The sequence below is a fragment of the Cololabis saira genome, chromosome 9, assembly GCF_033807715.1.
Source record: "Cololabis saira isolate AMF1-May2022 chromosome 9, fColSai1.1, whole genome shotgun sequence".
Lineage (NCBI taxonomy): Eukaryota > Metazoa > Chordata > Actinopteri > Beloniformes > Belonidae > Cololabis > Cololabis saira.
Window position 1 is genome coordinate 41658461 of NC_084595.1, and position 118460 is coordinate 41776920.

The window sequence follows — 118460 nt, forward strand, 5'->3', positions numbered from 1 at the left end:
GTAGTACTTTTGAAACTTTGCATATATCATTTATTTATCGAATAAAGGGTTTAGATCCCAATACTGACCCCTGGAGGACACTACAATGTCCAAGCATGATGATTGAAAGTCACCCATTTCCACAACTTGTTGCCTGTTGCTTAAATAACTTTTCATCCAGCGTAAAACCACTGCCCTGATAACACAACGCTACAATTTTTGATCAATATGTCCTGATTTATTGTGCCAAATGCTTTTTTAAGATCAATATGCCCCAACTGCAAATTTCTTTTTGTCTATGGAGCTGGTGATGTCTTTTAATATCTCTAGGACTGCCAACAATGTGGATCTTTGAGATCTGAATCCATATTGATCTTTAACATTGATCTGATAGCAGTGATCTGAATCCATATTGGCTTTCAGAAAGCAGTTTGTGTTTATCAACAAATGTTTCCAATCTGTAAATAAATAGTTTTCTAAAATGTTATAAATTGTGGGAGTAAAGAAACAGGTCTGTAATGAATGAGTTGGTGTCTGTCTCCAGGTTTGTGTAATGGGACGACTTTTGCAGTTTTTATTTATTTTGGAAATGTCCCGGTTCTGAACGACAGATTCCAGATGAACATCAGTAGTGGAACAATCGATCAATATACTTTTTGACTATTGTCAAATCTATACCATCACAATCAGTTGACACCTTGTTTTTACATTTATTTACATATCTATGATGTCTCTCTCCTCCATAGCAGAGAGAAACGTTGACTTTTGATTTCTAGTTATTAAAGTCTTGTTCATCCATCAGTTGATCCAGGATCACAAATGTTTTTGCTATGTTTTATTGTAGAAAGATGAGAAGTGATGTCCCACTTAAATGTATTTAGTTAACGCTTTCTTTTTTTAATATTTATATTTCAACCTTAAGAGTGTCTATTGTTGTAACATATAATACCTGTACATATTTAACTCTTTCTTACCTGTTTCCATAGAAACATGTATAAATCAAGTACATATTTAACACTTTCTCACCTATGTTTCCATAGAAACATGAATAAAACATGCAGATATTTAACTCTTTCTTACCTGAGTTTCCATAGAAATATGTATAATACCTGGACTGATTGAACTCTTTCTTACCAGTTTCCATAGAAACACATATAAAACATGCACTTATTTAACCCTTTCTCACCTGTGTTTCCATAGAAACACGTATAAAACAGGCACATAGTTAACAGTTTCTCAACTATGTTTCCGTAGAAACAGATACAACACTTGTACATATTTAACTGTTTCCTGTCTGTGTTTCCATAGAAACATATTTGCTCTTACCTGTGTTTCACTGTGTCTTCTTCTGTGTAAAACGCAGCAGGTCATCTGAGCCCACCATCTCTTCTGGAGCAGGAACTCAGCTGTGTATCTTCTGAGCAGATTTTGTTTTCACATACATCAGCCTAGGGGAGGGGCTCCAGCACGACCACACAGCCGGCTGTCATCTGATAAAGGCGGGACTCTGGATTATCTCAAGTGACCAGACACCCTGATATGCACCATCATGACTCCTGCTGAGGAGTTCCCACTTCAGTTCAGTTCAGTTCAGTTCATATTTACTTCGAGCGGTACAACATTTACAACATAAGTGACCTGCGTGCAACAGAAAATTAAGCAAATACCTTTAACAGCAGACGTGCAGGTTCAATATTCAAATTAAGTCGACCACTTAAATCTATTAATTGATTTTGATAATCCACCTTGATAAATAATATACTTTATTAATTATTAATAATTGTAATCAAGGCCAACATTAATAACTCTTTGATAACTGAACCAGCACCCCCTTTGTGGCACAACAGATATAATCCTGTTTATATCCTAAAATATGTCTTTGTCACTTCTGGGAAACCGATTCCTACACTGATACATTCTGGTTCATGTTTCTGCTTTCAAAACAAGCAGCTTGTGACGATAAAACATTATTTTTAAAAAATCATTATCAGTCTGTGCTTTTTTCATTTTAGGCTTATTTCTAATCTGCCTTTCTTTTCAAAAAATTCTTAAAATCCTTACAACTAAGATTTGCTTCCATATTAGGACTGTTAATTGCCCCCCTCAACCTCCAACTGGCTCAGGTGGATGACCGCCCTTTCTGAGTCTGGGTTACCCCTGTTAAAGGGGTAACTTGAGGGTTGGTTTTCTTTCCACAGTCACCTGGTGGAACCCAAAGTCCCTCAGTGTTGCTTTAATGAACGCAAGACGAAGGTAATGTGGTCAGTTCCTCTGGGCCCCTGGACGGAGGACAATCCATTCTCTCATCAAAATGTGAAATAGCAACGTTGGTCCACAGTACAAAACATATTAGTTTCACAATAAGGCTTCTCAAATTGTGACATGTTCACGTTTTTTTTCTTCCTATTATTTTCTATTGGCCTGCCGAAAAGTCATGTAACTGCCCGCAGCTGCCTTGTAAAAATAAAAACATTGGGGCCATCCTTGTCTTTCTTAGTGAAAATGCATTATTTTAAGGTAGTTTCGACATATAAAAGCGTTTTGATCATATTTCTAGCGAGAAAAATACATTGAAATTTCATAATATTCATTCAGTTGCTGTATATGATATGTATATGTATATGTATGTATATGTATATTTGGTTTGTTAGTTATTACAATGAATCTTTCAGGTCTCGGGATAAAATTGTTAGTTTTACGTTTTCTGTTGTTGCTATGCTGGTTGCTAAGTGTGCCGAAACCAAGTGGCTTGTATGCTATTTGAATTATTCTTTACATTATGTAGTTACATGAGCTGTTAAGTTATTTGTGTTATTTTGCTGCTTCATTGATTCTTTATTGATTCTAAGCTTTATGTGGGCTGAATTTGACTGAAGCCTGTCCTTCTGGTGCTGAGATTGCGCCTAAACCGACAGCGAGCGCCTGGGATACTTGTGGAGGAAAAGTTGTGCGTGTGGTGTGAGACATTGTGAAAAAAAAAGGAAACAAGGAAAAAAATCCATATCAGTAATTATGATTACTTTGTCACCTTAGAATTGACAAATTGAATTAAAATGAAATTGAACTATATAGGGTTTGGTCGTCTTGACATCATCACTTGGCGGAGCCGCCATGTTGGAAGCTACCTTAGCTGCTTTTCGGACCACTGCGCACTGTGTACAGACGTGCTCCCTCTTCGTTGTGTCTTATAAAAGACATTTATGTAAATGACAGTAAAGTATTACATCTGAATATTAGCTTATATAGCTTAAATACACTTTTGTAACACCTAGTTAAAAGCACACAGGTGCATGCTGCTACAAACAAAGCACTAACAGTTGCTAGAATTGAGTGCAGCTTACCTTGGACCGGATAACCGTGTTCCCACTGTTTGCTTTATGATCTGAAGCTCCTGCACCCATCCATTTGTGAACTGCACATGAGACTCCAACGACTTATAATAACAGAACTGCTCTGAAGTGTAGGCGCTCACACCGCAAACAAGGTAGCCGAAGACGTCGGTTGAGCAGAACTACGGCAGTAAGTCCTCGTCGGAGCTCCACTCTTTAGTAGGGATTTCATATGGGTCCAAACCGTTAATAATCATTATTTTCTCCATATACCAGTCCCTGGCTTTCTTGTTTAAGGTATCCCAGTAAACAATTTATTTTGTGTTCTGTCTGTTCTCTTGGTGCTACCACACTGCTACTACACTGCTGTTTGTTTATACTCACCAACATGGCCGCCGCGTCCCAGATTGCAACTTGGCGACCAAGCCCTATTGGAGAAATCAGGACACCAGAAAGCTTTAAGAACGAGAAGCTTAACAAACTGAACACCTGTTAGACTAAATAACGAAGGCATCCCTCATCGACTCGAGACTAAAAAAGAGACTAAAATTGGGTTTAGAGCCGTCCAACAAGTTATTAAAAAATATGATAGCAGTGTACCATTGTCCTCAATGCAGAAATGGGACCTAAAAAAAAATCTTGAATGATTGTAGTTGTTAGTTTCAATAACTGTCAGTTTTCATGTTTTGCCAGTTTTTTAATTCTTATTATTTACATTCTGTGCAATATTCCAACTTTGTAGAAAGCTGGTTTGTATAGAAAATATTTCCTTCATGCTCATTGAAGTAAAGATTCAATTGCACTCTGACAGCTGAATTAACTTTAAACCTTCTGCTGAATTTTTACCAGTCTTAAATTTCAATACAAGGCAAGTAAAAACTACACTTTTTCCATTGATGTGAATGAGAGAGACGGCTGTTTTGTCCAACTGGATATTCTGCCCCGGATGTAGCAATGGAGAAGGATTTTTCTGATTGGTCAGTCAGGGACCAATCAGAAGGCTGACAAAGGGTAAATTCCATATAAGTGAGGTGGAATTTTTTTTCGTGACCAACTCTGTTTGGCTTTCAGCCATCGCTCTCCATGCGCTACTGCTACACACACAAACAAGGAGGTGGGTAGGAAAGCGTGTCATTGCCCGTAATTCGCTATGATTGGTCGGTCAGGTTGATGACGTCAATACGTCTCATGAGTTAGTGCATCAGCATTGAACTGCAATTTATAGAATGTGTCCTAGACCTAGACAATCCCACGATCTCTGCAGTTTGAAAGATGATCTTTTTTTTTTTATTACCTGCTCTTCACACATATTAATGGTTAATACCATGCTGGTAAGAACCTAAGGCATATATATGTGCATTGTTAATATAAAATACATATGATATTTTTTTTTTTTTAATATTTCACATATATTATCTTCTTATCTTGCAGCAACAGAAAAAGGGGTACAGGAGACAGTGCACATTAATTCAGGTATGTGTGGACCAAATCACATAGTCTGTCTGCCTCATGGGAATCCTCCAGCACTGAGAATACTAGTATACATATATCCACCTTATTCCTACGGCCCATGAGGCTTTGCGCGAATTGTGGGAGCTCCTTCCGGTGCTGCCCCAACCGGCGTTTGTTTACATGCTGAGTGAACGCGTTAACCCTCTTTCTCTGAGCGTCGGGGATATAAAACATGTGGAAACACCACCTGTCACAGCTCAAACGGGACAATATCATCTCACCTCTGCCTCCTGCTGTTGAGGGATGGGAGGACGACCTGAAGAAGTGAAGAAATGCTTAGAAGATGAGAAGTATCTCATTCTTCCCAATGGGCAAAGTGGATACTCCTCCAGGTGGGTAAATATTGTTACTTATCAGTACTCGAGATGAGGGGGGATGAGATCCCCCCTGAAATAAAAACGGTCCAAATCATCCCCCTTTCCATCCCTTATGTCATTTCATTAATGAATGTGGTTTTACTGCTATTTCAACATTTAGAGTCATCACCAGAAAATAACATTTGGCAATTTTCACCTGTTTCAAGTAAATTTTCACCTGAAATAAGTAGGAAAATCTGCCAGTGGGACAAGATTTATCTTCTTATTACAAGCAAAAAAATCTTGTTCCACTGGCAGATTTTTCTACTTATTTTAAGTGAAAATCTACTTGAAACAGGTGAAAATTGTTCTTTTTTCCAGTGATGAGTCTTGTTTTAAGTGTAATGAGATTTTTTTTTTTACTAAAATGAGACATTTTAAATAGAAATAAGACAAATATTCTTGTTAAGATTTTGAGTTTTTGCAGTGATCCATGTTACTTATCCTGTGAAGGACAGAGTCATATTGATAAGTTCAGAAAAGTGTTTTTTATTGTTGTGTTTTGATGTATTTGATGTAAGCCCAGTGGATATTTAAAGCTTACAGAAGGCTGCATTTAACTGCTGCTATGTCATTCCTGCAGTATTTCTGCAGGTGTTTTTGGTCAGTGCTATTGTTTGTAATATATTATATTATTTGTAATCAGCACAAATGATCTGTCCCCATATGATAAAATCCACCACCCCCCCTGATTTTTTTTTTTACAACTCGAGTACTGCTTATAATCTATGAACTAATGTGACAGGTAGGCTACTTGTGAACCTTCATTAAGACAAACTGTAAGCCATCTTTTATATTTATTCTTTCAGGTCCAGCTGGCAGTGATGTGCCTGGGGCTGCAGAGCTGCAAGCTGGTTATCTGGACACCAACTGAGCACCTGGAGTTCCAAATTTCATTTGACAAAGACTTCAGATACACACATGAAACACCTCCAGAACTTTTCACACATGCTTCACACAAACATTTGTAGATGAATTTGGTACAAAGAAGATTCAGCTCTGCCCCTCTGTATAAAGCTAGGGGGAAAACAGTACAACAGACTTCATTTTTGTTTTCAGTTTTATTAAAAACAGAACCTGAAAGATCCCCTCCTGACATATTAGGACATACAATATTGGGACATGAATCAAAACATTTTAACACAAAAATATTGTTTAACAAAAGCACATTACATTTGTGTCTTAAGTGAGAGAAATTCAGTTTACTGTCGGAGGACTTAAGAAACCAGAAAATATTCACACCTGACTAACTGAAATCACAATATTTAGACTTTTATCTCCTCAAAAAAACAACAATTGCAGCTGGACCTCAGTTGTTTTCAGAAAATGTTAAATGAATGAAATATGTAAGTGCAGCTCTACAAACTACATACAGCACTTAACCTGTTGAGAGTTATGTGTTAAAGATACTGTAAGTGTAACGGTACCTAAATTGTTTTCAGAAAATGTTAAATGAATGAAATATGTAAGTATGTTTAAGTGCAATATTTAATGTCTTCTCACTTTTCACTTGAAATAAACTCAGCTCTTTAATTCACTAAACCAGCACAAATCTTGAGCATTTTGTCAATTTTGGGCACAAAGTTAATTTGGTCCTGTTTGAGAAAGAATCTTGTACATCTCCAGGTTCCTTATTCAACATGAATGCGGGCGTGAGCAATGCGGCGTGTGCGAGTGACCTCCTCACTGGTCAGCTGGCATCCTTTGCGTGTGAATGCTGGAATGATTAGCTTCCCCCTACGCTCCTCCAGCAAGTCTCTAACTGTGAAACCACGGTCACCCATCACCTCATCTCCAGCACGTGAATAATAGAATAGGTGTGGTCCTCCATCCCTGGATCTGACCACTGTGTTTGGGCATCACAGGAAGCTTTGGTGTTGAGCACAGCTCCTCCTCCTGATCCATCTGGTCAGGCTCATCTGAGGGAGCAATACAGTACACAATTATTAAGATAAGATATGATACATTAGGGTTTTCCCTACCATTATAAGACCCCCAGGCCCCTCATCAAATGTACCTGGGGGAAAACCCACAACCCCCCACCTGCAACCACATCACCTAAGCCCTCCAGAAGTTTAGGAAAAAACCGGTACATTATCACAGCCAGTACTGGAGTTGATGGGGGATGAGGGGGATGGCATCCCCACCCTGAAATAAAAACGGTCCAAATCATCCCCCCTGTAAAACTGCCACCCCCCCTTTACATCCCTTATGTCAGTTCATCAATGAAAGTGGTTTTACTGCTATTTCAACATTTACATTTAACATTCTGGTTAGAGTCATCACCACAAAAATGTGACAATTCTCACCTGTTTCAGGTAAATTTTCACTTGAAATAAGTAAGAAAATCTGCCAGTGGGACAAGATTTATCTTCTTATTACAAGCAAAAAAAGTCTTGTTGCACTGGCAGATTTTTTTTACTTATTTTAAGTGAAAATCTACTTGAAACAGGTGAAAATTGTTGTTTTTTCCAGGGATGAGTCTTGTTTTAAATGTAATGAGATTTTTTACTAAAATGAGACATTTTAACTAGAAATAAGACAAATATTCTTGTTAAGATTTAGAGTTTTTGCAGTGATCCATGTTACTTATCCTGTGAAGGACAGAGTCATATTGATAAGTTCAGAAAAGTGTTTTTTATTGTTGTGTTTTGATGTATTAGATGTAAGCCCAGTGGATATTTAAAGCTTACAGAAGGCTGCATTTAACTGCTGCTATGTCATTCCTGCAGTATTTCTGCAGGTGTTTTTGGTCAGTGCTATTGTTTGTAATATATTATATTATTTGTAATCAGCAAAAATGATCTGTCCCCATATGATAAAATCCACCATCCCCCCTGATTTCTTTTTTACAACTCGAGTACTGATCACAGCTAAGATTTAAAATTTAATTAACAAAAAACTTTTTTCTTATCAACATGTCTGTAGTGAAACTATTGTATTTTTATTCTAATGCTGCCCTGCAGTCCGTGCCATAAACACACTTTGTATTTTAACTGCACAGAAAATAATAATAAATAATACTAAAGGTTGTCATTACCGGACAAATACTACAATGCTGTGTCCTCCATACACCTGAAATCATAACTGATATTCTCATTACATTAACCTGAAATCACACCTGATATTCTCATGAAATTAACCTGAAATCATACCTGATATTCTCATGATATTCCTGTCAATCCTCTGAGGATTCCCGTCTCTCCTCCGGCAGTCTGTCGGATCCGAGCCACAAAGTATGATGCAGGTTTTCCTCCACAAAACGACGTACCCGAGCTCCGCAAGGACATTTTAGTAAATGCTACGGTTGATAAACATGTTAAACATTAAATGTCAGAAAACAAAACCGTAACTTCTCTGCTAGATTGAAAGCAAATTGCTTTAAAATAAACCGCTGTTCATGCTCAGCTGCCATGGTTAGTCAATGGCGTTACGGAACTTCCGGCGGCTAACAGGAAGTTCCTCCCACAGCAGTTTCTACAGTAGAGGCTCCAGGAATAAGGTGGATAAAGGGAGGGGGGGTTTCCTTTCACTACTACTGGCCTCCTGCTGGGGGCTCCCGGTCGGGCAACTGGAGTCTGGTGGGGGCCTCCTGCGCACTTCCCTGACGCCCCGGTCTGACCTCACCCCTCATTGCAAAACCTAATTTACCAATTCAAACTCTAATAATTATTTCTGGCATTATCATGATATATTGTTTCATATTATTAAATTAAGTTATGAAATCTCATGGGATGTTAAACTATAGTATTATATTGTTATATATAATAGTATGGTGATATAATTTGGTTATATGTTATAATATTTTATACAAATTATGTTATATTAGGATATTACTATATTATTATGCTATATTTATATGATATCATGCTACACCACTCTATATGATAATTATTTATTTGTTTATTCTCAAATTAATATTCTCAATTTATGTATCTATTTTCATCATCTTATTTACACTCAAACACGGCACGCACGCACACACACACACACACACACACATACTGATGTTGTCTTTTGTCGTTGTTTGCACTGTATGTTAATTAAAAAAAAAAAAAAAAAAAAAAGAGAGTACTAGTGTACCAGTGTTTCCCCTACCATTGTATAGGCCTGGCGGGGCCACCAGGCCAACGAGACCCCCCACCAGGCCTAAAAAAAAATTGAATATGCCAAAAATAAGTGACGTATCCATTCATTCATAAATCAATGATCATTTACGTTTAGGAGCGCCTCTGTGCAGCGCTGTTCTGCAACGTGAGTCAACCTGCTTCGTTGCCTAGTAACGATGCGAGTAACGCTGCTGAGAGCCCGGGCATATTATTTTACATTATGGGATGTATAGAGTTTGTAGCTAGCCAACTATGGCGCCGTCAAAAAAAGAAAAAATATTGCGGGCGACAGACAACATGATATAAAGAAATGTTTCTGCCAGACTCCGGAGCCACGGAAAATAGATGAAGGGAGAGTAACAGAGGCAACAGAGGAAAAAATGACCGGTGCAGGTGAGACGGGAGAAAGAGGGGCAGATTGCAGTGGAGAGGGGCGCTGCTCAATTACCCGGCTGATTTATGGTTCTGCGTTAAATCGACGCAGAGCCTACGTCGTAGTGTACGCGGCGACCCGCACCATACGGTGCGGGTCGCCGCGTACACTATGACGTAGGCTCTGCGTTGGTGTAAGGCGGAACCATAAATCAGCCTTTACCGTCGCTGACACCGGTCCGACTGGTGACCCAGTAAAAAAAAAACGCATTTAAACACAGAACATCTGGCTGGGATCCCGAATGGCTTAATAACCATAAATACAGCCCTTGGTTGGACCACACTCCCCATGGTACATTTCCAATTTGTTGTATAGCTTACATTTTTTTTCTGATCTCAATTGTGAATAGGGATGTTTTGTCGCATATGCCGTGCACAAGCAGCCCGTTAAAAGAGGACCATCCAAGAGGGTTTTCATAGAGATCCCTCTGAAATATATAGAAAAGATGTGCTCAATGCTCATATGGGTCAGACCAGCACACTGCAGCCTTTCAGGCCCATGCAACTTTGGTTAAAGGTAGATTAAGCCTAATGATTTCATTGAAGTGATATAATTCAGCAATATGGGCCTACAATGATTTTTAATGTAAAACTTTGTTATATTGCTGCATGTCACATGTCACATGTCCAATATGCCGTCCCACGCGCATCGTCTGTTTAGGGTTTTTTCGGTGGGTACAACCAGGCCTGAAAAAAATTCTAGGGGAAACACTGTATACTATACAGTGTTTTGATTGCTTTACATATAGTGATCGTATTGTGGATTTAATACAGTTGCATCAAAGTAAAATAAATCAAATGTCTAATACATGAAATACAGAAAATGTAAAATGCATGTAGTATCTTTTTACCATGAACTGTTACCGTTTTTTATATATTATTTTAACTTATCAAATATGAATTTGCACAAAACATGAAATTGTGACACTCAACATACCTGCAGCAACAGAAAAAGGGGTACAGGAGACAGTGCACATTAATTCAGGTATGTGTGGACCAAAGCACATAGTCTGTCTGGGAAAACAACAATAAACCTGTCAGCTACTTGTACTGGAGACGTTTTTTTTACAAGTAATAAACATGCACAGAACATATATTTGAATGAACAAAAAACGTCACAAAGTTGGTTTAATATAGTTAGCTTTCAGACATTTATCCCAGATTAACTTTTAAGTGCTTTCCAAAACATTTATAATGTGTTTTGTCCACGGACATACAGATGCATTACCTGCCTCATGGGAATCCTCCAGCACTGAGGATTTCCCACAATTCCCCGCTAATATGAATGCAGGCATGTACAACAGCAGGGGGCGTAGTTTCCCCATTTAGCGGGATTTTAACCACAACCTATTCAACCATGTTATATATATATATATATATATATATATATATATATATATATATATATATATATATATATATATATATATATATATATATATATATATATATATATATAGTATGAGTATATTATAATGTATGAGTATATTATGATATGTAATATATATTTATACTTCTATAAATAGAGGGATGAGTATATTATAAAGTCGGTGTAAACTATCTTGTTCATAAGCAGAGCAGATCTGGTGATAGTAGCAAATAATGCTACTTAGGATGTGGATGGTTGGTTACTTAATCTTTTATTTTTGGTTCAATTTATTATTTCAGGAATTGTAGTGAAGATTTTTCACCCTTTTTGAGTTGGATTATTGTCATCTTTATTATTGTCATGTTATTATATTATTATTATATTATCATTCATCTTTTATATTATCTTTTGTATGTCTATGTGTGGACCCCAGGAAGAATAGTCTTCCCATGGGGAAGACTAATGGGGATCCTTTTTAAATAAACAAATAAACAAATACATACTGTACACTGCTAATCCAGGACGTGAGAATACACATGAAGGCGCACATCGAGCTCTGGAAATCTGCAAAAAAAAAACAGAACAGACACGAAACAGGCATGGAACTGGCAGAAACACGAGCAGCAACCGTTCCAGCTCCTGAGACCCAATCACAATTAAGCCAAGCTACCGCGACTAACTAACCCTCAAAACTACAGAGCAAGCATGCAGGTGAATGGGCCGATGTATATATGGAAAGATGGTCTTCATGTTGTAACCCTTCATCTAACATCGCCATATCGCCCACCCCTACTACAGAGTCACGTGTAGTACACTTTTGTGGACATCATGACACAGGAACTTAAACAACGCTTTAAAGGAGGAGATAATTCCACATCTTGAATGGCTTCCATCACCTCGAAGTTCCAGAGAACTGGAAAGCAACTCGTTTGATTCAGCCCCATCTCACACTGCACGACTAGATCGCTGAGTTCAAAAGTTCACAGCCCACGATTTATGTTCTCACACTGTACGACCCGATGCTCTGATGAGACCCGTCTGCTCACACTATACGTTCATAATCCCCACGTCTGCTCACACTATACATTCATAATCCTCACGTCTGCTCACACTATACGTTCATAATCCCCACGTCTGCTCACACTATACGTTCATAATCCCCACGTCTGCTCACACTATACGATCATAATCCTCACGTCGGATTTCTGTTACTGGAACTGCAACGTCAAAAAGAAGTGGAAGAGGAGGAACCCCGAAGTGGGAGACACCAAAGATGCTCAACAAAAACAAACGCGCTGCAATCTGTGCCATTCTGTGTGACGATAAATTAAAAAAGATTAGACAACGTCGTGATTGGACAAGGAATTGGCTGGGCAGACGTGGGAAATGCAGTCTTTTTTTTCTGCTATCAAAACATGATTTGTAATGTGAATTTGCAACACTTTAAACTACAAATAATAGTTTTTGACGTGACATCAGAGATTGCGCATGCTCTCTGTGAAAGGATGAGTCCAATCGGGTCGTAGCTGCTTCAACTGTGCGATTCCTTCACGAGGAGCGATCAGGATTTCAAACACGTTTGATTTTCTTGCAAGCACACGATTTGTGATCGGGAGCTCGTCGTGAGGTGTTAATCTCTCGTCGTTACCCCACGTTTACTGCACGAGGCACGACCAACGATTGGGTTGAAATCTGGACCTATCCAAAAAATTGTCGCACGAGTGAAAAATCGGTTCAAAACGAGCTGACAATCGCACAGTGTATAACCGGCTTAAATAAACTCTGTGAATTCTATGACATTGAGGAGCGAGAGAAATTGGTTACAGAACTTAAAGTTTTTTATTTTTCATACCCATTCCCCCCAGCAATAAATGTGACTTCCCTTCTTTCATTAGTCAGTACGTTTACATGCACTAACAGAAAATTGAATTGTTGCCTTAATCCGACTGATATCAATTTTTTAAAAGCCAGGCCAGCCAAATCTCGTTCATCCATTCATGCGCGTCACTAATTAGATGACGAGGCATTTGGCATTTGGCCGACCTTAGTCGGGCTGTAGTCGAACCGAACTAAAGCTCTTGAGATCGAGTTTTTAGTGCCAGATAATGGGTCTTAAATTGAGTTAATCCGGCATGTATACCAACTCACACTTAGCCGAGCTAGCGACTGCCCCTTCTGGAAGTGGCGACACCGTGAAAGCCAGAATACCAACAAAGTAGGAAAAGAAGACGAACAACAAAGTAGGAACCGGAAGAACGGCAACGCAAAAGTGTGTTAGGATTTTATGAAATTGTTTAACAGTTTGAAGGGTTTTTCTATCAGATTCTACACTGGTGGTTTTTCTCTATTTGCAGGGTCAGCTCGTTTTATTATTAGGCTGTTTTCTGTAGTTGCAGGGTTTATGACTAGGCTGTTAAAATAGTTCAGATATTTACTCTTCATTAAGTGAAGACAAGGAAGATAAACAGATGTTTTAACACTGATGGGTCTTATCCGTTATTTGGGTTGACATCTTAAGTAGGAAGTAATAAACAGGGACGCTGAAGGTCTGACATGTTTGGCAGATGGGGTTCGTGTACAAAGAATGCCTCCCTTTTTAGTATAAATACGACTGGATCCATGACCACCATGTGCATTTCTCTACTGCCTATGTGGTTTCAGAGAGGTGCAGCTCCGGCCGGAAAACATTGTGCATAATAATAATAAAAGCTTGTATTAACTTTGATTCTATTTCACTGGTTTTCTTATGGTGCACCAGACAAACAAACACGGAGGATCTTTCAAGTGCATGTGGCACCACCTAGCATCGCGGAGTCGAACGCATCTCACTCAATAATCGATTGTCTTCTCGTGCATCTATACTTGGATTTCTCTGAACCTCCAGTTTAATCCTTAGCTAGATTGTTGCCAATAGCTTGATTTAGATGTGCCTTTAACTGCACTGAGTGAAAGAAAACAATACACACCTGATTTTTCCCAACATGACTGAGCTGCTGAAGACCTATGGGACACTTCCGGTGTCCACAGCAAATGAGGAACGCTCCTTCTCCAAACTAAAACTGGTGAAAACCAAACTGCACACCCACACACACCCTTTATAAATATGGGTTGCTATAATACAGTCCTTTTTTATCCTAAAAGTCGTCGTAAAGTGTTAAAGTCATGTTAAATTTCCTCCAAAGGTTTCTGCACATAGTCCACCAAGGACATCCGCTCTGTGATGGGAATGATTGCACAGACGATGTCCCTTCATGGTCGCCAAAATATTGTGAAAAACCTTATCGACACCTCTACTGTATGTTTAAACCACTTGGTGACTATCTGGGCTGAAACTGAGTGCATTAGATTGTCATGAATAAAGACGTGAGAGATGATCCAAGTTTGGTAGATTTAATACATCAGTTGCATGCAAGTTGGTCAAAATGTACATTCAGGAGTCTCAATGCAGAAATGAGCCAGAGTAAAAGATGAATAGTATTTTTGAACATCACAAAATGATGAAAGCTAAACACTACAACTCTCATAAACAGGTCATTGTGACACCAGAGCTAAGCTTTCAAAGACAAAATATGAGTCTGCATTTTGTACCCAGGCTAAGAGTAATATTTTCCATCACAACAGCAGACTTTGATGAACTCCTCAGAACCTTCAGAGACCTGTGAAAGCAGAGCTACAGGAATTCCTCAGAACCGCTGGAGACCCAGGAACAGTTTGGCATGAAGGTGGTCTTTCAGGAACTCCTCAGAATCCTCATAGACCTGTGATGGCAGACCTTCAGAAACTGTTTAGACTCCTTGCACACATGTGACGGCAGACCTTGAGGAACTCCTCAAAACCCCCAGAGACTTGTGATGGCAGACATCCAGGAACACCCCAGAACCCTCTGAAACATTTGACAGCGGACCTTCAGGAAAGTCTTCAGAACCCTTGGAGAGCTGTGAAAACAGTCCTTTGGGAACTTGTTAGAACCATTGTAGGCCCAGGAATGCTTTGAAACCTCAGGGGCGTGGAATAGCTTGGTGTGACAGCAGCTGTTTGCATGGAACATTTATGTTGCACAATAAATAAAATGTACTTGATGATTAATTGTAATTGAACAAAATGAGATGGAAACTATGTTCAACTCAAAGAGCACTTTATTCTGAAATTCCGCATACAGGAAGTTGAAAAGGGCTTTATCAGTAGAGTCAGGTTTCAATAAGAAAAAAGAATCCAATAAAAAAAAATCAATACCTGGCTATTGAACCAAAAAAGTTTCACATTTCACCTCCTCAATTTATGATCGTTCATCAATGAGTGGGGCGGGGCTTACACATCCAAGCTAAGATATGAGCAGGGTACTACCAACAAGGGCTGGGGTTACTTCTGTGTAGCTACAGTCTATATTTACAGCGGTCAATCTAAAGGCTAAGTGGCGACCTGTCCGGGTGAACTCTCTCTCACCCGAAGAAAAGCTGGATGACTCCAACAGAGCCTCCTGATCCTGGGAATAAGCAAGTATAGATGATGGACGGATGGATCTAAAGGGTTTACAGTGGCCCCACCCACGGAGATGTCACAGTAGCATCACTGCATTCAAGTGACTAAACAATGAGCTGCATGTTTGTTTGCAGTTTTACTCACTTTTCAATTCATCTTTTTTACTTCAAGAAAAAAGATTTAGGCAAAATGTAAAGTCAGGTACAGCTGATCTAACTGGCTCAAGCCAGTGTGCTGTTAAAGTTTTCATCAAAAAGTCAGATGTTTAAAACGTGAACATGACCTGAAATATTCAAATTTCATGGGGGTGGGTATATTACTGTCTTTAATCAAGGGCATACTTTTAAGATTTGAGAGCATTAGTGTTTTCTCTTTAACACTCTCAAAACTGTGCTCATATTCAAAAGGACCCAGCTTGAATCCTCAGAACTGCCGTTCTGCTCACACAAACCTCCCTCCAGGTTTATTTTTTTGTGCCTCCACCACTGCCCTAAACAAAAGCACACACCACTTGCACACACGTGCACAGCCACTATGCAGAACTGCTATCGTTGCCATGTAGGCTAACGTGACTGGCCACACCCACCCTGCAGGGGAAGTCTCCTCCTGGCCCTCCTGCGGTCGGGTCAATGCCGTTTCATTTATGGAGGTAACTGACAAGTTATCCTCCGGTGGGGCACTGGCTTTTTCCTCAGTTGCAGTAAAAAAACGTATATAATTTCGTAATTTTTGCTTTAACATCATCCTGGCTTTTTTTTTTGGTGGTCTCTTGTGCACCGCTTTTTTGTTTGGGCTTGCTGAACATGATGCTGCGCTATTTTTGTCATCTATTTTGTTTTGTTTAATTTTTTTTCTTGCTGAAACTCACGTCACGTCATCATGCATTTATAATGTCCGACAGGTCGCCTATTAAGGTGATTGGACTATTCCATTCACAAAAACATTTTTTTCCCTCCCTCCTTCATGGGCCCCTAACAGCACTGGTTTCACCGCTGATATTTAAGCCTGTGCCTCCCTCTCTGCAGTCTCAGCCCCTCCTTTCTGCTCTCAGGTCTTTTTCCTGCATGCTCGGGAAACTTTCTCTGTGCTCTTGGAATGTTGTGGAATAACACTCTCAAAATTACTCAACCAAACACAAAAAACATATTTGATACTGACCAATGAAATCGTCAGATCCTTTTGGTAGTGGGCTGGGTACAATAGTTTACAGAAGGCTTCAATTATTCCCAACCAAAATGATGTATAATTCAATTCAATTCAATTGTATTTATATAGCATCTGTTACGATACATATTATCCCAAGGATCTTTCCAGAGACTAGAAGGTGACCCTCGAGCAGGAGAAAAACCCGTAAGCCAAACAGTGGCAGGAAAAACTCGCCTTTAAAGCCTGATTTAAGGTTCTGCGTTAAACCAACGCAGAGCCTGCGCCGTTGCCGTGAGTCCGTCCTGAATCAGTACTTCTCCATCACTCCATTTCGCTGCGTTGCATTTCCCCCCCCCCCCCCCCCCCCCCAGAGCGCTAGTTGATACTTTGTTTAGCTTCTGGCTTTTCCGGTCACAGTGAATCAAAAAGATAAGGACAACTATTGTGCAAAAAACCAAAACAACCCAAAAAAAAAAAAAATCACACACACACACGAAGAAAAGAGCACTGAAAGTTCACTACATCTTCACGAACCGGAACCGGAAATGCGTAGCTACCAAGCGAACCAATCACAGCCCTCTCAGTCTGCGTTGGGTCTGCGTCGCCTCGACGTGTAGTTAAATGTTTTGGGAGGTGCAGGTCAGGCTACGGTGTAGGCTACGGAGAGACTCCCGCGTAGCCACGTACCCTTCGGTGTAGGTTTAACGCAGAACCATAATTCAGCATGTAAGAGGGAAGAAACCTGGATCAGGACCTGGATCATAAGGGGAAACCCTCCTGCGGAAGACCAGCCGGGTAGAGCAGGAAAAGAGAGATAGGAAAGAGAGACATAATGTCAAAGGTCCAAAAAAGCAGATATTTTAGTATTAATGATCCGTTAACTGGAGAACTAAGAGTTCTACGTACATATGACTGGTACCTGGTTAGTTGGTGGACTACAGAGACCACTATAGAAACAGGTGCAGACAGCAGACCCTGAGGTGGTTAAAGGGGGGACTGCAGGCCAGGATAAACCTCTGGAAGCTCTGGCCTCCAAACATGTACAGATGTACAGACAAAAAGCGGGGGCAGACCAGCACAATTTTGCATTTATTTATTTTTTTTTGACTAAGAGTTCAACTCATCAAATTTAATTATCTCATCTCATCATTTTTCTACTAAAATAACAAATATATTTTATTAAAATGAATATGGACCACAGATTTTTGAGTTCCTGTTGGACTGATGTACTGTAGGAGTAAATTACATAATCTGTAACAGGACTCATTTTACTGTCATGGATCGTCCCGGTGAAGAACCTCAAGTAAGTCTTGAGTGGTATTGAGACTTATTTGGCAATATTGTTGGATTTTGTCATAATTTGAAAGAGGTTGAGGATGAACCTTAAAGTAGCACAATTTAGTATCTCATAGTACAAGTATCTCATAGCCATCATTTTTGTCCATCGTTCCTGTAGTTTCTTGTGCTGGCACCCCTTTTTCTCTTTTGTGCATGTTTGCAGGCCGGAGCTTCAGGAGCTGCGTGCTGGCCTGCGGTCCCACTCCCCTCCGGTCATCCCGCTGCTGCTTCCACCTGCCTGCGTGGATGTCTGCTGTGCTGCTGACGTCCCCGACCCCCCAGTCTGGCCTTTAGCAGGAGGGTCCCCCCTTATGATCCTGGTCCTGCTCAAGGTTTCTTCCCTCCTTAAGGGGAGTTTTTCCTTGCCACTGTTTGGCTTAAGGCTTTTCTCCCACTAGGGGAGTTTTTACCTGCCATTGTTTATGTTATAATTGCTTGGGGGTTTATGTTCATGTTCTGGGTCTCTGGAAAGCGCCTAGAGACAACTTTTGTTGTATTAGACGCTATATAAATAAAATTGAATTGAATTGAATTGAAAAAAAGTGAAAACACTGACTAATGCTCTCAAATATAAAAAGTATGCTCTTGATTAAAGACAGTATCATACCCCCATAACATTTGTTTAAATGAAAACTCATGAAGACATTCAGTAAACTTCAATCAGTAGTCAGGGAAAACAACTGTCACACATCAAAGCCATCTGACGCCTGATTGGTCCAAAAATCTGGAGGCTTAATCTGTCACCAGACCTCCTCTGAGCTCTTTACATCACTTCCTGAGGCGAGATGTCCTCAATGGTCGACAGCTGAGCTAGACGAGTCGACTGTTCTGCACAAAGCCTACAAGACAGATGGACGGACAGGTGTTAGAGCAGGAGTGGTCAGACAGGAAGTTGTGTCATATGACACCTGGATCTCACTGTTCCTATTTCCTTTCAGCCAGAATTGGGCTGTTTTCCAAATTTGCTAACGCTCTACTGGCCCATGTCCAGTATACAGCTGACTGGTCCACCTGACATACCTGACAATTGACTCATCATTTGTACAGGTGAAAACAAACGATCAAAAATATCAGGGGGAATTAATTCAGTTTTTACTTTTTTGCAGATGATACTCAACTGTATGTCCGTGAGACCACGTGAAGCTCAAACAGCCTTATTGGATGAATGTAATAAAGACATGAAGACCTGGATGACGGTTGCGATTTAGCCCAAGCACCCCAAGAGCCACTCCTATGCAGTACACTTAATTCAGATCACATTTCCTTAGCCACAAGCTCTAAAGTTAGCAATTTTGGTGTCATTTTTGATGAAGACTTAACTTTCAACTCTTATAAAATCAGTCACAAAGTTATCTGTCTTTGCATGATATTAGTTAAATCAGAAACATCTTGATTTAAAGGGGACCTATTATGAAAAACAAGTTTTTTCTTGCTTTAACATATATAAAGTGGTCTCCCCTCAGCCTGCTAACTCAGAGAAGGAGGAAAGCAACCAAATTCTGCAGTGTCTGTACAGCCGCCCGGATGAGCCGTCCAGTCTGATGTGGCTTCTACGAGCCGTTCAGAATCTGCGCGATTTACATAGGTTGGTCTCCGATGCGTGAAACCACGCCCACAACTAACTCTGCCGGCGGGAGCTTCCGCTATTTTTTTCGTAGCGGTGTATCGTGTCATTCAGGCAGCCAATCAGCACAGACCCTCATTATCATAGCCTCCCCGCCCACTCAGAATCTCGCGTAGATAATGAGGTTAGAGACTGGGAAGATAAAGACATGGCTCAGAGGCTGAATTTCTAATTTATTAACCAAAAACAATCAAAAGCTTGTTTTTAAGACATTCAAGGCCTGTTTAAAATAGGTATTAGATGCCATAATAGGCCCCCTTTAAAGGGAAAGTTCGGTTTTTTACAACCTGGACCTTATTTCTGGCATTTTTTATGGTCGTATACTCACCCAGGCAAGTTTGGCAACTCATGACGTCATCTCTGTGCGCGTACTCTGTCCTCCGTTCAGTGAGCTCTTCAGCCGTATACTCTGGCTCAAAACGGTAAGGACGTCCATCATATTCAAAGTCGTCGTCCACAACCTCAGAATTTGACAAATATTCAGACATGTTTCAAATAACTAACAGTAAACTAACAGTAGTGAACTCCAGCTGTACACAGAGCTGTGTCTGGGATGCGCGCACAGAGATGACGTCATGAGTTCAGAGGTCTTGTTTACAAACTGATTTATTTGTTACACACACACCCCCGGATGTAGACAACAGGTCCTGGAAGCAGATCTAGTGATTCATAAAAGAAATGAACGAGTTTCGCGGCAATCATGTGTTATTTAGACGCTGCATCATCTGTGTCCCGCTGTGCCCCCATGCGCTACCGTTATATGGAGAAGCAGCTCGCAAAAGACCCCCTAATATCTTCCGAAGGACACCAAACTTGCCTGGGTGAGTATACGACCATAAAAAATGCCAGAAATAAGGTCCAGGTTGTAAAAAACCGAACTTTCGCTTTAAGAAAAATGCAGAAATATTTAACCATGCCTTTGTTACCTCAAGGCTGGATTATTGTAATGCACGGATTTCTTGCTGTAAAAACATTCAGTTGGTCCAAAATGCTGCAGCACAAATTCTAACTATAACAGAGTTTTAATCTCAGCAGTTCTAACTAGAATAGAGATCACATCTCACCAATTCTAACTAGATCTGGAAACAGAGGTTAAATCTCACCAGCTCTAACTAGAACAAAGATCACATCACACCAGTTCTAACCAGAACTGGGAAAATATCTCACCAGTTCTAACCAGAACTGGGAAAATATCTCACCAGTTCTAACTAGAACTGGGAAAATATCTCACCAGTTCTAACCAGAACTGGGAAAATATCTCACCAGTTCTAACCAGAACTGGGAAAATATCTCACCGGTTCTAACCAGAACTGGGAAAATATCTCACCAGTTCTAACCAGAACTGTGAAAATATCTCACCAGTTCTAACCAGAACTGTGAAAATATCTCACCAGTTCTAACCAGAACTGGGAACAGAGTTCACATCTCACCAGCTGTAACGAGAACAGAGATTTTATCTCAATAGATTTAACTAGAACAGAGATCATATCTCACAAGTTCTAACTAGAACTGGGAACAGTGTCTGTGTCACATCTCACCAGTCTTAATTAGAGCTGAGTAGTTCTAACTAGAACTGGGAACAGAGTTCTCATCTCACTAGTTCTAACTAGAACATAGATCATATCTCACCAGTTCTAACTAAAACTGGGAAATGCGTTCACATCTCACTAGTTCTAACTAGAACATAGATCATATCTCACCAGTTATTAATAAAACAAAGATAAAATCTCATCAATTCAAAGTAGAACAGAGATCCCGTCTCACCAGTTCTAGTTTCAGGAGGCAGACTCCTACCCTACATATAAGGTTAGACTGAAGACCTTCCTTGGTAATAAAGTCTTCAATTCTGTGGTTTTAGAGCACCATTTAGTTCTGTGGCTATGAGCCAAGGCTGCTGGGGGGACTCCCATGATGTACTGAGCATCTTCACTGTGTCTCTCTTATCTCAGTTAAATGTTGTCCTGGATTAGTCTAGCATTAACATTGTCCATCTTCCGTAGTTTTGTTCTCTTGTCCTTCTGCCAGTCCTACCACAATACCGTTTCCTGCAGCCCCTACCGAGTTGATGCCAGTTCCTGCAGGTCCTACCATGGTAAAGCTGGTTCCTGCAGGTCCTACTATAGTGATGCCAGTTCCTGCAGGTCCTACCATGGTAAAGCTGGTTCCTGCAGGTCCTACTATAGTGATGCCAGTTCCTGCAGGTCCTGCTATAGTGATGCCGGTTCCTGCAGGTCCTAGTATAGTGATGCCGGTTCCTGCAGGTCCTACTATAGTGATGCCAGTTCCTGCAGGTCCTACCATGGTAAAGCTGGTTCCTGCTGGGGCTGCTGCTGCTGCTGTTGCTGTTCACCCCGGATTCTTTATGAGGGCAGCACAGAAGTGCAGTAGTTTGAACTGACACTTCACAGCTAGGAAGTTCAGGTGTATCTTGGTTCCCCTGGGTCTGTCTGTGTGAAGTTTGCAGGTTCTCCCTGTGTCTGGGTCAGTTTTCTCTGTGTTTCTTTCCCCAAAAAACATGTTGTTTTAGACTAATTGGTTAAACTAAATCCCACCTAGGCTTCATTTGATTTATATGGGTTACTATATGAGCACAAGCAGTAATCATGGGCATTATTTGGTCAAATGAATAAATCCCTTTAATAAACATGTGTGTGGCATTGAGAGAAAGCTGCCTGTGTTGTATAAGTGGTCCTCACACTAGAAATATGCTATATATAAATGTTGTTGTTTCTGTTGTTGATCTTAGAGGTCATATTTACAGGTGAGGACAGGTGGTCAGATGTAGGTCATAGCACCTTTGGCGCTGCTGTCCAGGAAGACTTTGATGTAGGATGTGGGGACATATCCCTCCTCATCCAGGTTCCTCCGCACTCTGGTCCAGCCATCACCTTTGTCCTCTTCCACTACAGAAAGTAGTTCTCCTTCCACCAATGTCAGCGTTCCTTCATTCTGACCTGCAGAGGCAAAGCAAGTTTATTTGTAGAGCACATTTGTCAGTGGTTGACATTTCCCCCAGTTTTTGTTTCTGTTTTGCCCCGCCTGTCTTCCATCTGCCCTGATTGTCTGCACCTGTGTCTCGTTACCCCCTTCTGTATATCCGGTCTTGTCTTTCCCTTGCTCCTTGTGGTTCTGTCCTGTTTCCTACCTCCATGTGTCCTGCCAAGTTTTTGCTCAAGTTTTTTGGATCCCTGTTTTGTGTTACTTTTGATCCTGCCAAGCAGCGCTTTTGTTTTTTGTTTTTTGTAAAATAAACCCTTTTTGTTGAACTCCTGCCTCTCGCTCTCCTGCATCTGGGTCCTCACCACACCAGCCTTTACAACATTAAAATGAAAAATCATCATTTGAGTCCAGTTATAAAAGTTAATGGCTTAACTCCAACCATAGCCATTATTTACAGTCAAACTTAGTTCAGTACTGCAGTACTACATAACATGCATTTCTTTGAGGAGGCACACAAAGAATAAGCCACTGAGGCATCTGCTGTGCTCCAAAAGCAGCACAGAGCACTGCACCTAATCATGGGCTCCACTCAAAAACAGTCCTAAAATCAGGCCTGAAGCTTCAGCTTTGACTCCTCTGTCTACTTCTTCACAATCCTCACTACAGGCTTAGAGGTTTTAAGTTTCTGCCTATAGGTCGGGATCAGATGAACCAGACAGTGGTCAGAGTGTCCTAAAGCTGTGTAATTACTGTGTAACAATGGTCCAGAGTCTGCATGTCCCTGGTGGGGCACGTAACATGCTGCCTGTATTTAGCAAGTTCATGGGTGAGGTTTGCTCTGTTGAAATCCCCCAAAACAATGAACAGTGTGGATGTGGATGTAGACGGAGACCAGAACAAAGGAGGAAAACTCCAGCAGTGAATAAAAAGGTCTGCAGTTAACAAAAAGTGTCTCTAAGTGAGGGCTGCAAGAGTCTTTTAACACTGTGACATGCGTACACAAGCCGTAAGTGCACGTAAAGCCAAAAGCCGAAAATGGCGGGCGCAAAAAAAAATCTGGATTTATAAAGCCACACTTGCACGCACACTTGCACGCACACTTGCACGCAATGTTCGCTTTATAAATCACAGTCCAGCTGAAAGGTTGCGCAGGTGAATTCGCCTCATATCCCGCCCTCTACACGCCCACTTTTTACCATATATGGGGAATGCAAAGTAGTTCATGACTGTATTTGCAAATGAATGAGCCTGCTGAGCATGCGCAGCGGCTTCCTGCAGCCTGTTTCATCAGAATGAATGAGACGTGTCGAGCCACCGTGCCACTAAATTTCACGGAGACTGAGATGGAGATGTTGTGGATGAGGTGGAGGCAGGAAAACCACATTATTTGGTGGTCACAGTAAAAGTAGAAAAAGTATATAAATAGTATAAAATAGTGAGTGGCAGCACGGCGTTGCTGCCCGTGAGTGCCACGGCACAATTTCCACAGGGGACAGGGGGGACATGTCCCCCTCACTTTTCAAAATCATGTATTTGTCTCCCCCACTTTTTACAGTTTAAAAACTAACGGTAGGCTCAGCCTGTAATTGCAAATCATCAACACACACTGTGCGAAGACGGCTCCCCCCTCCTCCCCTCCCCTCTCCCCTCAGTGCTGCTCAAGACTGATTTATGGTTCCGCGGTACACCAACGCAGAGCCTACGGCGTAGGTGCGCGTCGCTGTGTACCCTACGGCGTAGGCTCTGCGTCGTTTTAACGCGGAACCATAATTTAGGCTTACGCCCGCGCGTAAGGGTTTCTCGCGCGCTAAAACTCACTATATATATTTAAAAAAATCAGTGTCCCTTTAGGGGCTCCGTAGAGCGACTGCGGCTCCACCAGCAGCACTAGAGTCCTGACTGACGCTGTGCTTCACACACAGAGGGACACGATCAGCGCTATTATATTATAAGTTTGATATGTGACGACATTATTAAGAGTATGACATGAATATGGCTTCATTTCACCACCTCACCGCCTGTGTCGTCAGTTCCCCATATCTTAAGTAAGTTCCTACGGGAGGGTCTGGGTTGGCGTAGGGATACGCAGATTTTTCGGTTAGTTTTTTCTTTTTAAATCCCAGCCTTTGCGTAGAAGTTGGCTTGCGCATCTTTCAAGCCCCGTTTTGTGCGCAAGCAAGCTTTATAAATGAGGCCCCAGGTCTTTAGTGATGAGTAGCAGCAGCTCATCCATCTTGCTTGCTAGGTAGCGGACATTCCACAGGTGTATGGAGGGGAGCGGGGTACGGAAGCCTTCACTCGCGTCACTAGTGCTCCCGCACGCTTGCCCCGTCTGCGTCTCCTGCGAAACCGGTAGAGAGCCGCTGCTGCTCCGTCCAGTTCCGTGAAAACCGGGTAAAAAGTTCTGGGAGAAGACTTCCCAATGTTAAGGAGTTGTTCTCTGCTGAAGGTGACCCATGGTGGGCAGCAGAGAACAGGAAATACACACAAAATGCTAAAAAGTAGCAGAGAGCGAAACACCATGGCAAGCGTCCAAGGCGCCATCTTGGTATATCCACATGCTGAAACAAAAAGTGCGTAAAATGGAAAGGAAGTGGCACTAATGTAAGTCTGTAGACTCTTATCGTGCATGGAAAGATAGTTTAATAAGATAGTTTAATAATATATGAAGCTAGAATAGCTTATTATTCATTGTTGATAGAGGATATTAAAAATAAACTATGTTTTCTGTTCAGCGCCGTAGCCAGGCTGATAAAGAGTCAACTCTGTTGAGCCGTGCATTCCTGCAGCTCTCAGTAGTGAAGACTTCATGACAGTAAAATCATCAGAACCAGAGATCACTATTCTTCTGGAGGTGATATTGGACAACGTAAATGAAAAACTAGTGAAAGGATGTTCCCATCTGAACACCCATGAGACATGTCTGTTATTGCTGCTTTATAGTCAATAGGTTATATAGGCTTATAATCAAGTACTGCCTTGGCCTTTACTGAGTGCTAATCCATCTTTGGAGTTGTACAGTATTTATTTCATCTGTATCATTTTGGAATATTTGCAGCATGTAGTAGATGTCCAACAGGGGTCTAATAATAATAATAATAATAATAACAACTTGCATTTATAAAGCGCCTTTCAAGGAATCCAAAGTCGCTTTATAATGGTTGTATATTATTCATTCACTCCTAATTCATACTTGGTGATGGTAAACTACAGAGTTTCAAAGTTTATTTAGACGGGACAATGCATATTCATGAACAGTGTAAATACACCGGGTTTTAGCAGAAATGCTAGTTTCCACCCGCAGTCCCCACAAACAACCAGACACACTCACACCTACGGGCAATTTAGAATCATCAATTTGCATGTTTTTGGACTGTGGGAGGAAACCGGAGTACCCGGGAACCGGGAACCTTCTTGCTGTGAGGCAACAGTGCTAACCACTAAGCCACCATGCTGCACATGTTTAGCCACAGCTGCCCTGGGGCAGGCTGACAGAAACGTAGCTGCCAACCCATGCCAACGGCCTCTCCGACCACCGGACCACTTATACACATTCACACACCAGCAATGCCCTCAGCAAATCTATCATTGTCATCATCGCACAAGCTATTTCGCCTTTCGCCCACGCATCAATTATGTTATTGAGGTTATAGCAACGAGAGTAGCTGTGAGTGGCTCAAATAACACTAATAAGTAACATAAAATAAACAAAGTTAATGAAAGAAACAAATTAATTTAACAAATGAATCACTTGGCCATTACATTGTTGGAGGAAGAGATTGTTGCTGACTGACTGAGGTCCCAATCCCTGCGTCTCTTCCAAGATGCTCCACAGACACTAAACACAGTTTCTCCAAATATCTGACTTGCCTTGCTTCGTCCTTGTTTATTAAAGACCTTTTCTGAGGTTCTTTTCCACGTCATTGATTTCCATCTTGTCGCTAGACTACATCCCGATCCTGTAGTGTTTTTTTTAGCCGCCCGCAGCAAAGTTCAAACCGCCCGCTCCCGCCAGATTTGCGTTGGGTCCCGCGGGACCCGGGGGGACCCATCCCAATGCAGCCCTCTACAGCAGGGTATAGTGGACTGGATAATAGCTTACCTTGGAACGGGTAAAGAGACTTGCAGGTCCCGATGCTCGGCAGTGGTTCTTCATCATCAAAGTCATCCTCGAACTCTGAGCTACGAGACTTGAAGTGAAGCTCTGCGCTGTGGTCCTCTGTGTAACTGCCGTCAGGACTGAAGAAACACGTGAGTCAGACAGGTGATGTGGACGGGTGAGTCAGACAGGTGATGTGGACAGGTGTGGAAGATACTGGACAGGTGAAGTAGACTGAGGAAAATGTATAGGGAACAGCTGAGGAAGACAGGTAAGGCAGACAGGTGTGGAAGACATATGAGACAGATGTGAGACAGGTAAAGTAGGCTGAAGAAGACCTGATAATGACAGGTGAAGCAGGCAGGTATATGAGGTACTGCTGATACACAAGTGTAGAGTACCTCTCTGTTTCTCTACCCTTATCACTCTAATCAATAATCATGTATCTATTTGAGTACCTCTCTCTGCTGGCAGGACTGCGGTTGTCCAGCTGCTTCAAGCTACTGCTGCCTGGTGTTGTTGCCTGAGAATTCAACCCACAACCTCCACTCTGTCTTCTGCTGCTGTTTGTTGATTTGCTGTCCACCTCCACCAACCAGGCCTGCAACACACAAAGGTATCATCCATCCATCCATCCATCCATTGATCCGGGTCCTGGTGTCAGCAGCGGCTCTTTATAAATCACAGTCCAGCTGGAAGGTTGCGCATGTGAATTTGCCTCATACCCCGCCCTCTACATGCCCACTTTCTACCATGAATGGGCAATGCAAAGTAGTTCATGACTGTATTTGCATATAAATGAGCCTGCTGAGCATGTGCAGCGCCACCTGCAGTCTGTTTCTGCTGCGTCACCATGAATGAGACGTGTCCAACCACCGTGCCACTAAATTTCACGGAGACTGAGATGGAGATGTTGTGGATGAGGTGGAGGCAGGAAAACCACATTATTTGGTGGTCACAGTTGTAAAAAGTGATTGCCTGCCAGAATCTGATTTCTGGTCGCGGGAGCGCGCACAGCAGCCCGTTGAGCGATAGCGCTAAAATGTCAGATTTTCAGATTATGAAGCTCAAGAATGAGATCAAGTCATATTTAGGCAGAAACAACTTTTCATTAACTGTATTAACTGTTTCTATATATGTAGTAAAAATGTGTCATAATTATAGTAACATAATGCTACAACTACGATTTTCAGTGAGTTAATGTGAAATGCATAATTTACATGTGATGTGTAGTGTTAATGCCAAATTATATTTTTGCAAGTGAACAATAAGGTTAAGCTGCAGGCTGTGCTGTGACATGTGTGATGTGTATTTTCTTTTGCTATGATATACACTACCTGTTGTATAGCTGTGAGGACGTACATATGTGCATTTTTTGTTAATTTATTTTTCTCTTTCAACCCAGTTCTCATGGGTTGATCTGATATAGAATTAAACCCTGTTCTTAACCACGACCTCAGGCCTTGTGTCTCCTACTTGGGGGAACTACAGAATGGGTCTGGGTAAAGGGATGGGGTTCTGTCTGAGTGTAGCTATCTTATGATGGTTTAGGGGTTTTCCTGTCACTACCATCACAGGAGCTGTGTTTGATGTGTTGGGGTTGAATCCCCCAAGTAGAATCTCCCCCCAAAACAAAACTGGTCCTTTGGGACAATGTGGATTAGGAGTGATTCAAGAGGACCCACATGGAGAGGACAAATCCAAGAACTTAATATCCCTCAGCACTTACACAAACACAGGAACTCAGAAGAACATACAGAAATTCAACAGTGTATTCAAGGGTGAATGTGTACGTGGTGCATTTCCAAGCTGACTTTATTTGTAAAGCATTTTAAAGACACTGACTAGGGGTGTAACGATACACTAATCTCACGATACGGTACGATACACATTTGGATATTGAGGTCACGATAACAATACGATATTATAGCAGTGTTTTTTTAACAACCTTGAATGAGGAACATATGAGTGGAAAAAATTGTCTTTTATTTGAAAGACACAAAATACAAAACAATGCTGTGCATTTGCCCTATTGTTACAGTTTGTAATGCTTTATAACTGTTTACGTTTTAAAGAGAAAGCCAGGCCAACCATTTTCCACAAACTGAACTAAAAGTAAATGTCAGGTTTGCATTTTGCATCTTCAGTTTCATACAAGTACAAATATTTAGCCACAAACTGAATAGTTTCTCTCATGTATGATTTGACTTTTTTCTTTTCCAGAAATTTAACAACTAAAATTTAATAAATAAATAAAAGTAAATAAATACATACAATTTTACATCATAAAAAAGATTGATTCATGCTCACCTTATAAGTGTAAGAGGAGATTTATTTTTGTTAAGAAGGTTATTTCGGTAATTCAGGGTTCATTATTTTATAAATATATTCTTTATATTCTGATGTAAACAGGGACTATAATGACACTAGTCAGTTTATCTGTAGTGATTAGTATGTTTTAGATTGGGCGGAGTGATACGCCACAGTACGGCACTAGGTGCTGTGTTGATGTTCTAAAATCCTACACTGTTGAGGGACATTAAAGTACACTGGAACTCAGCAGAAGTTGTCCCCGTGTTTATCCTACTCACGACCCCAAAAAGGTTTAATTTAATAAGGTAAGGCTTAACTCTACACCAGCCTTACATAAGTAAAAGTTCAGAGCTCAAAACCCTGCAAGAGTCCCGTGATCGGGACCAAAACGGTACCAGTTTCTTCTGAGCGGAGGAAGATTTTGGTCTGCGGGTCGAGGCGCGGTCGGCACGCTTGGTCGGATGTGCGTTACTAGTCAACACAATAGATTAATATTAATAACACAATATCGCGATACAGTTTGTCACCTCCACGACACGTATCGTGACGTTTTTGTATCGCAAAATTTTGTGGCACGATATATTGTTACACCCCTAACACTGACCAAAGTGCTGAACACACGAATAATGTGCTGTGTGCTGTGAATGACTGTGAAGCCAGACCTGGTTCCTCCTAAGTTCCTCATCCAGTCTCTGCAGGCTCTGCTTCACTTCCTCCATTCGAGAATCAATACTGCTGGCATCGCCCATCTGAGGACTCCGCTCGTAAACTTCCTTCATCTTCAACAGAGCATCTCTGGAAAACACGAAACAACACCTTTACACGGCAACGCGGTTAAAAGTGACACCAGCATGGGCCTCTCTGTTCTGTTCATGTTTGTCACATGAATGCAGCTTATTTTCAGACACAAGCTCCTTCATAGTTCCACATTACCCCAGCAGCGCTCTGGTTTCTCAGACTGCAGGTTTACTGGGGGTTCATAGAGTTTCCCACAGTAGAATGGGAGCCAGAGTCTTCAGCTATCAGGCCCCTGGTTTTGGTTCTGGTGAAAGAGTCTCCTAACTTCCAGAGGCCCCCCTCCCTGAGTATGGCTCTGCTTTTGGTTCTGGTGGAGGTCAGTGTCTTACCTCTGCTCTCTTTGTCTCTGTATCTCCTGGTTGAGGCTGTTGATTCTGCTCTGAAGTTTCTTGCGTCTCTGCTCCGGAGGAAGGTTGCTGCCATCTGCTTGACTGGAGCCCTGCAGTCGTTCAAACACATTCTTTTTAAACCAGGGACCTACCAGAGACACCAGCTGGACACACGTGGATGTTACTGACCAGTTTAAGTGACAGCTGTCCAGCCAGGAAGGGGAGCATGAAGGAAACAGAAACACAGCTTTGTGAGATCAGCCGTTTCTGCAGGTGTGTGGTGGGATGCGTGTATGGGATAAAAGTGCTTTATAAAGATCAGTGTGACAATAACGGGGCCAGCAGGGGGGGAAGAGTACTGAGAACCCAGAGAACTCCTGTGGAGGTTTCCTGCTGGTTGGTTGTAGATGGGTCAGGGTTTCTTATAGGGCTGGGGATTGATTCAAATGTCCAGAATCGATTCGATTCCGATTCTTAAGATTCAGAATCGATTATCAAGATTTGATTCGATTCGATTCCGATATTGATTTGGGTTAGTGTTATTAAAACAGTTTTTTGAGCTGTTGCATGAATTATATTACTGTGTAGTTATGCAACATATTACTACTAGTATTTATTGAGATTCAACAGCAAGTATTGTCAGCTAATGATGCTGTAAGGACTCAGAATGCTGATAGAACTGCTTTCAGAAACATCATGGGTCAGAATTATCAAACAGAACTTCTGTGAATTGTCAGCATTATCTGAAAAAATGCTGACAATTCCCATATTATTTCTGATGCACATTTAGATAACATATTACAGGTAAGTGCTATGTTCTAACCCTTATTTCTTCCAAAAGTCCAACATTTCACTTACTGATGGAAGCATCAGCCAATCAGATTGCAGTTATTCAGCTTGTGCTGGGGGGGGGGGGGGGGGGGGGGGGGGCGGCAGGAATGCTTTAAAATAATTAGCAGTGAAAACAGTCCAGTCTTCACATCTGGATGTGATTGTTCTCTGAGTTTCCGATAGACCAGGATGTGGACCTGCTGATGACCTCTCACTGCAAAAACTCAAAATCTTACCAGGAATATTTGTCTTAGTTCTAGTTAAAATGTCTCATTTTTAGTCAAAAAATCTCATTACACTTAAAGTACACTCAAGAGTCATTACCAGATAAATAACTTGTTATTTGACAATTTTCACCTGTTTCAAGTAAATTTTCACTTGAAATAAGTAGAAAAATCTGCCAGTGGGACAAGATTTATCTTCTCATTACAAGCAAAAAAATCTTGTTCCACATGCAGATTTTTCTACTTATTTTAAGTGAAAATCTACTTGAAACAGGTGAAAAGTGTGGTTTTTTCCAGTGAGTCTTGTTTTAAGTGTAATGAGATTTTTTTTTGACTAAAAATGAGACATTTTAACTAGAAATAAGACAAATATTCTTGTTAAGATTTTGAGTTTTTGCAGTGCTGTAATCCAGCTCTCATGGTGGTTTGAGTTCACTTTTACTGTAGTGTGTGTGTCAGAGATAGAGAGTGTGTGTGTTTGTGGTAGTGTGTACCCCTCTCTTGAGGCTGCGGAGACACTGCTTCCTGGTTCTGGAACCAGAGCTCATGAAGTCATTGAGCCGCTGCGCGATGGGCTCCTTGGAGGCCGGAGGTGGGGACTCTGGAGTGTTAACTACGCCCCCAGGTAAAGGTGAGGTAGGGGGTGGAGGAGGAGGCTGCCGAGGGGATGACAGGAGCGTCAGCAACTGATGAGGGGCACAAAGAGGTATCAGTTCACACACAGGAGTCATACAAGTGGACCAGAGCAATGTGTGTGTGTGAGTGTGTGAGAAAACCTTGTTTTTTCGTAAGAACGGCCACAGCTTTCTGCTTTGCCTCCGCGCCTCGGTTCGGTTATCGAGGTAACTGGATTCAGAGATGCTCCGCCTCATGGTGGCCCTGTAATCTTCAAACTCTATGTCTCCTGGGGGGTCGAAGCCAGATTTGTAGAGGTCCACCACCTGACGAGTGTCCTGCACACAGATATGATACACCGGTTGTCTGTGGAGACTCTGTCTTGCTTAAGCTGTCACCACAAGAGCCAGGATGTTTCTGTCAACACCCCAACCTCATCTGTCCAGTCATGGTATGTACATTTATTAATATATGTAGATATATAGATTTATATTATGGATATAGATATGTTATATGTAGGTATGTATACAGATATATTGAGTTATATTATACGTACAGTATTTATATATATATATATATATATATATATATATATATATATATATATATATATATATATATATATTAATATATAGTATCTGCCCAAGTGCTGTACATACAGGACTGTCTCAGAAAATTTGAATATTGTGATAAATTAAAAAAAAACAAAAATGTCATACATTCTGGATCCATTACAAATCAACTGAAATATTGCAAGCCTTTTATTATTTTAATATTGCTGATTATGGCTTACAGTTTAAGATTAAGATTCCCAGAATATTCAAATTTTTTGAGATAGGATATTTGAGTTTTCTTAAACTGTAAGCCATGATCAGCAATATTAAAATAATAAAAGGCTTGCAATATTTCAGTTGATTTGTAATGAATCCAGAATGTATGACATTTTTGTTTTTGTAATTGCGTTACAGAAAATCTAAATCTAAATATTCTAATTTTCTGAGACAGTCCTGTATATATTTGTTATTTGTTTTTTACTTTTTTGTATTTCTTTTTTTAACATGCATGTTCAAAATAAAATCTTCTGCAGGCTTTAGAAGAAAGAGACGCTACAGAGCGAGTCAGGATGCAGCAGCAGTCAGAAGAGCAGTGAAATACACGCCAGTCACAATTTGTCCTACTGTACTTATTGTATTTTTTTTCATAATTATTTTTCATTTTCTCCCATTCAAATCCAATTATTCGGGTCGTGGCGGGGCTGATCTCCGCAATTTGAAAAAAAATGTTGCTACTTCACGGATTTCACTTATCAAGGGTTCTTTTTGGAGCGTAACCTCCGCGTAAAACCAGGGATTACTGTACACTGCAGCGCCGCCAAGGAGCTTTGACTGACAGGTGCCGGTAATGCACATTTTTGCAGTTCACAAACGGCCAGCAGAAAAATGAAAAAAAAAAGAAGACACACGTAAACACCGGATGCTACCGTACTTGCTTTGTTTTTTTAAAACATACACCGCGGTTGTAGCGATTGAGATTAAAAGAACCCCCCCTGCTGGACCCCTATATTGGTGTAACACATCCAATGAGAGCAGAACCAGGCCGGCACAAGACACCACACCAGACCTCTGACAGCAGCACCTACGAGCACCCAGACCTCTGACAGCAGCACCCACGAGCAGCCCAGGCAGCACCCACCTCTCTCTGCCAGCACCCGAGACCCCTCCGGCCCACAACAGAAGATGATACACCTTCTCGGAACTCAGCTGTCACTGTCTTGTCTCCTCTTTCCTACTTTTTCATGCTCCTTTTTTGGTGATTTTAGTCTGCATTATCTCTTTTTTTCTTTTCTCTTCTTTCTCATTCCTTTTCGTGAGGGACTAATGAAATATAGTAGACTGCAAAGACGGCTGGTGAAGGAGACACACACACACCCATGCACACATACACAAAAAAAACCTTTGTTTGAAGATTAAAATATATATATACAGTATGCTTTAGGTTTTTACCAAACTTGGTATTAACCATTAATATAAATGAAGACGAGGGGAAAAAATGTGAAACACATTTGACCTGATGTAAATAAGTAATAAGTTATCATGCTCGCTATTAACAGAACGTATGATAATTTGCTTACGCCTGTGACACACTGATAAAACAATGCTGTATACAAGTGATTAAAAAGTGCTGCACAAGAAGTTTCCTGATTATCAGCATAAAGCAGAAATCTGCAGAGAAGAAGAAACTTCTTGTTGCTAATAAACAAGAACAATCTATACCTGTCCACTGACTGCGACCACTCCCTTTCCCCCTCCCTTTAGGGGCGCAATCAGCTCATGTAAACTAGGGAGTGCCCAGAGTGAATAAAAGCAAAGGAAGCAGCAGAGACAAATTAGAGTAGGTTTGAGATTTTACACGTCTCGACTGACTCTTCTTGCTGCAAGTCACTTAACTGTGTCCGTGTCTCTTTTGTCTCCAGAAAGTTTGATGATACGAATGTTAAGTGTTTGAACCTAACACCTGATCAGTCAGACATCGCTCTCAATCAGCAGCTCCCTCTCCACAGCTCCGCTCAGCCAGTGAAAGACGCTTGGTGCTTCCACCACCACGTGGCGTGAAATCAGTAGCCAGACTCTTCTCCTCCATCGTTCCCCGATGGTGGAATAACTAAACCCCAGCTAAACTCTTCATGACACTATGACCTCTGTTGCAGCCAATTTAGAGTTCTGCTATGTGTGTGTGTATGTGTGGGTGGAGGTTGTCATTACATCACTTGCGCACCTGTGGGCATGAGAGGTGATTGGCAATCAGAGGTTAAGTAAGGGAGACACAGGTGATCAGATGGGGAATTAGGAGCTGGAAGCCACACAGTTTTTCAACCGTGTACAGAGTTTGTGTGGGTCCGTATTGTTGTGCTATCACCAGCAGCTTAGTTGTTTTTGATAATACACCGGCTCGTCAGCACCCAGGTTTTTGTAGGTGTTTTTTGAGGCTTCACATGCAAATAAAGTGTTGAACGCAGCTCCCTGTCGGACCACTTCTTTCAAGATCAGCATGAGTTGGAAATGGCTTCAAAATCCCTCATATGGCATTTTTTGTGGATAGATTGCCATAACATTTTGTTGAAAAACTTAGCTTCATTTAGTTTTTTGATCCGCTACACCCAAGGAAAGCTCTGCGCTCAGGTGCGTGCCAGCTAATTCCATTCAATTGGAGACGGAGACAAGAGACAGCCTGTGCAAACCAACGCCGAAGACTCATGGTAGGACAAAATCTGAATTGTTAAAGGCTGTGTGGAAGAGATTGGCCTTCTCACAAAAAGGATACAGGTAAATCCTGCTACAATTCTGAATAAAATCTTCGACAGTTCTGCTAAATCAAAGCAAAATGAGTAACGTGGGCGCAGCTGTCAATCAAAGTGTACCGGAAAATGAACCTGGTAAAAGACCTGTCAAACTCTCAGTTAAAGCGTTGGAAACAAAAATTATATCATACCAAAAGGAAAGGAATTCCAGATTAAAGAAACTCTGCAAAATAGCAAACGAAGTTGAGCAACTGATGCTTTCAAAGCAAAATGTGTCGGAGGTGCACACTAAGTGTGAAATGTTTTTAACTTTGTGTGTGGAAACCAAAGAACTGCATGAATCATTGAAACCATTGCTACCTGAGGATGAACTGTTAAAACAAGATAAATGGTTTCAAGCAAGAATGAACAGCAATAAAGAAGTGGTACAAAAAATGGAAGACTGGTTGCTAGATAAAAAGGAACAATATGGTGATGACGATGGGGGTGATGATGATGATGGTGATGATGGTGGTGGAGGTGATGATGATGATGATGTACAAAACCTAAATGTGGTCAATGATGATGCTGTACCAAAAAGCTATGTGGTCACTGATGATATTGGTCCAAATGACAGCATTTCTAACGTCGGTGGTAAAACATGCACATCAGCTGGCCGCTCCAGCCACAGGTCGTCAAGGTCTTCAACCTCTTCTGCATGTTTAAAAGCTGAGGCTGAGAGAGCTGCTCTCTGTGCTAAGGCAGCTGCCCTCAAAGACAAACATGAGCTGGAGGCGCAGGAGGAGCAAATCAGACAGAAAAAGGAACTGCTTGAATTGCAAAGCCAAATTGCTGCTCAGACTGCAAAGGTTACTGTTCTTAAGTACAGAGGTTCTGATGTCCAGAGCTCCAGAGCACATTCAGATGGAATGAACTCATATCTGGAAGGTTCAAAATCTAAATCTTCTCTCAGACCCTCTGCTGTGGAATTTGTTCCACATATTACAAAGTATCAATTCGATCATCCACCAACAGGAGGCACCAACACCGCAGTGCTAATGGAGGCACAGCCTAAAGTCTCAAACTATCAGCTCAATCAATCACCTATATATGGCAACAAAGCTGCCACAACACTGGGTGCACGACCCAAGGAAACCTTTTCTCAACATGTTGGACCAAAGGCTAACACTCTGAATCCCAAACCAAGCATGCTTCAAGGATTTCAGGAAACTTATCATGCCACGCATCCTAAACAAGAACCTATGCAGTGCACTGGCTTGATGCAAGCTAACGTGGACCAAGGAGATCTTTTTACAATCATGCAACAGCAAAATCATATAACAGCTCTGTTAGTGCAGCAACAGTCTTCATTATCCTTACCTCCAAGAGGTATACCAACTTTTGGTGGAGACCCTCTTGAGTACAACACATTTATCAGAGCATTTGAGCATGGAGTGGAAGGAAAGGCTGCTAGCAGCATAGACTGCTTATACTTTCTGGAGCAGTACACCAAAGGATAACCTAAAGAGCTGGTCAAGAGCTGTCAACACATGCCACCTGACAGGGGATATCAAAGAGCAAAGACCCTTTTACAAGAACGCTTTGGAAATTAGCAAAAAATAGCCACTGCATATATGGAGAAAGCTCTTGGATGGCCACTGATAAAATCAGAGGACGTCAAAGCTTTGCAAGCTTATTCCTTATTTCTACGCGTTTGCTGTAATGCTATGGAGGATATAAGCTACATGTCAGAGATGAATATGCCATCAAACATGCATGCAATAATCCTCAAATTACCATACAAACTGAGGGAAAAATGGAGAAGCACTGCTTATGAGCTACAGGAGAGGCATCGTCCAGCAGGTTTCAGTGATATTGTCAACTTCATTGAGAGACAAGTGGCTATTGTGTCTCATCCACTGTTTGGAAACATTCAGGACACTGTGGAAGGAATCACCTGCTTTCCAGACTTCGTCAGCAGTATTGGATCACCAGTGCAAATGCAGCAGCCAGAAAAATAATCTCGTCCTGTGTCATTTGCAGACGCTACAGGGGAAAGCTGGGTGAACAAAAGATGGCAGATTTGCCAAAAGAAAGGCTTCAGTTCAACCTCCCACCATTCACAAATGTGGGTGTCGATTACTTTGGCCCTTTTGAAGTGAAGGCAGGCCGCAGCCTCATCAAACGTTATGGGGTTATCTTCACCTGTATGGCCAGCAGGGCAGTGCACTTGGAAATGGCATACTCATTAGACACCAGTTCTTGCATCCATGCACTACGCAGGTTTATTTCCAGAAGAGGCCAAGTATCGCACATCAGATCAGATAATGGAACCAACTTTGTAGGAGCGGAACGTGAGCTGAGAGAAGCTCTATCTGCTCTAAACCACAAGAAGATTCAAGACTCATTACTTCAGTCTGGAGTGAAGTGGAGCTTCAACACTCCGGCGGCATCTCACCATGGCGGAGCATGGGAAAGAATTATTCGTATGGTTAGAAAGGTGCTGAACTCCGTACTTCACCAGCAAACCTTAGATGATGAAGGACTGCATACTCTTCTTTGTGAGGTGGAAGCCATTTTAAATGACCGTCCCCTCACAAAACTCTCTGATGAGCCCAATGATCTGGAACCCTTGACTCCTAATCACATCCTCTTATTGAAAGGTAAACCCGCTCTACCACCTGGGGTTTTTGAGAAGAGTGATTTGTACACCAGACGACGATGGAGGCAAGTTCAGTTTCTTGCAGATCTCTTCTGGCACAGATGGAGTCGTGAGTACTTACCACTGTTACAGGAGCGACAACGGTGGCCAAAGGACAAGAGGAGCTTTGTAGCAGGGGACATTGTTCTTGTTGTGGACTCTACTGCCCCTCGTGGATCCTGGTTGTTGGGGAAGGTATTGCAGACCTTTCCTGACACACAAGGACTGGTGCGGTCTGTTAAGGTTCAGACCAAGTTCAGCATTCTGGAGCGACCGGTCACGAAGATCTGTCTTCTGCTGGAAGCTGACTAGAGACTGATGTAAAAGACTTATCCCAACCTTGGGGTTACCTCTGACTATGGGAACATACTGTACCTGGCAATACCATTATTGTTTGAAATACGCTTGCATTATTGATTTGTCATTGGCTCCAGTATATCTATGATATTGAATTGTTATGTTATTATACAGTAACAATTAGGGGCCGGTGTGTTGCAGCCAATTTAGAGTTCTGCTATGTGTGTGTGTATGTGTGGGTGGAGGTTGTCATTACATCACTTGCGCACCTGTGGGCATGAGAGGTGATTGGCAATCAGAGGTTAAGTAAGGGAGACACAGGTGATCAGATGGGGAATTAGGAGCTGGAAGCCACACAGTTTTTCAACCGTGTACAGAGTTTGTGTGGGTCCGTATTGTTGTGCTATCACCAGCAGCTTAGTTGTTTTTGATAATACACCGGCTCGTCAGCACCCAGGTTTTTGTAGGTGTTTTTTGAGGCTTCACATGCAAATAAAGTGTTGAACGCAGCTCCCTGTCGGACCACTTCTTTCAAGATCAGCATGAGTTGGAAATGGCTTCAAAATCCCTCATATGGCATTTTTTGTGGATAGATTGCCATAACAACCTCCAAGGAACAGGCAAAGTGGTCGGACAGGTTTTATGTCACAAATTTGCCTGTTCCTTGGAGGTCATAGTGTCATGAAGAGTTAAGCTGGCTGTGAATCCCAGTATATGACAGGAGTCACACTGGGTGTAACAGTACAGTGAAATTATATTGCCACTTCGAGGGTTAAAACAAACAGTTGGATGAAGAGTTAGCGTCTGAACGCTGTCTGTGCATTTCTCTTATCGTGAAGCAGAAGAAGAAACACTTCCGGTAACTTCATGGACTATGGGAAAATCCCAAAACAGATAAATAAACGAAATATGCCCTCTTCAGGCCTGAAAATGCTACTGCAAATGCAGGTTATAACAGTTCCAATACAGGACCACTCCGGCATCTAGTAAGATGCATGCACTTATAAGATGGTGTCTTCTTAGAAGTAGCTTTCTTATAAAAAAAAAAGATATATCTCTATATTCTAGCACTGGTGTGACAGCTCCTGTCTCCAACTGGACTCTCAGCAGTCTGACCAACAACTTATCCAGCTGGACCTCCTATGTGATTTAATGCTTGTGTTGTTCTCTCAGATGTAAGTCGCTTTGGATAAATGCGTCTGCTAAATGACAGTAGTCGTAGTAGTAGTCCAAAGACAGAGTGAGGCAACACACAGTCATTGTCCAGGACCTGGTTTAATTGGCTTGGCTAGCGGCATGTTAATGCTTTATTCTGCTTTCCCTACCTCCTTTTTGGAACACTAGGATCAGACAGGTATGACTGATTCAAAGCGATTTTCAGAAAAAGCAATGAAGCACTAACAAACTGGGATCCACATGTGAAATGCACAGCAACTGGCCATGTTTGGGAGCATGAACATTTCTGCTCAGCTTGATGAAGGCTACAGGATAGGGATCCGTAAGCATACTGAGGAGGTTGACAAAAACAGGCACATCCTGTCTAAAATAAAAGACTGTGTCAAGTTCTGTGGTGCATTTGAGCTAGCCATGCGTGGACATGATGAGAGCGACAGCCCTGAGCATCCTGGCGTCTTTAGAAGATGGCTGGATTTTGTAGCATCACTAGATGCAATTGGACTCGAGCAGACAGCTACTGTGTTTGAGGGCACATCTAAGACTGTGCATTAACTCCTTGACTGCAGGTTCTGCAAAACTCTCAGTTTTAAGAGAGTGCATCATTGAAGATGATTTCTCTGGGAGAAGTATCACTCATTCCGATGTATGCAAAATGTCTACGTGTTTGGATGTTTGCCATAAAATTGTAGACTTCTTTTAGGTAGGGGTCCCATGAGACTTTATTTCTCGTATTAAAGAGAGGAATGTGTGTAAAAATGTTACTGGGGGAAAACCTTTCAGTGAAAATCAGCCACTTTTCCAATATGTTAAAAGCCTCAAAATTGTGATCCTTTCGGAATGGGAAAAGAAATAATAATAAAGATTTCCTCTAGTTTCTATAAGGTCCTCGCACCCTCAGTGTTTGGGCCCTGATAAAAGGAGCATCTTCACTCCAATGACATCATTTCAACCAAGTCTGACAGCAAGGTTTGGGAGAGCAGGATTATACAGGATTATAACCTAAATGTCTACCATAGTTCTTTGGAGCAAAAGCTGCCACAAAAGGCAGACGGGTTCTTGATCAGTAAAAACTCACCTTCCTGGGCTGAATGCTCTCCGCAGCATCCATCATGGCATCCAGACATCGACTCAATACAGGAAGAACTTTTCTCTCAGCCTCTGTTGACAAACGCATCGCTTCACCCACTCTTTCTATCCGTCGCTCCTCCATGTCCTGAATGCGCTACAAAAAACGCACAGAGAACAAGTTAGAACCTCTGCCTGACCTGTATTTGTCATTTCTGTTTTCTAACCGATTTCACTGGTTGCACTGGTACCAGTCCTTTGCACTGGGACCGGTGTGTAGAACTAGCACTGGTATCCTATACACTGTTAGGTTTATCTTGGTTTCATCAATCAAAATAATCTCCAGAATATTGGAGGATTTCTTTAGATGTCCAGTTACAGATTTTACAGATTACTTTTGTAATACTGTATTTGACCTGGTCTTTGTACGTTTTGACCGTATAGAAACGTGATTCTTAATGTAATTCTTACGTAATTTGAGCCATCTATGTAGTGCCACTCTGGTTTTGCTGTTTTCCCCATGTTGTTGTATGATGAGGGTTGCACCGATGTATTAACATTGTTTTTTGGATGACCAAAATGAACAACAAAGAAAGAAAGAAAGAAAGAAAGAAAGAAAGAAAGAAAGAAAGAAAGAAAGAAAGAAAGAAAGAAAGAAAGAAAGAAAGAAAGAAAGAAAGAAAGAAAGAAAGAAAGAAAGAAAGAAAGAAAGAAAGAAAGAAAGAAAGAAAGAAAGAATTCTTGCCATTTTAAGAATGAGATGAAGAATGAGTACCTGCTGTACTCTACAACTTGTGCTTTTTATTATTTTACCTCTTTTCTTATCATTTTATTTCATTGTATTTGTTATTTACTGTTTAATTGTGTCTTGCTGCTTTTAATGTTGATGTAAAGCACTTTGAATTACCTTGTGTTGAACTGTGCTATACAGATAAACTTGCCTTGCCTAGATGTGTTCTATTAAAACACAATCTGCTGTTCCTGTTTTCGAATTTTTGCATTCTTTGTAGCTTATAAACTTTACATTTACAATATGGTGTCTTTTGATAGTAGATATTGACTATGAGCCTCCTACACTCTCCATAGGAACTTTTACTTCTTTTGAGGTTGTGAAGGCCTTTTTTTGGTCTAATGATGACCTCCTTCAACTACATTAAGATCTCTTTGGACTTCGTGTTGGCAGCTCCAGTTGAGCAGTTGCAAAACTCAGAACATGACATCAACTCAAACCTTCAACTTCTTAATTTGTCTGAAACTAAAGTGTCAATGTACAACAAACTGGACAGTTAACTTCTGCTCAGTCAACTATGCAATCACTTTGAATCCCGGAAAATTAAGATCATGTTTATATCTGGTGTATAAGTGGTGCCAGTGTTTAGGAGTGCTGGTGTATCTTATTTACCTGGTATATTACTGGTACCAGGGTGTGGTAGTGCTGGTGTATCTTATTTACCTGGTATATTACTGGTACCAGGGTGTGGTAGTGCTGGTGCTGATCCTGATTGAATTGGTTTAAACTGGTCATGTAGTCTTTTCTGGACTCTTCAGCAGCTTGTTGTTTCTGCTGGGCGGTTTGGCGAGCCTATAGCCACGATGTGAATAAAAACACTTTTATTCTACACACTATTAATGTGAAGACAAAATATACCAATTAGAAAGAAAATGTGCTTTCTGGAAACATTTATGAATAATTAAAAAAAAAAGCCTTACCTTCAGTGAACATCGCTAGGACACAGAAACTCAGATTAGTTAAACATGATAACACTGGTGGATTTAAACCATTGTCGGCTGTTCAATCGTTCTATAAATGTTACTGTTGCGATGCGTTGACTGAAATATCTAGTCTAGTATCTTTTCAGGTCATCTTACACTGTCCCGTTTCTACTACAGTTCATTTAACATGTGTTCTAAAGGGGTGCATTTTTATTTCCGTGTATATACCTTCTCTCCTTCCGTCTTGTTGTCCATGTCGATCTTGTCTGAGACGTGTTGAGCTCGCTCCGCTTCTTTACAGTCTCGTTCAAACCGACGTTTGCTCTAAATGAAGTTAGAGCAATTTGGTTGAAATGTATTTTAACAAAACTGTTATATACAATAAATGGTATTCATTATGAATATTATTTATAATTTAATATACCAGCTGTTGATGTATCTGTTTAGGGGTGAAGTTTGACTCATAGTTTAAGCTGAAAGTCAGGTCTAGACTAGGAGAGGGATCAAAGAAGGTCTATAGAAGGAATGAGCATGATGTCACAGATACGACTTCACAGCAGGTTACGCCCACTGAGTGTCAGAAAGACTGAGTGTCAGAAAGACTGAGTGTCAGAGAGACTGAGTGTCAGCATAAACTTTCAGTTTGAGCAACTGGAAAACATCTAAAATGGGAAAGAGTTGTTGTGGGATCGACTGTACTCATAGATTTAGCAAGAGTTATCGTTTTACAGACTGCCGAAAAATAAGCTTAAGAGAGACAAATGGATCGCTGAAATTCTCAGAAACAACTGGATTCCAGACACCGAAACGAGGATTTGCGGTTCCCATTTTGTATCAGGTAATGTTGGATTTTTGGGTAGCTAACGTTAAACGGTCAAATCATAAAGTTTGGTGTCCTCGTCACTTTAATTTCGCCAACAAATCCTGCCTTGAAGTCGGACCAAGCGTCAATACTTTTGTACGCCTTCAAGCTTTGCTTCGTGTATTTCCCCGGAGTAGAAAATTAAGTACATATAAATATCAGGAAACTGGATTCGTGGCCAAATATTAATGTCCATGGACCACTGGTTCTTGGTAACTGTACCAAATATTAATGTCCATGGACCACTGGTTCTTGGGGTAACTGTACCAAATATTAATGTCCATGGACCACTGGTTCTTGGTAACTGTACCAAATATTAATGTCCATGGACCACTGGTTCTTGGTAACTGTACCAAATATTAATGTCCATGGACCACTGGTTCTTGGTAACTGTACCAAATATTAATGTCCATGGACCACTGGTTCTTGGGGTAACTGTACGGGTCACTGTCAAGTCCAACTGACGCTAATTTAAGCCGATAATCGGCTGTAATCCCGTCTTCTCCACTAGTTGCAGCTGTTTCTGCCACTCAGTGTGAGTAAGGGGGCTGGTCCAGTGGGAAAGTGACGTCAATGCATACCCTCTATTTCCGAAAGGACAATAAATTGAAACTAACTAATTGGAACCGAACTGCGGCTGCAGATGATGATGTTTCACAAGAATGGAAGAACACGAGGCGGGTGGAGTCAGTGAGGTGTAGTGGACTGGTTACTCACAGACTCCAGCTGCTTCCAGGAGCTCTCAATGTGCTGCTGAGCACGCCGGCCATCCTGGAAATGCTGTAAAAGAGACAGAAACTGGTCAAACTGGTCGTGTTCAAGACCTTGCCGCAGGGTCATCTAAAAAGCTAAAAAGCTTGCAAGTTCATGGAACATGGAATAGTCCTGTCTAATGTTGTACTGTAGTGTAATGGGATCCAGGCTTTCAGCTGTTTTCCAGCTCCATCTGGACATCTACAACACCAAATCCCTCCCTCTGTTCAAATCCAGACAAAAACTCCACGGTATACTTTCTGTATTTAAATTGGTCCCATTTTATGTATTATGTATGTTGTATGTAACTGTTTTGTATTGTGTTGTATGTTGGAACCCCTCAAAAACAAGATGATTCATCTCAAGGGGTTATCCATTAATACATTTACTTATACTATTTTATTCTGTGTGACATTTATTTGCTGTTTTATTTAATTTTTTTTTTTTAATCTCTGTACAGTATCCTTGAGTGCTTTGAAGGCACCTATACATAAATTGTGCTATTACTATTATCATTATTAAGGGGGGCCAATATAAATTGACAAGCCCCTTACTACAATCGCTCGGATGTAAAAAAGTAACCGTAGGAGTATTAAAACATAAACAGATCCCTAGAGCCATGTAAAACAGTGTTTCTCAACCTTTTTGGGGTCCTGGACCCCCTGCACAGTTTTGATAAACTCTGAGCCCCCCCCTTTTGTAAAGTTCAAGTTAGGGGAGGAGAATACGGCCGATAGTTGAACCTCGGATTCAGGAGGAACAATGGTTTTCGTCCCGGTCGTGGAACACTGGACCAGCTCTACACCCTCCGCAGGGTGCTCGAGGGTTCATGGGAATTTGCCCAACCAGTCCACATGTGCTTTGTGGATCTGGAGAAGGCATTTAACTGTGTCCCTCGTGCCATTCTGTGGGGGGTGCTGAGTGAGTATGGAGTCCGGGGCCCTCTACTAAGGGCTGTCCGGTCTCTGTATGATCGGAGCAGGAGTCTGGTTCGCATTGCCGGCAGTAAGTCAGACTTGTTCCCGGTGCATGTTGGACTCCGGCAGGGCTGCCCTTAGTCACCGGTCCTGTTCATAATTTTTATGGACAGGATTTCTAGGTGCAGCCAGGGGCCGGAGGGGATCCGGTTTGGGAACCTCAGGATTTCATCTCTGCTTTTTGCAGATGAGGTTGTCCTGTTGGCTTCATCGGACCAGGACCTTCTGCATGTACTTGTTTTGACTATTCACTGATTTTATTTGTTGTATGGAGCAGTAAGTAAAGAGAGGGGATGTAGATATTTGTTCTCATAGTGGACTCTGCTGTCCTCTTGTGGACATCTCACTCGGTTAATGAGATACCGGTACACGCAAGTATTGTACAGTAGAGCACCATCCCTGTTATGATGATTACGCTGCAGTAACGTTCTGATTGTTGATCCAGGCTGTTAATAAAAAAACCTCATACGCCACTCATTATCTTCTCTTTTATAGCCAGCATCCAAGAACAAGGATGAGCCATCATGAATGATAATCAGGATAAACGTAATCATCAGTCGGAGACTCAGCAAATTACGTCCGTGGACTAGACCCAGCAGTGCCGTTTTCAAGTATCCTCCTACTGCACAAAATGTTAAGTCTCGTTGTTAGAAATGTCTTAAAACAATATTGGAGACTCTCAGCTTATAAGTGGTGTCTAAAAGCATGATCTAATGATGAAGGAGATAACTTTCTCTTCTCTCATTGTGCACAGGGAGATGATGAGAGCTGCTGTCTGACGATAGACTGTCCTTACTGCTGTTTGTTGTAGCCTTTTCAATGGTATTTGTTCATATTTTCCCACACTAAATATATTTGTTTCTACAAAAATAACTGGTTTGTAGGGGCCCGGTGGCGCAGCTGGTAGTGCAGTGGTATCACAGCAAGAAGGTCCTGGGTTCGATTCCCGCCGGGGGACGCTGTGGGTGCTGAAGTGTCAGTTCCCCCATGACTTCAGTGCCCACACCATGGGTGGGGTTGGCGAAAGGATCTTTCTGTGTGGAGTTTGCATGTTCTCCCCGTGTTCCCTTGGGTAGTTAATGTGCACAAAAACATGCACACAGTCCTGGGCTACACATGCCCCCTCTGGCCAACCGGGGCGCCAGATGGGGTGGATAACGTGATCCTTCCACGCGCTACGTTCGGCTGGAGAAACCCCACCCTGTCTGGTGAAAAGATGCGGCCTCAGGTTAAGGAGGAAACCTGAGCTCAGTGCAGGGCCCTCCTGGGGTTGGTAGAGGATGGCAATGCCCAGGACTGTCACTTAGGTAGGAGCACGGGGTGGTAAAAAATGGGAAAAAACCGGGATAAAAATATTAAAAAAAAAAAAAAAAAAGATAAATAACTGGTTTGTAAGGATTTGACACAACACAGGGCCACACAGGGGTTCCATGAGCTGGTATATTCCCTTTCTGAAACGGTTCTTGCCGGGAAAGGCCTCATGGAGAGTAATGCCTGACCACACTCACACAAAGATCCAATTCACATACATAAAGGGTTACAGACAAAAAATAAAAAATAAAAAAAAATCACATTTACTTTTACATCTATTCTAAAATGCGATGTTTGATTCTTGGTCTGAGGGTGCAAGACAATGACTGCGTTTACAGCAATGTTAACACCAATAACCCCTTTGAATAACCGGAATTTGCTCATATTCGGGTTTTTAAAACCCCAATATGACCCCTGGGTTACTCTTTTTAAAACCCGAATATTGGGTCATGTAAACGCCAAACGGAATATCCCCATCAAACGGAACAGGAATTTGTTTTCTGCACATGTTCTGTTCACAAGGAATCCTGGTCTTTTGAGTCCAGGAAGTTCTTATAAACACGGAGAAACACAAGACCAGGAGGAGACTAATCACTTCATAAATGTAATGAAGGATATGAACATTTCTGCATTTGTAGACGGTAGAAAGTACCGGGATAGAAGATTTACAAGAAGGTGAGCGAAAAGTTGTTTTGAATTTGGATACAGGATGAAGAAGCGGAAATGACGGGAATTGCGCCATGATGTTCTCCGCGCGTCGCTGGTTTGATCCAGATATCCCAAATGATTAATTACCATGTAAACGGAATATTCCGAATGTTTCAGTAACCGGAATATTAGCAATAACCTGAATTTTGACTGTGTGTGTGTGTGTGTGTGTGTGTGTGTGTGTGTGTGTGTGTGTGTGTGTGTGTGTGTGTGTGTGTGTGTGTGTGTGTGTGTGTGTGTGTGTGTGTGTGTGTGTGTGTGTGTGTGAGAGAGAGAGAGAGACTCACACTCTTTCTCTCGGTCTTCAGCTCCTGAGTGTATCGCGACAGTTCACAGACAATCTGCATGGTCAGGTTTTCCGCCAGCTCTTCCCTCTGAGCGGCCACCTCAGTCAACTGCTGCAGAGTGGCTACGAACCCCAAACACCAGGTGTACCTAGAAAAACAAAACCAAGACTTGAAACAACCAAAGACCTAAAAAAAAACTCAGACACCTGAATCAACTAGTTGGAGACCTGAAACCACCAGATATCTAAAACGACCAGTAAGACACCATTTAAAAAAAAACACTGCCACTACTAGCAAACACATCCAGGTGGATACTTATACTTAAACTTTGTTACATTTTCAATACTGAAAATCAATACTGGTGACACGATCTCCGAAACAACTGTATTACAGATTATACTATCATTTTGCTCACCATGGTTACAGTACAATAATGACATCAGAAAGGAGGTTCATACCAAGGGTGTGAACAGGTTTGATTCAGAGAACTTTCTTTACAGAGCCATGGTTGGCTGGAACTCTGTACCAGTTCATATTTCTCATGTAGGTAGCAAAGATTGGTTTAAGATTCAGTTGAAACAATATCTTTTAAAACGTAATGAATTATGATTTAACATTTAGAAGGAACAGAATGAAGTTTGAATAGAATTACAGGTAGTGTAAACCCTATCACAATAAAGGTGGAAAGTGGTCTAGAGTTTTAAGATAAGGTCATTTCAGGCAGGTATTGTTCACCTGCCTGAAATGACCTTTCAGGCAGGTCATTTGCATCGACATTTTTTGGTGTGCTGCTTTCACCACTTTGTGGATCTTCAAGTTAAGTTTCTTTCAAGTCCAGCACCCACTGCCTACTTAATTGGCAGCAATCACAGGAAGCGCAGCTGTCTTCTCCTTCATTGTTTATGAAGGTGTTTTATTTGATTTCATTTCTATGTATTTATGTCTGAGATTGATGGTGATTTAGTTTTATCCTCTGTGTTGTTTGTGATTAAGGGAGTTGTGTCTATTATTTTAGTTTGTCACATATGTCTGTTACGTATTAAGTGTTAATTTGTGTGTTGTGTGTATGTCAGACCCCAGGAAGAATAGCTAATGCTAATGGGGATCCTAAATAAAACAAACAAACAAACCAACCAACCAAAAATCCTTATGATGAGAGAAGTAAGGACTCTGAAAATGGGAACTTTGACCTCCGGTCCACTGATATTGAAATGTATGATGCAGCCAGGGCAAACCTGAGAAGGGGCATCAAACTGGCCAAACTGGAATACAAAAGGGAAATTGAGGGCCAATTTTAGGCAGGTGTGGCTGGGGGTCCACCCACGTACAACAGCCCTTCACACAACCCTCACCCACCGAGAACAGATAGCAAGACCAGAGTCTTAACCACAGTTAATGACCTGAAACAATAATTCAGACACCTAAAACGTCTGTTTAGAGCCCTGAAACAACTCATTAGTGTCATAACACAACCAGATATCTGAAATAAGCATTACCAATCCACACACACATCTGTTTTGTCTTTTCCAGGAGGGTTCCCCCTTATTATCCAGGTCCTGGTCCAGGTTTCTTCCCCACTCATGATCCAGGTCCTGGTCCAGGTTTCTTCCCCCCTCATGATCCAGGTCCTGGTCCAGGTTTCTTCCCCCCTCATGATCCAGGTCCTGGTCCAGGTTTCTTCCCTCCTAAAGAGGAGTTTTCCTTGCCACTGTTTGGCTTAAGGTTTTTCTCCCACTAGGGGAGTTTTTACCTGCCATTGTTTATGTAATAATTGCTCGGGGGTCATGTTCTGGATCTCTGGAAAGCGCCTATAGACAAATTGTATTGTGATGGACACTATATTAATAAAATTGAATTAAAATGTAACTTGCACAGGCTCTTTTTTGTGGCCCATTTTCCAGCTGGGAATTTAAAAGCTTCCTGTTTGTGGGGGGTTTGAGTTCCAGATTTTGAAAGACTTCACATCATGGAGTCTTTCTTCTTCTAATGATGTTTGACTCACCTGGAGAATGATCTCGTCCTCATGTTTACTGACCAACCAATGAAAGAGCCAATTGCAGTTTCATCGTGTATGCTTTCATGGGCAACATAAAAAAACGTTTTCATGTGGAGGCAAACAGTCAAGAGACAGAGTTTTCAGGTCCATCTAGATGACAGACACCAATCAACCAGACGGTTAAAGAAGGAAACCGAGGAATTACCTGCTCTCTTCTTCTTTGCTTCTCTTGGGATGGTACTTCTTAGATAGACTCCTGCAGGTGGACACACAAACAGATAAAGTCAGACCGGTAGAGAGGCAGATAAGTAGAGAAAGACTTTAGCTAACTTTAATTTGATTAATGTTATTATTTTACTGGAGCCAGCTTAATTAGCTAACTTTTTCTACTGTTGGTTTACTAGTCTGATATAAATTTGAAACAATCAAGTTAACAGTGGATTTTGTTTTATGCAAAGCTGGGTTACAACCTGAGGTCTAAGTCGGTAGTGGCTGGTCATGCAGTCATTTAACGTTAACTGATTACAAAGGTGTCATTTTCATTTCAGGATATTCATGTTTTTTATCCTTTAGTTTTCACTCATATTTTCTCGCAGGATTGTATCCTGCTGTTTATTTTACACTAGCTGTTTGTGCTGTGTGAGCGATCTTTCTGAATAAAAAGGACCTCAAACCTCAGTATCAGTGGAGGTATCTGTGGAGGTGTCTGCATCTATGGAGGTTTCTGCATCTGTGGAGGTGTCTGCATCTGTGGAGGTATCTGTGTCTGTCAAGGTATCAGTGGAAGTATCTGTGGAGGTATTTGTGAAGGTATCCGCATACGCAATGATATCTGCGTCGGTATCTGCGTCGGTATCTGCGTCGGTATCTGCGTCGGTATCTGCGTCGGCGAAGGTTTCTGTGGAGGTATCTGTGAAGGTATCTGCATCTGTGAAAGTATCTGTGGAGGTATCTGCATCTATATAGGTATTTGTGGAGGTATCTGCATCTATGTAGGTATTTGTGGAGGCATCTGCATCTGTGGAAGTCCTGCATATGTGGATGTTTCTGTTGAGTTATCTGTATCTGTGAATGTTTCTGTCAAGGTATCTGCATCTGTGGAGGTATCTGCATCTATGTAGGTATTTGTGGAGGTATCTGCATCTGTGGAAGTCCTGCATATGTGGATGTTTCTGTTGAGTTATCTGTATCTGTGAATGTTACCAACGTGACAATTTCCTATGTGTGTTACACAAATGGCAAATAAACGTAATCTGAATCTGAATCCGAATCTGAATCTGTTTTTGTCAAGGTATCTGCATCTGTGAAGGCATCTGTGGAGGTATCTGTGGAGGTATCTGTGGAGATATGTGAATCTGTGGAGGTATCTGTGGAGGTATCTGTGGAGGTATCTGTGGAGATATGTGAATCTGTGGAGGTATCCGTGAAGGTGTCCATAGACGCGTCTGGTGAGATGTCTCTGAAGGGATTTGTGGTATCGACTCTTTTTCTCTTTATGTATGTACCTGTCCCCCTTTTTAAAAAGAGGGACCACCACCCCGGTTTACCACTCCAGCCGTACTGTCCGCTGGGGGGGCCGGAGAGTGTGCTCCAACTATAGGGGGATCACACTTCTCAGCCTCCCCGGGAAAGTCTACGCCAGGGTACTGGAGAGGAGATTACGGCCGATAGTCGAACCTCGGATTCAGGAGGAACAATGCGGTTTTCGTCCCGGTCGTGGAACACTGGACCAGCTCTATACCCTCCGCAGGGTGCTCGAGGGTTCATGGAAATTTGCCCAACCAGTCTACATGTGTTTTGTGGATCTGCAGAAGGCATTTGACCGTGTCCCTCATGCCATTCTGTGGGGGGTGCTGAGTGAGTATGGAGTCCGGGGCCCTTTACTAAGGGCTGTCCGGTCTCTGTATGATCGGAGCAGGAGTTTGGTTCGCATTGCCGGCAGTAGATCAGACTTGTTCCCAGTGCATGTTGGACTCCGGCAGGGCTGCCCTTTGTCACGGTCCTGTTCATAATTTTTATGGACAGGATTTCTAGGCGCAGCCAGGGGCCGGAGGGGATCCGGTTTGGGAACCACAGGATTTCATCTCTGCTTTTTGCAGGTGATGTCGTCCTGTTGGCTTCATCGGACCAGGACCTTCAGCATGTATTGGGGTGGTTTGAGGCGACGCGGCAGGGGTGAGAATCAGCACCTCCAAAACAAGGCCATGGTTCTCCACCGGGAAAGGGTGGCGTGCCTTCTCCGGGTGGGTGGAGAAGTCCTGCCTCAGATGGAGGAGTTCAAGTATCTCGGGGTCTTGTTCACGAGTGAGGGAAAGATGGAGCGTGAGATTGAGAGACGGTTCGGTGCAGCGTCCGCAGTTATGCGGTCGATGTACCGGACCGTCGTGGTGAAGAAGGAGCTGAGTCGAAAGGCGAAGCTCTCGATTTACCGGTCACAATCTACGCATCTACCCTCACCTATGGTCATGAACTTTGGGTAGTGACCGAAAGGACAAGATCGCGGATACAAGCGGCCGAGATGAGTTTCCTCCGCAGGGTGGCTGGACGCTCCCTTAGAGATAGGGTGAGGAGTTCGGTCACCCGGGAGGAGCTCGGAGTCGAGCCGCTGCTCCTTCACATTGAGAGGAGTCAGCTGAGGTGGCTTGGGCATCTGTACCGGATCCTCCTGGACGCCTCCCTAGGGAGGTGTTCCAGGCATGTCCCTCCTCCCTAGGGAGGTGTTCCAGGCATGTCCCTCCTCCCTAGGGAGGTGTTCCAGGCATGTCCCACCGGGAGGAGACCCCGTGGAAGACCCAGGACACGCTGGAGAGACTATGTCTCTCGGCTGGCCTGGGAACGCCTCGGACTCCCCTCGGAAGAGCTGGAGGAAGAACTGGAGGAAGTGTCTGGGGTGAAGGAAGTCTGGGCATCCCTGCTGAGGCTGCTGCCCCCGCGACCCGGGAACGGATAAGCGTAAGAAGATGAGTGAGATGAGATGAGTGAGTATGTACCTGTGTTTATTACTGTCTTTAACTTTTTGTTTCTCATTCTTGCCTCTTTTTCCAAGTTTTTGTTTTTTTCTTCCTCTGTAAACTACCTTAATACGCCTAAAATAAACTATTTATGGCATCACAACAAAACAGGTATTATGATACATTTCAATGTATTTATATAGCGTCTATTACCACACAGGATGTCTCTAGGATCTCTCCAGAGACCCAGAACATGACCCCCGAGTAATTTACATAAGCATACTACAAACAATGGCAGGTAAAAGACTCCCCTGTTGGGAGAAAAACCTAAAACCAAACAGTGGCAAGAAAAACTCCCCTTTAGGAGGGAAGAAAGCTGGACCAGGATCATGAGGGGGAACCCTCCTGCTGAAGACCAGCTGGGTAGAGGAAGAAATGATATCCCGAGTATGAGAACAGTTGTAAATATGAAGGGGACTAGAAGCATGGGATATTACCTGAGCTGTTTGGCGTAACTCTGCTCAATGTCAGCTCGTTCCTTCACAAACTTTGTGTATCTCTCCAGGAAGTCGATGCCCCAACTGGTGTGTTTCTCCAAAAGGTCATACTGATCCTGAAACAGGAGAACAACAGGATCACCCTGAAAACATCCGTCAGTCTATCTGAAATCGAAAAAATCAATTTTCCGGTTCTGAATCGATTGTCAAAATAATTCCTAAAAATTGATTCGTATGTGTCTAAAGATCTTTTTTTTTTCATCATTACATTACAACTTTTGGTATTTTTTTGTTTATGCCCAAAAATGATTTTTTTGTTGGACACAATAATAACTGGTGTCATGTTTTTGCCTTTAAATATGTTTAAAGGTATGAAAACATTAACATTTTAAGTTATAGGGGGTAACACACAGCGTTTGCAGCGTTTTAGTTTTTGAGCCTAGTGTCCTTATCTTTTAGTGTTTAGAGTTTTTAGTGTTTTAATTGTTTTTATTGCTTGCTTTGAGCCAGTGGCAACGAAATTTCGTTCCACTTGTACTTGGACTATTGTAATGACAATAAAGTGAACCTTGAACCATGAACCTTATAATTGCATAAATTGTCTATATTTCATTACTTTATATACTGTCTTGGGGTTACATTTGCATAAAATGCTAAAAACCAAATTCAAATTAAAAACCGAAATAGACCAAAATTGGAAAAAATTAAAATGGAATGTGGGAAAAATTAAAAGCGATTTCATCCGTCTCTGTTTGCTGCCCTGGATCTGATTGGTCCTTACAGCATCATTAGCTGCAATACTTGCTGTTGAATCTCAATATAATACTAGTATTCATATTTTGCATAACTGCACAGTCATATAATTCATGCAACAGCTCAAAAAACTGTTTTAATAATACTAAACCAAATCAATATCGGAATCGAATCGAATTGGATCAAATCAAATCGTAATAATCGATTCTGAATTTTAAGAATCGGAATCAAATCGATTCTTGACATTTGGATCGATCCCCAGCCCTACAGCCCTATTCTCTAATGAAGTATATTTTAATATCTATTCATCTATCTGTTTTTGTTTTCTATACCCACTTAATCCTATACAGGGTCCCGAGCTCTGCCGGAGCCTGTCCCAACTCATTACAGGTGAAGGGCAGGGTACACCTAAACACAGGTCGCCTGTCTATATCACAACACTAGACCAACAACCTTGGGAAATGTAGAATCATCGATCAACCACGAGGAGAACCTGCCACAGAGACTCCCGCGAGGCCAGAACCAGGAACCTTCTTGCCAGGAGGCCACAGTGATGACGACTAAGCCACTGTGCTGTCCTCAATATGAGCTAGTTAATATACTAGCGCATTAAACTTCAGCTAATTTAATAATATTTAATTAGGTTTTTTAAACAAGCGCAGTAATACTCAGCTAATTTTATTAGCTACATGTTTGGTTTATTTTACTATTATCTAGTACAGGGGTCTTCAGTTCAAGTCCTGCATGTTTTAGACGTTCCCTGCACCAACACACCTGATTCTGGTTAATGGACCAGGATTGGGAAACACTGCTCTAATAGTTTGGTTAATTTTACTGTTACTGTTTATGTAAAAAAAAAAAAAAAAAAAATTACTGTTATCTAGTAGTCAGGTGCTTGTTTTTTTACTCTAATCTAGTTTTGTTTCTTTTAATATCTAGTTGGGTTTATTTTAGTTTTATCTAGTTCAGTTTATTTTATTCTCATCTAGTTCAGTTTATTTTAGTTTTATCTAGTTCATTTTATTTTCCTCTTTTATCTGGTTTGGCTTATTTTATACGGAAGAGTAATAGGGCCAGGCAGGAGAAAAATAAAAATAATATTTTAGAGGAGGAAGATTTTTTTTTCATTATGCACTTCGAGAAAAAAGTCGAAATGTTGAGAAAAAAGTCGAAATGTCAAGATTAATGTTGAAGTACAATTTCGAGAAAAAATTCGAAATGTATTTCAACATTATTCTCGAAATTTGGACTTTATTCACAAAATTTGGACTTTATTCACAAAATTGTATTTCAACATTAATCTCGACATTTCGACTTTTTTCTCGACATTTCGACTTTTCTCTCGAAGTGCACAATAAAAAGAAATCTTCCCCTCTCAAATATTTTTTCTCCTACATGGCCCTAATACTCTTCTGTAATTTTACTCTCATCATAGTTGGGTTTATTTTAGTTTTATCTACTTCAGTTTATTTTCCTCTTTTATCTGGTTTGGTTTATTTATACTCTCATCTAGTTGGGTTTATGTTAGTTTTATCTGGATTGGTTTATTTTATTCTCATCCAGTTCAGTTTATTTTAGTTTTATCTACTTCGGTTTATTTTACTCTCATTTACTTGGGTTTATTTTAATTATATCTGGTTGGGTTTATTGTACTATAGCGCAGCTTGAGGTTGAACTTGTGATCAACAGATCCTGCAGCAGGTCCCTGACTGCAGGTCTGCTGGAGCCTCAGCGTTGCCTCTCAGGTCTCCCATCCCTGACGGACGTGCAGGTGTCTGCTCGCATCTTAGCACCAAACCCCTGTATGATCCATGATGCTGCATCTCAGCATCAAACCCCTCCATGCTGCATGATGCTGCATCTCAGCATCAAACCCCTCCATGCTCCATGATGCTGCATCTCAGCATCAAACCCTCTATGATCCATGATGCTGCAGCGCCCGCCGCTGACGTCACCAGCCGTGTTGCTATGGCAGAGCAGACAGAAGAACGAGGACCGAGCGCAGCCGGTGCGGCGCTGGTGGCGGCGGGTACCTGGTTACGGTTGAAGGGACTCACCCACAGCTCGGTGCCCCAGTTGCAGCTCATGTCTGCGGTCCTGCTCGCTCCTGGTCCGGGTCCGGGTCCGGCCCTGCTCCGTGCTGCCGCTGGTTCCAGATCACCGCGCTGCTGCTGCTACTGATGCTGATGCTGATGCTGAGGCTGAGGGTGAGGGTGAGGCTGCGCGCGCATCCTTCCACACACCTGTCCGTCCGTCCGTCTGCACGACCCGCAGACGTGTGCGCGCAGTTCTCTTTGTCGTCGGAGAGGAAGACCAGGGATGCGCACGCCCGTGTCTATACGCTATACATGAATATGGCCAAGTAGAGCGCATGCGCCGTGACAGCCTCGCCCTACGGGTCTCCATGGCTACCGAGATGGGCCTTTTTTTTTTTTTATTGAAAGACAAAATGCAAACAGCACAATCCAACCGCCAGGGGGCGACACACGCTCAGCGGCGGAAAATCAGGACACAATGACCTATAGAAATACATTCAAAAGAGACACAAACTTAAAGCCTTGCATTGGTGGAGACTAATGGTTCTAATATGTTTGACCTCATTTTCAAAAATACAAAAAAAGAGGCTTTTGATTAGTATACCGGGATTTGTGAATAAACCATTTTGCCAATAATATAATAAGATTAATGTTATAAAATTGTTTTTTTTTTAACAGATGGATAGTCAATGAAGCCAAACAATTCATGTTCAAAGCAAAGGGAGAAATTTGGTTCAACACAAACACAAATCAAATTACAGATATTGTTCCATACATTTGTAGTGAAAGAGCAACTCCAAAATAAATAAAAAACATCTTCGTTGATCCTTCACAGAAACAACAGACAGTGTCTATGTCTTTTTTGAAACGTTGAAGAAAAACTTTACATGGGTAGACTCTGTGAATTATTTTGAAAAGATACGTCCTTCATTTTATTAGTAATTAAGTATTTTGCAGGTAACGATCAGATCTTTTTCCAGTCAAGATTGTTAACAAAGTTATTCCAATAAGAAACCACATACATTCTTCTGAAACAATGCACGTAAATGACGATTATTATTGCGTCTTGAGACAAATCTCACCAATTTCAAGTTTGGTTGGATCAAAAGACAAATTTAAATTCAAGTTCTGTCCCGCCGTACTTTTAAATAACATAACGACTCCAGTAGGGATTGCATTTATAATGACATTAAGAGATGGGCCTTCTTTCTCGCAGATACGGAGGTCCCCATCCTCCGGGTTTGTGACGTCACCCCAGGGACGCTGCAGTACGGCGCATGCGCCAGCAGGTGGCGCTGTCCCTCCAGTTCTTACCGCGGTCTTACTCCCTGATGGACAAGCACTACCAAGAAATATATCAAACATGGTTAACGTTGTTATTTTACTAGGTAAATATCACATATATAAATGCAAATGGAATAACAGCAAACCTTCCATTGTACATTTGAAAAATGAATGTAAACTGTACTTTGCGTCTCTTTGCGTGTGAAAAACATGATATTGTCAAAAGCTTATATGAAACTGTCTTTTTTTCTTAATTTCTATTAATACACTTCCCATAGCTTGTCCGTAAATTTATCTTTTTTTTCCTCCCAACCCCCCAAATGTTGAATATCTGTAGAAAATTGATTGTTTTGTTTCATGTGCAATTTATTGTATACCCTACAGAACAAAGTTTGAATAAAGTTCAATAAAGTTTGAAAAAAAAAACCATTGAACAGCCAGGTTGAAAAATCTACTGGGTGGAAGACCAGTGATGTCATCCACAGGTTCTGAAGCCTCTTGTTCCTCCTAAAGAGTCAGTGCACGTAGTATATGGAGGGGGGGGGGGGGGGGGGGCGGGGGGGCACAGACATTATGTTAATCAAAGTCAGCTGTGTCTACCAGCTGCTTCAGGCCACGTTTACACATAGCCAGATATTTGAAAAAAACGGATATTTCCCCCTCTACGTTTTCAAAAATACCATCATTTACACAAACCCGCATAAATACACTGTTAAGAGCTATGAGCAGCCAAACCTGCAGGGGGCAGTGTAAGGAGAAGATAAAGTCATGCTAGCCAATCAGAATCCTGGAAAAAAACATCAACAAATACAAAGACAAAGACACAAGTAACTTCCAGTTACTTCCAAGATGAACGAGAGTCTTTCGTTTGGAGTGACAGAGAAGTGGAGTTACTTTTAAGTGTGACTTTAGAATATAAAACAGGTAAAATACAAGAAAATATTGACGTGGCCAAACAAATTGTAAACACAGGTCGCACACATGATGCTGGTGACGTTTCTGTCGCATAATGTGACGTTCTGAAGCCTAAATGTCCGTTTCCCTCCGTTTACAAGCAAACGTGAAGATGGGGTTTTTGCAAATCTCCACTTTGGCCGGAGTTTTCAGAACTGATCGTTTTTGGTGACTTTGAGCTTCGTTTTTGTGTAAACGAACGGCCAAAACGCATGAAAACACCACAGTTATTTCTACGTGTAAACGGGGGCCTCAGTCGATCCATGCTGAGGAGCTGCCCTGTTGGCATTGTTGGGTAAAACCAGAAATGACCACTGATGGTTTCAACAAAAAAATGGAGCATGACGGCAACTGATGAGGAACTGATGATGGCTAGCCATTGGCTGATCCGACTGTCAATCAAAAACTATACACCCCCATATTAGAAATAAACGTACGACTCTGGATAAGCCGGATGAGGTTCATAAAACTCCCTCGTAAAGTTCATCCTGGATGTAAAATCTAACTATGGAGACCAAAACGGTAAATATGTTTATTTCTGCCGTAGAGTTGGGCATTTTAACATAGAGGTCAATGGAGATTAGCTCAGTGTTGGATCCAGACCGTGGAGGTTGGTAACACAACTGCAGGTCTGGATCCAGATCCTATTCATTCAATTCAGTTCAAATCAATCTTATTTACATAGCGTCTATTACAACACAGTTGTCTGTAGTATCTTTCCAGAGACCCAGAACATGACCCGCAATCAATTATTACATAAACAACTGATAGGTAAAAACTCCCCTTTAAGAAGGAAGAAACCTGGACCAGGACCTGGATCATAAGGGGGGGGGGGCTCCTGCTGAAGACCAGCCGAGTAGAGCAGGAAAAGAGAGAGAGAGAAGAGAGGATGAAGAACAGAGAGACATGAGACACACATATGTTGTCAAAGGTCCAAAAGAGCAGATATATTAGTATTAATGATCTTTAACTGGAGTTCTATGTGCCTTATGGGCAAGATAACAGTGCAGTGTGTGGCGGGAGGTTAGTTGGAAAAAATGAGAGAAAGAAGATCAGAGTAAAACCCCAAAAGGCTAGAAAAACCTCTCACCACCAGACAAGTAAGGTGCTCTGATGTTTCCCACACAGAGACGCACCCATGCAGAGAGCCCCACGTAACGATTCCCAGCGAATGTAAATAATTAAAAGACAATGTGAAGAAAATGAACAAAGTATTAAATTAAAAATACTGCAAGTAAAATCAAATATCCCTTTTTAAAAGTCCTCCCAAAAAAAGTACATAAACTGAGTCAAAATAAAAAGCAATGGTCTCCAGAAATTCAATTCACACAAAACACAATAAAAAAATGGAATCAACCCAGTTGTGAATGAGGAAACTTCGAACCAGCTATGGTTACCAACCAGTTCCTCACAAAAATGAAAGCAGAAGAAAATCCAGGTCCTCCCTCTCGGTCTTAAAAAAATCTATTTTCAAACGGTGGTGGCGTTCTGATGATGATGATGATGATGATGATGATGATGATGTTCAGGTATTTTTCTAGCATGCCCTCCCTCCAACTTGTACCTCCATCCTTGGCTTCTCCTTGTCACGGGTGTGGTTTTGTTGAGGACCCAAATGCAGGAGAGCAGGAGTTGCAAAAACTGGGTTTATTAATCAAAAAACAAGAACTAAAAGCGCTGCAGAGCAGGATTAACAAAAACCAGGATCATGAATGACAGAAACTACGCGGAGCCATGGAGGGAGCAAGCAGTACGGACCGACATGGAGCAGGGAAAGACAAGACCAGATATACACAGGGGGTAACAAGACACAGGTGCAGACAATCAGGGCAGATGGCACACAGGAGGAGCAGAACTGAAACACAAACTGGGGGAAATGTCAAACCCTGACACTCCTTTGCAACAAACATTTTTTCCAATTTCCTTTTTCCAGTGATCAGTGTTTTTCAGATAAGCGTAATTCTCGTAACTCTCTGTATCTCGTCTTGCTAGAAAATCTCAACGATGCAGAACATTGACTAAAACAACTTTAATCTCTGATAAATTATAGTGATTGCAGCTACCGCTGTTGAGAGAATAGCCAGATGATGAAGGCAGTGGATGATCATTCCTAATGTAATGTATAAGGATTAAGTAGTGTTATAGGACAACTACATCGTTTTGAGGCCAAAAACAGCTGTAAACTAGATAATGATCCCTAGATTGACCGGCTACGTCACATCCAGCTCTGTCAGAGATGTGGGAATTCTCAAAAAGCTTTTCCGAATAAGTGGATTATCGAATCGCCTGAAAAACCACCTCATGGAAGCATAAAAAGGTTTATTCCATAAACTGGAGGTTTTTTTTTTTTAAATTAGTGGCTTTAGTGGCCATTAAAGGATTTCTTTTTTAATATTTGGTTTTGCACAAATCTAGCGGTCATGGAAACGCACTCTGTGTAATTATTAACTTATTTTAAAACTGTAACAATCAGGCTTAAGGTTAACAAGTATTACAATCTTTTAACGGGCTTAACTGATCTTCCCTGCAGAATTTTATTCATTAATTTACCCAACAAGATAATAATGCAATAAACTTAAAAAAATAAAAAATAAAATCACGGTCCACCACAACCTGAAGCTAAATGATAGTGTCTTTTCCAAGACTGTGTAAAGACACTTACATTGGACTTGGTGCAAACCTCGGAGACAGAGCCGTATCTAACATAAACATGAACAGAGTACCGGCAGCTATCCAAGTGCATCTGTCTGACATCACAAAGCTACTACCTGAGGTAGTACTGGCAAAACACCAAGGGGTGAAACAGCCGATGGGTCTACATTCATTATTGGACTTCCCAAACATCGATAGGAGAATGAACAAATTCCGCCGACTGCTTCAGTTGAACACATGTCCATCCAAAGTCTGTCAGGCCAGAGGACTGCATTTTATTGAGAACTTTAATCTTTTCTGGCAAAGGTCCAGCTGTTTAAAGGAGCATGAGGCTCCTTTTAAGAAATGAGACTCTCTAGCGCCACCCTTCACCACGACGGCCGTTGGGGGTACTGCAGCCAACAGTGAAGCCGGCACGGGAGAACGGGGAGAACGTGCATGCAGCGTCATGTGACGTCACATCCGCAGGACAGCGCGGGAAATTTGGGCCCGAATTGCAGCACATTTTGCAGCACACAGCCTGTTCAAGGCAACAGAGAGATACACTAGAGGGCTCATTCTTTTTGGTTTGGAACGCTTCATCTGACATTATTAGTAGAAAACTTAAAACGTATATGAATTTTTTTCATAAATCCTGCCTCAATCCTGCCTCAAGCTCCTTTAAGGGAGAAGGACCACACCTGAACAGAGGTGGGGTGAGACGGCTGACAGATACTCTCCTCCATGCTCCGAGGCATCAGAATAGGTCAGGACCAGGTCCTGTGCTGCCACCGAGAAAGGTGTGACAGAAGAGCTACTGCCTCACCACCCAAGGACCCAGCAAAGGATTCAACCACTGTAACCATAGCAACACCTTCAGCCTCCTGGATACAGGATTCTCCATCACCTTCACCACGGTCCTCACCACAGGCCTGGGACCTACCTGCTGCATCTAGACCAGTGTTTCCCAACCCTGGTCCTCAAGGCCCACTGTCCTGCATGTTTTAGATGTTTCCCTTCATCATCACACCTGATTCTGATTAATGGTCCTAATTAGCTTGTTATCAAGGTCTGCACAACTCTGTTGATGACACAGGTACTTGTATCACGGTGTGCTGAAGCAGGGAAACATCTAAAACATGCAGGACAGTGGGGCCCCGAGGACCAGGGTTGGGAAACACTGATCTAGACCCTCCAGAAAACACTTCACTCTCAGTTTTTGTGTGTCTGTATGTGGTGTGAGACTCTGGAACAGTCTGGATATCCAATGCAAGGAAATGCCAAAATATCCGCAGATTTAAAGGAGCATGAGGCTCCTTTTAAGAAATGAGACTCTCTAGCGCCACCCTTCACCACGACGGCCGTCGGGGGTACTGCAGCCAACAGTGAAGCCGGCACGGGAGAACGGGGAGAACGCACATGCAGCGTCATGTGACGTCACATCCACAGCCCAGTGCGGGAAATTTGGGCCCGAATTGCAGCACATTTTGCAGCACACAGCCTGTTCAAGGCAAAGGAGAGATACACTAGAGGGCTCATTCTTTTGGGTTTGGAACGCTTCATCTGACATTATTACTAGAAAACTTAAAACGTATACAAATTTTTTTCATAAATCCTGCCTCAAGCTCCTTTAAATTGCTATATAAATATATGGTCTGGTCAAAGTATAAATAGAGTGGGTTGTAACACTGTTAAATCAACTTCGGTCTTGAAATGTTGATGTGTATTTGTTGTTCCTCATTAAGTTGGTATGTATTGTCCATTACCTTTTTCACTGCCAACAACAAAGACAAACTATAGTAAGAGAACGGTGATGTACAGAGCTATGTATGAATGGAACTTCTAGAATATATTTTGTAGTAGAATTTCCTTTTTTTTTTCTCTTTTTCTTCTACTACCTCTTTAGGTTTGCTTTTAATTTTTGTCTTGGATTGTATATTATGTGTCGGACCCCAGGAAGAATAGCTGCAGTTTTGCTGCAGCTAATGGGGATCTAAATAAAACTATAAACTATAAACCTTCTGGTATTGTTGTCCTTACCATTGCTGGTATGTATTATAAATGTAAGTTAACAGTTAACTGTCACCCGTGGTGACAATATACGTTGTTCCTCATTTTACACACTTTGTGGTTATGAAATGCAAATACTGTAGAATCATTTAATTATAATTTGATATGTCTTTTGTTCATTGTTCTGGTTTAAAAGTTAAGACAGGAGGAAACCTTAAAAATCTGTCAGGTTATTGATGAGAAACAGGGGTGGGATTAAATACGTTTTCTTCTTCCCACTCCCTTTCGAGTGTTAATGAATTAATTTGAATATTGAACCTGCACGTCTACTGTTAAAGGCTTAATTTTCTGCTGCACGCAGGTCACTTATGTTGTAAAAATGTTGTAGCTACTGCTCGAAATAAATATGAACTGAACTGAATTCTCATCTCCACCGTCTCCCATCAGACTCCCTGATCATCTTGAAAGTTTGGTGAGTCAGGAATTAAAATGGTTCCCCTCACGCCAGACCTTAGGAGACCAAGGATTGAACCCTCAAAAAGGAGTCGGCCCCTCTCCCTCCTCAGTTTACTGCACGGGCTTACGGGCTTCTGCATTGCTAAACACCAAATTCAATAAAATTTTCAATTCATGCAAAAAAACATAGTGACAAATAAAATGACCAAACGCAGCTAACACTTTTTCTCTATCACAAGATCTCGTTAATTGCAATTAAAGATAAAACTAAAAAAATACAGGAAATTTTGATATGTGCGTGCCCTATTTGCACATTTGCCACCTGTTGCTGCTGCTTAATGAACTGTGTTGGGGCTGGTTAATGGGGATCAAAGAACCATACAATATGTTGTAGTCCAAAGTCTCTGAACAATTGAATGTCTCTACGATCATTTGTTGCCGAGCAACAGGCCTCCAAAATCAGCATATTAACGTTTCAGCATCAGGTAAACGAGCATGTAAAAAATAGTCAGCTCATTTTTACTTGATGCTAATTTTACATTTGCAGCCTTATCAGCAATATGCTAATTATGCATGTTGCATGATGTTAGCATCTGCTAACTAACTAACTGGACAGACCAGACTGTTCAAGGAGGCGATAGTCTAACCCAGGGGTTGGCAACCCGCGGCTCTAGAGCCGCCGCCGGCTCTTTAGCGCCGCCCTAGTGGCTCCTGGAGCTTTTTCAAAAATGTTTTTTCTTCCTTTTTCCTTTCCTTTTTAATCTCGACATTTGGACTTTTTTCTTGAAAAAAAAAAAAATCTCCCCCAACTATAACTAATATAGAAACATGCAGCATGTGTTGCCTTCATTCTAAGGCTTATACAAGACTTTTCATTTTTTGCAGCTCCAGACATATTTGTTTTTTGTGTTTTTGGTCCAATATGGCTCTTTCAACATTTTGGGTTGCAGACGCCTGCTCTAACCCTAACCAACAAATTGCCATGAGATAGCTAACATGTCAAATATCTAGAGAATGAGCTGATGTCATCTTCATGAAGTGAATCCCACTGAACAACATAAAACGTGAAGAAAAGATGTGATCTTTTTTACTGAACAAAAAATATTTTTTTTCTCTGTGGTGGCTGTTATGGAATACGAGGCGGTCCATCCATGTCTCACGTTAGCAGGTCATCAGACAACTGATAAAGGTGATCAATTATCAGCTGACATTAGAATGTCAGAGGAAAGGACTTAAACATGACCACTGATCATCTCATTGATCCACATCAGCTCACTTTCTGTTAGGCCTGATCCTGATTTAAGTGTTATCAGTGTTATCAATACAATTGATCAGTTCAGATATAAATAACCTCAAATACTATTTGTGTGCAAAATAAAGCACAAACGTATGAACAACATTTATTTAAATATTTCTGCACATACAAAAGCAGTTCAAACAAACAAAGTGGCAGGTTACATCCGGCAGGTGTCGTGAAACGCCTCCAGGGTCCTAAAGTCCCTCCATGTTGGAGGAAGCCCATCCTGCAGGAAGTGCCCGCACCGCTGACAGGAAGACTGGAATAGCTTAATGTAGCTGCGCAGCCACGTCTGCAGGGAAACACAGGTGAGATAAACATGTGAGACACACAGGTGGGAGAAAAAAGTGAAAGAAAAACAGGTAAGAAAAACAGGTAAGACAAACAGGCGGGAGACACAGGTATCCAACAAGTGGGAGAAACAGGTAATAGACACAGGTGGAAAAACAGGTAATAGACACAGGTGGAAAAACAGGTAATAGACACAGGTGGGAGAAACAGGTAATAGACACAGGTGGGAGAAACAGGGGAAGGACACGGCTGAGGGAAACAGGTGGGGGAGACAGATGAGAGACAAGTGGGGGAAACAGGTGATAAACAGGTGATGGAGCAAGGTGAGAGACAGGGGGGCGGGGGGTGAAAAGGTGGGAAAAACGGTAAAACAAGTGAGAGGAACAGGTGGGAGAGACAGCTGGGAATAAAAAGTCAGAGAAAAAGGTTGGATAAAAAAAAGAATAAAAAACGACCAACTAACCAGGTATCAGTCATATGTACAGGACTGTTTCAGAAAATTAGAATATTGTGATAAAGTTCTTTATTTTCTGTAATTCAAAAATGTCATACATTCTGGATTCATTACAAATCAACTGAAATATTGCAAGCCTTTTATTATTTTAATATTGCTGATCATGGCTTACAGCTTAAGAAAACTCAAATATCCTATCTAAAAAAAATTGAATATTCTGGGAATTTTAATCTTAAACTGTAAAACATAATTAGCAATATTAAAATAATAAAAAGCTTGCAATATTTCAGTTGATTTGTAATGAATCCAGAATGTATGACATTTTTGTTTTTTTAAATTGCATTACAGAAAATAAAGAACTTTATTACAATATTCTAATTTCCTGAGACAGTCCTGTAGGTAGAACTCTTAGTTCTCCAGTTAACGGATCATTAATACTAATATATCTGCTCTTTTGGATTGTGTCTCTCCTTTCTCTGTTCTTCATTCTCTCTCCTTATGATCCAGGTCCTGATCCAGGTTTCTTCCCTTCTTAAAGGGGAGTTTTTACCTGCTGTTTACGTAATAATTGATCAGGGGTCATGTTTTGGTCTCTGGAAACATCCTACAGACAACTTGTGTTGTAAATAAATTGAATTGAAAAATTGGAAGACACATTTGAGAGGAACAGGTGTGACAAAAAAGAAATGGTATTAGACATAGTTGAGATCCCCCAGTGGGAGAAAACGGTGTGTAATACAGGTCCAGTAATGAAACGTAAAAGGTATCGATCAGGTACTTTTCATCTCACCATGAAGGACCGAACAACAACATCAGGCATCTGGGGCAGCTGGTAGTGCAGCAGGGCAGTGGTGGCATGATCTGTTACCTAGCAACAAGACATCACATTCCTGACGTATGAATGCAAAAGTCTCAATATTTTAAATGAAGACAGGTGAGTCCTACCTTTTGAAACACCTGGTATTGGGACTTTGACCAAATATCCAGCTGGGGTGGACAGAGAGACAGGTCAGCACTGAGACACGGTAATGCACGGACAGTTATCTGCAGGGTTTGTCCGAGCCCTCACCTTTCCATCCTCGTTGTAAACATTCTCGTTGAATCCTCGGACAACCGTTCTGTCGATGAAGAGTGAACGCATCACCACTATCGCCTTCAACACCTTCCCCAGCGTCACCTGGGTGGGAGGCAGGTGAGAGACACGGTTGTCATCGGTCCTAACACACCTGAGAGCTGGCTGAAATCCACTTTGGGCGCTTTTACGCTAGTACCTACTCAGTTTCTCGTTTATTTTCAATACCCAGATGAGAAGTAGGAGGTTGGAGCGAAGCTGCTGTGACGTATTTGATTGTGTGATCTAAACGAAGAAGACAACAACACTAAAGATGTAGAACCTGGAGGAGATGATATACAGGACTGTCTCAGAAAATTTGAATATTGTGATAAAGTCCTTTATTTTCTGTAATGCAATTAAAAAAACAAAAATGTCATACATTCTGGATTCATTACAAACCAACTGAAATATTGCAAGCCTTTTATTATTTCAATATTGCTGATTGGGGTTTACAGTTTAAGATTAAGATTCCCAGAATATTTAAATTTTTTTAGATAGGATATTTGAGTTTTCTTAAGATGTAAGCCATGATCAGCAATATTAAAATAATAAAAGGCTTGCAATATTTCAGTTGATTTGTAATGAATCCAGAATGTATGACATCTTTGTTTTTGTAATTGCATTACAGAAAATCACAATATTCTAATTTTCTGAGACAGTCCTGTATGTGCTACTGGGTCTGTGGCTTGTGTTCGATACCAAGTTAAAAAATGAGAGTGAGAGAAGCTTCAAGCGGCGACGCTTTTTTTTAAGTTTGTCTCTGCTGCTGAAAAGTCCGCTGGAGCCGCGAGCAGCTATGAAGAGACAGAGCTCCTGGTGGATCTGGTCGTTCCTTATCTCCGTCTAGATCCCTTTTTAATTTTCTCCTCAGCACCAGGTTTATGAACATCTGCACCTCAGAGTTGGATCATGAAACAGACTTTTGCTGCCATTGCCTGTTGAATAAAATGAACAAGAATCCATCAGAGTCTCTTTCTCTGATTTCCTCCTCCTGACTCAGACGTCTGACTCCAACCCCCCGACCAATCAGTGGCCTGTAGTGTGATGATGTCAGATACAGCCGACTCAGCCGCTTAGAACCTCGGCAGAGTAGTTATAGAAAAAGTATCTACTCGGCACGTTAGGCCCCTGGTGGAAAAGAACCAAACCGAGACGAGTCAGGCTGAGTAGGTACTAGTGGAAAAGCACCATTTCAGTGATTCGTGTGGTCCAGTACCAGCAAAACTGCCGATGTCCCATTGGGTCTGAACAGCTCGATGGTCATGTCAGGAAACATCCTGCCGATCCGGGAGATGACATCATCCACATACCTGTACACCAAGAACGAGACATGAGAATGAGAGTGAGCCGACATCAGGGCGACGTCTGCAGTGGTCAGACACACACGCTGGTTCCAGTACTCACTGAGGAGGCAGAACCAGGGTACTGGGCTGCACTTTGGGCCGTCTCTTGGCTGAAGCTCCCATCTGATTAGCTGACCGTTTTAGTGACTGTTGATTCAACAAACTGGAGGCCAAGCCCGCGTGGTACTGCAACTAGACAACCGTGATCACAGATAGAAGGTTTTATTCTTCATCTAGTCAAAATGTTGCATTTAGATTAAATCAGAGCAAACACAGTGGTATCCAGGGGTGGATCGGTCACAGGGAGAACCGGGAGTTTTCCGGCTCGGCCGGGCAGTAATGGGCCGGCAGTGGCTGACCTTTTTATTTTGGAATGTATGTATATTTTTTTGTACGTATGCAAGGCAAGGCAAGTTTATTTGTATAGCACAATTCAACACAAAGTCATACAAAGTGCTTTACATCTACATTAAAAGCGGCAAGACATAATTAAACAGTAAATAGCAAATAAAATGATAAGAATAGAGGTAAAATAATAAAAAGCACAAGTTGTTAAAAAGTAAGGGCAGCAGGTTCATCTCCTTCTTACAATGGCAAGAATTACATTTCTATACGGTCAAAACGTACAAAGACCGGGTCAAATACAGTATTACAAAAGTAATCTGTAACAATTCGTACGGTGAATTAAACCAATGTAGGCCCAGTAGTCCCGCCCACGCATTTTCAAGACACCCTCCCCTCCAATAACCTTTAACGATGAACTAATGACACATCATTAGCAATCTGTGAGAGAGAAGAGAAAACAGAAATTGGGGTGGTGATAGCAGGTTGTGGATAAACACTTGTTCACTAAATGTTCAGAACTGTTGTATATGAACTTTACTTGACATAACAGATAGCGTTTGGTGTAAATCTAGTTCTAAAGTATCGGAAAATTATAAACTATCCCGATTAATTAAGCACTATTTTATGGTGGTTCAGATCTGCTTTTTCACAATTTTTATAATTAAATATCAGGTCACCAGAGTTAAAAGTATTTTAAGGATCGATACACTTTCTTCAAGCCCACTGTCCAATTTGTTCAAGCTTTACCTATTATTTTCTGTCAGTATTTATAGTTTTTTGGTCCTTGCCTTTCTTGTTTTGAACACTTATTTATGGACATTTTCAGATTAAATTACATCAAATAATAAAACAAGGCAATAATGACTCATTTCACATTATACAACGACAGATTGGAAGTATTGTGGGCAGCGCATAGAAGCGCATAATGGTTTTTATAGACAAGTAAAAACAAATATTTATAAATAAAAAACAAAAGCAAATCAACAAGCCTCACAGGCAACCAAAACATGTTCAAAAGGATTAGGTGGAAGTCCGATTTATGTAATCCTAACCCTTATTTATATTATCATCGTCAGCACTTGACTTTTACAAAATCTTATCCGTATATATTATAACGAAAAAAGAAAATATTGTATTTTAACATTAATGTAAATATTTTTCTATTGCTGTACTTCCAGTATTAAGTCTTATGTAAATAAATATATTCTATATTATCATTATAATATCACTCATCCTTTTGTGCATAATGGCAGTAAGGCCCACAAGGATTGTGCAGAAGCCTACATGCTACAGGCTGCCAACGCTGACATTAGGAGTTTGCTTGCTGGTAACCAGATGTCTGCTCACAGAGAACAAATGAGAAAAAAGGCCACAGGTTCTGGAGCGCATAGTGGACGTAATTAAAATAATAGGCTAGAGGGGGCTTAGCTACAGGCACCAAGAGAATGAGGCAGCAAACACTCTTGAAGATACCACTCTAGATCACGGCAATTTCTTTCTTCTCCTCTGAAAATATGATGTCACCTTGAAAGAACATCTCAGTAAATGCCTTGAGCAGAGCAAGCAATTTCATCAATCTGGGGCAAAAGGTGGAGGGTCCCTTGTCACATTCATGTCTGTGTTTCTAACCTGATACGCATCTATGTAATTAATTGTTTTTGAACATGTTGCTAACGTGTAACAGGCGTGTTTGGAACCTGTTGCACATCTATGTATCTAACAGGTCTCTAACTCTTTACTGAGGTGTTTAATGTGACACATTTTGTTAGTGTCTTCAGACCTCAACTGGGCATAGATCCATTTCCTCCACAGGAAATGTATAATGAAAGTTCAAAAATACAGTTTTTTAAATCTGATACATGTACAGATTGCTGAAGTTAGTAAAAGGGCGGAATGAAACGCCAACATCTGGTGAAGGTGTCCTGATGAGAAGACAGACGCCTGTTACCGCGGTAACCAGACAATGTAAAGTCATTTGTCAATGGATGAGCTTTCAGAGCGGTCTCAGTGGGTCATCATCTTATGATCAGATGAAAGGAAAAGGAGGAGCTGATGAGGTGTGTGATGATCAGTGTAGATGGCATGTTGTCCCTGTGGCAACGGAGTGAGTTACCTTGTTGGACCACTTGTAGGCCTGCAGCAACTGCGAGTACAAAGGAGTTTTGTCCTGAACCGGGTCCAGACTCAGCAGGCCGCTGTTGTGAAGGGGATGGGATTCGGAGGGACGGCCCACCAGACCGCTGAGGCGCTCCAGTTCACTATCAGCAGAGCAGAGAGGGGATTAATGATCAGTAATTGACATATGCGGAAGAGGTCTGATGAAAGAGCTGTGATCTTTCTACAAAACGGACATGTTTGTTCATGTTCCATAGCTGAATTCATCTTTTATCATCCCTATATAGTAAAAGTCCCATCTCGTCACTTCATCTGCATACAAAAACCCTCTCCAGGACAAAACAGAGCTTAAACTTAGGCCACGTTTACACATAGCGGGTATTTACAAAAACGGATATTTCCCCCTCTACATTTTGAAAAATACCATCATTTACACCAGGGGTGTCCAAAGTCGGTCCTCGGAGGCCGCAGTACTGCATGTTTTAGTTGTTTCCCTGCATCAACACACCTGATTCTAATTAACAGTCGTCACCACCTTGTCATCAAAGTCTGGATAGTTCAGTTGATGACCAAGCTCCTTGTATCACGGTTTGATTAAAAAAAAGGGACTAAAACATGCAGGACACCAGCCCTCGAGGACCGACTTTGGACACCCCTGATTTACACGAACCCGCATGAATACGCTATTAAGGGGTGTTATGAGACAAACCTACAGGGGGCAGTGTAACGAGAGGGCATTAAGTCATGCTAGCCAATCAGAATCCTGGAAAAAAACATCCACAAATAACACGTGGCCAAACAAATTGTAAACACAGGTTGCACACATGACGCTGGTGACATTTCTGTCGCATAATGTGATGTTCTGAAGCCTAAATGTCCGTTTCCCTCTGTTTACAAGCAAACGTGAAGTCGGAGTTTTTGCAAATCTCCACTTTGGCCGGAGTTTTCAGAAATGATTGTTTTTGACTTTGAGCTTCGTTTTCATGTAAACAAACAGCCAAAACGCATGAAAACACCACCGTTTTTGCTACGTGTAAACGGGGCATTAAGATGGATGTCTCTAGGTAATGGTGTTTCCTGTGAAGAAACAGGAACAATAAAGCTTGGATCACGATCCCTGGTTCTTAACTCCAGCAGACTTCATCATACATTCATGTATACACAGGGTTCTTTCTGCCCTTAAACATATCTAAAAGAAAAACAACAGGATGTAAAAATAATTTAAGAATGGGAAGGTCTCTGGCCGAATTCCCAGCTGTGTGAGCTCTACTAATTGTTCTTGTGACAGAAGAACATTCGGCGTTTACCACCCAGAAGCCATGTGTCAGGTTTGTTAGGTGGATTACAACGTGCTGAACTGACCTCCAAGTCAGGAAAATGGACATCCATCAGGTTTATTCATAGGGTTAACCTGACATTCTTCTTTTTCAGGTGGCTCTGCCTGATGCATGGATCACAGTAAAAAACTCATCTTGTGGAGGTGGTCACAACTGCAGTTTCACACCCCAAGTTCATACATGTTTGAAAACACTGTTTTCCATGAATTAAAAAGTTCTTAAGTGCTCTTAGACAGAGGATGTGGCAATCTCAAATTATTTTATGCAGGAAAACCCTGAAATACATCAATCCACTCATCCATTCACCCACCTGTCCACCCATCTACCCATGTAGTCACAAAATCCATCCATTGATTGATCCATCTATTCACAAGGGCTGTAATCTCCCCGTCAACTGGTTGATTGAATTGGCCTGGCTGGACTAAAATTCTGTAGATTCTTTCATTCCATTTCATTAGGATGAAAGCACCAAGTTCTAAGGGGGTGTTTTCACAGCACATCTCTTTCACGGGTTACAGTGATAACCTTGTTTTTGCTATTCTGTAAAATGAATAAATGTGCTTGAATTCCCTTTGTGTTTTCATCTAGCCTCTATTAAAGGAATTACAGGACTGTCTCGGAAAATTAGAATATTGTGATAAAATCTTTATTTTCTGTAATGCAATTAAAAAAACCAAAATGTTATACATTCTGGATTCATTACAAATCAACTGAAATATTGCAAGCCTTTTATTATTTTAATATTGCTGATTATGGCTTACAGTTTAATGTTAAGATTCCCAGAATATTCACATTTTTTGAGATAGGATATTTGAGTTTTCTTAAGCTGTAAGCCATGATCAGCAATATTAAAATAATAAAAGGCTTGCAATATTTCAGTTGATTTGTAATGAATCCAGAATGTATGACATTTTTGTTTTTGTAATTGCATTACAGAAAATCACAATATTCTAATTTTCTGAGACACTCCTGTATATACATAGGAATGGCCCCAGCATTTATGTGTCAACAAAGGTACAGTAGGCCTATCAGATTCTGAACACCTAATTGCAGTTTGTAAGTGGTTGACAGGTAGTTATTTTAGATTTCTTGCAAACCTGTAAAAGAATTCCCTTATTCAATCCAAAACTTGACAAAGTGAAGTGATTAACTAAACTGATAAATGTTTGAATTTTGTTTATTTTGGTTAAATTTTTTATGTAAGTTTTTCTTGTGAATAAGCGCCCTAAAGTAAAAACATGTTAAATGTAAAAGTAGTGCAGAAACTGATAGAGAGAGAGGCGCAGAGGGACAACAACACCACGTGACTTTGTGTTTACATGTGGAAAGAACCGTTACTGTCAAAGCTGACGGACTTTAAAAGTGTGCCGAAGAGTTAAAGAGCAGGTGTTCAGGTGTTTGATGTCATGCCAGCTGAAATCGAGTCAGCCCCTGAGCACCGAACGTAATATCTGAGGAAACGTGAGTGGAGTCTGGTGCGGAGCTCACTTCATGTCTCTGTTGACCGCCTGCAGGTTGTCCTGGAACTCTGCGATGAACTGCTTCTCTCGGCCCTCCAGCGTCTCCCGGTTCCTCATGCCGTCCTTCAGGAACTCGAACACGCGGCTCACGCTCGAGCGCAGCGCCTGGATCCCGCTGATTGCATGGGAAAACGCGTCTAAGTTGACGCCGACGTTCACCGCGTCCGCCATCTTCTCACTACTGCTTCCGCCTGGGCGGATATGACGTCAGAGAACAGCGTGTATGTGTGCAACAATTTTCAAAATAATGTATATACCTGTTTTATTCTCCTGTTTTATTTATTTATGTATTTATTTAAATCTCTATTTATTTACTTACATCTTTATTATTATTATTATTATTATTATTATTATTATTATTATTATTATTATTATTATTATTATTATTATTATTATTATTATTATTATTATGACTTTTACCTTCATTATTATTATGACTTATTATTCATACTAGATATTTTTATAATTTATTCCATCATTTTATGTGATGTCCAAACTATTGTATACCTTGTTGGTTGCAAGATTTGCTTATAACGTTTTTTTTTTTAAATTAATCATTGCTAAATATCATATTCATTGTACATATTCAACGTCCAAATATAATTGTTCTCAAAGCTATATTAATATCGTATTCAGACAGTCTTAAACAGAGCATAAACCCCAAAGCGGTTAAAACGAGAAGCCTATGTGAAAAATATGAATATATTTTCTGATCTTTTGTTTTTATTTATTTTTCCTCCTTAAACCTCAAGCCTTCTATTTTATTTTGATATATAATTTAGTGTCCTTAATTTGTAACTGCATTTTATCCTGAAGTTTTGTACCTTTTCTGTATATATCTGTCAATGAAAAAAAAAAAAAACTATTTTCAAAATAAATCTGGCATTTTACTTAATCGTATTGTGGTCAAAGTTCAGTTCTGGAAAATTTAATTTTTATAAATTGCTTCGTTCTTGTTTTAATCTTCTTCTGCCAAAAGGAGGAAGTTTATTATCACATTTATGTCAAATAAATTGACTTCATAAATTCCCAGGAGATGTGACAATGGTGAGTTTAGAGAAAACTGTATCTTGAATTAACTTAATTACAGGCTTTACAAATTCATACATAATCTTTATTGTAAATTTTCATATTAGAATTACAGTTTTTCACAATTGTTTAAACACATTTCCTGATAGACTACCTCACTTTCTCAAAACTCTAAACAAAAATTACAAAACTCACACACAAAATGCAAAATCCTACACTTCTCTTGCAAAAGCACACTATACTCTCAAAACAGTGTTAACTCTTCACTAAATGGTATTTCCTTCTCAAATGCCAAACACATACATCATTTGAGTAGACATTTCTAAGCACCCACTGGACACTGATGTGCAGAATGGAAGACACTATAGTATGAATGGAAAACACTATATGAATGCCTCAGTGTTACACCTTCAGCTGTTGGATGTAATATATCACCATATAGTATTCTTATGTATAGGCTACTCAAATAGAAAACAACACACAATGGTCACAGGCCACAGGACCTCATCCACATCGCAGGCGATGTTCTCCCTGGCCAAGCAGCGGAGGAACAATCTCCTACAATGCCGCATGAAGCCTTTACAGGCCTCAGCAGTGACATCGCCACATGCGTCCTCCATGGCCTGCAGCAGTGGGATCCGTGTCTGAAGATTTCTCTCGTATACCTTCCATCTCCAGGCAGAGAAAAACTCCTCAATTGGGTTGAGGAAGGGAGAGTATGGAGGGAGATATAGGACATCAACTTCTGGATGGACCCTGAACCACTCACAGACCAGAGCAGCCCGGTGGAAACTGACATTGTCCCAGATAACAACGAACCTGACCACCTCTGTGTCCTCCATCTGGTCTGGCTGGACAATAATATTGTAGAAGAAGTGCAGTGTTGTAGGGGCCAAGGGTGCCATGGTGATGGAGGATGCCGTGGTGATTGATGGCAGCACACATTGTTATGTTCCCTCCACGTTGGCCAGGGACCTCTGTGATGGCACGCTGGCCGATGATATTCCTCCCTCTGCGCCTTCTTTTTACAAGGTTGAACCCCGCTTCATCAATGAATATGAATTCAATGGCAAATTTCTGATTGCATATTGCACAACAGCCTTTGGAGTTTAGAAATGTGATTGACTGTGTGTTCTGTGTGAACAGCAAGAGAGGGAATTCAGGAAGAGTGTGCAGGATATTGGGAATTGTGTGTAGTTTTGTGAGAAATGTGTGGTATGGAATGGGAATTTGAGTCTAGAGCAGTAAATGTGCTAGGAGTTCAGCAGGATTGGTTCAGCCACCTGAAACATGAGTTTCAGGTTGTGCACATTGTGTCTGATGTTCCAATAAATGTGTTTAAACAATTGTGAAAAACTTTAAATAGACTGTATTGTCATTTGCAATGCACCATTGTACACAGAACAAAATTACAATGCATGTGGCCCAGGAGATAATATTGTATTTGAGGCTAAAATGCTTTAAAGGTAACTGAAAGCTATCAGAATAAAAAATATATATATATTACACACAAAAAGAACTCAATTTCATTCCTTAAATTTTCTCAAAAATCAGCAGTGTGCCTTATAATCTGGGGTGCCTTATGTATGAATTTTGTTGTGCATACTTTTGTCGTACCAATTTTATGTGGTACACTGTGCCCAAAAATCTGTCAAAATGTTTTAGTGTGACTTTGGTCAGCATTGAAACCGCTGCGTTTGATGGATTATCTGAACATTACGGCTACCAAGGGGCTACAGGGGCCTCGCGGAGTAATACGTACTGTGCTTCAACATAATATTATGGTATGTGTATAAGGACCCCAAAATGGCATCTGTTAAGAGACTTGCTTGCAAAGCGGATTTCAGACTCAAAGCTATCAGTCACGCAGTAGAATATGGGAATAGAGCAGCTGCAAGAGAATACAACATTAACTAATCAATGGTACCGAAGTGGAGGAAGCAAGAAAATCACCTGCGCCAAGTAAATAAGACCAAAAAAAGTTTCCGAGGGAACAAAGCGAGATCGCCCCAATTAGAGGACTAAATTGAACGGTGGGTTATTGAACAGAGAACAGCAGGTAGACCCCTCTCTACAGTTTCTATTCGACTCAAGGCAACAGCGGTTGCACGTGGCGACTTTCAAGGAGGTCCCCCTCCCGACTCCACTGGTACAACAATACTGGACCAGATCAACTTATCCCTAAACGTAGGATATGTACCACATGTTTTCAAAGTTGCAGTAATTAAACCTTTACTTAAAAAACCTTCTCTTGACCCAGACATCTTAGCTAATTATAAACCAATTTCCAACCTTCCATTTGTATCTAAAATTCTAGAAAAGGTAGTTTCAGCTAATTATGTGACCATTTATATAGAAATGATCTGTTTGAAGATTTTCAGTCAGGGTTCAGAATGTATCATAGCACAGAAACAGCACTGGTTCGAGTCACAAATGAGCTTCTTACGGCCTCAGATAAGAGATTAGTGTCCATACTGGTTCTACTGGACCTCCAGTACAACTGTGAGAAACCTTGGTGTTATTTTGATCAAGATTTCTGGTTTGTCCGTATATTAATCAGGTTTGCAAAACAGCGTTTTTCCATCTCTGTGATATCACAAAGATCAGGAACATCCTCTCCCAGAGTGATGCTGAAAAACTAATTTTGTATCTTCTAGGCTAGATTACTGTAATGTGTTATTAGCAGGATGTCCAAGTAATTCTCTGAATATCCCCCAGCTGTATATATATGTATACCAAAAAATTATATATTTTTTGTATTACACTGACAATTTACACCTATACTTTGGGTTCTTTGTGTTGTGGAAATTGAAAGGACCAATAAACTAAACCAAACTAAAACTAAACAGCTGATCCAAAATGCAGGAGTGCGAATTCTGACAGGAATCAGCAAGAGAGACCACGTCTCTCCAGTGTTAGCGTCGCTCCATTGGTCCCCATAAAACTTAGAATCCAGTTCAAAGTTCTGTTACTGGTGTATAAAGTACTAAACGTTTCTCCAAGACCTGATAGTTCCTTATGTTCCTAACAGGGTCTTCCGTTCTCAGAGTGCAGGTGTAGCAGGACAGTCCTCGGTCCTGTGACGTCACTCCTAGTGGGCATTGACGGTATAAAAGGGGGGGTTTCAATACCTGTCTTTCTCTTGCTCCCGGGGGCCGGGCTTCGTTGCCACTTGACGTCCGTCATTTCCGCCCCTGGGTGTGGAGGCTCGTTTGGGTGATTGCTGCATGCTGCTTCTTAACAGGTGCAATTGACGTGGAAAGTGTCAAAGCTCACGTCGCCCTGTCCCTGTGTTGAATGCTGGCTGCATGCTGCTCACCGCTTGTACCGTTTTGTATGCCGTTCACTGCTTACTGCCGGTAAGTGAGCTTTCTCCCCCCCCGCGTCATCCTCTTTGGCGTTGTACACGCAGCAACCTGTTTGTTTGTTTACAGGTTGCGCACATGCTGCGCTGACCCCTCTTTCCATGCCGTAATGGCCAGGAATGCCTGATTGGTAGGTGTTCAGTGACAATGGCTTTCTCTGCCAGCCACTTGTAGTTTCTTATGTTGTGTTTATTTATTATTGTAGGTTAAGGATGTCCATGTAGCCATCGCTAAACCCCTGCTGCTTTGCCTTGTGGAGCTGCTTTGCCTTGTGGAGCTGCTTTGCCTTGTGGAGCTGCTTTGCCTTGTGGAGCTGCTTTGCCTTGCTGGAGCTACCGTGTCGCTTCGGAGCTCCGTGACGTCAGACGCCGTTTCACTACTGAATGACTGCTTGCTTCTGCTGCTTGCTCGAGCTAACCACCGCTGCCACGGCCGACCCGGCCCGTGTTCGCTCTGCCTGGCTTGACTGCTGGCTGGCTGGGCGTATTGCTGCTCCGCACGTGTCTGTGTGTGCGCGTGTGCGTGTGTGTGTGTGTGTGTGTGTGTGTGTGTATGCGTGAGAGAACAGTGTGGGAATTGGTTTATTGGTTGTTTTGTGTGTCTGCTGGTTCTGTTTATTTGTATTTTATTTCATTCAGGAACGTATAGTTTGTTTTGTTTCAGTTATTTATATTTCTTTTGAGGTATCTGTGATTTTGTATATTTTGGGTGGCCAATAAGTCATTGTTGAGCCTAATTACGTTTAATTTAAGTTTATTCATTTCTTCTCGTGTTAATTTGTTCCCTAACTGTCCTCTGGTTTCCCCCCTCTCAGGTGCTGAGCCGACGGTGGTGGATTGGTGTCTGGTGGTGGTGCCCCTGCCTTTTGTTGTGTGCTGTGTTTAAGTTTTTCACCTTATTTCTTTTATTGCACGTGTGGTGTTTTAAGTATCCCCTCTTAGTTGACCAATCCACACCAGAAAGTCTCAGCCCTGATTGGCCCCCTTTTTAAAATCCCTCCCCTAGTGAATGACTTCTTTTAACTGATCATTTTTAACAAACATACATTTGAATAATAAAAACAAACCTATTTTTGGATAAATTGAATCACTGTCTCTGCCTCACTTTGTGACGGACCTGAGTGCCTTTTCTCTTGAACGAGTGTACTTTAATTCCCTGGGTGAAACTCCCAGGGTGGCGTTGTCTGGCAACAGTAAAAATCCTTTTAACATAACTTTGACCAAAACTACCTCTTCGTGCCGCCACACAGCCAGCGCCGAGGACCCGGCGTCCCCCCGAGCCAGCTCCAAGCATCCCGTCTGCCCCTAAGCCGGCTCCCCGCATCCCGTCTGCCCCTTAGCCGGCTCCCCGCATCCCGTCTGCCCCTTAGCCGGCTCCCCGCATCCCGTCTGCCCCTTAGCCGGTTCCCCACATCCCGTCTGCCCCTTAGCCGGCTCCCCGCATCCCGTCTGCCCCTTAGCCGGCTCCCCGCATCCCGTAGGCCCCGAAGCCAGCTCCCCGCATCATGTCTGCTCCGCCCCGAGGGCGACCCCCCAAACTGTCTCGCCGGTCCCGAGGACGGCCCCGGGAACTTTGGCCGTGTGTTGGCCTGGGCCCTCCTCCGGGCCCCCTCTGCCCACCCTAGGTTGGGGGGTTTGTTGGGACATCTGGGATCTGTCCTTTGGGGGGGGGGGGGGGGTAATGTCAGGGTTTGACACTTCCCCCAGTTTTTGAGTTTCAGTTCTGTCCCTCCTGTTTCCCATCTGCCCTGATGTCCGCACCTGTGTCTCGTTATCCCCTGTGTATATCTGGTCTTGTCTTCCCGGTCGGTCCGTACTGTTTGCTCCCTCCATGTCTCCTCGCCTATTTTTGGATTCCTGTTTTTTTTATTCAGCCTTTTCTGATCCTGCCCAGCAGCGCTTTGGTTTTGTTTTTTGTTAAATAAACCCTGTTTTTGGAACTCCTGCCTCCTGCTCTCCTGCATTTGGGTCCTCAACAACCACACCCTGACATGTCTACACCTGTTTCTATAATGGTCTCTGTAGTCCACCAACTAACCAGGTATCAGTCATATGTACGTAGAACTCTTAGTTCTCCAGTTAACGATTATTAATACTAATATATATCTGCTCTTTTGGACCTTTGACAATATATCTGTCTCTCTCCTACTCTGTTCTTTATCCTCTCTTAACCATGTCTCTTTTCCTGCTGTACTCGGCTGGTCCTCAGCAGGAGGGTCCCCCGCCCCCCATATGATCCAGGTCCTGATCCAGGTTTCTTCCCTCTTAAAGGGGAGTTTTTACCTGCCACTGTTTATGTAATAATTGATCGGAGGTCATGTTTTGGGTCTCTGGAAAGATCTTGGAAACAACTTGCGTTGTAATAAATAAAACTGAATTAATTGAGACAGAAGTATGATTTACTTTTGGAGAGAGGTGAGAAGCGAGAGGGAGAGCGGTAGAATTTATGTGATAGAAAAAAAGAGCGATACAGGTCGGGTTTGTATGAGAGAGAGAGAGAGAGAGAGAGGGGGTTTATGTGAGATTCAGTCGGAGTCGGAGTGCTGAGATCCCTGAGACGAGGAGGAGGAGTCAAAGGATTAAAAGAGGGCAAACTGAAGAAGAAGAGATTAGACAAAGTGCAACAGAAGGCAAAAGAGAATAGGAGGAGTAAGAGGGGAGGTGGACTGTAAAATCAGCTTATGAAGACTCAGTTGAAGATCCCTGACAGGTGAGTTATCAAAGGTAAAGTGAAGGGTAACACACCTGGACTGAGTTAAAGGGTTCATTCATATAAACCCAGTCATGATTGTTGGTGTTGCTAGAGTCGTTGTGTGGAGTTCTGAAAATCCTTCAGTTTAGTGTGCAAGTGTGATTTCTACATCATGTTCTGGAATCTCCGCACCCCCTGATGTTACTTCACATCAACAGTTGTCCCTACAAGAATCAGTAAGAATGATTCAATTCAATTCAATTTTATTTATGTAACGTCTATTACAACAGAAGTTGTCTCTAGGCGCTTTCCAGACACCCAGAACATGACCGAGAATGATGGTGGACACTGACTGTGAACACTAGAGTCACTCTGTTCCATGTTCTCTGATTGGTTCCTCAGTTCAGGGATTTAATTTTTAAAAGAGTTGGTACAATTCCTGTTGAAAGTGACTGTACTCCAAATAATAATCATGAGATAATTAAACAGTGCACCTGAGGGCAGTTTTCTGTTGATGCATCGCAGCCTAGTGTAGAATGGACCTCATTGATGGAATTGAAGCAGAACAAATGTGTTCATTAATTGTTTGCCAGGCTAATTTATGCATTCAGGAAAATGTTTAGTTCTGAACTTTTATAGGTATGAAATAAATCTCTGCCTGTAACCTACTCACCTCAACGTCAGTTAAAAGCAGTGTCTTGTTTTTTCTTTTAAAGTGAGTCCTTTTGATTCTTAAGCTGTGCCAGGTCCACAGGTGGACCTTCAGGTTGAGGATGCAGGACATTACGTTGTGTCGGGATGCTGGCTCAATGACAAATAAAGCTATTTAAATTTCAATATCAATCTTTCCACCTCCTTCTATGGTAAATCCTGGGCAGGTTTATGCTGATTAATGAGCAGCAGAAGCATGTGGCCAATCTGGGCATCATTCTCATCTTAACAATCAGATCCAAGTTTTACGCTGTTGTGCAACAAAGGGGGTGCTTTTTTTTGTTTTTAAAGGGTTATTAATAATTGTCTGATGAATTGTTATTGATGCAAATAAATTGCCAGACTGCAGAGAGAGGTTTATTATCTTGACCAAATAAGGACAAATTTGATCAAACACCACTTCCTAGATGTAGGAACTACATCTAAGGAAGAGGAAGAAGGTTTGATCTCTTTTTACTATTGTCTGAATGTCTTCAAAAGTAATGAGTGAAAAGGAAGACCAGTTATGAGATGGGAGGGATGTGATCCTGGGCTGGATGCCATCACATGGATGGATATTTGACCTCATTTACAAAATTTACAAAATTATTTACAAAATAATGGAGTAGACTATTGTAGTCGGATAAAGAGTGAATGTGGATTTGGGAACCTTGAGGTGAGACAATTTTATTAAATGATTCAAAGAGAGTTTTTGAATTATTTTTGTTTAAGGAGACTAATTGCTTAAAATATTCTGATCTAGATTGTTTCATCAGAGCATTAAAAGAAAGAAATCAGCTCCTTCAAGTAGAGTCTGTGTACCTCGAGTTTAGTGGAATTTCATAGATGTTCTGCTTTGTGGCTTGTTCTTCTTTGAAGATGAATGTCTTCATTTATCCATGGACATGATTTGTTCTGAGAGACAGCACGCTGCTTGATAGGTACAATGTAATTTAAAAGAGCCAGACAATGACTGGTCTGCACCAAAAGGGAAAATTGAGTCTAAAATGTGACCTTTTTCATGTGTTGGGCCTGATACATGCTGAACTAAGTTAAAAGAGTCAGTTAAAGATATAAGCTCAGATGCAATAATACAAGTGGTGTTATCAACATCTATGTTGAAATCACCAACAATTAACACTCACTCGAGCTTGATCATAGAGTATAAAAACTCTGCAAATTCCCCCAAAACACAAACCAGCTGGACTGGGAGGTCCGTATATTAGAACACAGTACAAATGACTTGGACATTTGCAGTTCAAGTAAGCTAAGAGTCCTGGTACTGGCCCGTTGCTCTGCAGGGAAAACAGTCCTGATAGACCAGAGCGAGTCCTCTGCCTCGGCAGGAGGGTCCCCCCTTATGAGCCTGGTCCTGCTCAAGGTTTCTTCCCTCCTAAAGGGGAGTTTTTCCTTGCCACTGTTTGGCTTAAGTCTTTTCTCCCACTATGGGAGTTTTTACCTGCCATTGTTTATGTAATAATTGCTCGGGGGTCATGTTCTGGGTCTCTGGAAAGCGCCTATAGCCAAATTGTTTTGTGATGGACACTATATTAATAAAAGTGAATTCAAATGTAACTTGAACAGGCTCTTTTTTGTGGCCCACTTTCCAGCTGGGAATTTAAAAGCTTCCTGTTTGTGGGGGGTTTGAGTTCCAGATTTTGAAAGACTTCACATCATGGAGTCTTTCTTCTTCTAATGACGTTTGACTCACCTGAAGAATGATCTTGTCCTCATGTTTACTGACCAACCAATGAAAGAGCCAATTGCAGTTTCATCGTGTATGCTTTCATGCGCAACATAAAAACGTTTTCATGTGGAGGCAAACAGTCAAAAGACAGAGTTTTCAGGTCCATCTAGATGACAGACACCAATCAACCAGACGGTTAAAGAAGGAAACCGAGGAATTACCTGCTCTCTTCTTCTCTGCTTCTCTTGAGATGGTACTTCTTAGATAGACTCCTGCAGGTGAACACATTAGATGCTATATAAATAAAATTGAATTGAATTGAATTGAATTGAATTGCCTCGGTGGCGCAATGAGCTTGCTGTCCCAAACACAGAGCAGTTTTGAGGGCATAATTCATTCAAAACAGCGTGGTACAGCATGTAGCCAAGTTTCAGTCAAACACATAGAATCCAAACGCTCGCTAATTAAAAACATAATTTAGGATAACAGTTTTGTTAGCTTTGTAGCGAGCATTCAGCAATGCAAAACGGAGCTGAGCGGGGTTTGTCCTTAGGGGCTGAGAGGAATCCGAGAATCCGAGAAGCTCGACAGAGTTCTGGGGGTTTACTCCCTGCAGACAAGGATGAGAACAGGGAGGACAGGACACAACCCGGTCCACTCCGACAACCAGTACTAGCCCGCCGATGACAGGCTCAAATGAGCGACCTGAGGGAAAAAAATTATTAAGCTTTCACTACCAGAAGAGTTCTTCTAATGTTTCCCACACAGAGACGCACCAATGTGAAATTAACTTCACATGTGCGCTCTGGTCATTCAACTGGTTAATGAGGAAGGGCTTTGTTTTCTGTTGTGGAAAAACATGTCATCAAGATCCAGTAACGTGGATGCAGCAGTAGACAAATGTAAAACAAACAAACACACTTAAAGGGGACCTATTTTGAAAAACACGTTTTTTCTTGCTTTAACATATAGGCCTATAAAGTGGTCTCCCCTCAGCCTGCCAACTCAGAGAAGGAGGAAAGCAACCAAATTCTGCAGTGTCTGTACAGCCGCCTGGATGAGCCATCCAGTGTGATGTGGATCTACGAGCCAATAAGATTCTGCTCCCGTCGTTACGTAACGACGGAGCATTTTACATAGGTTGGTTTCCGATGCGTGAAACCACGGCCACAACTAACTCTGGCCGGAACAACAACAACAATTCCGCCGGCCGGAGCTTCCGCCATTTTCTACGCGTCATTCAGGCAGCCAATCAGCACAGTGCTCATTATCATAGCCTCCCCGCCCACTCAGAATCCCGCATAGATAATGAGGTTAGAGAATGGGATGCTGCAGACATGGTTCAGATGCTGGATTTCTAATTTATTTAGCAAAGAAAAACAAAAGCTTGTTTTTAAGACATTCAAGGCCTGTTTAAAATAGGTATTAGATGCCATAATAGGTCTCCTTTAAACTAATAACCACAGTTGTGATGGGTTCAGCGGTCCGGCTCAAAACGTAAAACTAAACTAGTTAAATGTGTTAACTATTTTTCTCTGCTAGACAAAAAACAGCCTCTTATGTGGATCTTTGTAGTTGTAGAAAAAGGTTGGAGAAAAAGGTTCTCTTATTAGTTTTTAAATCTCTTAACGCCTCAGGCCTTCTTATCTGTCTGATCTGCTTTTACCCTACAAACCCTGGCGGACCCTGAGGTCCTCCGGCACCAGCCTTTTAATCATTCCCAAAGTTAGAACCATAACCCACGTTGAGGCATCATTTCACTACTACGGCCCACGTCTGTGAAACAGCCTGCCAGAGAACCTCAGGGCCAAAGAGACTGTTGATGCTTTTAAAAGCAGGATCAAGACTCACCTTTTTAATTTGGCTTTTAGCTGATTCCTTTTAGTCTTTCTCGTATACCCTTGTTTTAACTAGCTGTTCTTGTTGTTTTAACCCAGGTTTTATGGTCTTATGGTTTTGAGTGGTTCTTATGCTTGTTTTCTAGACCTACTTTTTTATGTTATGCTTTTAAACTCTTTTAGTGCGTATTTTAACCTCATAGCCTATCTTATCCTGCTTTCTTGTAGCTTTTAGCTTCAGTGTTTTCCTCATGGGGAGCCTCCATGCTGGGAGTGACTCTGGCCTGCAGGGGGGTCGTCCTGGGGGTGGTTCTGGCCTGGATGGTTGTGGAGCTCTGCACCACGGCTTTACCGTTGTGGTGTGGACTCCTATATCCGTTCGGGGGGGATGGTCTCTGTGGGACCCCCTTATGGGCCTCCTTCAGCTCCAGGTCGGTCCAAAGGCGTTCACGTCCAGGCATGCAAGGGTCTCTCGTTCGGCTCATCCGGGGCTCGGAACATTTGCAGGTCACTCGTTGCAGCGCTGCAAGACTATGGATGCCATTTCGAGGCAACCAGACGCTTCTTCAGGCAGGATAATATGGAAGGCCGGCCCATAGTTAGTAACTCTTCATGCTAAAATAGGAGCTGTGGTCTTCTTCATACAATGATCAGAAAAAACTGGCTTATAGGCTTCTGGCGTTTTATTGCTGGTACCTCTCGAGTATTAAAAAAAAGAAAAAAACAAAAACAAAAAAAAGAGGATCTGATTCCACCTGAAGTACTTCTGCTCCAATCCAACCATCCCATGGTTACTTCATCACTTCGCTGTACTTTATCAGCAGGATAAATATCAGTGGGAACTGGTTCTCCACCAGGGGCCAGTTCATCAGTGGAAACTCTGATGGTCTGAACGTCTGGTTCACGGGTGGGAAAATGATTTACCAACAGGAACTAGTGGTCACAAGTTAATCTGTGGGAAAGAGTGGGTCAGAAGGGGAAGTAAGTCACTAGTGGAAACTGTTCCACCTGGGGAACTACTTCACTGGCATCAAGTGGTTCATTAGAGGGCTGGTTCATGAGTGTGTTCTTCTTGTCCCGGTCTACATAATGGTTTGAACTCCTTTTTTTCAGGCTTCTGTTTTCTCCTGAATCTCTCCTTGGATTGTCTTCTAGCAGAGCTTTTGGTTGTAGGTTCTGACTGTTTTCCTTCTTTTCTTTATCCTTTTGTTTCAGGGCTGACATGGGCAGGGCAAATTACTGAGCACAGCTGATGACTACAGGTATAAATCCACCCCTGGTTGTCATAACAACCAGAACATGACCAGTTGGCAGCCAGGTTTGTGAAGCAGTCGTGGAGGGACTGGACCTGTGGACTGGACATGAGGAAGCTGAAAATCCTCCTGTCTGCCTGACGGTCCAATATGGTCTTCTTCCAGTGGCCCATCCGGCAGCCTCTCCGAGTCTTCATCCTTCTCATCCTGTGGCAGTCGCCGTGCTGGTGTCAGTTTGACGTGTGTCGCTCTCTGCGCAGCACAGACCCGGAGCCATGGTGGGATTTTTACGCATGTCAGCCTCCTCCAACCAACATGAAGGAGTTCATGCAGATCAGAGTTGACCCCCCCGGGATCACCTGTGGAAACCCACCTGAGAGATTCTGCACTCTGGTATGTTTGACCCACCTGAACAGCTTCATTCATTTATCTTCATTTGTAAAACTAAATTCCATTGACATTGTCATTTCACGGAACTCTAACAAGATGTACTCAAAGTTAATAAAGTTAAATATAATCTAATGTAGTCTAAATTATATTCCAGTTCTGTCCAATTTATTGTAATCAATTTCAGTCAGTAAAACCTTTAAACACTTTATTGAGAAAAGATACTTGAGTTTTGGCATTTGATCTTCACATCAGTTCAATTGCACAGTTAGGAAGAGAAGTAGATGCTTCAGAAATATCCTGGGTCCCCTTGGAAACAGGCAGAGGTGAAGGTCAGAACAGCGTGGACCTTGGTGTGGGACTGGAAAGAAAAAACATTGACAAAAATGTGGTCTGTGCAAGCAGCAAGGCTGGGCAAGGCAAGGACCTTGGATGATGCAGTGATGAAGACCTGGGTTGAGCAGCATTGTGGACCTTGGTAAAGGTGTCAGATCATCTCAAATGGGGTACAAAGACATGAACTGAGGATCAGGGAGTTACTGCACGAACCTCAGCTAATGTCAGCTACACTCACTGACCTGGGTCTAGGAACAGCAAGAGGCAGCCAACGTGAGCGTCGTAGACCACCCTTATGTGAAGATTACGTGCTTTGTGGATCACCCTGGAGACAGGCTAAAGTGTGTCAGGGATCACCAAAGAGTCAGGATGACGTGTGTTGTGGATGACCCTGGAGTTTGTTGGGCAGGAAGGGAACAAAAATAAATACATTCTCTCTGGAAGCACCTGCGTCCAACTGGACTCACAGCAGTCTGACCAGCACTTATCCATGGCTGTACCCTCCTATGTAATTTCTTGCTTGTGTTGTTCTCCCAGATGTAAGTTGCTTTGGATACAAGCGTCTGCTAAAGGACAGAAGTAGTAGTAATAGTTTGGATTAGTTGTGTATGGACTTAAGTTGGTCCTCTGGTTGCGTGGTGACATAATGCGTCACTTCTTGTTTGTTGTTTACACTGTCTATAGCCATTAACATGGTGTCATGGAATCTGATTCTTCTAATCTTTTTAATCTAAACTTGACTTATTTTTATATAATAAAACAATTTAAGTGGTATTTTTCTATTGAGCACTTGCACCTTTGTTTCACTCATACATGTTCCTTTCTGGAATAATTTCTATTGTCTGTTAGCCTCTTAGCAAGGCGCCCTCTCCCACCCTTTCTCGCGCTTACTGCTCAGTGTGTGAAATGTTTAGTTAGTTTAGTTTAATGTCGTTACTTTTATCCAGTGCTAGTGAATATAAATGAAAGGACTTTGTCTTTTTTTAACTCGCTGACTATATCTCCGTCAATCAGTTCCATGGGGCGAGTCACTGTCTTGCGCAATTTTTTACACAAGGGCTCGAATGGCGACATGAAACGAAATGAAATACGCCCCACTCCAACAACGGTCAATGTGTAGTACGCATGCGCCATCTATAGTTCATAGTTCAAAGTTTATTTAGACGGGACAATGCATATTATTTAACACTGCATTAAGCAGTGTAAATACACTGGGTTTTAGCAGTAATGCTAGTTTCCACCCGCAGTCCCCACAAACAACCAGACACACTCACACTCACACCTACAGGCAATTCAGAATGATCAATTAACCTAGCATTAACTTAATCTATTGGGGAAACATGGGCATTGCAAGGAAAGGTGAAGATGAACAAAGTTTTTACGATAATTTGGACGAGTCCGGCGGGCCGGATTCGTATGTGGCCCGGGGGCCGTAGTTTGCCCATGTGTGCTCTAGCTCTTTGCTCACCTCTTTTCCCCTCCTTTTTTGCCTCTCTCTTTCCCCTTAGCTTGGATACTTCACAACCGTACCAGACACTAGCGTGAGTCGTGGAAGATTATAGGAGTAACGGGAAAGGCTGGTATCAGACTGTAGCTGACAAAGAGAAGCTATTTGCGGCTAGCGCTGGCTGGCTAGATCGATTCCTGAAGAGAAACGGCTTCAGTGTCCGAAGATGCACAATAAGATTTGGAAACACACAATGAATAAAGGTCCCAAATAAACGCAGGTCCTTAGTAAACGCCTGTTGATTTGAGCGATTTCAGCAAATAAACGCCCGGACCTTTATTTAGTGTTTTACGGTATACTTAACGCAAATGTTCATAGGTCTCTATAGTGGTAAACAAAACAGTAAAAGGCAAATCAAGGCAGGGCAAGTTTATTTCTGTAGCACAAATCAACAACAAGGTGATTCAAAGTGCTTTACAAATAAATTAAAATAAAAAGCATGATTTAAAATGTTAACAAAAGAGAAAGAAATAAGAACAATAGACAAAAATCAGTATTTAAAATGATGGGTGTCAAATTAGCGCGTTAATTGCGATTAATTAATTACAGGCATATTTAGCGCGTTATGCGTTTTAATCGTTAGTCTATTTTTTAATTTGTCTGTTAATCTTTTCTTTTTCTTTTTGCGAGTTGCCTTTATTTTGAAATCTGTGTTTGTGCGGTGGGCTTCTGGATGAGTTGTGGGTGGAAAACAATGGTCAGTCACACCTTGAAGTGGACACTGATTGGCTGTCACTGTGTGTGGGCGTGGTTAGCTACACTGTAGGCTCCCATTGTAGCTGGAACATTGTAAAACGCCCCGACGGCAGCATTGATAGAGGTCGAGGGATATGTGTTCTGTGTGGAAAGGACTTTGCTTACCACCGAAGCAGCTCAAGTTTAGCCACGTAAACGCAAAGCACCCGGTCGCGAGCGCAGCTGCAGCTAACGTTAGCAGCAACGATGTTGCCAAAAAAAACCCACCAGTTTTACTGATCTAAGATTATTCTGAGAACAGATGAAGAGGGTTTTATGTAAATACATTTCAGTCTGGGTTCTGGCTTGAGCCTGGCAGCAAGAAAATATTTCCTTAAAACGGATTCCTGTCGATCAATAATTCAAAGAAAGTAATGAGGAGGAAATGAGGTGCAGGTGGTCGTCTGGTGACCTTCTGCTGGGGTCCCGGGCCACAGTTTTGTCCCTGCTGAACACACACAAAGTACATGTCCTGCTGACGCTCTAATTGTCCCTTTGGGAGACTAAAGTTGGGTCTGAATTATTGATAAATGCACAAGGTAATAAGGCTAAAATTGAATCTTAATAACGCTGTGGGTGCTGAGGGCGAGTTTGCGTCCCTCAGCACCTCAGCACCCGGGTTGGCGGAAGGGCCTTTCTATGTGGAATTTGCATGTTCTCCCCATGTTCCCTTGGGTAGCTAATGTGAGCTACTCTCACATAAACATGCAGCAGTCCTGGGCTAAACACTGCTTGCTCTTATTGTCTCCCATTCAATTCAGTTCAAAAATACTTTATTTATTCCTGAAGGGGTAATAAATGAACTTAACTAACTAATGTTGGAGGATGGATGCATAAGGAAACATTGAAACATCTTTATTTCCTGGTGTTCCTGGAGCACACAAGGAAGTTCACTTCTTATTTCTGCATCTGTGTGGAAATGACAGAGAAGTTTAGTTGTGTTTTGTAACTTCACATTAGTGTGGGTTAGTTATCTAAGCAACTGGTTAGTGTGTGGTTAGTAATCGGAGCTGCACATTAATGTGGCTAAATTTACTCAGTTCCAGGTTAGAGTGGGTTAGTTAAAGGTGCTGGTTATTAGGGGGGGGCAGGATGCAGGCCAGGATGTCAGCCAGGTGGAAGCAAGTAGTGGGATGATCAGACGGTGAGACTGCAGGTCAGCACGCAGCTCCTGAAGCTCCGGCCTGCAAACATAAAAAAAAAGAGAGAAAAAGAGGGGGGGGGGGGGGGGGCAGGGCAGCACAACAAACTACAAGAACGATGGACAACAATGAACTATGAGATACTTATAATTAATAAAAAAAATGGAAGAGGAGAAGATAAGAAGGGTGAGGGGCACCGCCCAGTGGATCATGTTGGTGCCCCCCTGCCGCATAGGCCTATAGCAGCATATCTACCACAAAGCTATATTTGAGACTGTAATAGTCTTGTTCTATAGCTGTTGCTATGACTACTAGGAACTACGAGTAAACCTGCACTCTGAGAACGGAGAGCTCTGTTAGGAACATACGGACAGGTCTTGCAAATATTGCGGAGCTAAGCCGTTTGGAGCTTTATAGGCTACGCAAGTAATAAAATTTTGAATTGGATTCTGAATTTTACGGGTAGCCAATGGAGCGAGGCTAACACTGGAGAAATGTGGACTCTCTTGCTGATTCCTGTCAGAACTCGTGCTGTTGCATTTTGGATAAGCTGGAGCCTATTACTTGGACAATGGAAATTACTTGGACTAATAACACATTAAAGTAATCTAGTCTAGAAGATACAAACGCATGAACTAGTTTTTCTGCATCACTCTGCGAAGAGGATTTTCCTAATCTTTTGCAATATTACGGAGATGAAAAAATTCTATTTTACAAACCTGATTAATAGTATGGTTTAAACCAGGGGTTCTTAACCTTTCTGACCTTGGGGCCCAATTTTTTCAGTACAGAGTGGCCCGGGGCCCATTAAATATAAACACTGTATAACAGGGGTATTCAACTAAAACTTTAAGAGGTCCATTTAGAGAAAATGTACTCAAGCGAAGGTCCAGAACATCATAATATATATATATATATATATATATATATATATATATATATATATATATATATATATATATATATATATATATATATGTATATGTGTGTGTGTGTGTGTGTGTGTGTGTGTGTGTGTGTATATATATTCAAGTAGCCTCATAGTTGTATCAACATCTGCATCTGACTGTTATATTTAAAAAAGTACATATTTGCCAATTAACATGTTTAACTTGAATTAAACATATTTTTTTCTCTTAAATATAAAGTAGATTTTATTTTATTTTTCAAATGCTATCTTATTTTATTTCTCTACCAGCAGTTTGAATTTCCCCTTTTCTTTGTTAATTGTCTCAACACGTTTTCATAATAAATTAATATAAACACATCTTAACAATTTAACAGTTTTGCAGTTTTTCTTTCTTCCCCTCTTATAATCTTATGCCCCCACTTTCTGTTGTTCAGTGAGAGAACTGAGCTCTAACTTCTCCTGTCAGGACTTTAAATCTGGGCTGGATTGTGTCAGGTTCTCATATTTATGTGGAGGTGCTCATTGATGAGCCTGGAACGATATTTCGTTTTAATTATGTTCACTGTGGAGAAAGCTGCTTCACAGCTGTATCTGGACCCAAACATGGGCAGGATGTTTTAAGATGGTCAGTTGATTTTTCTGTGACTTCAGTTCAGACTTGAGTGGATATGTTTGATGAAAAACTTTGTGTTTTGTTTCAGTAGCGTTTCACTTTCGCACTTTGAACGCCACGGTCTCTGAACGTATGAGACACTGGTTTTTTCCCAGTGGGAAGACTGAACAGGATGAATTTGTCCATTCCGGGTTGCATATTTAAAAATACAGCGAGGACAAAACTTAGTTTGATTTTACTTTAAGTTATTTACATTAATAAGTTGTCAGGACTCAGTGTGTCGGGTTCATCCGAGCCTGATCAGCTGCGACGGGCACAGCCCGCACCGCAGCTCTCTGGTCGCGCTGCAGCAGTTACTTTCCGATGCTTTTTCGAAAGCCCGAACAGTCCAGTCCAGCAGACACGACAGCCCACGCATCTACATCTACAATCCTTCAGCAGTAACGACCGAGCCGCCCGAGCGGCAGCCTCAGCCGACCTCCCCGGCCGCGGGGACGCACCGGGATAAATGATCACGCCGCGCTCGCTTGCTCTGGGCGCAGACCCAATTAATCGATCCCTAATCCTGGCGGATCTAAACCTACTCTGTGCAAAATGAAGGATTTTCTTTGTAAAGACACACCATTTCTCTTACTATTACACGTACAGCTAGCTGAGTGTCTTCTTCTCCTCATTTGGTTGGGAGTTGCTATGCAGTCCCGCGGCCCTCGCGGCCCACACGTACAAAACTGAATTTTTTTTGGCGGCCCACTAGATGGCGCTCGCGGCCCAAGTGTGGGCCGCGGCCCTATGGTTAAGAATCACTGGTTTAAACGACAAATCTTGATCGAAAACAACACCAAGGTTTCTCACAGTTGCACTGGAAGCCATCGCAACACCATCTAATCCCTTCCTAAAATGCTCTGGACCAAGAATGATAACCTCTGTTTTATCTGAATTTAGAAGCAAAATATTTCCAAACATCCAGTCCTTGATGTCCCTAAGACATGCCTGAAGTTTAACTAACAGTTCTGTTTCATCCGGCTTCATAGACAAATAGAGCTGCGTATCATCAGCATAGCAATGAAAGTGTATGCTGGGATTCTGGATTATACTTCCCAATGGCTGCATGTATAAACTGAACAAGATTGGCCCTAGCACTGAACCCTGCGGAACACCATAACAGACCCTCGACTGTTCTGAAGAAACCTCATGTACATTAACAAACTGGAATCTGTCAGATAGATACGATTTAAATCAACGTAGACCTGTCCCTTTAATCCCAACAGCATGCTCTAACTTGTGCAGTAAGATGCCAGTAAGATGCCAGTAAATTGGTCTGTTGCCAACTGAAAGGCACTGCAGCGGGTGGTGAAAACAGCTCAACGCCTCACTGGGACTCCCCTCCCTACAATAGAGGGTATCCACAGGAAGCAATATCTGTGCTGGACCTGAAGCATTCTTAATGACCCTTTGCATCATGCCCACAGTCTTTTCCAGCTCATCCCCTCCAGAAGGTGCTTCATGAGCCTTCAAATCAAAACCAGCATGTTTAGGAACAACAGCTCAGCATGTTTCCCAACAGCTGTCTAATTACTGAACTACCCTCCGTTAATCTACCCCACACTGCACTAGTTTAGAGAATTTTATATTATAATTTTATATTACTTTCTTTGAGGTCTGTGTTCTTCCCCCAATCCAGTTTATTGTCAATGTGAACCCCACATGCTGTCCAAGTCCTCACTAAGACCAAGAGACCCGAGTCCTCACTAAGACCAAGAGACCCAAGTCCTCACTAAGACCAAGAGAGTGGACCATATACGTAAGTCCAGGTCTTAGATCTCTACACTGGCTTCCTGTATGTCCCAGAATAGATGTGAAATTCTGCTGTTGGTTTATAAATCTCTGAATGGTTTTGGACCAAAATACATCTCTGATCTCCTTGTCCATTATGAACCAACCAAAACCCTCAGGTCGTCAGAGTCACGCCTACTTTCTGTACCCAGAGTTAGAACCAAACAAGGTGATGCAGCCAAGGCTGTGGTACAAACTCTGAGTTCATCAGGGCTACTGAAACTCTTGTTTTAAATCATGGTTGAAAACCTTTTTATTTACTGCTGCATTTCAGTAACCTCCCACAATGCAAATTGTGCTATAGAAATAAACTTGCCATGCATTGCCTTGGATGAAAAAGTACTAACACAGAGAACAAAAATACCAAATCATTCTCCACCAACATGTTTGGAGGGGGATGAAATTACAAATAGTTAAATGGTTTTATTGAAGAGTAAATATCCCTCAACCCTCCCTCATACACGGCCACTGTCCTGGTTCATCATATTAGTGGTTTGTTCGGGGTTCAGACTTTGCTCTACCCATTCCGGTTTGACTGCATGAAAATGTGTGAATGAATCCCTCCCCCCTGTGTTGTGTTTGTGTCTGCAGGAAAATCCGTATCTGTGCAGTGATGAGTGTGACGCAGCCAGCCCTGACTTGTCTCACCCCCCTCAGTTGATGGGGGACAGAGAAAGGGGGGGGCTCATCACCTACTGGCAGACAGTCACATGGTCCAGGTATCCTGAGCCCTTGTTGGCCAACATCACGCTGTCCTGGAACAAGAGTCTGGAGGTGGTCGATGACATCATCATCACCTTCGAGTATGGCCGACCGACCATGCTGGTTCTGGAGAAGTCCATGGACAAAGGTGATGAGACCAAGTTTATTTTATATAAAACATACAAGTCATATGAACTTCATCTTCCAAGTCCAATTCACATGAAATACACATTCACTAGACACTAGACACTAGAGAACCATGGAATTTCCATGTTTCTATCTAGAAAACTGGTCATTATACTTGAAGGTCTGGATTTCCACATGTGATCACAATGAGTTGTTCAACAGTGTTTATGTTGTAGGTACAACATGGCAGCCATACCAGTACTACTCTGATGACTGTCTCGAGGCCTTTGGCATGTCACCTAAACAAGTTTCTGATTTGGCTCCAAGTAACTTGACCCGAGTCATCTGCACTGAGCAGTACTCTCGTTGGGTTGGGGCCAAGGTGAGTGTCTGGACCTCATGCTTGTCTCAATGGGAAACGGGTACTAGACTAGGAACATAAGAAGCTTATTTCAGTCACTGCTCTCTATCTGAAACTCCTTTGGACCAATAGGAGGAGAAGAATGTGGTGTTTGAGGTGCGAGCTCGATTTGGTGTGTTTGCTGGTCCAAAGCTAATCAACATGGATGCTCTGTACACCCGGATGGAGACGATGAAAGGTCTTAGAGACTTCTTCACCTTCACCAACCTCCGACTGCGACTGATGCGCCCGGCACTGGGAGGAACCTATGTCCAAAGAGACAACCTGCTGAAGTACTTCTACGCTATTTCAAACATTGACATACCTGCAAGGTAAGACACCAGTAACTTGTTACACCTGTTAACATCTGAGCAACATCTGTTCCATCAAGAAACACAATTTGTTCATCTCACAACATCCATGTGAAGTATATAGTCACTATACATGACTATAAACAAACACACAAACTTACTCAGAACGTCCTGTATCATTATTGAAACCAACCAGCACATATACTGTATGTGCTTCACATCTGAACATCTATGCCAAAACCCAGAAACTCATCACAACTGCAAACACAAGACCACGACTTAAGAAACACTGTCAACCCACAGCCAACTGGAAACCTCCAATGATCCAACCAAGAAAGATGATTAGGGATCAATGACAACAGAGCTCTAGGTGTACATGGTAACAGGTTTGATTGACAGCACCGCAATCTTCAGTTGTCTCTGGAGTTGTTCATAATTGAGTATGAAGCAGCAGGGATGAGAATCCGAATAATCAAATCTGAGAACAAATTCTGGGTTAGAGAATGGTGCAGCAGCTCCTCCTTCCTGGGTCAGGAGTAGGATGCTGGCTTAAGTGTAATAGTTTAACCATCTTGGGGTTTTGAACATGACTGAGGGGAGGAATGGTGGATCAGTGTGGTGTCTGCAGTACTGTGGACTGTTCCAGTGAAGAGAGAGTTGAGCTGAAAGGCAAGACACTGTGCACTGGAAAATCTATAGTATGTTCCTATTCTCACCTATGGTTACTAGTTGTGGTAACCTTAGTTTACCAGCAGCTATGGTAGTCACAGGTTACAACTGTGGCAGCAATTGTCCTTAGAGGAAGGCTGAGAGGTTCAGTCATCTGGGAGAGACTCAGAGTAGAGTAGTGTAGCAAGGCTAGTGCTACGGGGGTCACCCGACAGGACAGAAGGACACAGGGTTTAGAGCAGGAACTCCTTTATTTTTCCACCCAGACACACGTGCACCAGCAGAACCTTCCCAGCAGACCTCTTGCTGGTGTGCAGCCGCTCTTTATGAAGCCAGACAGGGTGGAAAGGCTGATTGGGCACACCTGTGCCCAATCAGCTGAGTGGCTGCTCCTCCACCCTGCCACAAGTAGCTTCTCTTCCACATACAGAGAAGACATTTAACGTAGTTCATCTGGTTTCACACCTAGCTGAACCCAGGTGAACTCTCAGTAGATAACATGGATGAAAACTCATATCCAACAGTTGGATCTGGAGTACAGAGGTGGTCCTTCACATGTCACACGATCTGTTGTTAACAAGAATCTCCTGACCCACTTCTGCTGGTCTGTCTAAAACTTGAGCCTGCTTGGATCATCTGAAATTATCCATCCATCCATCCATCCATCCATCCATCCATCCATCCATCCATCCATCCATCCATCCATCCATCCATCCATCCATCCATCCATCCATCCATCCATCCATCCATCCTCCGCCGCTTATCCATTCCCGGGTCGCGGGGGCAGCAGCCTCAGCAGAGATGCCCAGACTTCCTTCACCCCAGAAACGGTCCGGTACATCGACTGCATAACTGCGGACGCTGCACCGATCCGTCTGTCAATCTCACGCTCCATCGTTCCCTCACCCGAGATACTTGAACTCCTCCACCTGAGGCAGGACTTCTCCACCCACCTGGAGAAGGCACGCCACCCTCTCCCGGTGGAGAACCATGGCCTCGGTCTTGGAGGTGCTGATTCTCATCCCTGCCGCGTTGCACTCGGCCGCAAACCGCCCCAGCACATGCTGAAGGTCCCAGTCCGATGAAGCCGACAGGATAACGTCATCCGCAAAAAGCAGAGACGAAATCCTGGGGTTCCCAAATCGGATCCCCTCCGGCCCCTGGCTGCGCCTAGAAATCCTGTCCATAAAAATTATGAACAGGACCGGTGATAAAGGGCAGCCCTGCCGGAGTCCAACATGCACCGGGAACAAGTCTGACTTACTGCCGGCAATGCGAAGCAAACTCCTGCTCCGATCATACAGAGACCGGACAGCCCTTAATAGAGGGCCCCGGACTCCATACTCACCGAGCACCCCCCACAGAATGGCACGAGGGACACGGTCAAATGCCTTCTCCAGATCCACAAAGCACATGTAGACTGGTTGGGCAAATTCCCATGAACCCTCGAGCACCCTGCGGAGGGTGTAGAGCTGGTCCAGTGTTCTGCGACCGGGACGAAAACCGCATTGTTCCTCCTGGATCCGAGGTTCAACTATCGGCCGTATTCTCCGTATTCTCCTCTCCAGTACCCTGGCTCAGACCTTCCGGCCCCCCTTTTTAAACAGAGGGACCACCACCCCGGTTTGCCACTCCAGCGGTACTGTCCCCTTCCTCCATGCGATGTCGCAGAGGCGTGTCAACCAAGACAGCCCTACGACATCCAGAGACTTGAGGTACTCAGGGCGAATCTCATCCATCCCCGATGCCCTGCCACTGAGGAGCTTATGAACCACCTCAGTGACCTCGGCTTGGGTGATGGATGAGCACGGCCCAGAGTCCCCACCCTCTGCTTCCTCAGTGGAAGGCATGTCAGTCGGGTTGAGGAGATCCTCGAAGTATTCCTTCCACCGTCCGACGATGTCCCCAGTCGAGGTCAACAGCTCCCCACCCACACCATAAACGGTGCCGGCAGAGTACTGCTTCCCCCTTCTGAGGCGCCGAACGGTCGTCCAGAATTTCCCCGAGGCCGACCTAAAGTCTTCCTCCATGGCCTCCCCGAACTCCTCCCAGACCCGGGTTTTTGCCTCCAGGACCGCCCGAGCCGCGGCTCGCTTGGCCTGCCGGTACCCATCTACTGCGTCAGGAGTCCCACAGGCCAACATAGCCCGGTAGGACTCCTTCTTCAGTCTGACGGCATCCTGTACTTCCGGTGTCCACCACCGGGTTCTAGGATTGCCGCCACGACAGGCACCGGAGACCTTGCGACCACAACTTCGAGCCGCCGCGTCGACAATGGAGGCAGAGAACATGGTCCACTCTGACTCAATGTCCCCCGCTTCCCCCGGAATCTGAGAGAAACTTTCCCGGAGGTGGGAGTTGAAGATGTCCCTGACAGAGGGCTCGGCCAGACGTTTCCAACAGACCCTCACAATCCGTTTGGGTCTGCCCGGTCTGTCCAACCTCCTTCTCCGCCAGCGCATCCAACTCACCACCAGGTGGTGATCAGTTGACAGCTCAGCCCCTCTCTTCACCCGAGTGTACAAGACATGCGGCCGAAGGTCAGATGAAATGACAACAAAGTCGATCATTGACCTCCGGCCTAGGCTGTCCTGGTGCCACGTGCACTGATGGACACCCTTATGCCTGAACATGGTGTTCGTTATGAGCTGAGGGGCTATAAACAAGCCCACACCAGCCTGCCGCCTCTCACCCTGGGCAACTCCAGAGTAGTGGAGGGTCCAGCCCCTTTCAAGGAGCTGGGTTCCAGAGCCCAAGCTATGTGTGGAGGTGAGCCCGACTATCTCTAGCCGGTATCTCTCAACCTCACGCACAAGCTCCGGCTCCTTCCCCCCCAGCGAGGTGACATTCCATGTCCCCACTGCCAGGGTTTTGGTCCAGGGATTGGGTCGTCGAGGCACCCCGCCACGACTGCTACCCAGTCCACATGGCACCGGCCTGCCATGGTCCTTCCTGCGGGTGGTGGGCCTACGGGAAGGTGGGCCCACGTCGCCGTTTCGGGCTGAGCCCGGCCGGGTCCCACGGGCAAAGACCCGGCCACCAGGAGCTCGCCAGCGGGCCCCAACTCCAGGCCTGGCTCCAGGGCGGGGCCCCGGTGACGCCAATCCGGCCGACGTTACGGTCCTTGCTTTCCTTCTTCTCATGGTAGGCTTTGTGAACCGCTCTTAGTCTGGCCCGTCACCTAGGACCTGTTTGCCATGGGAGACCCTACCAGGGGCGTAAGTGCCCCCGACAACATAGCTCCTAGGATCACTCGGGCACACAAACCCCTCCACCACAGTAAGGTGGCGGTTCAAGGAGGGGCATCTGAAATTAATGTAGAGATAATCCTGGGGCCACATCCAGAGGAACATGACACACTTGCTGGCTCATGTCAGTGCACCTCCAGAGAGATCACACTCCCAATGATGAAGGGAAAGAAAGATCAAAATGTTGTCTGTTTTTCTCTATTGTTTTGTGCTGAATATTCTTGACCTCGTTGACTCAACTTCGCCCGGTTTCTTTTCCATTACAATCCAGTACCTGGAGCAGAAATAGGTGGGGTTGGAGCAAAATTACTGTGACGTACTTGATTGTCCAACACAAACGAAGAACTAAGGAGATGGTATATGTGCTCTTGGTCTGTGGCGTGTGTTCAATATCAAGTTAAAAATGGGATTCAGAGAAGACTTCAAGCGGCTTTTTAATTTCTTTTAGTTTTTCTCAGAGCTGCTGAAAAGTCCGGTAACTGTGAGCAGCTATTGACTGACAAAGCTCCTGGTAGATCTCGTCGTTCTTTATCGCCCCATCTAGATCCCTTTTGAATTCTGAAGCTACAAGATTTAGGAATGTCTGCACCTCAGAGTTGGACCACGGAGCAGATTTCTGCGCTGCCATTGCTGGTCGAATAAAATGAACAAGAAGCTAGTCACTCTTCAACTGATGCCCACATCCTGACTCAGACGTCTGACTCCCAAACCCCTGACCTATCGCTGGCCTGTAGTGTGATGACGTCAGATACAGCCCGACTCAGCCACTTAGAACCTAGGCAGAGTAGTTACAGAAAAAGTATGTACTAAGCACGGGTTAGTGGACAAACTCAAAACTGAGTCGAGGTGAGCAGAGTTGAGTAGGTACTAGTGGAGAAATGCCAGTACTGAGGTCTTTAGACCCTCCTTAGGACAGTTGTCCTAATGGATGATGAAATCACCAGAAATAATTAAAGGGTCAAGTGTGTATCTGATGCTTTTCTTCTGGTTTCACAGGTGTAAGTGTAACCTGCATGCATCTCAGTGTGTGTTACGTGATACAACACTGCAGTGTCTCTGTGACCACAACACAAGCGGACAGGACTGCCAGCGTTGCAACAGAGGGTTCACACAACGCAGCTGGAGACCGGGATCTTACCTACCCCTACCCAGAGGGAACATAAACACCTGTACGTACCTTTAAACCAGCTCACACATCCATATGTACTGTTAAAAATATCTCAGGCACTCCAATATACTTTTTAAACCTCTCAAATTGCTGTATGTACCTTCAAAATGTCACAGACCCCATACATACATCTAAAGTGTCTTTAAAACATTTCAGACACCCGTATGTAGCTTTACGGCGTCTCTGACACCCGTATGTAGCTTTACGGCGTCTGACACCCTTACGTAGCTTTACAACGTGTCAGACACCTGTATGTAGCTTTACGACGCCTGACACCCTTATGTACCTTTACTACGTGTCAGACATCCGTATGTACCTTTACGACGTGTCAGACACCCGTACGTAGCTTTACGCTGTGTCACACATCCGTACGTACCTTTACGACATCTGACACCTGTACGTAGCTTTACGGCGTCTGACACCCATATGTTGCTTTTCTTTTCTTTTTTTTCAAATGTCTTAGGCACCTTATATATCTCATCTGAAAGCAGTGGCTCAGGCCTTAGAGTGGGTCATCCAATGATTAAAGGATTGCCAGTTTCGAACCTAGTTTTTCCAGTCATCTGTCGTTGTGTCCTCGGGCAAGACACTCACCTCTAGTGAGGCGGCGCTGGTGTGTGGTGGTGGTCGGAGAGGCCATTGGTGTGGGTTGGCAGCCATATTTCCATCGGTCTGTCCCATGGCACCTGTGGCTACACATGTGGTTTACTACCACCAAGTATGAATAAGGACTACATGAATAATGGTACCATTGTGAGCCCTTTGAGTGTCCAAGAAAATCTAAATCTAAATCCAATCCATTACGTACTTTTGAAATGTTTCACACACCATATGAGCTGTTATGAAGTCTCAGACACCTACATGGGCCTGTACATTTAAAATGCCTCACACAGCTGTATGTAGTGCTGTCAAGTGATTAACATTTTTTTGTGATTAATAAATTAACCTCTGAAATTAATTAATTCATGGTTCCGTCGGGGTGTTTTAGAAATGTAAATTCCCCATTCACTGGTCCGGCAACTTTCACATGCTCCTTAATTTTCACCTCTTTTCTCCGCTACTCATCCCCCCATACCTGTCCAGCTACAATGGGAGCCTATCAGCATCTCTTAGACATGCCCAAACATAGGGACTGCCAATCAGTGTCCACTTCAAGGTGGGACTGACCATTGTTTTCCTCCCACAACTCAAGCACAAGCAGCCCACCGCACAAACACAAATTTCCTAATAAAGACAAACAGAAAAAGTAAAGTTGGAGATTAATAAATAGACTAAGCGATTTAAAAAAACATAACTTGCTAAATATGCCTGTAATTAATTAATAAATTGCAATGAACGCGCTAATTTGACACCCCTAGCTGTATGTACCTTTTTATAAAAAACATATTATGCAGTATACACAAAGTACGTACCTATAGAAATTCTTCCAACACTTTTTTTCTGTCTCAGGTGATGAAGTCGAACCTGCACCCAGTAAGTAACAGCCGTTAACCTGCCTTTTACTTTCACCTTTCTGCGTACCTGTGCTGTTTTTTGTGTGTGTCCAACTGTCAGTGTTGCCTCATGGATTCATTTTTTTAATCATATTTTTTTTAAGTTTTTCAGAGAAAGATGCACCTGACTTTCCTTTAGTGCTGCAGCCACCAGCTCTCACTGGTCCAGAAATTTTATTAAAAACCATTGAAAATGTTGGTTGTCACTGGTAACTTTGTCTTCACTGTGAGTTCCAGGTCCTGCAGCAGATTAGCTGGATTACCCAATTAATCTGTTTGCACTATGTTCAGATGAACTCTGACACCTCATTCTGGTAGTCAGGCTGAAAGCACATACACACCAGCAGATGGTGTGTGTTCTTAATCTGAATAATTCTGTTTGAGAAACACCCATACACCTGTTTAGCCAAACTCATCACAGCTACCTCAGCACAAAATGAATACTTTTTTTCCCCCTCAAAATCAGACTTGAGTACGAATTTTAGTGCCCACTCTTTTACTCCTTTTTTTAAATTAAAAATACAATAAAAGTTAAAGATTGCATTTGTCTAATGCTAAGACACATTGCAACCGATGCTTATTTTGCAACCACAAAAGAAAAAAAAATGGGTTAAAAGAAGGGGTACTTTTTTTTTCTAAGCGACTGTTGCTGTGTACATGCATATTTACACCCTGAATCTGAACATCAGCTGCTGGTTAATACTTTTGACTAATATCTACCCATATCTAAGAATCTTCCACAGAGAGTTCCACCAAGATGCAACAGTGATAGAGATTAAGAGCAACAATCAATAGAAGCGACAGATCAATGAGCTGTGACTGTTGTAGAGCAGCTGAGTCCTCACTCCTCCAGATAGATCCAGAGCCAGACTTCTTAAACTGGACTTCCAATGAGTCTGGATTTGTCAGGTTGTGTTTGAATTCGGCTGCAGTTAGAGAATCGTTATTGTCTAGAAATGTTCTCTGTAGAACACAGACTGGGGGTTTCAAGCTGGTTGATGGTCCAGCTGCTGGACACGAGAACTAATATTGACATTGGTTCCAGGTGGTCAGATACAGTATGTTCCAGAATCTGGTGAAGGAAGAACACGAGTGGTCAAAACCCTAAAACAAAGCTAGTGCTAGTTTTACCAAAAGATGAATACGAGCTTCACTTTAACCAGCTGTAACTGAAGTGTAAAAACAACACGGAAACTTTTATACACAAAGGTTACTTCTAAACGTTCATTTAAAAGAAATGTCTGTGAGTCCAAGTTCTCAATTTAATTTAAATGAAATCTAATTTTCTCTCAAATTTCTGTGATTGATTAAAGTGGTAATACAAGTTTAAAAGCAGTTTGCCATGCCGGTGATATCACAGAGAGCAGCATGGATGAAATAGATGTTGTAAGCGGAGTTCCCCCAGTTTCCTGTTCTACAGAGCTCATCAGGGTTTGTAGAGAAGAGATTCACTAAAGAGACGTAACTCTTCTTCTCTAACAGCGGCTGCTGACTCTTACTCCCCAGCATCTGATGGACCTTCTGCCTCATCAGATGGAGTGACTGACAAAACTACTACTACCACTACTCTTAGTGCCAGAGACAGTAGCACGGTCACACCAACAGTACTACCTAATTCCGTTGTTGACAGTATGGATAACAGCCCCGCTACTACTGCAGACACTATTATGACTACCCCCGCTACTACTGCAGACACTATTATGACTACCCCCGCTACTACTGCAGACACCGTTATGACTACCCCTGCTACTACTGCAGACACTATTATGACTACCCCTGCTACTACTGCAGACACTATTATGACTACCCCCGCTACTACTGCAGACACTATTATGACTACCCCCGCTACTACTGCAGACACTATTATGACTACCCCCGTTACTACTGCAGACACTATTATGACTACCCCCGCTACTACTGCAGACACTATTATGACTACCCCCGCTACTACTGCAGACACTATTATGACTACCCCCGCTACTACTGCAGACACTATTATGACTACCCCCGCTACTACTGCAGACACTATTATGACTACCCCCGCTACTACTGCAGAGACTTTTATGACTACCCCCGCTACTACTGCAGAGACTTTTATGACTACCCCCGCTACTACTGCAGAGACTTTTATGACTACCCCCGCTACTACTGCAAACACTATTATGACTACCCCTGCTACTACTGCAGAGACTTTTATGACTACCCCCGCTACTACTGCAGACACTATTATGACTACCCCCGCTACTACTGCAGACACTATTATGACTACCCCTGCTACTACTGCAGACACTATTATAACTACATTCATTTACAAGAGTACTACTTATACAAGTACAGAAAGTCTGCTTACAGTATCAGATACAGCCAGTAGTTCTACGGACAGTGACCCAAGGAGTATTACTACTGGTACCCCCATGGTATTTGACAGTGCTAAGACTAGCAGTATGTCTGTGACTGACATAAGTTCTACAGCTTTATTTACTAGTTCTACTGGGGACTTCTTTGAATTTGGTGTAGACTCTTTCACAGCATCTAACTCTGGCACAGAAGTTCTTTCTGTTGTCAGTAGTACCGTCACTACTCCCAAATCTGATGCACTTCCTGACTTGAGCAATACAGCAGGACCTTCAGCAGACACAGTTACATCAAGCAGTCCAGCTCCGGCAACTGGAGACACCAGCAGTTCCAGTATGACAGTCAGTAGCTCCAGTCTGACCCCGAGCAGCCCCACTGTACCAGGCAGCACTGGTGACCTGGGGATGTCTGATCCAGTGACTGAGCTCCGTGAGGCCACTTCAGACTACACTTTTTCTGCGACTGGTACTACCAGTGTGGTAACCAGTACTGTTACACCTTCTGTTGGTGCTGTGCCATCTACTAGATTCCCAAATTCAACAACTCTTCCAGAAATAACCCCATCCAGAGACGCGGCTTCATCTGGAGATACCCAGCCTAATGGGTCTGCTTCAACGGGTCAAGTGGAAAATGGTTCACCCAAAGGAGGAGCTGACAGAGCTTCTGCTCCTCCCGATGATCCAGTCAATATATCTCCTCTGGATGTACCTCCTCCGGATGTTCCATTGGGATCACCATCTTGGGACCAACCTCCTCCTGACGTCTCACCCTCCACTGTAACTCCTCCTAATAGTCTTCCTTCAGATGCACCTCTTCCAGATGTGTCATTGGATTTACCACCTGTGGATATGTCTCCTCCAAATGTACCTTCTCTTGTTCTACCATCCCCTGATGTACTACCCCCAGAGGTGACTCTGCCTGATATACTTGTGGAAGTAGCCCCTACTGATATGCCTCCTCCTGATGTACCTTCTCCAGATGTTCCTCCGGGAGAGCCAGCCACTAAATCTCAAGACACTTCAATAGACTTACTTCCTCCTGATACCCCTCCATCATACGTAAATCCAGGAGTACCATCCTCTACGAGTCCAACCACATCTATAGAGGTCCCTTCAGTGGACGTTACTTCAGAAGGGCCACCATCAGAGATTCAGGGTGCTTCAGTAGATGGACTGCCTTCAGTTGCACCTTCTCTTGGTGGTTTTCTGCCAGATGTAATTCCTCCAGATGTACTTCGTCCTCAGGTGCCTTCTGCAGATGTACTTCCAGCAGCGTCACCCTCCATAACTCCAAGCAAGCCAATAGCACCTCCTTCTGATATAGCACCTCCAGATGCACCTCCTTCCGATATAGCACCTCCAGATGCACCTCCTTCTGATATAGCACCTCCAGATGCACCTCCTTCTGATATAGCACCTCCAGATGCACCTCCTTCTGATGTAGCACCTCCAGATGCGCCTCCTTCTGATGTAGCATCTCCAGATGCACCTACTTCTGACGTAGCATCTCCAGATGCGCCTCCTTCTGACATAGCACCTCCAGATGCGCCTCCTTCTGACATAGCACCTCCAGATGCACCTCCTTCTGATATAGCACCTCCAGATGCACCTCCTTCTGATGTAGCACCTCCAGATGCACCTCCTTCTAATATAGCATCTCCAGATGCGCCGCCTCCTGATATAGCACCTCCAGATGCACCTCCTCCAGATACACCTCCTACTGATATACCTTTTCCAGATATACCTCTTCCTGACATACCTCCTCCTGATGTATCTCCAGTGCCATCCTCTAGAACTGACAAGAATTCAGTAGCTACAGCTCCTTCTGATATATTTCCTCCCGATGAAGCACCTATTCCCAATGGTAACATTCAAGTTCCAGGTGCTCCTGTAGAGTCATTCTTGCCAACCATTGAAGGAGGAGGTGATCGGGCATCAGACGCAGTTTCTATCACCTCAGATCCATCAAACCCTCCTGGTGAACCAGATTCAGTTGAACCTGAACAAAGTTCAGCATCAAGTTCTGAACAAGAATCTCAGAGGCAGCAAAAATCTTCTGAGGGGGAATCAGCTGGACCTTCAGTTGGATCACCATCTGAGGAAAAGAAGGGTTCTGAACAAGAGAAGACAGGTGGGCAAAAGTAGCAAAAAGTACAAAACAATGTTAGATGAGCATAAATGTGAGTTGATATATCTATATGCCATGTAGTGAAAGAAGATGTAGAAGAACTCCTACGAATTATCGTTTTTTTTTCTGTCTTAGTTGTAGAATTTCCAATTCCATAACTCTCTTTTAATTCCATTTCCCATTCTGATTTCAATATCCGAGGGCTCGGTACTGGCTGATAAGGAATTCTGATCCAAATTCTATCCATTAAATGGAGGTCCAAATGTCCATGGTAAAGCTGACTGTATGCTTCTTTTAGACAAACATGAATCTGATCATTCAGCCTCATGTTGTTTGCAGAGATCAGTTTCAGATTCATTTCTCACCTGAAAATGGAACCACGGTTCTAGACGTTTCAGGGGTAGCGTGCAGTTGCTCCTCCAGGATATTGAACTGTACAGCTTTATCATCATTGTTCTGGTTTCTGGATTTCCTTCGTGAATTTCTAATGCATTTATCCATCTTTTTCTTTGACTTGATACGCTTGTTTTTTCTCCTTAAAGGAGCATGAGGCAGGATTGAGGCAGGATTTATGAAAAAAATTTGTATACGTTTTAAGTTTTCTAGTAATAATGTCATATGAAGCGTTCCAAACCAAAAAAAAAGAGCCCTCTAGTGTATCTCTCCGTTGCCTTGAACAGGCTGTGTGCTGCAAAATGTGCTGCAATTCGGGGGCCGAATTTCCCACGCTGTCCTGCGGATGTGACGTCACATGACGCTGCATGCGCATTCTCCCTGTTCTCCCGTGCCGGCTTCGCTGTTGGCTGCAGTACCCCCGATGGCCGTCGTGGCGAAGGGTGGCGCTAGAGAGTCTCATTTCTTAAAAGGAGCCTCATGCTCCTTAATTGTTTGATAAGGTTGCTTGTGCTATTTTTAGCAACATTTGCTCCACCTCTGGAAACTTCAGCTTTGAGTAATGAGAATGTCACAGTTTTCCTGGCAGGTTTTTCCAGCTTAAAAAAGCTCCATATTCCCATCACAATGCCAACGCTAGACATACAGCTCAGTTCAACTGGTCACCTGCCACCGCTTTAGAGTCCAATAGATATTGTAAAGGTCAAGGACACACATAAAAGAATAAAAAACAATAAAATCAAAATACATTCAATTAAAATAAGCATCTCAGACTGGGTCCTGGTGACATTGTATTATATATCTGCGTGTCATCTGCATAGCTATGGTAGTTTATTTTGTTCTTCAGCTTCAGTGACAGGACTGACTCCAAAATCTTTGTGAACTTTTTTAAGAAACCTGTTGGACAGATGTCTAAACAGGAAGAGGAGTTCAGCTGACGTAAGATGTCCTCCTGGTCTTTGCTGTTAATGGGTTGAAACTGTGTCACAGTTTTTGGTGGGCACGGTACATATGCTGAACCTGCTGCTGATATACCAACTGCTGGGCTAATATTTTGGATTTTGTCTCTGAATAAGTTATTGTAGGTCATGGTGGAATGAAGTTCAGTTGTCGTTTGTCCTCGTCTTGAAGGCTTCCTCCTGCTGGCTTCATTCACGGTCCAGATGAAGCCCAGGGAACTGCAATGCCTCTGTCATTTAGCTGACCAACCGTTAGCCCAGAGGTCAAAGCCCTCCATATCAACCAAGAAGCCTTTATTCAAAGTAGCTAAAATGATAAGAGCTAGCCTCCATATAGTTTTGCTTTGGGGATTAATTAATATTGAATTGAACTAAATCGAATTAATCATTAATCATGTGCAGTTTCCATGTTGTCTCAGTGGTTGCGTGGGTTTTCACCAGTCCATCCGGCCTCCTGTCACAGTCCTTAGTGGTCAGTAGTTTGTTAGATAAGTTCATCTGGGTGGTAGATGTTTTCACTACACAAAAGGATGAACTAAACCCATTAGCGATGTCAATCAGGACCTCTGTCTTTGAGTGTGGAAACTGGTCAGAATAATAAATAGGCTCTTCTTCTTAGTGTTTTTGACAATATTCCAAATTTAATATCGAGACAGTTGAAGATCTGTGAAAACCTCTGAAATATCTCCTTTCTTTTTTGAACCACTCACTCCTTCCACAGTGGAAATAAAAGACAAAAGCGAAGAGGGGAAGAAAAAACAAGACAAAGGCTACGAGAAAAAAAAAGGTACTACATGTCCACACAGATGTGCATATTGCAGAGGGAGTGGTGACAGGCACCCTACCAGCAGTGGAGGAGAGCAGGGATGTGGGGTTTAATGAGGGCTCAACTGGCTCTGATTGGTAGTTTCTGTCCCCTGACCCCAGAGTTCCAATAGCCAATTACACCTTTAGTGATCACATGCACCCCCACCCCCTTCCTGATTACCAGTGTGAGAGTGTGACAGAGCGGAAGATTAGCTGGATTCAAAAAGTCTGCATGGATGTGGAACCCTCCCGACTAGTCCAAACCTAGGAACATGTTGGATATACATGGTACGGTTACTGTGGTTACACCCGCTGCTTTGTGTCTTAAGTGACCCAGAAGATTCTGGTTCCAGGAGGACCAAGCTTCAATCAGCTGTCAAAAATCATTTACGTAAACTTCCAGGGTAAGATGACTTTTCACCCGCTGACTCCTCCTCCTCAATGACCCATACTCACTGACTCCACCCCACAGCAAGTCCTTTCCCCTTCAACCTTCCACAGTAAGAAGCCATCTTCACATGAACACTGGTGCATCCTGACTCCTCCCCTTGATGTCCGGACTCCTCCCTCCAAATATCTTTGATCATGTGACCTGACTGTCAGTGTCCATGTTCTCTGCTGGGTCCCCATGTTTGGTTCATGTTGGGGTGGGCTGTGGCTTCATCCTGTGTTTGTTAAGAAACAAAGTGCTTGATCTGCGTTTTTTCTAGTCCAGCGACCACTAATTAAATAGATTTATGAATGAGACTGAATTATTCCTACACTCATGTCTATAATTGAAATGACATTCTAGTTAACCTGAGTGGGATTTATTAGGAGCAGTTAGCCTGAACGACATACAGTAGGTGCTGGCCTCAGCTGACTTCTGTTCCTATACCTGTGGTTGTCTCTGGCAGACTGCGAGTGCAATGCTCACTCCAACCGCTGCAGCTACATCGACTTCATCAACGTGGTCACGTGTGTCAGCTGCAAACACAACACACGAGGCCAGAACTGCCAATTCTGTCGCCTTGGTTACTATAGAAACGCCTCGCTGCAACTGGACCATGAGGACGTGTGCATCGGTAAGTACCACCTATGTTGAAAAAAAACAACAAATATGCCAAGGTCAAGGTGCAGAACCAGCACTGTTTTATCAACCAGTCACATCATTTAGGAGTGGACTGGAACCAGTCCTGCTTTGTAGACCTGTCTCAATATCCAACATGTCAGTTAAAGTCAATTCAGGTTTATTTATACAGCGCCGAACCCTGACAAATGTCCTCTCAAGGCACTTCATCACAGTTCAACTCCTTCCAAATTAGTCCAATTACCGTATTTTCTGGACTATAAGCCGCACCTGCATATAAGCCGCAGCTGCTCTATTTTTAAAAATAATATACAAAGATATACAAGCCGCACCTGTATATAAGCCGCATCCAGTCTATTTAAAAAAAAAAAAAAAGATATTCAAGCCGCAGATATTTATGTTGTTAGATTAGATATTTCCTACATGTACAGAAGGATTTTGAACTGTAAATGATGTACATGTTTGTACCTAAATAGATCCTTTCCTAACAGTGTCTTTTAACACGGCAGCAACTTTGCTGATTAAAACGGGACAGAACCAAGAGAAAATAACCAGTATTTTTGTATCTATTTATCTGTTTGAAATCTGCTTCTACCTACTTCTATCTGGTAAAGAAGAAGTAGCGTATTCTTCTTTGCATTTATTTTGTCTTAGTTTTTATTCTAATTCCGGTTAGAGCGCCCCGAGCGGTGGAAGAAAAATCCACAGAATAGCCGCACCTTTGTATAAGCCGCACAGTTGAAAACCTATGAAAAAAGTAGCGGCTTATAGTCCAGAAAATACGGTAATACAAAGCCAACAAAATAACAATAATACTTTTTGCCTCACTAAGGAAACCAACGGATTTCATCCAAACTTTGCTTGGATCTAATCCCCCGTCCTGATCTAGCACCAGGCGACTGGAAAGAAAACCTCCCCTTTAACAGGAAGAAACCTCTGACAGATCCAGACTCAGGAGGGACCAGCATCCCCATGGACTGGTTGGAAGTTGAGAGGACAGGAAAGAGGAGAGAACAAAAACAACAGCTCAGGAACACCTGCTGGGAAGAAGGAACACAGGTTCATAACAATAGTCATTAGTGGAGTTGGAGGGAGGAGAGCTGCATCGTGGGAGGTCTCCCAGCAGTCTTACGTCTATAGCAGCATCACTAAGGGATGTTTCAGTTCACCTGAGCCATCCCTAACTAGAAACTTTATCAGAAAGGAAGGTTTGAAGCTTGACCTTAAAGGTAGAGATGGTGTCTGCTTCCTGAACGCAAGCTGGTTCCAGAGGAGAGGAACCTGATACCTGAAGGTCCTACCTCCCATCCTACTGTTAGAAACTCTAGGAACCACAAGTAAACATGCTGGTTCCAGTGGAAAAGAACCCCCCAGGAAGGAAAAAACCTCGAACAGGACCTGGCTCATAAGCGGGGGCCCTCTTGCCAAAGGCCAGCTGGACAGAGCAGGAAAAGAGAAAACAGACAGAGAGAATGAAGAACAGAGAAAGGAGAGACACAGACACAATGGCTAACTGGTGCACTATAGGGATGACTATATAACATGGCAGCACGGTGGCTTAGTTGTTAGCACTGTTGCCTCACAGCAAGAAGGTCCCCGGTTCGACTCCCAGGCCCGGCAGGGGCCTTTCTGTGTGGAGTTTGCATGTTCTCCCCGTGCTTGCGTGGGTTTTCTCCGGGTACTCCGGCTTCCTCCCACAGTCCAAAAACATGCATATTAGGTTAATTGATGATTCTAAAAAATTGCCTGTAGGTGTGAGCGTGAGTGTGATTGTGAGCATGGTTTGTGTGTTTATATGTGGCCCTGTGATGGACTGGTGACCTGTCCAGGGTGTAACCCCTGCCTCTCACCTAAAATGAGCTGGGATAGGCTCCAGCAGACCCCTGTGACCCCGCAAGGGATAAAGCGGGTAAGATAATGGATGGATGGATATATAACATGGCAAACTATACTATATTAACATGGCAGCTCAAATTGTATATATGTTAATAAGAGCTGCCATTTGTCTATTGCCTATTTACTGTAGAGTGAGCGAAAACAGAGTCAAATTCCATGTCTCGTCTGACCTGACCTGGCCAAATAAACATGATTCTGATTCTAAATTCTGATTCTAAATAGATGTAGACAGCAGAATATAATGTGGTCAGAGGGCGGGACTGCAGGTCAGGATGTCAGCAGGCATCTACCAGACATCCATACAGACAGGTGGAAGCAGCAGTGGGATGATCAGAGGTCAGCATGCAGGTCAGCATGCAGCTCCTGAAGCTCTGGCCTGCAAACATGCACAGAAAAGAAAAGGAGGGGGCAGACCAGCACAAAGTTATCTTGTTCAACCAAATATTTTCTTCCGTATAACCAGTTTCAATTTTGGTTAATGTTTTATTTAACTTTTATTTTACACTCTGAGCCACATATACATTAGAAGCAGCACTGGTCACATAGACACTTGACTGGACTGAAGGGGTGTTGGGAACGCCCTTTTGAGTAGTATTATGCTCTACTTCAACAGGAGCATCTATCAAACTAAACTCAAACATTCCCAAAAGATCTTTACCTGAAATACATGTCCCCAATACATAGAGCCAAGAATCCAATCGTCTGGGTCTCTAAGAGTTATGACCAATGGATTACATTGTTTAGTTTGACATTTCTGGGGAGTTTTAGTTTGAACCACTAACAATCAGCCTTTAAGTCCATGTCTGGCATTATATCCCAATCTCGACCTGTATTAATAATAACGCATTCCCATAAACTTTGGGTAACACCAGTTTTTAGTACTAGTCAAGCAAATATATATCTGTAATGAAGGAAAACTGTTTTCATTGGTACATGTAGATAGAATGTAGAATCAGCAACCACCAGCAACCAGCAGCACATTCAAGTGCCCTGCCGCTTGTGCGTGTCTCCAGCGAGTACATTTGATGCAGTTACAGAGTACATGAAAAAAAACCATATATGGACCGACGAGTCGGTGTAGGTCTTTATATATTAGCGTATAACACCAATATATTCTTCTTCTGCATTCTTCTTTTTCGTCTGGTTTTATGCTGCTGTTTGCGAAAATTTAACTCTAGGCGCTTTCCAGAGACCCAGAACATGACCCCCGAGCAATTATTACATAAACAGTGGCAAGAAAAACTCCCCTTTAGGAGGGAAGAAACCTGGACCAGGACCTGGATCATAAGGGGGGACCCTCCTGCTGGAGGCCAGACTGGGGGGGTCGGGGACGTCAGCAAGCACACAGCAGACATCCACACAGGCAGGTGGAAGCTTTATAGTCTCCATCTTAAACACACTTACCAAAAAGCCACCCATCCTGCACCCTACCAGCTTGGAGCTGTTTCAGAGGATGTAGGAGTCATGGGTTGATCCACGCCACCTTGTCACCTTGTTACATTTGTCAGGCACATTTGTGCATAACTATCATATCTTCTGATTAACGTACGCAAATTCATGCACAGATGGCGCCTTTATTGCAATGTGTGTGCAGTCAATCACTCCTCTTACATTATTTGTGGTCGTTAACTTATTGTTGAGGTCACATTTCATCATATGTTGGACTTCACTGCATCACCAGTGAGTGTCGCCAACGGATAAAACCTTTAGAAATGTGAGTACGCCAGCCTTGATGTGTGCGTGAGGGACTTTTCACATTCATGTCACTTTTTCAACATCTGACCGTGAGCGTAGAAAGTGGTGTACGCACATTTTTTTTACGAGAGGCTCCTAGACCAGTGGACTGGATAGAGACTTGGGGACTCCACGGTTTTGATGAACATGATAATACTGATGAAGGTCTATGTGTTTTCAGAGTGTGACTGCAGTCCAGAGGGCAGTGTGTCTCCTCACTGTTCAGACTCTGGTCTCTGTGGCTGTAAGACCGGAGGCGCTGGGCGGCGCTGTGACTCCTGTCTACCTGGGTACACCTGGAGAGAACTCCAAGCGACATGCACAGGTATAAATGGTGGGATGGAGCTGAATCAGATTTATACCAATAGTAGAACCTTGGCTAAAACCTAGTTGTATCTGATTGGTAGAACTTCAGTTAAAACTTAGATGTAACAGATTTAAAGCAGGAGTTTCATTTTGATCAAAAACATAGTTGTATTGAAATATATATATATACATATATATATATATATATATATATATATATATATATATATATATATATATATATATATATATATATATATATATATATGTATATATATGTATGTACAGCACTTGGGCAGACACCAACATGTTCGAAAGAGAGTAGGATTGAAGTAACCACTTATTGAGTCCTACCCCTGAATCTTACATACATTCTTACATCTAATAAGATAACTGTTCAATAAAGTGATATATATGTATATATATATATATATATATATATATATATATATATATATATATATACACCGTATTTTCGCGACCATAAGGCGCACATAAAATTATTATTTTTTTTTTTAAATGTGCCGTGCGCCTTATAAAACGGTGCGCCGTATCTATTACCTGAATTACGGTAATGTAAGGCCGGCCACCATGAGAACGGTAAAAAGAGAAGGGGGCGGGTGAAGCCCCAGTGAGTTGCGGACGTGAATGAGACAATCCACTGAGCTGTTTAATGAGGGAAACAGAAGATGAAGACTTTGAAGGATTTGCTTGATGTGTAAAGTGAAATAAAATACAATCAAACTAAGTTTTGCTCCCGCTCTATTTAAATAAGCACACTTGTGTGTGTGTTCTGCAGTGCGTGTGTGTTTTGCATGTCGGGAACCGAGGATGCACCTGCCGTGGGGTTGCGGGGCCAGCGCGCCGCATCCCCGGGGCAAATCCAGCTGAAATGCCGGTGGTCTTTCCCCGGGAGCCTCTGCTACCAGTCCCGGGTCAGAGCCCCGTCATTCCCCGGCGGGTTGGACCGGGATCCACCGCTCAGAACCTCCGGTTAGGAACCCCGGATCCTCCGCCGTGGGGATGCGGGACGGCGACGCAGCGATCTCGGGCTAAATTTTCCTGGTTCCCGGCTGCTTTGGGAGCAGGGATTTCTGGACTCCGTCCCAGGTCGGATCAGCTTCACCCTCCAAGATTTTCAGCGATATCTGTCGGTTACAAACGCCGGTACCGGATCCCCGACATGCGCGTGTGTGTGTTTTCGCGGCACGAAAGACGGGACCCGCGCCAGGGGGGGGACGGGACCAGCGCGGTGGAGATCCACACAACGGGTATGAAAAGTCGTCATTTATGTTGTGCTTGCCTGCCACGCTGATGGACAGAAACGCCTATGGTGATTTTTAAAAGAAAAACTTTGCATGAGACGTTTCCAGCCGGAGTCATTATAAAGGCAAATGAAAAGGGGTGGCTGGATGAAGGGATGATGATCAAGTGGCTGAGACAGGTCTGGAAATTCGGACTGGCGCAGCTGAATTAGTGGAGCTCTTTAATGCAGAAACAGAGGATGAGGACGTTGAAGGGTTTGATTAATGCAAAAACTGAAATAAACTACAATCAAACTAAGTTTTGCTCCCGCTCTATTTTTAAATAAGCACACTTGTGTGCTTGTGTGTGTGTTCTGCAGCGGGTGTGTGTGTTTTGCCGCACGCGTGTGTGCAGCTCCGTGTCTGTAGACTGTGCCTTTTGGGTCGGTGCGCCGTATGTGTGTTTTAAAACCAAAAATTACACACAAAACTGAGGGTGCGCCTTTTCACACGGTGCGCTGTATGGTCGTGAAAATACGGTACACACATATATGTATATATATATATATATATATATATATATATATATATATATATATATATATATATATATATATATATATATACATATGTGTATGTATGTAGTTTGTATCCTATTCAAAGCAGCAGTAAAGTCTTGGATAAATCTTAGTTTTTATCAGATTAGAAGCGCCTGTAGAACTTTGGATAAGACATTGTTTTTATCAGATCAAAACCAGCGGTAGAACCTTGGTTAAAACTTGGTTTTATCAGATTAGATCCAACAGTAGAACCGCCGTTAAAACAGAGTGGTATCACATTATTAGCAGTGGGGTTTGGCTTAACAACGTAGTCACAGTGTTTAGGGGATCACAGGACCTCCTTCCATCTCACAGGGCTTTAACTCCAGGTCCAAGTCAGCTCTAGACCCTTTAGGGTTGGTTCCAAATGTTCTGGTGTGTTTGATAGCGTTACCAGTCAGAGTTTTGTCTCCCCAGAGAACGTGTGTGACTCAGAGCGGTTGGTGTGTCAGAATGGAGGAACCTGTATCGACTTCCAGCGCTGCATCTGTCCAGACAACTTCTCTGGTAAACTACAGCTGTGCAACATCACATTAAGGCGGTGTCGGGGAGGTCTGGTTATGTGATCAATGATGTGATGTGTGCAGGTGTTCTATGTGAGCAGAGCGTCTGTCTGAAGAAAAATGGCTGCCAGGGAGACGGAGAGAACTCAGCCTCCTCTTTGACGTCACACCTGTTCCTTCTGATCGTCGGTCTGGTCTGTTCCTTCCTCGGTTGATCCTGCCCAACATCAGAGACCACACCCACTTGTGAAATCACAGTTATATTAAACAGGAAATAAACCCAAAAACCTTTGTTTGTCTGTTTTTACTGCTCTCTGTTTCCTCCAGCAGCAGGAAATGTTTTAAACAATAGTTTACCAAAACTGCTGTACATACTGCACTGATAAAACAAAATGATGTCAACATAAATACAAAAGGAAAGAACAATTAAACATGATGCAATAACACAGTCGGATAAATAATATTAAGAAAAGAATCCAATGCAAAAATGTTTTCAGGAGAACTTTTACACAATGGAGGCTGCCAGAAGGTCTGAGGTTAATAGGTGAAATGTTCCAACACTGGTCTGGATCTGGGGACCTCTAGTTTTCCGGTCTGCATCTAGGAGCATTGGATTTTCTAGTCTGGATCTGAGAACACCCAGTTTGCTGGTCTGGATGTGGGAACATCCAGGAGCTGCTGGTTTTTAGACCTCTAGTCGCTGGGATGTAAGACGTCAGGAGATCACAAAGGGTGATGAACGATGCGTCAGCGCGGCCTCCATCTTGGGCCGAGGGAAGCCGGCATTAGTCAACAGAGATGTATCAATGATTAAAATCACTTAATTTTCAACTGATTTTCAAGCCTTTTGGTTTAATTATAAATGCCAGACATATTTATGTTACAACATACATTAATTCTTTCATTTATATCACATACTTACATATACTTAAACACCCACCCACATACACACATATACTGAATTTGTTCTATAAAGTTGTTCTATAAAGAAATTATAAGGATGCTGCCAAACTGAATTCTCACTTCAGTGACTCCTGCGCTGGCCGGCTTACACTGGCTCCTGGTCAGTCTCATGACCCAGCTGAAGATTTTACTGCGTGCACATTCGAGAGGGATTTATGGTGATTTTTATCATTGATAAATCTCTGTTGACTAATGCTGGCTTCCCTCGGCCCAAGATGGCGGCCGCGCTGACGCGTCGTTCCAGTGTACGGCAGCGTTGGAGGCAGCATTGAAAAATCTGCGTGTTCGTTTGTCTGGTGCACCATAAAACAACCAGTGAACAGAATCAAATGTTAATGTAAGCTTTATTATATCATTCACAATATTTTCCGGCCGGAGGTTCACTGTTCTCAAACCACAGAGGAAGGAGAGAAAAAAAAGGAAATGTTTTGTAAGCGAACCCCATCTGTGGAACCAGCTGCGAGGCAAGCCATCCAAGAATGTCACACCTTCCGCCTTATATCTCTGTTGATTGCTTCCTACTTGAGGTGTCAACCCAGTAAAAATCTAAGACAACAAAAACTTTAAGGGTGCTTTCAGACCTGTGGTCCATTTGTTTTGTTCCGATTCAGGGGCTAAATCGATTCAGTTGTTCAAAGCTGTTAACAAATGCCATGCGCGAACCAACTGTTCTCTCATTGGTCAGAAATGAACGCGGAAGGACTTTCCTCTTCGGTACCCCGGGAAAAACAACAAGCCCCTTTCTCAGAGAGGGTGCAAAGCGCAGACCGCCGCTGGCTTTCCCATTCACTTATGTGCTAACGGCGCAAGAGCAGACCGCTCTGCCGCCGAGCTCGACGGCGCCTGCCGCGGCGTTTGCACCGCGCCTGCCTGCCCGAATTGAACATTTTTTCCAATAGGAGAGAAGGGAGAAGAGAGAGAAGGGAGAAGAGAGAAAGTTGTGTCCAATAGGAGAGAAGGTGGTTGAGGCTGCGCCGACTCTTCTCCTTGCGCCACGGTCGCACATACACAATGAATGGAGTTGTGTCGATTGCTGTGTCGATTATGTTCTCACTCCAAATAAAAAAAACGAACCGCTCCAGGTCTGGAATGGAAGCGAGCCGAGACCTCTCCTAGGATCTCGGCTCGCTTGTTTTGTGCCGCATCCGAGCGTGATTGCTGTGTTCACATATACCAAACGAATCGATCTTTAGGGGGAAACGCTCCCTGTTCCGGAACAACTGCTCCAAACGGGACAGGTGTGAAAGCACCCTAAGAAAAACAGGATGAGACCCATCAGTTTTAAAACATCTGTTTCTCTTCATTGTCTTCACCTAAAGAAGACAGAACTCAGCTAAACAATCTTAACAGTCCAGTCATAAAAACCAGGAGGTGATCCTGCCCTAAGAGCAACCACCAGTGTAGAATCTTATAGAAAAACCCTTCAAACCGTTCAACAATTTCATAAAATCCTAACAGCATCTGGTGTACATCTACGGGAGGCGGCATCTACATGTATATATCTTCCTTCTTCTTCTCTTGCCAGGATTTCTGCTTTTTGGAGCTGGCGGTTACCCAGCATATCAACAAAATCCTTCAAACGTTGACAGCTATCCTGGCGCTTTCAAGGCGACCTGGCACGAGTGGTGGATGTCGGGCGAATGACACTCAGACATTGTGGTAACAAAATCGTAAACTGGATGCAATTCTTGAACAGAATCACAGGCTAGCTGCGGTTCTCAAACTCATTGGCGGGAAAATACCTTGGAGAAGTTGAAGCTGTTTGGAGTCGCCATGGAGATGAACCAAAGAGACTTTAAAGCAGATGGAAAATTACCGGAGCTGGCCTGACCCAAAATAACTTGTTATTGCCATGAAAATTGGCGATAACAAGTCGAGCCGACTGATAACACTCCATCGCTATCAAGGACTATGGCTGAAATAAACTGGAACAGAGTTCATAGGCCCTGTCCCAATACTTGCACTTCCACCCTTGCGTCCCTCATTTGCGCGTTCCCAATGATGGGTGCGAGTGCGTAGAGTGTCCCATTTCTCCAGAGCGGTCTTTAACCACGCCCCCTATGCACTCCTGATCCATACTTCGCCGTAGCAGCATCCATGCAGACTTCAGTAACTACTTCTTTTTTCTTCCAACAGGGTCAGATGAAATTACTTTTAATTTCATACATTTTTGGTAGGAAAATTGCCATCTTTTCACTGGGCACAGGAATGCCTCAATTCAACGCTATGAGTGAGTTTACGGATGTAAATCAAGCATATTTTAAAACGTATTAAACAGTACGAAATGTTTTATTTCTTTATCATATGTCTCTTACAGTGAAATTATCAAAATAATGGACTTGGAGGGAACGCTAACTCCTCAGCAATGCAAAAAAATGGGAGAACCTTAAGAATAAATACAAGGTAATTTGATTGAGTAACATTCACATAAAAAGGGCTGTTTTTAAGAACTCGTACCATGAACTGAGCCAGGAAAACCAACAAAAATGTTCAGGATTCGCCCGCTTGGGTCACAGATGGCCTGCATGTGTATGGCGTAGAACTGCTTATAGCAAAAGTAGTCCTCTTTGTTTGGGGGCTTAATTCGAATTAGACAGCTGTCCACTGCACCTACAGCTTTGTCAAAGGCTTTGTGGCCGGCTAAACATCCAAATCCTTTCTCAATATCTGTCAACTCCTCCTGGTTTGGATGACTGTGGGCGCCTTGTCCATTATAGCTTGTGCAATTCTGTGCACAATCCGGCAGACAGTTGACTTAGGCACAGAGAATACTCTTGCAGCAACTCTGTGCAAGCCAACAGACAAAGATTAAAATCTCCAGGGGATAGCCCCAATCGTGATCTTGTTCTCTCTTCAACAATCCCATCAATCAGTTTATTGAAGCTCTTGTCAGTCGGTAGTCAGGTTTCAGGTCTTCATCAAATACACCTGGAGAACTGGCATGTTGGAGTTCAATCTGTTGAACCTGAGCAGTCCTCTTGCCTAAAATATATGTAGATACATACATTATTAAATGAATACCAGTAAAATATAAAGAAT

The 118460-nt window shown here is 42.6% G+C and overlaps 3 protein-coding genes across 7 annotated transcripts; 1 reads left to right on the forward strand and 2 right to left on the reverse strand.

Annotated features, from left to right (window-relative positions):
* Window positions 1–18494: 18494 nt before the first annotated feature.
* Window positions 18495–55485, reverse strand: LOC133450750 (formin-binding protein 1-like). 2 transcript variants are annotated; one of them, XM_061729600.1, is made up of 18 exons: window positions 55204–55485; window positions 52394–52509; window positions 49151–49201; window positions 46950–47097; window positions 43631–43693; window positions 42280–42375; window positions 42049–42063; window positions 41792–41920; window positions 40349–40495; window positions 31984–32160; window positions 31702–31863; window positions 30342–30356; window positions 30153–30262; window positions 29688–29820; window positions 27171–27313; window positions 26716–26852; window positions 22469–22627; window positions 18495–18888 (listed from the first exon to the last, which is right to left on the reverse strand). In XM_061729600.1, exons 1-18 carry the CDS (start codon window positions 55231–55233, stop codon window positions 18860–18862), a joined length of 1860 nt encoding a protein of 619 aa, XP_061585584.1. In that variant the 5' UTR covers window positions 55234–55485; the 3' UTR covers window positions 18495–18859. The 2 variants fall into 2 exon arrangements, with proteins under 2 accessions (XP_061585584.1, XP_061585583.1); XM_061729599.1 differs by having other exon boundaries at window positions 31702–31893.
* Window positions 55486–63905: 8420 nt separating this feature from the next.
* Window positions 63906–72518, reverse strand: med27 (mediator complex subunit 27). The gene is made up of 8 exons (XM_061730133.1): window positions 72302–72518; window positions 69475–69619; window positions 67078–67208; window positions 66890–66983; window positions 65629–65736; window positions 65505–65546; window positions 65350–65427; window positions 63906–64106 (listed from the first exon to the last, which is right to left on the reverse strand). Exons 1-8 carry the CDS (start codon window positions 72502–72504, stop codon window positions 63972–63974), a joined length of 936 nt encoding a protein of 311 aa, XP_061586117.1. The 5' UTR covers window positions 72505–72518; the 3' UTR covers window positions 63906–63971.
* A 6832-nt stretch (window positions 72519–79350) lies between these two features.
* Window positions 79351–114735, forward strand: ntng2a (netrin g2a). Of its 4 annotated transcripts, none has more exons than XM_061729601.1 (14): window positions 79351–79436; window positions 84849–85279; window positions 92941–93199; window positions 93414–93559; window positions 93671–93909; window positions 98802–98974; window positions 100423–100446; window positions 101949–104951; window positions 107022–107087; window positions 107437–107511; window positions 108004–108171; window positions 111988–112131; window positions 114373–114462; window positions 114543–114735. In XM_061729601.1, the coding sequence occupies exons 2-14, from the start codon at window positions 85037–85039 to the stop codon at window positions 114671–114673; spliced, it is 4761 nt and encodes a 1586-aa protein (XP_061585585.1). In that variant the 5' UTR covers window positions 79351–79436; window positions 84849–85036; the 3' UTR covers window positions 114674–114735. The 4 variants fall into 4 exon arrangements, with proteins under 4 accessions (XP_061585585.1, XP_061585587.1, XP_061585588.1 ...); XM_061729603.1 differs by having other exon boundaries at window positions 103374–104951; XM_061729604.1 differs by having other exon boundaries at window positions 103800–104951.
* The last annotated feature ends 3725 nt before the right edge of the window (window positions 114736–118460 follow it).

Bases quoted from the DNA above. Each gene is read 5' to 3' on its own strand.
- LOC133450750 (XM_061729599.1), bottom strand. From the start codon at position 55,233: ATGAGCTGCAACTGGGGCACCGAGCTGTGG. The intron at 31,894-31,983 runs GTTTTCTCACAC...GCCCCTCATCAG, and splicing joins CGTTCTTACGAAAAAACAAG to TTGCTGACGCTCCTGTCATC. The intron at 27,314-29,687 runs GTCTGGCTTCAC...TGTGTGTTGCAG, and splicing joins AGGAACTTAGGAGGAACCAG to GCCTGGTTGGTGGAGGTGGA.
- med27 (XM_061730133.1), bottom strand. From the start codon at position 72,504: ATGGCGGACGCGGTGAACGTCGGCGTCAACTTAGACGCGTTTTCCCAT. The intron at 69,620-72,301 runs GTGAGCTCCGCA...CTCTGCTGATAG, and splicing joins GCGGTCAACAGAGACATGAA to TGAACTGGAGCGCCTCAGCG. The intron at 65,737-66,889 runs GTACTGGACCAC...CCTCCCACCCAG, and splicing joins GGACATCGGCAGTTTTGCTG to GTGACGCTGGGGAAGGTGTT.
- ntng2a (XM_061729601.1), top strand. From the start codon at position 85,037: ATGGTCTTCTTCCAGTGGCCCATCCGGCAGCCTCTCCGAGTCTTCATC. The intron at 93,200-93,413 runs GTGATGAGACCA...TTTATGTTGTAG, and splicing joins GGAGAAGTCCATGGACAAAG to GTACAACATGGCAGCCATAC. The intron at 112,132-114,372 runs GTATAAATGGTG...TTGTCTCCCCAG, and splicing joins ACTCCAAGCGACATGCACAG to AGAACGTGTGTGACTCAGAG.